Source organism: Mobula hypostoma, chromosome 19 (assembly GCF_963921235.1).
Source record: "Mobula hypostoma chromosome 19, sMobHyp1.1, whole genome shotgun sequence".
Lineage (NCBI taxonomy): Eukaryota > Metazoa > Chordata > Chondrichthyes > Myliobatiformes > Myliobatidae > Mobula > Mobula hypostoma.
Window position 1 is genome coordinate 33,991,294 of NC_086115.1, and position 144,179 is coordinate 34,135,472.

At 42.8% G+C, this 144,179-nt stretch overlaps 6 protein-coding genes across 6 annotated transcripts; all 6 read left to right on the forward strand.

The window, feature by feature from the left end:
• The first annotated feature begins 11,238 nt into the window (after positions 1-11,238).
• Positions 11,239-15,672, forward strand: LOC134358719 (interferon-induced protein with tetratricopeptide repeats 5-like). Its single transcript, XM_063071174.1, has 2 exons — positions 11,239-11,424; positions 13,248-15,672. The coding sequence occupies exons 1-2, from the start codon at positions 11,420-11,422 to the stop codon at positions 14,698-14,700; spliced, it is 1,458 nt and encodes a 485-aa protein (XP_062927244.1). The 5' UTR covers positions 11,239-11,419; the 3' UTR covers positions 14,701-15,672.
• Positions 15,673-25,566: 9,894 nt separating this feature from the next.
• Positions 25,567-36,139, forward strand: LOC134359126 (interferon-induced protein with tetratricopeptide repeats 5-like). Its single transcript, XM_063072092.1, has 2 exons — positions 25,567-25,647; positions 34,628-36,139. Exons 1-2 carry the CDS (start codon positions 25,567-25,569, stop codon positions 36,137-36,139), a joined length of 1,593 nt encoding a protein of 530 aa, XP_062928162.1.
• Positions 36,140-50,677: 14,538 nt separating this feature from the next.
• On the forward strand, positions 50,678-56,562 carry LOC134358720 (interferon-induced protein with tetratricopeptide repeats 5-like). The gene is made up of 2 exons (XM_063071175.1): positions 50,678-50,821; positions 54,038-56,562. Exons 1-2 carry the CDS (start codon positions 50,817-50,819, stop codon positions 55,485-55,487), a joined length of 1,455 nt encoding a protein of 484 aa, XP_062927245.1. The 5' UTR covers positions 50,678-50,816; the 3' UTR covers positions 55,488-56,562.
• Positions 56,563-61,913: 5,351 nt separating this feature from the next.
• On the forward strand, positions 61,914-62,717 carry LOC134359127 (interferon-induced protein with tetratricopeptide repeats 5-like). The gene has a single exon (XM_063072093.1). It carries the CDS (start codon positions 61,914-61,916, stop codon positions 62,715-62,717), a length of 804 nt encoding a protein of 267 aa, XP_062928163.1.
• Positions 62,718-63,901: 1,184 nt separating this feature from the next.
• On the forward strand, positions 63,902-107,449 carry LOC134359128 (interferon-induced protein with tetratricopeptide repeats 1-like). The gene is made up of 5 exons (XM_063072095.1): positions 63,902-63,909; positions 65,283-65,375; positions 88,709-90,113; positions 101,028-101,179; positions 107,350-107,449. The coding sequence occupies exons 1-5, from the start codon at positions 63,902-63,904 to the stop codon at positions 107,447-107,449; spliced, it is 1,758 nt and encodes a 585-aa protein (XP_062928165.1).
• A 7,138-nt stretch (positions 107,450-114,587) lies between these two features.
• On the forward strand, positions 114,588-122,864 carry LOC134358721 (interferon-induced protein with tetratricopeptide repeats 1-like). Its single transcript, XM_063071176.1, has 2 exons — positions 114,588-114,719; positions 120,993-122,864. The coding sequence occupies exons 1-2, from the start codon at positions 114,706-114,708 to the stop codon at positions 122,425-122,427; spliced, it is 1,449 nt and encodes a 482-aa protein (XP_062927246.1). The 5' UTR covers positions 114,588-114,705; the 3' UTR covers positions 122,428-122,864.
• Positions 122,865-144,179: the final 21,315 nt, after the last annotated feature.

Sequence of the window (144,179 nt, forward strand, 5' to 3'; positions counted from 1 at the left end):
CAAAGGTTGCTTGAGAATGTGGTTCCCCAATCTACAGGAGGTGACAATCCAGGAAAAGATATATTTTGAAAGTTAAGGTTCTAGTTTAACTGAATTGAACTTGAAACGTTCCACATTTTCAATGCCCAGCAAGGTCCAGCGAACACAATAAAAATAAATAAGACAATCGCGATACGATTTCAACCTTGCCGACAGCTTTAACCATACTCAACTGTCGAATTAATAATTCATCCGGGGTACGAATATCTACCCCACTCAACACGCACGCATTAATTACTGGTAGACCTTCAGATACACACCAGCGCTGGAACCCAGCTGCATCCATAACAGCACTAATTTAAACAGGGTGATCACACAGCAACCAACAGAATCAAATCCCGGAAATAGCCGCCACAAATGTAGCCTATTGGCTTGCTGCTCATGTTCATCTAGGGGAATCAGCTTTCGGCCCTGCCAAACAGGGTATTCAAGTTTGGGTGGATGCTGTGTAATGTACCCCAGTACAAACCCCCAACGCAAAATATCAGACAGTACACAATATGTGATTAAATGATTACGCTTTATTTCTTTTACTTTGCTATGTGGTTAGTAGAGAAACAAAATATAAAAGGAAAAGGTGCCACTTTTATTAAATAGTTCGTGCCCAAAAATCATTTCAGCTCACGCCTCAGGTATTCCTCCATAAACGACCTCCACTGAAATGTCGCTGACCTCCAGACCCTTGAATTCCTGTACACTCCGTCCAGTGATCACCGAGTGCTCTCCGCACTTGACCTTCCTCTTCACACTCCTTGACCGAAAGCCCGCACAAACCTCGGCTCCCAGACATACAAGAAAGAATAGCATGTCTCCCATTGGTTAGTTACTCATTAACTGTAGTTATAACCCAAACATTGCTGCTACAGAGAAACCATTATATCAGCAGTTAATGTTACAGAGAAGCCATTACATGAACTTTAGCAGTTATTAGTACTGAGAATCCTACAGGTATAAATTCAGTAAAAAACCCTACAGGTCAGTAAAAATTTGGATCTTGTGGGAAGGTACTAAACTGAGAGAGGTCAGATTACAACAGGATAAACCAGAACTAAGCTGCATTGATCTAGAGCAGCTGGTGTCAGACATCTCCATGCCCGACATGTGGGATTTGTTTGAAGACTAGCTGATCTGAGTTCAGTGTACATGTGTGCTGTAAGATATAAGGACAAGGATAGTAAGGTAGGAGAACTCTGGATGACCTGAGAGGTCCTAAATTTAGTTAGCAAGGAAAAACAAGAATCATACATTAGGCTTAGAAACCCAAAATCAGACTGGACCCTGGTCGGCTATAAATAGAGCAGGAAAGCGCTCAGATGATGAGAGAGGCCAAAAAGGGTATGAAATATCCTTGGTGAACAGGATTAAGGAGACTCTCAAGGCCTGCTGTACTCATATTATGAAGAAGGGTATAGGTCCATTCAAAGATAAAGTAGGAAATTTGTGCTTTATACCAGAGATGTGACTGACGTCTTAATTACATGCTTTGTACTGGTTTTTACAGAGGAAAAACTTTGAGGATAATGAAGCCAGAATGGAACATGCAAATGTGCTGGATACTCGGAGGTTAAGGAGGTAATGCTAGGTCTTCTTCAGTAAAGCATTAATGTGGATAAGTTCTAGGGGCCTGATGGGTTATCTTTCCAGTATATTGGAAGAAGCAAGTGGAGAGATTGCTGAGACTTCGACAAAGATATTTGTGTCCTCTCGAGCAATGGACAAGGCTCTTGTGACTGGACTGTAACAAATGTTGTGCTTTATTCAAGAAAATAAGTTGGGATATTTCAGGTAATTATAGGCCACTCAGCCTCATGTCAGTGGTAGGGAAGATGTTGGAGTGGAGTGGATACTAAGGGATTGGATTTATGCACATTTGGAATGGGAGAGTCAGTATGGCTTTCTGCATGGCAGCTCATGCTCTACAAACTTGAATGGGATCTTTGAGGTGGTGGCAAAGGAACTTGATGAGGGTAGGTCAGTAGACATTATCTACATAGTCTTAAGTAAGACATTTGATCAGGGCCCTCATGGTATTATGTTGATTTGGAAGATAAAGATGCATGCAATCCAGGATGAATTGTAAGTATGGGTTTAGAACTGTCTTACCTGCGGAAGACCGAGAGTAGGGGTGGAATTCGGCTATTCCTGCTGGAGATTCATGACCAGCGGTATTCCACTAGGATCAGTGCTGGGATCTGTGTTGTTTGTGATTATATATCAATGATTTTGATGAAAATATTGACAGATGGATTCACAAGTTTGTAGATGTCACAAGATTGGTGGAATTGTGGAGAGTGTGGAGGACTATCGATTAATACAATGGGATATAAATCAGTTATCGATATGCACAGAGAAGTTCAGATGAAGTTTAATCCAGGCAAGTGTGAGTGTTGTACTCAGGGACGTCAAATGGAAGGACAATGTATACAGTTAATGGTCATCCCCCAAACAGCATTGAGATACGGAGGGATCTTGGGGTCTCGATATTTCACTGAAAGTAGAATGCAGGTGGCTAAGGTGGTAAAGAAGGCATAAGGCATGCTTACCTTCATTGCTGGGAATATCGTGTTTCAGAATAGGGAAGTCATGCTGTAGCTATATTAAACTTTAGTCAGACGTCACTTGGAAAGAAATACCTGCAGTGATTCCCTAGTCTGTTCTTTATCCAACTTAGAGCAATGCATTTGGCGTTCATCTGGGAACTGAAATGGTATATCGTAAACCACTTGGATATATCCACATCAGGAATCACCAATAATTTCTTGCTTTTTCAGTGACGCCCATTTGTCATAAATTAATTAATATGTTTGAAAGAAACTCAACTGTTCCAGAAACATAACACAAATGCATCTCTGTAAATACCTTGCCTCCATGACTTGACCTGATTTGCATCTTAGGATATTCATGCAGAATAGTCTATAAAGTTTACAAAGTACAGTGCAAAAGCAAAAAAAAAATTACCCATTGAGCAGACTTCTGTGGGTGAAAATGCCTTATTAATGAGAGAAGTCAGAGGAGAATGGCCAGAGGGGTTCAAGTTGACAGGACTGTGACTGTAATTCACATTGCAACAATTGTGTCCTGAAGACTATCCCTCAATGCATCCCACATCAAAACTTGAAGTAGATGGGCTACAGGAGCAGAAGAGCACAGATATACCCTCAGTGGCCACTTTATTATGTACAAGAGGTATCTAATAAAGTGTTCACTCTGGCAGGGTTTGCAAGACATTACTTCCTACAAAGGGAAACCCAATAGCATGAGTGGCAGCGACGCTTCACTACCAGATGAACTCAATGCCTTCTACGCCCACTTTGAAAGGGAGAACACAACTACAGCTGTGAAGATTCCTGCTGCACCTGATGACCCTGTGATCTCTGTCTCAGAGGCCGATGTTAGGCTGTTTTTAAAGAGAGTGAAACCTCGCAATGTGGAAGGTCCCGATGGAGTCCCTGGTAAGGCTCTGAAAACCTGAGCCAACCAACAGGCAGGAGTATTCAAGGACATTTTTAACCTCTCACTGCTACGGGGCAGAAGTTCCAAATTGCCTCAAAAAGGCAACAATTATACCAGTGCTTAAAAAGAATGATGTGAACTGCCTTAATGACTGTCACCTGGTAGAACTCACATCTACAGTGATGATATGCTTTGAGAGGTTGGTCATGACTAGACTGAGCAGGACCTCAGCAGGACCTGGACCTGGATTTGCCTATCGCCACAATAGGTCAACGTCAGATGCAATCTCAATGGCTCTTCACGCGGCTTTAGACCACTTGGACAACACAAACACCTATGTCAGGATGCTGTTCATTGACTGTAGCTCAGCACTTGACACCATCATTCCCATAATCCTGATAGAGAAATTGCAGAACCTGGCCCTCTGTACCTCCGTCTGCAATTGGATATGTGACTTCTAAACTGGAAGACCAGAATCTGTGCGGATTGGTGATAACATATCCTCCTCACTGATGATCAACACTGGTGCACCTCAGGGGTGTGTGCTTAGCCCACTGCTCTACTTTCTATATACCCATGACTGTGTGGCTAGGCATAGCTTAAAAACCACCTATAAATTTGCTGATGATTGTTGGTAAAATCTCAGGTCGTGACAAGAGGGCATACAGGAGTAAGATATGCCAATTGGTGGAGTGGTGCTGCAGCAACAACCTGGCACTCAACATCAGTAAGACAAAACAGCTGATTGTGGACTTCTGGAAGGGTAAGATGAAAGAACACATACCAAACCCCAAAGAGGGATCAGAATTGGAGGTAGTGAGCAATTTCAAGTTCCCAGGTGTCATGATATCTGAGGATCTACCTGGTCCCAATATATCGATGCAGTTATAAAGAAGGTAAGACAGCGACTAGATTAGGAGTTTGAAGAGATTTGGTATGTCAACAAATGTACTGAAAAACTTTTATAGATGAACTGCGGAGAGCATTCTGACAGGTTGAATCACTGTGTGGTATGGAGGACTACTGCACAGGACTGAACGAAGCTGCAGAAGGTTATAAACCTAGTCAGCTCCACCGTGGGTACTAGTCTACAAAGTACCCAGGACATCTTCAAAGAGCACTGTGTCAGGAAGTCAGCGTCCATTATTAAGGACCTCCAGCACCCAGGGCATGCACTTCTCTCACTGTTGCCATTGGGTAGGAGGTACAGAAACCTGAAGGCACACACTCAGTGATTTAGGAACAGCTTCTTCCCCTCTGCCATCCAATTCCTAAATAGCCATTGAACCCTTGGACACTACCTCACTTTTTTAATATATAGCATTTCTGTTTTTTGCACAATTTTTTATTTATTCAGTATATGTATACTGTAGTTGATTTACTATTTATTTATTATTATTATTTATTTTATTGTTTTTTTTTCTTCTGTATTATGTATTGTATTGAACTGCTGCTGATAAGTTAACAAATTTCACGTCATGTGCCGATGATAATAAACCTGATTCTGATTCTGAGTGTATATTGAGCTGCAGGATAATACAACAACATAAGAAATTATTCTTTATTTGCCTCATGATGGTGCTATTCATCATGTTAAACTCTTGATCTGGATCAACTTCAAATTAGAGCACAAGATGTACAGACTCTCAAACTTGTTCTACTGTTCCAGTCTTGGCCTTTATGTACTTTCTTACCTGTTTCACAATATCCTTAAGTCTAAAATGCCAACAGCCTATCTCAACTTTCTGCACGCATTTTTAAGACTTGTGAAACTTTCACAGCAATCGCAAAAACTCTGAAAAAGCAACACTTGCAATGTAAAGCATTATCTCCATCAGCTGATCATTCCAATTTCCATGTTGGAGCACACCTTTTCCTACACATTCACAGGAATTCTGTATACAGGTTTCCCCCACCATCCGAAGGTAAAGCGTTCCTATGAAACGGTTCGTAAGCTGAAATGTCATAAAGCGAAGAAGCAATTACCATTTATTTATATGGGAAAAATTCGTGAGTGTTTGCAGACCCAAAAATAACCTACCAAATCATGCCGAATAATACATAAAACCTAAAATAACAGTAACATATAGTAAAAGCAGGAATGATATGATAAATACACAGCCTATATAAAGTAGAAATACTTTTCCACAATCATTACTGCACTGGTCTCTGTAGCGAATATCTCACGCAAGCACTGTTGGCAAAAGCATGGTGCAAGCGCTCTCCAGTAACCTTTAAGCTATGAAGCTGCCAAATCATACCAAATAACACGTAAAAATACACAGCCTATATAAAGTAGAAATAATGTATGTACAGTGTAGTATCACTTACCAGAATTGGGACAGCGCCGAGCACACTGATGATTGTGTGTTAGACTGAGTCGTCGCAGGTTGGGTGGTGCAGTGGTCCCCCACCTCCAGGCCGCTGACTGATACCAATCCGCGAAGCATGCAGGGGTGCAGCAGCAACTGGGAGGCACCCAGCACATCTTTAAGAAAAAAGCCAAAATAAACATGTTAATTAATTAGGTGCCACCCGGCACGTAATTGTCGGCCTAGATCAATGCTGTTATCCAATTGCATCGTCTCTGATCTGGGCCGACAATTACGTGTCGGAGGCACCTAATTAATTAGCATGTTTATTTCGGTTTTTTTCTTAAGGTTGTGCTGTGTACCTCCCAGCTACCGCTGCATTCTCTGCGAATCGGTATCTGTCCGTGGCCTAGGGTTTGGGGTGGTGGGACACTGGGGTGTCATCTGGTCGTCTGTTTCCATTAGAGCAGGCAGCTCACCTTCTCCTATGACTGCCTGCCTCGATGTCAAAGGTCGAGGTTCGTCGTCTGCTGTGACTGATGTGGAAGGCTTGCTTGACTGCTTAGCCTCGCGCATTTTTCTATCATACAGTTCTTTGTAAGGACTCCAACCATCCTGCAAATATCCCCTAAACCTACGTACCCTTTCAAAATTAAAGTTGTACTTCATCATTGCAGTGTAAATCTCACGCAGTTGCTTCACGTTCAGTTCGCTACTGCATTCGGTTTTGATTGTTATCCTTTCTTCTTTCAATTGCATCAGCTCTTCATTTATCAGTTCTTGCTCATGGGATGCCAAAACCTCTTCAACATCATGTTCGTCAGCTTCCACAAGCCAAACTCACTTTGTTCTTGCTTCATTCACCACGATCGAAACGCTTAATTATGTCTAGTTTTACGCTAAGTGTAACACCCTTACGAGTTCTTTTAGGCTTTTCCAATACTTCAGAACTCATCTTGCAAACGGCTGCTCACAGACACGTGTTTAAGCAATGCCGGCAAGAATGCCGTTCCGAATCTGGGGGAGAGCGGCTGCTCGGGGTGCGCGGGGCTTTTTATCGCATGCTGATTTTTTGCACGCTGCTTTTTTTTCGTAACAGTGAAAACACCTTCTGTTAGCGAAAACAGGGTACTAATGTAGGTCTTTCGTAACAGTGAGGTTTCGTAAAGCGAACGTTCGAAAAGCAGGGACACCTGTATAATATATCTGACAATTCAGCTTCCATAGCTATCTGGGAAAGCGATTTCCAAAAATTGCTAATTATCTCTATTTTAAACAAATGACCCACCTACCTTCTCCAAAATTGTATCCTCGCTACAGAATTCTCACAAGGGGGATCTTTTTCTCAACACTTGCAAAACACATCTAAACCAAAGTTGAATTCGCATTCCCCCAGTGTCTCCTCCAATTTTCTCAATCTGATGGCAGTGGTCTTGGGATGTCTTTAATAATTTTTGTATAATTTATATATAATTTGTGTATGTTGTATATCTTTGTGTATGCTTTGCCTCTATGTTAACATTTTGATGCTGACCTTGTCAACGCCTCTGTTGTAAGTATATTTTTCCATATGCTCTTAAAAATTGCAGTCTTTGTTTTTAAATGGTTGGCAATTTGCTCACCAAACTTCTTTTTCCTGAGATAATTCTTAAAAACAGTCTACATTGATTTTGATAACCATTGTAAGTTATTTTCATTTTCCAGTTCCTGGCAATCTTGGTTTCTGCTTTGTCATTGTTGTACTTGTCTCCCAGATTATTTTTTAGAAACATAGAAACATAGAAAATAAGTGCAGGAGTAGGCCATTCGGCCCTTCGAGCCTGCTGCCATTCAGTATGATCATGGCTGATCATCCAACTCAGAACCCTGCACCAGCCTTCCCTCCATACCCCCTGATCCCCGTAGCCACAAGAGCCATATCTAACTCCCTCTTACGTATAGCCAATCAACTGGCTTCAACTGTTTCCTGTGGCAGAGAATTCCACAGATTCACCACTCTCTGTGTGAAGAAGTTTTTCCTAATCTCGGTCCTAAAAGGCTTCCCCTTTATCCTCAAACTGTGACCCCTCGTTCTGGACTTCCCCAACATCGGGAACAATCTTCCTGCATCTAGCCTGTCCAATCCCTTTAGGATTTTATACGTTTCAATCAGATCCCCCCTCAATCTTCTAAATTCCAACGAGTATAAGCCCAGTTCATCCAGTCTTTCATCATATGAAAGTCCTGCCATCCCAGGAATCAATCTGGTGAACCTTCTTTGTACTCCCTCTATGGCAAGGATGTCTTTCCTCAGATTAGGGGACCAAAACTGCACACAATACTCCAGGTGTGGTCTCACCAAGGCCTTGTACAACTGCAGTAGTACCTCCCTGCTCCTGTACTCGAATCCTCTCGCTATAAATGCCAGCATACCATTCACTTTTTTCACTGCCTGCTGTACCTGCATGCCCACTTTCAATGACTGGTGTATAATGACACCCAGGTCTCGTTGCACCTCCCCTTTTCCTAATCGGCCACCATTCAGATAATAATCTGTTTTCCTATTTTTGCCACCAAAGTGGATAACTTCACATTTATCCACATTAAATTGCATCTGCCATGAATTTGCCCACTCACCTAACCTATCCAAGTCACCCTGCATCCTCTTAGCATCCTCCTCACAGCTAACACTGCCGCACAGCTTCGTATCATCCGCAAACTTGGAGATGCTGCATTTAATTCCCTCATCCAAGTCATTAATATATATTGTAAACAACTGGGGTCCCAGCACTGAGCCTTGCGGTACCCCACTAGTCACTGCCTGCCATTCTGAAAAGGTCCCGTTTATTCCCACTCTTTGCTTCCTGTCTGCCAACCAATTCTCCACCCACATCAATACCATACCCCCAATACCGTGTGCTTTAAGTTTGCACACTAATCTCCTTTGTGGGACCTTGTCAAAAGCCTTTTGAAAATCCAAATATACCACATCCACTGGTTCTCCCCTATCCACTCTACTAGTTTCATCCTCAAAAAATTCTATGAGATTCGTCAGACATGATTTTCCTTTCAGGAAAGGTTCTGTTTGACCTTTTCCTATGATTCCTCTTACATTTGAAGTTGTGCTTTGCCTCCTTAGTGGTCAGCACATGGATGCTTCATCCTTGCTGATAGAAATCAGTTCTGCATGATGTTCTTTGCACATTCCCCTCAAACACCGGTAGTAAACATCAAATACATTCAGTTTATTATGTCAGCAGCCTGTTCCACTACATAGACAGTCAGCTTTATATAAATCTAGCACTTTTACAGTGGTTTTGGTTTCTTCTTCCAAACACCCATGTTGTGTCCAATCCTAGTGTAAACATCAGAAGTTTGTAGCTGATACCACCATAGTGGGTCGTATCTCAAATAGCAATAATGGCATGGGGTCATGGTGACAACCTTTCGTTCAATGTCCAAAGCATAAGAAAGCTGGTTATAGGCTTTAGGAAGTGGGGCAGTTCACACACACCCGTTTATATCAATGATACTGAGGATAAGAGCATTGAGACTTATTCCTAGTGGTGATCATCACCAATGGTTTGTCCTGGTCCAATACAGAGATGCCATGGCTAAGGAAGCTCACCAGTGCCTCTACTTTTGAGAATTGTGGACACAGCTCAGCACCTGACTGAAAACCAGCCTTCTATCCTGTGACTCTGTCAACACTTCTCACTGCCTCAGTTAAAGCAGCCAGCATTATCAAAATCCCCCAACACACCGCAGACATTTGCCCTTTCCTCCAACCCCACATTGGGCAGAAGATGCAAAAACCCCAAAGCATGTGCTACCAGGCTCAGGACACATTCAATTATTTAGTTATTTATTGGGATCCAGTGTAAAATTGGCCCTTCTGGCCGTTTGAGCCACACTGCTCAGCAATCCCTTGACTAAATCCGAGCCTAATCAAAGGACAATTTTACAATGACCAATTAACCTACTAACTGGTACATCTTTGGACTCTGGGGGGAAACCAGAGCACGTGGAGGAAACCCATGCTATCACTGGGAGCATGTACAAACTCCTTACAGGCAGTGGTGGGAATCAAGCCTTATTTCCAGCAGTGAACATCAGAGATAGCCTGTCCTGGTCTCACCACCCATGCAAATAAAGACAGACAAACAACTGAATCCATCGAAAGGTTCAGTTCATTGAGTTCCTCACAGTTGAGAGCAGTGGCCATTAGGAAGGGACCTTACAAGGTAGCCTCACCTGCTGGGTGTCCTGAACTCCCGCTTCCCCTCTTCTCCTCTATGAAATCTTTAATAACTGAGCTCTCCCTTGGGAAGGGCAGTATCTATGTTTCCATACTTCGGGAAGTTGTTACTGTGCCTGAATGAGTACTGGGAAGCTTCATTGGCAAATCTGTGAGTTGAAAACATGGACAATGCCATGCAAGGTGACCCCTGAGGAAGCACATCCTCTAAAGCCTCAAGAGAGTATTTCTGGCCCTCCGTGTTACCAAGCAGTCCCGATCTCCTGAAATGATCAAATCATGCCCAGCTTTATGGCATGGGAATTTGTCGAATGGGAGAATTAGGCATCAGTCAACAAGCTTCCATACATTAAAAAATAATAAACAGTATTTTCCACAGGATTCCCCAATTCATCCAATTCTTATACATTGGGATTTTCTTCACCTACTTCTTTTATGATGTCTGAAAGTTTAGAAGTGCAACACAATGTTAGCGCACAAGTTTTGTCCCATGGTATCATTCAACACTCTACTGGTTGTTACTCCCAGCTCTCTCAGAAGTACTAGATCTAGTCACTCCCTTGGCTCTCTCTCCCAACGGGCATCAGATCATAGTTCACATGCCCATTGGAATCCAGAATTTCCCTCAAGTGTTTCATTCTCTCTTTCTAATTCCCCATTATAATCCCTTAACTTCATTCTCCTCTCTTCCTGCAGCAAAACTCCATCACACAGTCTTCACAACCTTTCCCTCTTTTATTTATTCCTTTCTCCTCAGTCAACCGAATCTCGATTTCAGTTGCTCCATCTTGAAAAGATTCCGCTCTGACTTCAGAGGTGAGCACAATAATGGTGAGTCTCTGTTCCTCAATCTCTATACGTCCTTTATTCGACTCCCTGTGTCACCTGCCTACTACGTCAATGCCCGTGATGTCTCTAAGTCACACTCTCCACTGAGCAGAGCTAATGAAAGCATGGACACAGGGAGGAGATAGTTACAGAGAGAGTGCAATGGTGGAGTAACAGAGGGTTAAAGTCTGAACTCTCCTGGATTGCGTGAGGCAGTGTTTGAGAAAGATATCAAATAATTCTGTGAATCATCAGTCCTTTAAGGACCTTTGGGATTATTCTTCACTCTAACTGGTGGAAAGAATTAGCATGTAAAAGTGTTAAACTGGGTGGTGCTTAAATTAGCATTTTTTGTTTTGAAGAAACAGATGATCAATTGAATCCTCAAGGGAAGAGCAAGCTTGCCAGTTTCAGTTTCCAGTTTCACTTTCCATTCCACTCTCAGTCAACAACTCATCCAGCCCCCAGATTTTAAAAGCTTCCAGAAATGTTGAACAGTCACATCGCTTTTCCAGTCCTCTGAAGTACAGCCGGAATCCCAAACAGCACCATGAGGTGAGTGAGCCTTTTCATTTCCATAATGTGATTTGAAGTCAGAGCATCCTCGGAAAATGTCAGAAGTGTTAGCATGGATGACCAGATCAGTCAAACTTAATGTGATCTGCAGACATCTGGGAAAGGGGTTTGCAATCACTTAGGGTAAGGATTTGGGCTCTGAATCCTAGTTTGTGATCTGGGAACTTTACTTGATCCTGGGAACTCGGAGTACTGGGAGGTAGTGGGGGAGGCGAAGAACATGAGAGCACTTACTCTTTTCATCCCAGAAAATGATCATTTGAGGCAAGGTTTGTAGTCCAGGTCCCTGAAGTGGACAGAATTCATGAGGAGAGGGAGCCCCAAGAAGCAAATAAATAAACATGTCCTCCATTTCAAGGAATCTGCATTGGGGAAAAAGATTTTCATGATTGACAGCATTCGGTAATAGCGGATTATATCTTAAAGTTTATAAATGTCACTAAGATTGTCCTGTATCAGACCGCAAAGCACTCCAGCGGATGGTGAAAACTGCCCAGCAGATTATCAGCATCCAATTGCCCCCCATTGAGAACATCTACCATAAACGCTGCCTGGGCAGGGCGGAAAGCATTATCAAGGATGCATCACACCCTAACCATGGACTTTTTACTCTCCTCCCATCCGGTAGGCACTACAGGAGCCTCTGCTCCTGCACGAGCAGGCACAGGAAGAGCTTCCTCCCTGAGGCTGTGACCCTGCTGAACCTCACATCACAGTGCTAAGCAGTATTGCACCCATATTGTACTGTCTCAGCACATTTATATTTGTATGCTGTAGCACTTACTTTTTATTCGCAGTTATTTTGTAAATAATGCTATTCTTTTGCACTTCTGGTCAGATGCTAATTGCATTTCATTGGCTTTGTATCTGTACTTGGCACAATGACAATAAAGTTGAATCTAATCTAATCTAAGTGATGCAATGAGCAGAGCAGATAGGGATTAAAATCTACAAAGCATGGTTAATGCAGGTAAAGCAACTGCAGAATCTGGAGTTCAGGGTGGGGAAATGTGGACAAGCTTGGAATCGTGGAGGAACAGTGAAATAGAAGGAAATTATTAAACACAGTGAATGACAATCAAAGTGAACAACAGGAAGTGAGTCTTTAATTGTAGGGAGATCTGGAAATCGAATCTGGAGCTTTGTGCAACTTTGCTTAAATTACCTGCGGGGTTAGTTCTAATCACCATACCTCAGTAATGATGTGTGCCGGAGGGTATGATCACAGATTCTTCAGAATGTGGGATTGACAAAATTAAATTATGATGTCATGTTATGCAACTGGAATGATATTTGCATGATTGTAGGATATTTGGAAAGACCTTCCCAAGTTTAAGATGCTAAGTAAATTGATGAGATTGATATGGCAAATGCATTACAATAGAAATGACTGGCGGAAATGATGCCAGGAAGTTGCTTTTTCCTTTCCTTTTCCCAGCAACTGAGTAAATAAACTGCTGGACTGACCCAACCCTTAAATGACAAATATTTCTGCCCTACTGGATAATTTAAAACACATTCATTCAGCATCTTCTGAACACAGTAATTATTTTAATCTGGCTGTCTCGGCTTATTGGTTGGTATTTCCAGTACCAAGACTGTTTTCCACTGGGTTAATCACCATCTGGTAGATACTGGTCTGATCAGGCAGGGATTGAACTGTTCTGCACCCAACACTCCCTGCCTATGCCCCAGCTCAGGAATTCAGAATTTGCTAATATTGTCAATCCAAGCATTTAGCAGTTAGGATGGAGAATTGATTTCACACCAATAATCTTTGATTACTTTGTGCTTTCATGCAGCGACACTCTGAAGGAATCCCTGTTTGAGAAACTCTGTCAGCTTCAGTGTCACTTCACGTGGATTCCACAGAAGGACAACACTGACTTCAGTGATATGAAGCTTAGATTACAAGATTCTATAAAACTTGGTGTCAAATATCAAGCCACATCCTACAACCAACTTGCTTTTGTAAACTGTCAGCAAGGCGACTATGAAGAAGCAATTCAAAATTTAAAGGAAGCTGAAAAGATTTGGAGAGAGAACCACAAGGAAGAATTAGAAAGAAGAAGCATCATCACCTATGGAAACTTTGCCTGGGTCCATTACCACATGGGGCAGCTGACCGAGGCCCAGTCCTACCTGGACATGCTGGAGGTGATCTGTAAACGGCTCAGTGACAGCCCTCGCTATACAGCAATGATCCCTGAGGTGTACGGGGAGAAGGGATGGTCACTGTTAACTTTTGGTAGAAGAGTTTACTTTGAGGAGGCAAAGAAATGTTTTGAGAAGGCTTTGGAGGAAGATTCCCATAATGGGGAATGGACGATGGGCTATGCAACTGCTCTTTATCGTCTAGAAGCGCTTTCTGGTGTTTCAGAGAATCAGGAGCAGAATCTATGTCTAATGTATCTGCGACGAGTGCTGGAGCTTGATCCAGATGACACAGTGGCCATGGTTATGTTGGCCCTAAAGCTGCAAGAGTTCAATGAAGCAGAGGAAGCAAATGAATTAGTTGAAGAAGCATTGAGGAAGACCCCAGATCTGCCATATGTGCTTCGCTATGCAGCAAAGTTTTACAGAATAGGAGGAGATGTCGATATTGCAATAGGCCTGTTGAAGAAAGCTTTAGAATTTACTCCAAGCTCGTCCTTCTTACACCACCAAATCGGTATCTGTTACAGGGGAAAACTGTTCACTCTGGAAAAGAAAGCAGGCAGCAACTATCCTGACAGAGCTACATTTCAACTGAAAGCTGAGTTGATCAGTAAGAGCAAATATCACTTTGAAAAGGCATTTGAACTCAAACCAGTGTTTATTTTTGCAAAACTGGATTTTGCAGGAATCTGCTTAGAAAATGGAGAAGTAACCCGAGCAGAGGAGATCTACAACAGTCTGCTGAGCTTGGAAGATCTTGCTCTGGATCATAAGCAGGCACTCGCTTTACAAGTTGGATTATTTGAATTGCACCACAAAAGATCTGAATCAAATGCCATCATCTATTTTCTGGACGGACTTAAGTTCCATCATGGAAGTAAACAATGGAAGCTCTGTGACAGTAACTTGAGAAAGATCTTAGGAAAACAAATTCAGAGGAATCCAAGAAACAGCAAAGCCTTTGGAATTCTTGGGATGGTGCACCAGCTGGCTGGGGAGAAGGATGAGGCTGTTAAATGCTTTGAAAAGGCCTTGGAATTTGATCCTGGCAATGAAGAATATCTCAATGCTCTTTCTGAATTACGCCCTTCGACTTAGGCTCTAGATACCCAGAGAGATGCGGGTGTACTGTGACTGTGGAAAGTCTTTCCTCATCCAGTTCTCACTATTAAAGTTGTCTGATATTATGTGCAATACATCTATAGAAACACATTTAATGCATGTTTCATTCATGATTTTCTGAAGCCTTTGTGCTTAAGTTTGTGTCTATAACATTTTCAATATTTGCTTCTCCCATCAATTCTGCAATTTCCACCTGAGTTTCAGAGACATTATTTCAGATACATCTGAAGCTATGGCTGCATCAGAAACAGTAGCATATGAACACAACTGTAAGTTCCCAGTCCTATTACTCCATGAGTCCAATTTCAGCTGGAGTTGATTGCTAGTACACCAAGTTCTAGGTAAAGCTAATTTTTATGTGACAGCACCAAACAAGAAGTGCCATCTAATCCAGCTTCCATGTTAATAAAGCTTTCTCTGAAAGAAAATGAAATGATTTATAAAATACTCAAATAAGAAAGAGGAGTACTCAACTCCATTTTTTTTTCTCAAAGGAGCCATAACCAATTATGACCCAATTACCTGGAACGTTCTATTCTTAGCAGTTTTAGTTTGTATGCAAAAATATTCTAGATGAAATCTTTGCAACTTGTAGTAGAGTCTATGTACAGTGTTTGTATACCTGCCACACCAAAGCAGACGCAAGATGTTAAAAATATTAAAATATTATGCTAATAAAGCGGAAAATTATGATAACATTTAGCAGATTGTTCAGTATCAATAGAAGGGAAAATTAAGTTGATTTTTCAGACTGAAGATTGAGATGCTGCCTGATTTTTTCAGAATTTTTACTGTTAAGAATTTGGATTTCCAATGGTTGGAGTTTTTAAATCAGACATTAATTTGAAATCTTATAGTCCTTCATATACATTTTCCTTTCAATATTGTTAAATGTGCTGTAATCGCAAAATCTGAGTGTAAAAGAAACCAATAAAGTGTTATGATTTAACCCTCCACACCAGTAGTGAAGTGTAAGTGATTTTCTTGCTGCACACTGTGGCGAACAGTATCAGTTCAGGGAACATTTAAGGAACGTTCACTCTAGCTTTTAGTGCCGGTAATAAAGTTATCAACTCCAATTCAGTAAGCAGAGCTGATTGTTCCTGAGGTGGTCTTCCCTTCATTAAGAAATCTGTTGCAGGTACCATGACTGCTTTGCAAAGCACCTGATTCGGTTCACAAAAGTCTCCTTGCACTCATCGTTGCCTGCCACTTGAATTCTTCTTCCCACTCTGACTTGTTCACTGTTATAGTAAAGTTCAATGTAAACTTGAAGAACAACACCTCATTATCTGGGTGGCCACGTTACAGACATTCAAGAGTCAACAGGAAATTCAGATATTTTAGATTCAAGCTTTTCGAACTTACTACCATTCCACTTTTACCCCCTCTTCTCTGGTATTGCAGGCTGCATTTGTGTTTTCCTGTTGCACCTCCTAAAGATACAACAACAGATTGATTTCAGCAGTTTATTAAGTTCCAATGCAACCTCTTCTCATTTTTATGAATGCTAAACAATGCAGGTCTTGTCTACTAGTTAACCTGAACCCGGCTATTGCTGGCATGAACTTAGTACGTTTTTTCCCCACTCTCTTTATGGCAGGGGTTCCCAACCTGGGATCCACAGACCCCTCGGTTAATGGCAAGGATCCATAGCATAAAAATGTTTGGGAACCCCTGCTTTACGGCAAGGTCATCCAATTTCTGGTCAGGAGGCCAAAACAATACTTCATACAGAGTCTCACCAACACTACCTGCCTGTAAGCATTGGCAGAGATTGCGATAGTAGATCAGACCTTTCATAATAATTGCAGTCAGAAATCCTTATTCTTTCATTCAGATTATTGTGTCATCAAGGTTAATATCCCAGTTGTTCTTTGAACTAATTGTTGCACATGCTGCTTTTCAGTGGCTTGAGTACAAGTACAATCAGGATTTCTCAGCCTCTCATGATTGAAAAATACTTGCCGTTTCTGGTTTTTCCACTACATCACCTACACTTCTACCTACATTGGGTAGATTGTGAGACCACTTCGCCAAGCACCCATGCTCCATCCTCCAGAAAAAGTGGTATCTTCCAGTGGCCACCCCTTTTAATTCCACTTCCCATTCCCATTTCGACATGTTACTCAATGGTCTCCTCTACTGTCACAATGAGGCCACAGTCAGGTTGGAGGAGCAACACCTTATATTCCATTCGTGCAGCCTCCAACCTGATGGCATGAATATTGATCTCTCAAAAGTCCAGTAATACCTCCCCCTCCTTCACCAGTCCCCATTCCCTTATCCCTCTCTCACCTTATCTCCTTACCTGCCTGTCACTTTCTTCTTGAGCTCCTCCCCCTTTTCTTTCTTCCGTGGCCTTCTGTCCTCTTCTATTAGATTCCCCCTTCTCCAGCCCTGTATCTCTTTCACCTATCAACTTCCCAGCTCCTTACTTCACCACTCCCCACCCTTCCAGTTTCACTTATCACCTTGTGCTTCTTCCTCCCTCCACCCCCCACCTTCTAACTCTGACACCTCATCCTTTTTTTCTGCAGTTCTGATGAAGGGTCTCAGTTGGAAACGTTGACTATTCACTTTTCCATCGATGCTGAGTTCATCCAGCATTTTGTGTGTGTTGCCTGGATTTCCAGCATCTGCTGATTTTCTCTTGTTACCGGAATGCGTCACTTGCGTTTATGACCAACGTGCCCAAGGATGTGCTGGGGGCAGCCTGCAAGTGACGCCATGACATACCCACCATGTTCAGCAGAACAAAAGACAACACATCAGGCAATGAAACAGCAACAGTAATACAAGCCTCATTCCTCCCTCCCCCATCCACATACACTACTATGCAAATTTAACCAGGAGCCTGTTGAATATTACCTTTAATTTTACTTAAAGTGCACTTATGTATTCACCTTGGTAAAGCTAAAACAGCTGCCTCTGCCTTTAACAGAAAACAGTGATGTCATTATGCACGCGCAGGGTAGAAAGAAGGGTTGCAAAGCTCTAGAAGCACATTGAATGCTGGAAGCTGCTTTTCCCAGGCATGGTGAGGAAAGCCGAATGACATTTGATAATATTCATGTAAATTCAATGTCTATTTACGAATCGGATGACAGAGGGGAAGAAGCTGTTCCTGAATGGCTGAGTGTGTGCCTTCAGGCTTCTGTATCTCCTACCTGATGGTAACAGTGAGAAAAGGACATGCCCTGGGTGCTGGAGGTCCTTAATAATGGACGCTGCCTTTCTGAGACACCGCTTCCTGAAGATGTCCTGGGTACTTTGTAGGCTAGTACCCAAGATGGAGCTGACTAGATTTACAGACTTCTGCAGCTTCTTTCGGTCCTGTGCAGTAGCCCTTCCCCCAGCCCTCATACCAGGCAGTGATGCAGCCTGTCAGAATGCTCTCCGTGGTATACCTACAGAAGTTTTTGAGTATATTTGTTGAAATGCCAAATCTCTTCAAACTCCTAATGAAGTATAGCCGATGTCTTTATAACTACATTGATATGTTGGGACCAGTTTAGATCCTCAGAGATCTTGACATCCAAGAACATGAAACTGCTCACTCTCTCCAATTCTGATCCCTCTATGAGGATTGGTACGTGTTCCTTCATCTTTTCCTTCCTGAAGTCCACAATCAGCTCTTTCCTCTTACTGACGTTGAGTGCCAGGTTGTTGCTGCGGCACCACTCCACTAGTTGGCATATCTCACTCCTGTACGCCCTCTCGTCACCACCTGAGATTCTACCAACAATGGTTGTATCATCAGCAAATTAATAGATGGGACTTCAGCTATGCCTAGCCACACAGTCATGTGTATACAGAGAGTAGAGCAGTGGGCTAAGCACACACCCCTGAGGTGCACCAGTGTTGATCATCAGCAAGGAGGAGATGTTATCACCAATCTGCACAGAGTGTGGTCTTCTGGTTAGGAACTTGTGGATCAAATTGCAGAGGGAGGTACAGAGGGCCAGGTTCTGCAACTTCTCAATCAGGATTGTGGGAATGATGGTATTAAATGCTGAGCTATAGTTGATGAACTGCATCCTAATGTAGGTGTTTGTGTTGTCCAGGTGGGCTAAAGTTGTGTGAAGAGCCATTGAGATTGCATCTGCCGTTGACCTATTGTGATGATAGGCAAATTGCAATGGGTCCAGGTCCTCACTGAGGCAGGAGTTCAGTCTAGCCATGACCAACCTCTCAAAGCATTTAATCACTGTCGATGTGAGTGCTACTGGGCGATAGTAATTAAGGCAGCTCACATTATTCTTCTTAGGCACTGGTATAATTGTTGCCTTTTTGAAGCAAGTGGGAACTTCCACCTGTAGCAGTGAGAAGTTGAAAATATCCTTGAATAATCCCACTGGTTGGTTGGTACAGGTTTTCAGAGCCTCACCAGGTACTCCATTGAGACCTTCCACCTTGCGAGGGTTCACTCTCTTTAAAAACAGCCTAACATTGGCCTCTGAGACAGAGATCACAGGGTCATCAGGTGCAGCAGGGATCTTCACAGCTGTAGTTGTGTTCTCCCTTTCAAAGCGGGCATAGAAGGCTTTGAGTTCATCTGGTAGTGAAGCTTCGCTGCCACTCATGCTATTAGGTTTCGCTTTGTAGGAATTAACATCTTGCAAACTCTGCCAGAGTTGCTGTGCATTCGATGTCACCTCCAACCTCATTCGAAATTGTCTCTTTGCCCTTGAAATAACCCTCCGCAAATCATACCTGGTTTTCTGGTACAGGCCTGGGTCACCAGACTTGGATGCCACAGATCTAGCCTTCAGCAGATGACGTACCTCCTGGTTCATCCACGGCTTTTGGTTTGGGAATGTACAGTAAGTCTTTGTCAGCACACACTCATCCACACAGGCTTTAATGAAGTCGATAACAACTGCAGCATACTCATCCAGGTTCAAAGATGAATCCCTGAATACAGTCCAGTCCACCAATTCAAAGCAGTCCTGTAGGCACTCCTGTGCTTCTCTTGTCCATACCTTCTTGGTCCTCACTTCTTAGTGCTGCAGTCTTCAGTCTCTGCCTATACTCAGGGAGTAGCAGTACAGCCAGGTGATTTGACTTCTCGAAGTGAGGGCATGGAATAACACGGTAGGCATTCTTGATGATGGTGTAGCAATGGTCCAGTGTGTTGTTTCCTCTAGTATTGCAAGTGATCTGTTGATAGTAATTGCTTAATGATTTTTTCAGACTGGCCGGATGCTTGGAAATCAACAGTCTACAGTGTGGTGGAGATAATAGGCAACACATACACTACGGAAATTTTGGAGGGAGGGCCTATAATATAGGGAACAGGGTAAATATCAGAGGCTTTGAGAACAATAAAAATAGATAAGACAATCACTCGCTGTTAGACTGCACACCATCTTCGCACATCGAGTCCAATGCCTCGGTCACAGGCAGAAACATGTACAACACCAAGTCCAGCTCTGTTAGTTTCTCAACAAATGAGCAACTCGCTGATGGGGTATCCCTGCAGTACTGGTGATTGTAATAAATAAATTTAAAAAGGTCAATAACTCCTTTGGTTGGCCTCATGGAAGCTGTTGGGTCCAAGCATGCCACCATCTTACTCGAAGTCTGGTATATGTACTTAAAGAAATGTCGCAAAAGTCAAAGTAGACCACACATCCCCTCCCCTTGCTTGCAACTGTCTTTGCCCAAGTCACCTAAACAACATGAGTGAGCCATTGCCCATCATATGTCTTTAAGGAGAGCCAATGGCATGCTTCTCATAGTTTTGTTTTGGCTGATTCATAATCCCTATGAACCAAATGCTGTTGACCATCGCAAGTTTGAAGAAGATGCTAACCTCCTCAATTGAATAAGAATGCTTTCTTTATGCTCTTCTGTGTGAGTATTATTGGACTGGGATGTGAAATTGTTGTTTTTCTTGCAGTTTATCTTTCCTATGATTGCTTGTAATTTTAGAGCTATACATGTAGTTGTTGAATGAATTTTCACTCAGTTATAGTACAGATTTTTCTAGAAATTTCTTAGTGTTTCAGATTGTCATTCTACTTGAATCTGGCTATTTTACAGGTTAATTGGCATTAGTGGAACTTTTGGTTATCTTTAGTCCAAATATGAGAAGTCTGCAACTAGATTTTCCTTTGCCTTTATTTGTTCTTTCTTTGATTGTGGTGGTCCATCCACTTTAGGTGGATGGAGCTGTGATGATACTCAGCAGTAACTTCTTCAAGCTCATCTGTGGAAAAAGCTTAATTTCTATCTTTAAAATCTCTCTTTTCCCTTTTCATGGTGGAAGGAGTTCTGTCAAAGACCCTGACCTAGAACTACACTCAAGCTTCATCTCTTTGCGGCTGTTTTTCAATATCCCAAGGATATGGCCTGGAAGATGTGCATGCCTTTGGGGTTCTGAGACTTTACAGCCCTGGAGACCAGCTGATTTTATCCCACTGCCACTGACTGAAGCATCGTGGGAGAGGATGGAAAGTTGGAACAGCGGATTGGCTGTCAGAGGCCCTGTACTCGGTGAATCGCGCTCTCTCTCTCTCGTTGATGGGGGCACGTTTGTTGCTGATTCTGGAGTCGGAATACTCGGGGGAGAAAAGTGACGTGGCAGACGTTAACACCGTAATTCAGCAAGTTGTTTTGTTTGTGTCTCCCCTCTCGAAGTGAAAGGGTGATCCTCCCTCTGTCCCTTTATTAGTCAGAGAGAGAGAGAGAGAGCTTGTGGTAGATCGAATTGTCAGGTAAAAGGTTTGTTTTTGTTGTAATGCAGATTACAGCCTTTTTGGGGGGCTTTGCTATTGCTTGCTTGGTCGCTGGAGGGTGCTGGTGCTTTTTGTTGCTTAAGTAAGTGGGGGAGGGTTGTTGCTTTTCTGTTGCTTGTGTGTGGGAGCAGGCACAGAGCGGGCTTTGAGGTTCTAACATTTTTACTGTCACTCATTCTTTGGAGTACTCTCGGTATTCATGGGTGTCTGCAAGATACAAGAATTTCAGTTTTGTATATTGTATGCATTCTCTGAAATTAAATTCAGCTACTGAATTGCATAAAATTTGCTAGCAATAGGTTTTCTGGCTCTGACTTCCGAAGAACCTTTGGCTCACAAAAGCATCAGGATTACGAATTTCCATTGTGGCTCTCTTTACCACCACTGATAGGTTTTGGGAACTTTTTATGTTGATCTGCAGAGACTTGGGTTGATGGTGGAGTCATGGCTAAAGAAGACAACACTGTTGGGTGTCAGAGAGCTGGCGAGTCAGTTTATGTCAGGGAAATAAGCGGGTCTGTAGCAGGATGGAACCCATTGAGTTTAATGGAAATGCAGTTGACTGCTCTTGCCCAAATATCAAGAGCTACCCCTTTATCATCAGGATCTATTGCTTTCCAGGCATATATGATGCATAGACCCTTCTTGGGTTTCCAGTCCGGTTCATGTGTTGATTTTAACAGACGTTTTGATGACAAACCTTCCCATCTTCATCTTCATTGACACCTGGACTCGGTGGAAGCCCTAGAGGAGTTTATGTGTTATTTGTCTTCAGTTTTTCATGGTTTATTGTGTTCCATTTTTTTCTCAGCTTGTTAAAGTTGCATAACTTAAAAGTTAAAACCAAGGTTTGTGATACCTCCCCCTGCATCTCAAAGCAATCTTAAAATACCATCACATTGTGGCGACTATCTGCATGTGTTTCTTTCCTCCAGATTATTTCAATACTCAGGACCAAATCTTCAGCTTGTTGCCTCATTGATTCATGGTCTTCCTGATGCCTACTTTTGTGAAGAATACACTGCGCTGACAAACCAGATCAAGGAACAGGAGGTGCAGTTGGATATACTTAGGATCATCTGGGAGGTTGAGGATGTTATAGATGAGAGTTTTAGTGAGTGGCCAAACCCAAGGGTGAGCACAAGGAGAAGTAATGCGAGTGGCCAGGCTGTGCAGGGTGCCCTTGTGGTTGTTACCTATAGAAACAGGTATACCCCTTGGAATATAAATGGGGGGCATAACCTTTGAGAAGACAACAGTGGTACTGTGCCTAGCTCTGAGGAAAAGCAGAGTAGGCAGAAGTCACTTAACAATAATGATGGATGACTTGACAGTAAGGGATGCAGAAAGCCTGTGGCCACAATTGAGACTCCAAGAGGATGTGTTGCCTCTCTGTCACCAGGGTCAAGGATGTCTCGCAGCAGGTACAGGACATTCTGAGAGGGAAGGGAGAGCAGCCAGAACTCATGGTCCACATTGGTCCCCAACACATACCCAGGATCAGGGATGGCGTCTTGTAAAGGGATTTCACAGAGCTAGGTAGAATGCTGAAAAAGCAGGATGTCCAGGTTTTTGTTTAAGAAAGCTAATGGCATGCTGGCCTTCATAACAAGGGGAATTGAGTAGAAGAGCAAAGAGGTCCTTCTGCAGCTGTACAGGGCCCTGGTGAGACCACACCTGGAGTACTGTGTGCAGTTTTGGTCTCCAATTTTGAGGAAAAACATTCTTGCTGTTGAGGAAATGCAGTGTGGGTTCACAAGGTTAATTCCCGGGATGGTGGGACTGTCATATGTTGAAAGATTGGAGCGACTGGGCTTGTATACTCCGGAATTTAGAAGGCTGAGAGCGGATCTTATTGAAACATATAAGATTATTAAGGGATTGAACACGCTGCAGGCAGGAAGCATGTTCCCGCTGATGGGTGAGTCCAGAACCAGAGGCCACAGTTTAAGAATTAGGGATAGGCTATTTAGAACGGAGTTGAGGAAAAACTTTTTCACCCAGAGAGTGGTGGATATGTGGAATGCTTTGCCCCAGAAGGCTGTGGAGGCCAAGTCTCTGGATGCTTTCAAGAAAGAGATGGATAGAGCTCTTAAAGATAGTGGAATCAAAGGTTATGGGGATAAGGCAGGAACTGGATACTGATTGTGGATGATCAGCCATGATCACAGTGAATGGCGGTGCTGGCTCGAAGGGCCGAATGGCCTACTCCTGCACCAATTGTCTATTGTCTATTGTCTATTGTAATCTTATGATTATGACCTGTGTTAGTGAGGTAAGAAATAGATAACATGCTGCAGTTCAATTTGTGGCTGAGAGGCTGTTGCAGGAGGGAGGCGCTCAGATTTATGGATCATTGGTCTCCCTTTCAAACCAGGGGAGACCATTACAAACAAGACAATTTGCACCTGAATTGGAGGGGAGCTAATATTCTCAGTGGAAAATTTGCCAGTGCAGCTCAGGATGGTGAAACTAGAGTGGGATGTGAATGGGAACCAAGGCTGAGGGAAAGAAAGAATCAAAATCAGAATCACTGCATTAGTCAAGAAATCTGTGAATTTATGTGCAATGCCTGGCTCATATTTTTACTGTTATGCTGTATGTATTTCATTTAGCAGTTCTGTAAGAGCAGTCTGTTCTGTTTTCAGCTTGTTTGGGTTATCGTTGAAGATAAGAGATGAGGAGAAATATGTGCCATCCAATTAGGATGGTTGGGTTAAAGGGAGGTTTCTCTGGCGAGGGACACTAAGCTTGGGCTTGGGGCATTTGTTGAAGAGGAAATGAAGAGGGAAGATGCAGGAGAGAAGAAGTTGTAGGATTCCACCTGGAGCGGGACTGTAATTCAATGCAGCCAGGGGTGAGATCGATTGAGGATTGGTGATGATGTTGAAACTTTGAGCTCCAACTTGTGCACATTTGACTGTTTCATTAAAATGGGCCCTTTTCTTTTTTTTTGCCCTTTTCTTCACTAACCCTTCAGTCAAATTAAAATTCATGAGTATAATCTTTTAATCATATGCAGTGTGCTGTCTGTTATTTCGTGGCAGTAATTTGTAACGGGGCAGCAAATGACACAGTATCCACACAAACTGGGGTTTGGGGTGGGAGAGGGCCTCAATCTCACGAGTTGGCAGGGTCGGAGGTTGTCTTCCCTGGACTTATGCAGCCAAGGAGACCAAGTGAGATGGAAAGAAAGTACAGAGAAGGGCAGGCTAATAAACGTGGTGGACTCTTAGGCTGAAATGTGTTTACTTTAGTACAAGTAGTATAATGGGCAAGAAGGGTGAACAGAGCCACCATCAGTCCATGGAATTACAATGATATTGCCATTACAGAGACCTGGCTGCACAAAGGACAGGACTGGCTGCCTGACTTTCTTGGGTTCTGTTGTTTTGGTCATCTTGGGGTGGTGTAAATAAGGTAGAGGAGTTGCATTACTGGTGAGAGAGAGAGAGAGTATCCTCAGTATTGATTGGAAATTCCTTAATTTAAGAGGCTTAAGTTGGGCAGGAGGTGTTCGGTGCATCCCACAGGGATTCTTGGAACTACCTCTGTGGAGTCCAACTAGAGAAGAAAACATACTGGATCTGGATTTGGGAAATGAGCCCAGTCAGATGACAAACCTGATAGTGGGTGAACGTAATAGAAACAATGACCACAAGGCACTGTATTTTAAGATAGTTCTGAGTCAGTGTAAATTTGAGTGTGGGAAGGTACTAAACTGGGGGAGGGCAAATTACAACAGGGTATGACTAGAGCTAAGCTGCTCTGATCTCGAGCAACTGATATGAGATGAGAGAGAGAAGTAAGTTGCACTGATCTAGATCAGCCTATGTAAAACGTCTCCATGCCTGACATGTGGGAGTTGCTTGAAGACCAGTTGATCCGAGTTTAGGTTTCGCATGTGCTATAAGGAGTAAATATAAGGATGGTAAGGTAAGGGAACTCTGGAAGACCTGAGAGGTCCTAAATTTAGTTAGCAAGAAAAAACAAGAATCATACATAAAGTTTAGAAAGCTGAAATCAGATTGGACCCTTGTGGAATATAAATAAAACAGGAAAGCAGTCAGATGGTTAGAGGAGCCAAAAGGAGCATGAAATGTCCTTGGTGAATAAGATTAGGGAGACTTCAAAAGCACGTTCAGCTCATATGAAGAAAGAGGGAATAACTAAGGAGAAGGTAGGTCCACTCAAGGATAAAGGAGGTAATTTGTGACATATATCAGAGAAGAGGCTGAGGTACTAAATATGTACTTTGTACTGGTCTTTACAGAGGAGAAGAATTCTGAGGATAATGAAGCCAGAGTGGAACATACAAATGTGCCGGGACACTCTGAAGATAAGGAGTTAGTGCTTGGTCTTCTTCTGTAAGCATTAAAGTGGATAGATTCGAGGGACCTGATGGCTTATCTTTCCGGTATATGGAAAGAAGCAAGTGACGAGATTGTTGGGGCTTTGACAAAGATCTTTGTGTCCTCACGAGCAACAGACAAGGCCCCAATGACTGTACAGTAATGAATGTTGTACCTGTATTCAAGAAAATAAGTCTGGATAATTCAGGGAATAATAGGCTATTCAGCCTCACGTCAGTGGTCAGTAACATGTTGGAGAGGATACTGAGGGATAGCATTAGTGCACATTTGGAATGGCCAGTCCTGCTCAGGAACAGTCAAAATGGCTTTCTGCAGGTTAGGTCATGCCTTATAAATTTGAATGAGGTTTTCGAAGTGGTGACAAAGGAGCATGTTGAAGGTAAGTCAGTGGACATTATCTACAAGGTCTTCAGTAAGACATTTGATCAGGACCCTCATGGTAAGTCGAATCTCATGTTATGTTCATTAAGAAGTTAAGAAGTGCAAGTGATCTAGAGTGAATTGCAAGTATGGGTTCAGAACTGGCTTACCTGCAGAAAACCGAGAGTAGGGGTGGAAGTTAACTAGTCCTTGCTGGAGATTCATGACCAGTGGTGTTCCACAAGGATCAGTGTTGGGATCTCTGTTGTTTGTGATTATATATCAATGATTTTGATGAAAACATTGACAGGTGGATTCGCAAGTTTGTGGATGTCACAAGATTGGTGGAATTGTGGAGAGTGTGGAGGACTATCGATTAATAGTGGGATATAGATCAGTTGTAGATATGGACAGAAAAGTTCAGATGAAGTTTAATCCAGGCCAGTGTGAGGTGTTGTATTCAGGGACGTCAAATGAAAGGACAATGTATACAGTTAATGGTCATCCCCCAAATATCATTGAGGTCCGGAGGGATCTTGGGGTCCAGATAGTTCACTGAAAGTAGCAGTGCAGGTGGCTAAGGTGGTAAAGAAGGCATAAGGCATGATCCTTCATTGCTGGGGATATTGTGTATAAGAATAGGGAAGTCATGCTGTAGCTAGATTAAACTGTAGTCAGACCTCACATGGAAAGAAATACCTGCAGTGCTTCCCTAGTCTGTTCTTAATCCAGCTTAAGCAAAGCATTCAGCGTTTATCTGGGAACTGAAATGGTATATTGTAAACCACTTGGATGTATCCACATCAGAGATCAGCAAAAATTTCTTGCTTTGGCAGTGACATCCATGTCTCATAAATGAATAAAAATGATGGAAAGAAATTCCACTGTTCCAGGAATATAACACAAATACATCTCTGTAAGTTCCTTGCCTCTATAATTTGAACTGTTTTACATCTCCTGTTGCATGGGAAAATTAGTATTTCCAATTATAAAGAGCTGACTTTGACAAAATGCTTCTCTCATCTCCCTATTTACCCATCTGCCCACAGTATCACTGTCTCTGAGAAGTCTGCAACAGATATTTCTTTTTTCTGTACTAAACCATTTGTTAACAATTTTCTTGTTAATGACCATGTCTCTCTAATACCAAAGTGCACCATAATATATAAACATGCTCTCTGTGCAACACACACAAAATGCTGGAGGAACTCAGTAGGTTCATGAGCATCTATGGAAAAGAACAAAGAGTCAATGTTTCAGGCCGGGACTCTTCATCAGATCTCAAACTCTTAGTGGCCATGTTATTAGATACATGTGTACACCAGCTCATTAGTACAAATTATACCTAATCAGCCAATCAGGTAGCATCACAGAATGTATAAAAACATGTAGAATGGTCAAGAGGTTCTGGTTTTCAGACCAAACATGAGAATGCTCAAGAAATGTGACCTTAAAAATGTGACTTTGAAGTGCATGGGCTAAAGCAGCAGAAGACCACAAACATACACTCAGTGACCACCTAATTATGTACAGGAGCTATTTCATAAAGTGGCCACTGAGCATATAATGAGCTGCAGGATAAGACAACAACATAAAAATGATGCTCTATTTTCCTAATGGTGGTGCTGTTTATCAATGTTGATTTGGACCAACATCAATTTCGAGCACAGGATGTACAGACTCTCAAACTTGTTCTGCTGTTCCAGACTTGGCCTTTATGTACTTTCTTAAGAGCTTCACAATATCCTCAAGTCTAAAATGCCAACAGCCTATCTCAACTCTCTATACACTTTTTTAAGACTTATGAAATATTCACAGAGATCTCAACAAGTCTAAAGAATGCAGCCCTTGAAATTTAAAGCACCTTCTTATAGTCTCTATCAGTTTATTGTTCATGTTTTCAATCAGGAGCACACCATATTGCACATATTCACAGGAAGCATCACCTGTCTTTTTGTGACTGGTTGGGGCTCTGGGACAAGGCCCACATCAGCCTTGAATACTGTATATAATACATCCAACAATTCAGCTTCCACAGCCTCCTGGGAAAGGGAATTACAAAAATTTCTCCTTGTCTCTATTTTTAAAAAGTGACCACTCCCTTTCTGAAACTTTGTGTTCTCATTACAGAATTTTCACAAGGGGAATTATTTTTCTCAACATTCTCAAAACTCATCCAATCCAAAGTTGAATTCACATTCCTCCTATGTCACCTGCAGTTTTCCCAAACTGACGGCAGTTGCCTTGGGATGACTTGAATAACTTTTGTTTAATATATATATAATTAATACTTTACTTTTTGTATGTTATACATCTTTGTGTATGCTTTTGCCTCAGTGTTGAGATTTTGATGTTGCCCCTGTCCTCTTCTCTGTTGTATGCTTCTTCGTATTTACTTAAAATTCACAGTTTTTGTTTTTAAATGGTTGCCAATTCACCCAACAAGTTTTGTTTACCTAAGATAATTGTGAAAAAGAGTCTCTGTTAATTTTGATAACCATTGTAAGTTATTATTTTTCATTTTCAAATTCCTGGTGATCTTGGTTTCTGCTTGTCATTGTTGTGTTTGGTTTCCCAGGCTATTTTTTGTTTGACCTTTTCCCGTAATTCCCCTTTCATTTGATTTTGTGCTCTGCCTCTTTAGTAGTCAACACATGGATGTTTCATACTTGCTGACACAAATCAGTTCTGCATACTGTACTTTGCACATTCCCCCCAAACACCGATAGTAAACATCAAATACACTCAGTTTATTATGTGTCAGCAGCCTGTCCCACTACATAGACAGTCAGCTTTTACAGCGGTTTTGGTTCCTCCTTCCAAACACCCATAATGTGTCCAATCCTAGTGTAAACATCAGAAGTTTGTAGATGATATCACCACTCTCAAATAGAAATGATAACATGGGTTCATGATAATATCAAAAAAATAAAAGAGCGGGTTATAGACTTTAGGAAGTGGGGTTGTTCACACACTCCTGTTTATATTAACGATACTGAGGTAGAGAGATGAGACTTCGAATTTCTAGCGGTGAACATCACCAATGGTTTGTCCTGGTCCAATACCGAGATGCCATGGCCTAGGAAGCTCACCAGTGCCTGTACTTTTTCGATTGTGGACACAGCTCAGTACCTGACTGAAAACCAGCCTTCTATCCGGTGACTCTGTCAACACTTCTCACTGCCTCAGTAAAGCAGCCAACATTATCAGAGACCCCGCACACACCGCAGACATTCTCTCTTTCCTCCAGCCCCCACATTGGGCAGAAGATGCAAAAGCCCCAAAGCATGTGCTACCAGGCTCTAGGACAAGTTCTATTATTTATTTATTTATTGAACTACATCGTGCAGTAGGACCATTCTGACTCTTCGAACCACGCTGCCCAGCAACCCCCGATTTTATCCGAGCCTGACCATGGGACAACTTTACAATGAGCAATTAACCCAGCAATCGGTACATCATTGGACTGTGGGAGGAAACCAGAGCTCCCGGAGAAAACCCACGTGGTCACAGTAAGAAGATACCTATCCTTACTGAGAGCGGTGTGAATTGAACCCGGGTCTTCTGTACTGTAATTCATGGTGCTAACCATTGCTATTAGATTATTAAATGGTTTCCTATTATAATAATATGGACTCTTGTCCTCACAATCTACCTTATATGTCTTTGCACTTTATTGTTTGCCTGTACTGAAATTTTCCTACCAGAAACTTTATTTCTAGCAGTGAACATCAGCAATAGCCTGTATCGGTCTCACCACCTACACAAATACTGACGGACAAGCAATTGAATCCATCAAAAGAATCAGTTCATTGAGTCCCTCACAGATGAGCACAGTGGTCATTAGGAAGTGACCTTGCAAGGTAGCCTAACTGCTGGGTGTCCTGAACTCCTCCTCCTCCTTCTCTTTCTCCTCAATACAATTTTTAATAACTGAGCTCTTGTTGGGAAAACCAATATCCAAGTTTCCATGCTCTGGAAAGTTGTTACTGTGCCTGAATGGGTACTGGAAAGCCTCGTTGGCAAATCTGTGAGCTGAAAACATGGACAGTAATGTGTGAGAAAACCCCTGAGGAAGACGATCCTTTGAGGCCTAAAGTGAGCACTTCTGGCCCCCCGTGTTACCTAGCAGTCCCGATCTTCTGAAATGATCAAAGCATGTCCAGCTTAATGGCATGGAAATTTGTCCAATGGGAGACTTAGGCCTCAGTCAACATACTTCCATATATTAAAAATAATAAAATAGCATCTTCCACAGGATTTCCCAATTAAGACAATTCTTTAGCTACATTGGGGATTTTCATCAGCTACTTCTTTTATGATATCTGCAAGTTAAGAAGTGCAACACAATCTTAGCGAACAGGTTTTGTCCCATGGTATCATTCAACAGTTTACTGGTTGTTGCTCCCAGCTCTCTCAGAAATACTTGGTCCATCACTTATTATATTCACTCCCTGGGCTCTCTCTTCCAGTGGACATCAGATCATAGTTCACGTGCCCATTGGAATCCAGAATTCCCCCCTGCAATTTCTATTCTCTTTCTTTCTGATTTCCCATTAATTTCCCTTAAAACATTCCGCTCTCTTTCTGCAGCAAAACTCCATCACATAGCGTTCACAAGCTCCTTTTCCTTTTGATTCATTCCTTTCTCGTCAGTCACCCTAGTCCTGATTTTAGAGAACCTTCATTAAAAAGATTCCACTCTGACTTCAAAGGTGAGCTCAATGTTGGAGACTCTCTGTTCCTGAATCTTCATATGTTCTTCATTCCACTCTCTGTGTCACCTGCTTCTATGTCAATGCCCTTGATGTCTCTTAAGTCACAGACTCCATGGAGGAAAACTAGTGAAAGCAAAGACACAGGGAGAAGATAGTTACAGAGTGAGAATAATGGTAGAGGAATGGAGGAGTGACAGTGGGTTAAAGTCTGAACTCTGCTGGATTGGTTTAAACTCCATTCTTCACTCTAACTAGCGGGCAGGATTAGCGTGTAAAAGGGCGAGACTTGATGGTGTTGCAATTTAACATTGCCTGTTTTAAAGGTAATAGTTATCATGATCAATTGAATTTTCAAGGAAAGAGCAGGATTGACAGTTTCAATTTCCAGTTTCACTTTCCATTCCACTCTCAGTCAACGAATTGTACAACTCTGGCCCATGCCCCGAATTATAAACACCAGCAGAAATCCTCATGTTGAGCAGTCACATCGCTTCTCCATTCCTCTGAAGTATAACTGGAGTCCCAAACAGCACCATGAGGAGAGTAAGCCCTCTTCTTGGGAAATTACAGTAGTGCTTAGCATGGATGACCAGATCAGTCAAATTTAATGTGATCGGCCTCTGGATCTGCAGACATTTAAGAAAGGGTTTTGTGATCACTTAGGGTAAGGGTTTAGGATCTGAACTCTTGTTTGTGATCTGGGAACTTTATTTGACCCTGGGAACTCGGACTACTGGGAGGTAGTGGGGGAGGCCAAGAACATGAGAGCACTCACTTTTTCATCCTAGGAAATGATGAATTGGTGTAAGGTTTGTAGTCCAAGTCCCTGAAATGGACAAAATTCATGTGTACAGAGCCCCAAGAGGCAAATAGATAAACATATTCTCCATTTCAGAGAATCTGCATTAGGGGAAAGGCTTTTCATCATTGAGAGTATTCAGTAATAGTGGATTATATATTGAAGTTTATAGATGTCACTAAGTGATGCAGTGAGCAAAGCAGATAGGGATTATAATCTACAAAGTATTATGATGGTTAATGCAGGTGAAGCAACTGCAGAATCTGGAGTTCAGGGTGGGAGAATGTGGACAAGTTCGGAATCTGTAAAGGAGCGGTGAAACAGAAGGAAATCATTAAACCCAGTGACTGATAATCAAAGTGAATAGCGGGAAATGAGTCTTTAATCACAAGGAGAGCTGGAAATCAAAACTGGAGCTTTGCACATCTTTGGTTAAATTATCTTTGGGATTAGTTCTGAACACCATATCTCACTCAGTAATGATATGTGCCAGAGGGCACAGTGACAGATCTAACAGAATATGGGATTGGCAACATTAAAATATGGTGTCAGGTTTTGCAAACTGGTCTGATATTTGTTTGAGTGCAAGACATTTGCGAAAACCTTCCCAAATTTAAATAGCTTGATGAGATTGACATGTGAGGTACATTACAACAGACATAATCTGAACTTTAGGGCTCAACCAGTCGAGGATGATGCCAGTTCACAGTATTGCATGGAGGGGTGTGGGGAAACTTGTTCCATTGTTCCATTGCTTTCAACATTTGTGGCTTCAGACTTTGACATGAATGGACAGTTTCTCCCCACATTCATGATTATCTTTATCAGCATTGGATTGGATCAGCTGTCAGCGCTATGTTCCCCAGAATTATCACATTCACCTTTGTTGCCTTGATCTCCAACAACTGAATCTGTCTTACTGATCTACTCATGCTCTTTCTCAGTTTATAATCTGGTGCACAGACATCGGGTTCAGATCCCCTTTGTGATGTTCCACTTATCACCTACTAGTCCTGGTCTCACCGCTTCCTCTGACTTCTTTATACAGTTTACCTTCTCTCTACTCTTCAGATCTTATAATGAGTCTCGACCCTCATCATTGACCATTCCTTCACCTCCACAGCGTTTGACCTGTGGAGTTTCTTCAACAGATTGTTTTATTTATGCTCCAGATTCAATCATCTGTAATCTCTTGCACCTCTGTCATCTTTACCATATTTTTCACAATTCCCTGCACTGAGGAGGAATTATTCTACATCTCTCATTCTTGACCTACCACTGATTATTGCACTGGATTCTCCTGAGTGACAGACGTCATCTCACAGACCTAACTATGACAGTATCAAGCAAAAGGTAATGTTGTTTTCATTTTACACTTAACACTTTCAGAATTGTTTGTCCAATTTGCTGTGTTGTCAGAAACAGTTCAAAATCTAAACTGAGTTTATTGCACAATTGCAAACTGTGAGTGGCCACTTTATTCAGTACAACTGCTCTTTAATGCAAATATCCAATCAGCCAATAATGTGGCAGCAACTAAATGCATAAAAGCATGCAGACATGGTCAAGAGGCTTAGGTGTTCAGACCAAACATCAAAATGGGGAAGGAATGTGATCTAAGTGACTTTGACTGTGCAATGATTGTTGGTGTCAGATGGAATGGTTTATGATTCTCAGAAACTGCTGACCTCCTGGGATTTTCAAGCACAACAGTTTCTAGAATTTACAGAGAACGATGCAAAAAATGGAAAAAAAAATCCAAGAAGTGGAGATTGTATGGGTGAAAAAACCTTGTTAATGTGAGAGATCAGAGGAAAATGGCCAGCGAGGTTTGAGCTGACAGGAAGTTGAACGTAACACAAATTAACACGTTGGAAAAGTGGTATGCAGAAGAGCATCTCTGAATGCACAACACATCAAACCTTGAAGTGCATTGACAATAGAGGCAGTAGACCTCTAACTTACACCAAGTTAATATGTAACAGAGGTATCGAATAAAGTTGCAATGAGTAAATATACTCAGGTGAAATGAAAAAGTTACTCGCAGCAGCATCACAGTCACATAGCATCACATACGAAGCATTCACAAGAGAAACATAAATCTAGACTATACACAATTCTTACAAGACAGAAGACAATTATAACAAAGATAAACTAAACCCATTTTAGTGCAAAGCACTCAGAGTGTTGTTAAACAAGAGTGATTAAAGTTATGCCCATTTAGTTAAAGACTGAATGTTTGAAGGGAAGTAGCTGTTCTTGAATGTAATAGTGCAGAATTCCAAGGTTCTGTACCTTCTGTCTGATGGTAGTTGTGAGAACATGGCATGTTCTAGATGACGGATGTTACCTTCTTGATTTAAATTGGATATCCATGGTATTTTCATAGCATCAGCAACAACTTTAGGCTCTTTTTTGGGACTTTTGGTCACAGCTGTTCTTAGCATTTTTATCTGATGATGGGTTTCATCTGTTGGAGACACTGGCTAATCACCTTGTTACCAATTGCTTCTGAAATTTGCCAGCCATGATTTCTGATAGAGAGACAACTGACTGACATGGTGCAACAAAGATGTTTTCTTCTTTCTTTTCCCGGCTACTGAGTTAATAATCTGCTGGACTGGCCCACCCCTTAAATGACAAATTGGAATGTAAATATATCCTGCTCTCTTGCTTAATTTAAAACACATTCATTCAGCATCATGTCATCATAGTAATTATTTTCAGTGTCTGTCAATACTAATTGGTTGGTATTTCTAGAACCAAGACTGTTTTCCACTGGGTTAATCACCATCTGGTAGATAGTGATCTGATCAGGCAGGGATGGAACCGTTCTGCACCCACCTCTCCCTGCCTATGCTGCACCTCAGGAATTCAGAATTTGCTAATATTGTCAATCCAAGCATTTAGCAGTTAGGATGGAGAATCGATTTCACACCAATAATCTTTGATTACTTTGTGCTTTCATGCAGCGACACTCTGAAGGAATCCCTGTTTGAGAAACTCTGTCAGCTTCAGTGTCACTTCACGTGGATTCCACAGAAGGACAACACTGACTTCAGTGATATGAAGCTTAGATTACAAGATTCTGTAAAACTTGGTGTCAAATATCAAGCCATATCCTACAACCAACTTGCTTTTGTAAACTGTCAGCAAGGCAATTGTGAAGAAGCAATTCAAAATTTAAAGGAAGCTGAAAAAATTCTGAGGGAGAACCACAAAGATGAATTTGAAAGAAGAAGCATCATCACCTATGGAAACTTTGCCTGGGTGAATTACCACATGGGACAACTGACCGAGGCCCAGTCCTACCTCGACAAGCTGGAGGTGATCTGTAAACCGCTCAGTGATGGCCCTCACTATACAGCAATGATCCCTGAAGTGTACGGGGAAAAGGGATGGTCATTGTTGAGTTCTGCTGCTGAATACTATGAGGAGGCAAAGGAATGCTTTGCAAAGGCTTTGAAGGAAGATTCTGATAACATGGAGTGGAATATTGGCTATGCGACTGCTCTTTATCGTCTGGAAATGATTTCTGGTGTTTCAGAGAAACAGGAGCAGAGTCAGTGTGTGAGGTATCTGCGACGGGTGCTGGAGCTTGATCCAGATGACACAGTGGCCATGGTTATGTTGGCCCTAAAGCTGCAAGAGTTCAATGAAGCAGAGAAAGCAAATGAATTAGTTGAAGAAGCATTGAGGAAGACCCCAGATCTGACGTATGTGCTTCGCTATGCAGCAAAGTTTTACAGAATAGGAGGAGATGTCGATATCGCAATAGGCCTGTTGAAGAGAGCTTTAGAATTTACTCCATGCTCATCCTTCTTACACCACCAAATCGGTATCTGTTACAGTGGAAAACTGTTCACTCTGAAAAAGAAAGCAGGCAGCAACTATCTTGACAGAGCTACATTTCAACAGAAAGCTGAGTTGATCAGTAAGAGCAAATATCACTTTGAAAAGGCACTTGAACTCAAACCATTGTTTATTTTTGCAAAACTGGATTTTGCAGGAATCTGCTTAGAAAATGGAGAAGTAACCCGAGCAGAGGAGATCTACAACAGTCTGCTGAGCTTGGAAGATCTTGCTCTGGATCATAAGCAGGCACTCGCTTTACAAGTTGGATTATTTGAACTGCACCATAAAAGATCTGAATCAAACGCCATCATCTATTTTCTGGACGGACTTAAAATCCATCATGGAAGTAAACAATGGAAGCTCTGTGACAGTAACTTGAGAAAGATCTTAGGAAAACAAATTCAGAGGAATCCAAGAAACAGCAAAGCCTTTGGAATTCTTGGGATGGTGCACCAGCTGGCTGGGGAGAAGAATGAGGCTGTTAAATGCTTTGAAAAGGCCTTGAAATTTGATCCTGGCAATGAAGAATATCTCAATGCTCTTTCTGAATTAAGCCTTTCTACTTAGGCTCCAGATGCCCAAACAGATCCAGGGGTACACTGACTGTGGAAAGTCTTTCCTTAACCATTTTCAGCTGTTAGGGTTGTCTGATATTATGTGGAGTACATTAATAGAAACATATTTAATTCATGTTTCATTGGTGATCATCTGAAGGCTTTGTGCTGAATATTGTGACCATACAGTCTGCAGTATTTGTTTCTCTCTCCCATCAGTTCTCCAATTTCCACCTGCTATGAAGTGACATTATTTCAGATTCATCTGATGCTAAGGCTAGATCAGTATGACTAGCATGTAAACACAACTGTAAGTTCACAGTCCTGTCACTCCATGGGTCCAATTTCAGCTGGAGTTGATCGCTAGTACACCAAGTTCTAGGTATAGCTAATTTTTGTGTGACAGCACCAATCAAGAAGTGACATCTGATTCAGTTTGCATGTTAATAAAGCTTTGCCTGAAAGAAAGCAAAATGATTTATAAAATACTCAAATGAGAAAGGAGAGTACTCAGCTTCATTTTTTCTCAACTGGCCCATAACCAATTTCTACCTGATTATGTCAATATTCTATATTCCAGTTTACACTTGAGGTTGATTACTATAAACTTTCCTTACACTTTTACATGATTTGCTCTCAATAATTCCATTCCAAGCATTTTAGTTTGTACGCAATAATATTCCAGATGAAATCTTTGCAACTTGTAGTAGAGTCTACACGCCACATTAGAGTTTGTTTACCTGCCACACTAATGAGTGAAAGCTTCATGCAATTCACAGTGAAGAAGCAACAAATCCGACTCAAAAAGTTAAAAGTATTATAATATTATGCAATAAAAGCAGAAAATTTAACAGTTTATTCAGTATCCATGGAAGGGAAAACAGTTTATTTTTCAGACTGAAGATTGAGATGCTGCCTGACTTGTTGTGTGTTTTTTTCAGAATTTTTTCCGTTAAGAATTTGGATTTCCAAAGCTTAGAGTTTTTAAATTAAATTTTAATTCAAAATCTGATGGTCATTAATACATATTTTCCTTTCAAAGTTGTTAAATGAGCTGTAATATCAGAAACTGCGAGTTAAAGTAACCAATGAAATGTTATGATTTAATTCTCCACACCAGTAGTGAAGTGTGGGTGATTTTCTTGCTGCACACTATGATGAGCAGTATCAGTTCAAGGCACATTTAGGGAACTTTCACTCCAGCCTTTCGTGCTGGTAATAAAGTTAACAAATCCAACTGAGTAAGCAGAGCTGATTGTTCCTGATGTGGTCTTCCCTTCAATAACAAATCTGTTGCAGGTGTCATGGCCACTTTGCAATGCATCTCATTCGGCTCATAAAAGTTGTCTTGAACTTGTTGTTGCCTGCTACATGAATTCTTCATCCCACTCTGACTTGTTCACTGTTATAGTAAAGTTCAGTGTAAGCTTGAGGAACAGCACCTAATCATCTGGGTGGCCACGTTACAGCCTTCAAGAATCGGTGGGAAATTCAGATATTTTAGATTCAAGCTATTTCGATCTTGCATCTGACGTGACCATCATTCATCTTTTACTCCCTTTTCTCTGGTACTGCAGACTGCATTTGTGTTTTCCTGTAGCACCTCCTACAGATACAACAACAGATTGATTGCAGCAGTTTATTAAGTTCCAATGCAATCTCTTCTCATTTCTATGAATGCTAAACAATGCAGGTCTTGTCTACTAGTTAACCTGAACCCGGCTATCCCTGGCATGAACTTAGTACGTTTTTGCTGCACTCCCTTTATGGCAGGGGTCCCCAACCTGGGATCCACAGACCCCTCGGTTAATGGCAAGGCTCCATGGTTAAGAAACCAAAGCAATATTCCAGCCACAGTCTCACCAACATATCAGCCTGTAAGCAATGGCAGAGCAGATCTTTCCTAATAATTGTAGTCAGATTTCCTTATTCTTTCATTCAGATTATCGTGTCATTGAGGCTAATATCCCAATTGTTCTTCGAACTAACTGTTACACATGCATGTTGTTTTCAGTGGCCATGAAAAGCGGAATCTCCCAGTTGTCACCCATTTCAGTTCCACTTCTCATTCCCATTTGAACATGTTAATCCATGGCCTCCTCTACTGTCACGATGAGGCCACAGTCAGGTTGGACAAGCAACACCTTGTATTCCATCTGGGTAGCTCCAACCTGATGGCATGAATATTGAATTCGCGAACTTCCAGTAATATTTCCCCCCTCCTTCATCACTCCCCATTCCCCTTTCCCTTTCTCACCTTATCTAATTACCTGCCATCACCCTTTTCTTTCTTCTGTGGCCTTCTGTCCTCTCCTATTAGATTCCCCCTTCTCCAGCCCTGTATTTCTTTCACCAATCAACCTCCCTGCTATTTACTTCACCACTCCCCCACCTTCCTGGTTTCATCTATCACCTTCCTCCCCACCCCCCACCTTTTAACTCTGACTCCTCACCTTATTTTCTGCAGTTCTGATGAAGGGTCTGGGTCCAAAACGTTCAATATACACTTTTGCATCGATTCTGTCTTGTCAGCTGAGTTCATCCAGCATTTTCTCTTATTAGTGAAATGCGTCACTTGTGTTTATAGCCAAGGATGTGTTGGGGGAACCCATCAAGGATCACCATACATTCTGATGCCAACAGAGGATGTCCACCATGCGAGGTAGAACAAAAGACAACCTATCAGGCAAAGAAATAACAACAGTAATACAAGCCTCCCCGCATCCACAAACACCATTAGGCAAATTTAACCAGGTGATCATTGAATATTTTCTTCTTTTATCAACTTATACTACCTACCAGCTTGGGGTAAGTGCTAGGGTATGTACATGATGCTAAGGGCCATCAAGATATAGAAAGTGCTTTGCACATGTTGAGAAGCTGATGTTTTTGGATGGGCATGCACAAAGATGTGGCACAGTGGAGCAAAAATTGTCCACGTTGTATGTTTGCCAAGATGCCACAGCTTAAGATCTCTCCGCCCCCATGAATTCATTTCTTGCTTCTAGGCCACTCCAAGTTGTCACTGTAGATTTCACTGTACTAGAGCCGTCAGCTGACGGGTGTGAGAATGTCTGAATAGTCACACACATTTTCACAAAATCCACCCAAGCGCTCCCAAATCAAGATCAAAAGATGGGTACCACAGCAAATGTGATCCCGAAGGAATAGTTTATGAAGTGTGTTGCTCCTGAGAGGTTGCTTTCTGACCTAGGCCATAGCTTCGAAAGTGAGGTCATAGCTGAACTTTGCAAACTGTACGGGGTAAATAAAAGCTGTACCACACCGCATCATCCTTCTGGCAATGCTCAGTGCAAGCGTTTCAATAGGACAACGCATGATTTGTTGTGTACGTTGTCTCCAGAAAAGAAACGCAGGTGGCCAGAGCATCTACCCGAGATAGTGTATGAGTATAATGTGACATCTCACACTACCACCAGATATTCCCCTCATTACCTACTGTTCAGTGTTGATCCCCACTTGCCAGTGGATACTCTGCTGGGGCAAGAACAGTCCGTGGACACGAAATATCACTGGTTAGCCATATAGCAGAAACGACTGAGCTCATGTCTGAGCATAGGAGTATTTCTAACAGAAGGCTGCAGAATGCATTGCCTTACAGGAGGATAAAATTCATTGTCCTAAGATTGAAGAAATGAACTGCTTCATTTCAGATCCAGGATGCTTGGAAATCAATTGTCCACGGGGCAGTAGAAATAGTTGGTGGCACATTCACTGTGGAATCTTTGGAGGGAGGTCCTAACAAGAGGGTGTACAGGGTAGGCATCAGGCCCTTTGAAAACCTACCCAGCCTGTTTTCATGTATGTCTGAGAAGAACAAGAATTTCAGGTTGTATATTGTACATATCCTCTGATATTAAATGAAATTATTGAACTCTTGAATCGAATAAAATTTGCTAGCAATAGATTTTATGCCTATGACTTCCGAAGAACCTTTTGATCACAAAAGCATCAGGATCCAACAGTGGTTTCTGAATTCCATTGTGGCTGTCTTCACCACCACAAATAGGTTTGGGAACCTTTTGTATTGATCTACAGAGACTTGGGTTTATGGTGGAGTTATAGCTAAATGAGGACAACACAGCTGGTTGTTAGAGAGTTAGACGAGTCATGGTTTATGTCAGGGAAGTAGGCAGGTCTGTAGCAGGATCGTATCCATTGAAGTGAATGGAAATGAAGCTGAGTGCTCTTGTCCAAATAGCAGCAGCTAACCCTTTGTCTTCAGGATCTAGTGCTTACCAGGCATAAATGATGCATAGACCCTTCTCAGGTTTCCAGTCTGGTTCATGTGTTGATTTTAACTGACATTTCGATGATAAACCCTCTCATTTTCATCTTCATTGACACCTGGACTCGCAGGAAGCCCGTGAGGAGTTTATGTGTTATTCGTCTTTAGATTTTTATGGTTTATTGTGTTCCATTTATTTCTCATCTACTTTTAAGTTGCATATCTTAAAAGTTAAAACCAAAGTTTGTGATACTTCCCCCTGCATCTCAAAGCAATCTTAAAATATCATCACATTGTGGCCACTATCTGCATGTGTTTCTTTCCTTCAGATTATTAATTAATTCCATATTCAGGCCCAAATCTTTGGCTTGTTGCCTCACGGATTCTAAAATATGTCGGAAGTTCATGTAACTTTCAGCAAATTTGGGAATGATATCAAAATCAACTGTACATTATTTGGGGAGGGGAGGAGAAGAAGGTGGTGTGACGCAGCGTGTGGGGCCGCTCCGAATTGATATTGTATTTGTTAAGTAGGGGCCATGGACAATCCTGATTTCATGGAGACAGATGTGACAAGCATGGAGGAACATCTGGAGAAACTTCTGAAATGCCTGCTTTGCTGCCGCTGCTACTGTGCGATCGAGAATCTCCAGAGGGGAATGCCCCAAATCTTTGGCTTTGCCCATTGACTGTTGCCGGGGTCGAAGCGCTCGGAAGAGATGGTGCTCGGTGTTCAGTGTTGGAGGGCTGGTCGGAGGCTCGAAGTTTTCGGACGGACTCAAGGGTCGGCTGTGGTCAGGTGATTCCAGGGTGCTGTATCGGCAAGTTTGCCGCGCTGGAGGTTCATGGCAGGGAGAGCTTCTCCCTTCTACCATCTGCGTGAGATGATGGGCCTTTCGAGAGACTTTGAAACTTTTTTTTACCATGCCCGTGGTCTGTTCATTATCAAATTACGGTATTGCTTTGCACTGTTATAACTATATGCTATAATTATGTGGTTTTTGTCAATTTTTTTAGTCTTGGTTTGTCTTGTGTTTCTGTGATATCATTCTGGAGGAACATTGTATCATTTCTTAATACATGTTTTACTAAATGACAATAAAAGAGGACTGTGTCCTCATAATCTAATCTAATCTAATCTAATTATTTTGTCTCTTCTGATATTCCTGCATGATTTGGGAAATATGGGGACTCCATGGTCTTCCTGATCCCTACATTTGTGGAAAATGTACCCAGCTGACAAACTAGGGGTCAAGGATCAGGAGGTTCAGTTGGATATACTCCAGATCATCTGGGATGCTGAGGATACATTATAGATGAGAGTTTTAGTGAGTGGCCAAACCCAAAGGTGACCACGAGGAGAAGAAATGGGAGTGGCCAGTCAGTGCAGGGTGCCCTTGTGTTTGTTACCTATAGAAATGAGTATACCCTTGGAATACAACTGGGGGGAGGGCAATAAACTTTGAGAAGACAGCAGCACTGACAGTGATACTCTGCCTTGCTCTGAGAAAAAGTAGAGTAGGAGGAAGACATAGAATGATAATGATGGGTGACTCGATAGTAAAGGATGTAGAAAGGTGTTTCTGTGGCCACAAATGAGACTCCAAGAGGATGCGTTGCCTCCCTGTCACCAGGATCAAGGATGTCTCGCAGCAGGTACAGGACTTTCTGAGAGGAGACAGAGAGCAGCCAGAAGTCATGGTCCATATTGGTCCTCAACACATAACCAGGATTAGGGACAAGGTCCTGTGAAGTGATTTTCGGGAGATAAGTAGAATGCTAAAAAGCAGGATGTCCAAGAATGTAATCTCAAGATTATGGCCAGAGTTATTGAGGTAGGAAATAGATACATGCTGCAGTTCAATATGTGGCTAAGAGGGCTTCAGATTTATGGATCGTCGGGTTCCCTTTCAAGCCAGAGGCAGAGGAGATCCTTACAAGCAAGACAATTTGGATCTCAATTGGAAAAAGAAAGCCCTTATTTCCCAGTGGAGTCATCGGGACACCGTCATGACGGCATTTTTTTAGCAGGCTTTCTTATTTTTATGAGGCTGAGTGTTAGCTTGACGCTCAACCCAGCACGGATGGAAAGCGTGCAAGGGAGCCAGCAGGATTCGAATTCGGGAGCCTTTGCTCCGAAGTCCGGCGCTGATGCCACTACGCCACCTGCCGGCACATCTGAATTGGAGGGGAACTAATATTCTCGGTGGGAAGTTTGCTAGTGCAGCTCAGGACAGTTGAACTAGACTAAGACGAGGATGGGAAGGGACCAAGGCTGAGGGAAAGAAAGAATCAGACTCAGAATCAGGTTTAATATCACTGCGTATGTCGCAAAACCAAAATAAAATACAGTGAAAGGCAGGCTAATAAACGTGGTGAGCTCCTGGGCTGAAATGTGTTTACTTTAGTACAAGTAGTATAATGGGCAAGAAGGGTGAACAGAGCCACCATCAGTCCATGGAATTACAATGATATTGCCATTACGGAGACTTGGTTGCACGAGGGACAAGACTGGCTGCCTGACTTTCTCCGGTTTCATTGTTTCAGATGTCCTGCGGGGGTGTGAATAAGGTAGAGGGGTTGGTTACTGATAAGGGAAAATGTCACAGCATTGCAGAGAGAGAGGGAGAGGGAGCGGGAGGGAGGGGAAAGGGAGGGGGAGGAGGGTAGGGGGGTGGGAGAGGGTTAAGGGGGGTAGAATTAAAGAGAGAGAGATGAGCTGCACTGATCGAGATCAGCCTATGCAAGACCTCTCCATGCCAGACATCTGGGAGTTGTTTGAAGACCAGCTGATCTGAGTTCAGGGTTTGCGTGTGCTGTAAGGAGTGAAGACAAGGATGATCAGGTAAGGGTCATGAAATGTCCTTGTTGAACAGGATTAAGGAGCCCAAGGCATATTCAGCTCATATGGAGAAAAAGGGAATAACTAAAGAGAGGGTAGGTCCACTCAAGGATAAAGGAGGAATCTTATGACTTCTATCAGAGAAGTGGCTGAGGTACTAAATATGTACTTTGTACTGCTCTTTACAGAGGAGAAGAATTCTGAGGATAATGAAGCCAGTGTGGAACATACAAATGTGCTGGGACACTCTAGGGTTAAGGGAGTAGTGTTAGATACTACTTCCATAAAGCATTAAAGTGGATAAGTTTGAGGAACCTGATGGTTGCATATTGAAAGAAGCAAGTGAACAAATTGCTGGGGTTTTGACAAGGATCTTTGTATCCTCATGAGCAAAGGACAAAGCCCAATGACTGGAAAGTAACGAATATTGTGCTTTATTCAAGAAAACTAGTCAGGATAGGCCACTCAGCCTCATGCTGTGGTAGGGAAGATGTTGGAGAGGTTACTGAGTAAAAGGATTTATACACATGTAGAATGGCCTGTCCTCCTCAGAGTGAGTCCGAATGGCTTTCTGCAGGGTAGGTCATGACTCAAAAACTTGAATGAGATTTTTGAGGTGGTGACAAAGGAACATGTTGAAGGTAAGTCAGTGGACATTATCTACAAGGTCTTCAGTAAGACATTTGATCAGGACCCTCATGGTAAGTTGAATCGTGCACAATTCTGATTTGATAGAAATGGACGTGAGAGTACGGAGGAACATCTGGAAAACTTCTGAAATGCGTGCTTCGCTGCTGCTGCTACTGTGTGGTAACCGGAATCTCCGGAACAGAATGCCCCGAATCCTTGGCTTTGCTTGTTTCAGTGGCCAGGGCGAGGTCAAAGGCGCTCGGCAGAGGATGGCGCTCGGGAGGCTGTATCAGAGCGGCTGGTCGGAAGCTCGAAGTTTTCGGACGGATGGACTGAGTGTCGGCTGTGGTCAGCTGCTTCCAATGCATCGGTAATTTGACGGTGCCTGGAGGTTTATGGTAGGGAGTTTCTCATTTTTGCCGCCTGCTATTGGGGACTCGGGAGTTGATCGATTCCGGGACTTTTGAACTTTATTTACCGTGTCATGGTTTGCTCTTCATCAAATTATGGTATTGCTTTGCACTGCTGTAACTATATGTTATAATTCTGCGGTTCTGTCAGTGTTAGTCTTTGGTTTGTCCTGTTTTCTGTGATATCACTCCAGAGAAACATTGTATCATTTCTTAATGCATGTATGCATTTCTAAATGACAATAAAAGAGGACAGAGTGTTCTCATAATCTAATCTCATGTTATGTTGATTAAGAAGTTAAAAAGTGCAAATGATCTAGAATGAATTGCAAATATGGGTTCAGAACTGGTTTAACTGTGGAAGACCAAGAGGAGGGGTGGAATTTGACTATTGCTGCTGGAGATTCATGACCAATGGTGTTGCACAAGGATTAGTGCTGAGATCTCTGTTGTTTGTGATTATATATCAATGATTTTGATGAAAACATTGACAGGTGGATTTGCAAGTTTGTGGATGTCACAAGATTGGTGGAATTGTGGAGAGTATGGAGGACTATCGATTAATACAGTGGGATATAGATCAGTTGTAGATATGGACGGAAAAGTTCCGATGAAGTTTAATCCAGGCAAGTGTGAGGTGTTGTGCTCAGGGACGTCAAATGAAAGGACAATGTATACAGTTAATAGTCGTCCCCCAAATATCATTGAGGTTCGGAGGGATTCTGGGGTCCAGATAGTTCACTGAAAGTAGCAGAGCAAGTGGATACGGTGGGAAAGAAGGCATAAGGCATGATCCTTCATTGCTGGGGATATTGTGTATAAGAGTAAGGAAGTCATGCTGTAGCTAGATTAAACTGTAGTCAGACCTCACTTGGAAAGAAATAACTGCAGTCCATTAGTCTGTTCTTAAACTAATTTAGCACAATGCATTCAGCTGTTATCTGGGAACTGAAATGGTAATAAATGGGAACTGCAATGAAATAAACCACTTGAATGTATCCACATCAGGAAACACCAATAATTTCTTGACTTGGCAGTGACACCCATGTCTCATAAATGAATAAATGAATAAAAATGATTGAAAGAAATTCCGCTGTTACAGAAACATAACACAAATACATCTCTGTAATCTCCTTGCCTCCATGCCTTCACCTATTTTACATCTCCTGTTGCACGGGAAAATTAGTATTTCCAATTATAAAGAGCTGACTTTGATGAAATGTTCCTCTCATCTCCCTATTTACCCATCTGCCCACAGTATCACTGTCTCTGAGAAGTCTGCAACAGGTTTTTTTTTCTTTTGTACTCAACCATTTGTTAATAATTTCCTTGTTAATGACCATATCTCTTCAATCCCAAAGTTCACCATACTATTTAAACATGCTCTCTGTGCAACACACACAAAATGCTGGAGAAACTCAGCAGGTTTGGCAGCATCTAAGGAAAACAACAAAGAGTCAATGTTTCAGACCATGACCCTTCATCAGGTCTCAAACTCACAGTGGCCACTTTATTAGTTACACCTGTACACCAGCTGATTAATACAAATCAAATCTACTTAGCCAATTGTAACATCAACTCAATGTATAAAAGCCTACAGAGATGGTCAAGAGGTTCTGGTTTTCAGATCAAATATGAGAATGGGGAAGAAATATGTTCTAAGAAATGTGACTTTGAAGTAGATGGGCTACAGCAGCAGAAGACCACAAACATACACTCAGAGGCCACTTGATTATGAACATAAAAATGATGCTTTATTTGCCTCATGGTGGTGCTGTTTATCAATGTTGATTTGGACCAACTTCAATTATAGCACAAGATGTACAGACTCTCGAGCTTGTTCAGCTGTTCCAGTCTTGGCCTTTATGTACTTTCTTACCTGTTTCACAAAATCCTCAAGTCTAAAATATTAACAATCTCAACCCTCTACACACATTTTTAAGACTTGTAAAGCATTCAAAGAAATCTCAACAACTCAGAAAAATAAACTCCTGAAACTTAAACCACCTGCTTATAATCTCTACTAGTTAATGTTTTCATATTTCCATGTGGTAGCACACATTTTGCATACATTCACAGGAAGCATCATGTGTCTTTGTGTGACTGGTTGGGGCTCTGAGAAAATGCCCATATCAGCCTTGAATATTGTATATAATCTATCTGACAATTCAGCTTCCACAGCTACCTGGGAATTGGAATTACAAAAATTCCTCCTTGTCTCTATTTTAAACAAGTGACCACCCCCATTCCAAAATTCAGTGTCCTCATTACAGAATTCTCACAAGGGGAATTATTATTCTCAACATTTTCAAAACTCATCCAATTCAAAGTTGAATTTGCATTCTTCCAGTGTCTTCTCCAGTTTTCCCAAACCGATAACAGTTGCTTTGGGATATCTTGAATATTTTTTGTATAATTTATATATAATTAATATTTTACTTTGTGTATGTTGTATACCCTTCTGTATGCATTTGCCCGGTGCTGATATTTTGATGTTGCCCCTGTCCTCTCCTCAGTTGTAAGTGGGTTTCCTCATATTCACTTAAGATTCACAGTTCCTGATTTTAAATTGTTGCCAATTCACCGATCAAGCTTCTTTTTCACTAAAATACTTGCTAAAAATTGACTCTGTTAATTTTGATATCCATTGTAACTTCTTTCATTTTCCGATACCTGCTGATCTTGGTTTCTACTTTGTTATTGTTATGTTTGGTCTAGCAAGCTATTTTTTGTTTGATTTTTTCCCCATAATTTTTCTTTCATTTGATGTTGTGCTTTGCCTCTTTAATGGTCAAAGGTTTAGGGGTGTTTGGGGTGTCAGGGAGGGGTAGCACCTCTGGTGGGGGAACATGTCGCGTCCTTTTCAGGGCGGTTAGTCCACCTTTGGTCCCCACCTGGCACTCAGCTCTCACCTGTGGCTCCCCGTAGCTGTTTGCATGCGACAGCAGCCACACCCCGGGCAACGGCTTCGACAAGCCGGCTAAACCAGGTGAGGGTAGCCGACGGGTCTCAAACCCTCGGTGAGATAGGGAATTGTCTATCCCAACATGTGAAGACAGACTCCGGCGGGTTGAGCGGATGAGACCAATGGAAGGTCCAACGGTCAAGAAGGCGGTCTCTGCAAGCGTCGTGGAACGTGTAGAGCAGGACAAGACACAGAAGACGCCCTGGTCATCCACTGCACCTAGTCCCATCTCCAGCCGTCTCGACTCTGTCTTGCCACTGGATCCAGATGGGAATTGGGAAGAGAGAGTGAGGTTGACGCTGCGCAACTCTCCCTCACTTAAATCCAAATCATACGCTAGTCTCGACACCATCAATAATGGTGTCGAGGTCCTCATCGACGTACGATGGATGAACAACAGTGGTCAACACATGGATGCCTCATTGTTGTTGATAGAAATCAGTTCTGCATGGTGTTCTTTGCACATTCCCCCCAAACACGGATAATAAACATCAAATACATTCAGCTTATTATGTCAGCAGCCTGTTCCACTACATAGAAAGTCAGCTTTATATAAATCTAGCACTTTTACAGTGGTTTTGGTTTCTCCTTCCAAACAGCCATGTTGTGTCCAATCCTAGTGGAAACATCTGAAGTTTGTAGCTGATTCCACCATAGTGGGTCGTATCTCAAATAGCAATAATGGCATGGGGTCATGGTGACAACTTTTCATTCAATGTCTATAAAATAAAAGAGGGGGTTATAGACTTTAGGAAGTGAGGTTGTTCACACACTCCTGTTTATATTAATGATTCTGAGGTCGAGAGTATTGAGACTTTGCATTCCTAGTCGTAAACATCACCAATGGTTTGTCATGATCCATTACAGGGATGCAATGGCCTAGGAAGCTCACCAGTGCCTCTTCTTTTTTGAATTGTGGACACAGCTCAGCACCTGACTGAAAACCAGCCTTCTATCTGGTGACTCCGTCAACACTCTGCCAGTGCGATCATGTTTGCTGTTGTGTGCTGGGGCAGCAGGCTGAGGGTAGCAGACACCAACAGAATCAACAAACTCATTTGTAAGGCCAGTGATGTTGTGGGGATGGAACTGGACTCTCTCACGGTGGTGTCTGAAAAGAGGATGCTGTCCAAGTTGCATGCCATCTTGGACAATGTCTCCATCCACTACATAATGTACTGGTTGGGCACAGGAGTACATTCAGCCAGAGACTCATTCCACTGAGATGCAACACTGAGCATCATAGGAAGTCATTCCTGCCTGTGGCCATCAAACTTTACAACTCCTCCCTTGGAAGGTCAGACACCCTGAGCCAATAGGCTGGTCCTGGACTTAATTTCCTGGCATAATTTACATATTACTATTTAATTATTAATGGTTTTATTACTATTTAATTATTTATGGTGCAACTGTAATGAAAACCAACTTCGCCCGGGATCAATAAAGTATGACTATGACTATGACTTCTCACTGCCTCAGTAAAGCAGCAAACATTATCAGAGACCCCGCACACACCGCAGACATTCTCTCTTTCCTCCAGCCCCCGCATTGGGCAGAAGATGCAAAAGTCCCAAAGCATGTGCTACCAGGCTAAAGGACAAGTTTTAGTCTGTATTTATTTATTGAGATGCGGTAGGGACATTCCGGCCCTTCGAGCCACACTGCCCAGCACCTCCTGATTTTATCCGAGCCTGATCATGGGACAATTTTACAATGAGCAATTAAACCACCAACCGGTACATCCTTGGTCTGTGAGAGAAAGCCAGAGCACCCAGAGAAATCCCACACGGCCACAGAGTGAACGTACAAATCCTTACCGGAAGTGGTGGGAATTGAACCTGGATCATCTGTACTGTAAAGCATGGTACTAAGCACCACCACCGTACCGCTATTAGATTATTAAATGATTTCCTAGTATAATAATATGGACTCTTGACCTCACAATCTACTTTATATGTCTTTGCACTTTATTGTTTGCCTGCACTGAACTTTTCCTAATAGAAACTTTATTTCTAGCAGTGAACATCAGCAGTAGCCTGTCTTGGTCTCACCACCTGCGCAAATAAAGACAGACAAGCAATTGAATCCATTCAGTTCCTCACAGTTGAGTACAGTGATCATTAGGAAGTGACCTTGCAAGGTAGCCTCACCTGCTGGGTGTCCTGGACGCCTTCTCATCCTCGTCTTTCTCCTCAATGCAATTTTTAATAACTGAGCTCTCCCTTGGGAAGACCAATATCCAAGTTTCTATGCTGTCCTAAGTTGTTACTGTGCCTGAATGGGTACTGGAAAGCCTCGTTGGCAAATCTGTGAGCTGAAAACATGGACAATAATGTGTGAAGAAACCCCTGAGGAAGACGATCCTTTGAGGCCTAAAGTGAGCACTTCTGGCCCCCCGTGTTACCTAGCAGTCCCGATCTTCTGAAATGATCAAAGCATGTCCAGCTTAATGGCACGGGAATTTGTCCAATTGGAGATTTAGGCATCAGACAACGAACTTTCGTACATTAAAAATAATATATAGCATTTTCCACAGGATCTCCCAATTGAGACAATTCTTTAGCTAAACTGGGGATTTTCTTCAGCTACTTCTTTTATGATATCTGAAAGTTTAGAAGTGCAACACAATATTAGCGCACAGGTTTTGTCCCATGGTATCATTCAACAGTTTACTGGTTGTTGCTCCCAGCTCTCTCAGAAATACTTGGTCTATCACTCATTATATTCCTTCCTGGGCTCGCTCTCCAAATGAGCATCAGATCATTGATCACACGCCCATTGGAATCCAGAATTTCCCCTTGCATTTTCCATTTTCTTTCTTTCTGATTCCCCATTAGTCTTCCTTCAAACTCATTCTCTTCCAGCCCTGCAGCAAATTTCCATTGCAAAGCCTTCACAAGCTTATTTTCCTCTTTCATTCATTCCTTTCTCCTCAGTCAGCCTAGTCCTGATTTCGGAGATGCCTTATAGAAAAGATTCCATTTTGACTTCAAAGGTGAGCTCAATGTTGGAGACTCTCTGTTCCTGAATTTTCAAATGTTTTTTCCTCGACTCTCTGTGCCTCCTGCTTCTAAATGAATGCCTACGATGTCTCTAAGTCACAGTCTCCACTGAGCAGAGCTAGTGAAAGCACGGACACAGGGAGGAGATAGTTACAGAGAGAGAGCAACAGTGGAGTAACAGAGGGTTAAAGTCTGAACTCTCCTGGATTGCGTGAGGCAGTGTTTGAGGAAGATATCAAATAATTTTGTGATCTTTGGTTCTTCAAAGTCTGTTGGAATATTATTCTAAAATCCCTTCTTCACTCTCAATAGTGTGCAGGATTAATATGTAAAGGGATTAAAATGAGTGGTGCTTGAATTAACATGACCTGTTTTTAGACATAATTGATTATCGTGACCAATTCAATTCTCAAGGAAAAAACAGGTTTGCCAGTATTAGCTTCCAGTTTCATTTTCCATTCCACTCTTGGTTTGCAAATTTTACAACTCAGCCCAACCCTACAGATTATAAAAGATACCAGAAATCCTCCCGTTGAACAGTCACGTAGCTTTACCAGTCCTCTGAAGTACGGCCAGAATCCCAAACAGCACCATGAGGTGAGTGAGCCCATTTGTTTCCACAATGTTATTAGAAGTCAGGGCATTCTAAAAAATGTCGGAAGTGTTAGCATGGATGACCTGATCAGTCAAACTTAATGTAATCTGTTTCTGGATCTGCAGACATCTGAGAAAGGAGTTTGTGATCACTTAGGGTAAGGGGATCTGAATCCTGGTTTGTGATCTGGGAAATTTACTTGATCCTGGGGATACATACTACTGGGAAATAGTGGGGGAGGCCAAGTATAAGAGATCACCCACTTTTTTCATCCCAGGAAATCATGATTTGAGGTAAGGTTTGTAGTCCAGGTCTCCAAAATGGAAAGAATTCATGAGGAGAGAGAGCCCAAGAGGCAAATAAGTGAACATATCCTCCATTTCAAGGAATCTGCATTGGGGGAAAGGCTTTTCATCATCGACAACATTCAGTAGTAGTGGATTATATATTGAAGTTTATGGATATCACTAAATGATGCAGTGAGCAAAGCAGATAGGGATTAAAATGTACCAAGGATTATGATGGTTAATGCAGGTGAAGCAACTGCAGAATCTGGAGTTCAGGGTGGAAGAATGTGGACAAGTTCGGAATCTGTAGAGGAGCAGTGAAACAGAAGGAAATCATTAAACCCAGTGACTGATAATCAAAGTGAACAGCGGGAAGTGAGTCTTTAATTACAAGGAGAGCTGGAAATCAAAACTGGATCTTTGCACATCTTTGGTTAAATTATCTTTGGAGTTAGTTCTGATCACCATATCTCAGCAATGATATGTGCCAGAAGGCACAGTGACAGATCGTATAGAATATGGGATTGGCAACATTAAAATATGTTGTCAGGTTTTCCAACTGGACTGATACCTGCTTGAGTGCAAGACACTTGGGAAAACCTTACCAAATTTAAATAACTTGATGAGATTGACATGGGAAGTACATTACAACGGACATAATCTGAACTTTAGGGCTCAAGCAGTCGAAGATGATGTCAATTCACAGAATTGCATGGAGGGGTGTGGGGATACTTGTTCCATTGTTCCATTGCTTTCAACATTTGTGGCTTCAGGCTTTGACATGAATGATCAGTTTCTCCGACATTCATGATCATCTTTATCAGCATTGGATTGGATCAGCTGTCAGCGCTACGATCCCCAGAGTTACCAGATTCACCTTCGTTGTCTCGATCTCCAACAACTGAATATGTCTTACTGATCCACTCATGCTCTTTCCCAGTTTATAATCTGGTGCACACACATCGGCTTCAGATCCCCTTTGTGATGTTCCACTTATCACCTACTAGTCCTGGTCTCACCGCTTCCTCTGACTTCTACATACAGTTTACCTTCTCTCTACTCTTCAGATCTTATAATGAGTCTCGACCCTCATCACTGACCATTCCTTCACCTCCACAGCGTTCGACCTGTGGAGTTTCTTCAGCATATCTTTTTTATCGCTCCAGATTCAATCATCTGCAGTCTCTTGCACCTCTATCATCTTTACCCTATTTTTCACAACTCTCTGCACTGAGGAGGAATTATCCTAGATCTCTCAGTCTTGTCCTACAGCTAGTTATTGCATTGGGCTCTCCTGAGAGACAGAAGTCTTTTCACGGACTTGTTTATGACAGCACCAAGCGTAAGATACTGTTGTTTTCATTTTACACTTATCACTTTACAATTTTTTGTCCAATTTGCTGTGTTGTCAGCATTGCAGAAACAGTTTAAAGTCTTAGTTCAGTTCATTTCACAAGTGCATCCACTGAGTGACCACTTTATTAGATACAACTGCTCTTTAATGCAAATATCTCACCAGCCTATAATGTGGCAGCAACAAAATGCATAAAAGCATGCGGACATGGTCAAGAGGCTCAGGTATTGCTCAGACCACGATCAGAATTGGGAAGGAATGTGATCTAAGTGACTTTGACTGTGCAATGATTGTTGATGACAGATGGAATGGTTTGTGATTCTCAGAAACTGCTGACCTCCTGGGATTTACAAGCACAACAGACTCTAGAATTTACAGAGAACGGTGCAAAAAATGAAAAACAAACACCCAATGAGCAGAAGTTGTATGGGTGAAAAAACCTTGTTAATGTGAGAGATCAGAGGAGAATGGCCAGCGAGGATTGAGCTGACAGGAAAGTGACCGTAGCACAGATAAACACATGTTGCAAAAGTGCTGTGAACCTTGAAGTGCATTGGCAACAGAGGCAGAAGACCACAAACAATCACTCAGCGGCCGCTTTATTATGTAACAGAGGTATCGAATAAAGTTGCAATGAGTGGATATTCTCAGGTGAAATGAAAAAGTTACTTGCAGCAACATCACATAAAAGCATTCACAAGAGAAACATAAATCTAAATTACACACAATTCTTACAAGACAGAAGATAATTATAACAAAAATAAACTAAACCCATTTTAGTGCAAAGCATTCAGAGTGTTAAACAAGAGAGATTAAAATTATGCTGATTGGTTCAAGAACTGAATGGTTGAAGGGAATTAGCTGTTCTTGAATGTGATGGTACAGGATTCCAGGCTTCTGTATCTTCTGTCTGATGGTAGATGTGAGAATATGGCATGTCCCAGATGATGGATGTTGCCTTCTTGATTTAAACTGGATATCCATGGTATTTTCATAGCATCCGCAGTAGCTTTAGGCTCTTCCTTGAGACTTCTGTCAACAGATTTTTCATGAACGTTTTTGTCTGATGATGGGTTTCATCATCACTGGCTAATTAGCCTTGCTACTAATTGCTTTTTAATTTGCCAGCCATGTATTCAGACAGAGAACCACCTGACCGACATGGTGCCACAAAGTTGCTTTTTTCTTTCCTTTTCCCGGCTACTGAGTTAATAATCTGCTGGACTGGCCCAACCCTTACATGACAAATTAGAATGTAAATATATCCTGCTCTCTTGCTTAATTTAAAACACATTCATTTAGCATAGTCAGAACACAGTGGTTATTTTAATCTGGCTGTCTCGGCTTATTGGTTGGTATTTCCAGTACCAAGACTGTTTTCCACTGGGTTAATCACCATCTGGTAGATACTGGTCTGATCAGGCAGGGATTGAACTGTTCTGCACCCACCTCTCCCTGCCTGTGCTCCAGCTCAGGAATTCAGAATTTGCTAATATTGTCAGTCCAAGCATTTAGCAGTTAGGATGGAGAATTGATTTCACATCAATAATCTTTGATTACTTTGTGCTTTCATGCAGCGACACTCTGAAGGAATCCCTGTTTGAGAAACTCTGCCAACTTCAGTGTCACTTCACGTGGATTCCACAGAAGGACAACACTGACTTCAGTGATATGAAGCTTAGATTACAAGATTCTATAAAACTTGGTGTCAAATATCAAGCCACATCCTACAACCACCTTGCTTTTGTAAACTGTCAGCAAGGCAACTATGAAGAAGCCATTCAAAATTTAAAGGAAGCGGAAAAGATTTGGAGAGAGAACCACAACAATGAATTTGAAAGAAGAAGCATCATCACCTATGGAAACTTTGCCTGGGTGCATTACCACATGGGACAGCTGACCGAGGCCCAGTCCTACCTCGACAAGCTGGAGATAATCTGTGAACCGCTCAGTGATGGCCCTCGCTATACAGCAATGACCCCTGAGGTGTACGGGGAGAAGGGATGGTCATTGTTGAGTTCTGCTGCTACTTATTATGTGGAGGCAAAAGAATGTTTTGAGAAGGCTCTGGAGAAAGATTGCAACAATGTGGAGTGGACTGTGGGCTATGCGACAGCTTTGCTTCGTCTGGAAAATATTTCTGGTGTTCCAGAAAATCTGGAGCGAAGTCAGCCAGTGAGGTATCTGCGACGGGTGCTGGAGCTTGATCCAGATGACACAGTGGCCATGGTTAATTTGGCCCTAAAGTTGCAAGAGTTCAATGAAGCAGAGAAGGCAAATGAATTAGTTGAAGAAGCATTGAGGAAGACCCCAGATCTGCCATATGTGCTTCGCTATGCAGCAAAGTTTTACAGAATAGGAGGAGATGTCGATATCGCAATAGGCCTGTTGAAGAGAGCTTTAGAATTTACTCCATGCTCGTCCTTCTTACACCACCAAATCGGTATCTGTTACAGGGGAAAGCTATTCACTCTGAAAAAGAAAGCAGGCAGCAACTATCCTGACAGAGCTACATTTCAACTGAAAGCTGAGTTTATCAGTAAGAGCAAATATCACTTTGAAAAGGCATTTGAACTCAAACCATTGTTTATTTTTGCAAAACTGGATTTTGCAGGAATCTGCTTAGAAAATGGAGAAGTAGCCCGAGCAGAGGAGATCTACAACAGTCTGCTGAGCTTGGAGGATCTTGCTCTGGATCATAAGCAGGCACTAGCTTTACAAGTTGGATTATTTGAACTGCACCACAAAAGATCTAAATCAAATGCCATCATCTATTTTCTGGATGGACTTAAGATCCATCATGGAAGTAAACAATGGAAGCTCTGTGACAGCAACTTGAGAAAGATCTTAAGAAAACAAATTCAGAGGAATCCAAGAAACAGCAAAGCCTTTGGAATTCTTGGGATGGTGCACCAGCTGGCTGGGGAGAAGGATGAGGCTGTTAAATGCTTTGAAAAGGCCTTGGAATTTGATCCTGGCAATGAAGAATATCTCAATTCTCTTTCTGACTTACGCCTTTCAACTTAGTCTCCAGGTACCCAAACAGATCCGGGAGTACACTGACGTGCAAAGCCTTTCCTCAATCATTTTTAACTGTTAGAGTTGTCTGGTACCATGAGCAGTACATTAATAGAAACACATTTGATTCATGTTTCATTGGTGATCTTCTGAAGGCTTTGTGCTGAATATTGTGACCATTTGCTTCTCCCATCAGTTCTCCAACTTCCACCTCCGATGAAGTGACATTATTTCAGGTACATCTGATGCTATGGCTAGATCAGTATCACTAGCATGTAAACACAACTTTAATTTCCCAGACCATGGGTCCAATTTAACCTGGTGTTTTAATTGCGAGTCCACCAAGTTCTAGGTGAAACTGATTTATGTTTGACAGCACCAAACTAAGAAGTACCATCTGATTCAGTTTCCAGGTTAATAAAGCTTGGTCTGAAAGAAAATGAAATGATTTATAAAATACACAAATGAAAAAGGAGAGTACTCACTCCATTTTTTTCCCAAATGAGCCATAAACAATTATAACTCAATTATCACAGAATGTTCTATATTCCAGTTTACACTTGTGATTGACTACTATAAACTTTCCGTCCACTTTCACATTTTTTGCTCTCAATAATTGCATTCTGAGCAATTTTTGTTTGTAAGCAAAAATATTCCAGATGAAATCTTTGCAACTTGCAGTAGAGTCGACACGTCACATTAGTATTGGTTTACCTGCCATACTAATGAATTAAAGCTTCATGCAATTTACAGTGAAAGAGCACCAAAGCTGACTCAAAATGTTAAAAATATGAAAATATTATGCTATTAAAGCAGAAAATTCTGATAGCATTTAGCAGACCATTGGAAGGGAAAACACAGTTAACTTTTCAGACTGAAGATGAGGATGCTGCCTGACTTGTGTGTTTTTTTTCAGAACTTGTACTGTTAGGAATTTGGATTTCCAATGTTTGGCATTTTTAAATCAAACATTAATTTGAAATCTTATAGTCATTAATTTCTATTTTCCTTTCAATATTGTTAAATGAGCTGTAATATCAGAAACTGAATGTAAAAGTAACCAATAAAATGTTATGATTTAATTTTCCACACCAGTAGTGAAGTGTAAGTGATTTTCTTGCTGCACACTATGGCGAACAGTATCAGTTCAAGGAATATTTAAGGAACTTTCACTCCAGTCTTTAGTGCTGCTACTAAAGTTAACAATTCCAATTCAGTAAGCAGAGCTGATTGTTCCCAATGTGGTTTTCCCTTCATTAAGAAATCTGTTGCAGATGTCATGCCTGTCTTGTAGCGCACCTCATTCAGTTCATGAATATGGTCTTGCACTCATTCTTGTCTGCCATTTGAATTCTTCTTCCCACTCTGACATGTTCACTGTTCCAGCAAAGCTGAATGTAAGCTTAAGGAACAACACCTCAACCAGAAGGGGGCATGTCCTGGATGGTGAGGGGCCTTAATGATAGATGCCATCTTCTTGAGTCACTGTCTTAGTCTTTTGTAAATATCCTCAAATGGTTGGGAGGCACGTGCTCATGCTGAAGCTGACTGAACCATACGCACTGGCCCCTCCATACCAGACGGTGATGTAACCAGTCAGAATGTTGTCCACAGTACATCTGTAAAAATTTGCTTTAAACTTTAGTGACATACCAAATTTCCTCAAACCCCCAAAGAAATATTGCCAGTGGAGTACCTTCTTTGTAATTGCACCAACATTTTGGGCCCAGGATTGATGTTCGGAGATGCTGACATCCAGGAAATTGAAACTGCTCACCTTTTCTACTGCTTACCCCTCAGGACCTCTTATTTGCCTGACTAGAAATGTACCCAGCAGACAATTGAAGAGGGAGACAATTGCAAGGGAGGGGAGTTACAATAAATATTCCTGCGATGATCCCAGTCAGATGGCTCTTGGATTCAGGGCACTGACTGCCTTCATACAGGAGAAAGTGTGAAACTGTATGTGTGCCAACCAGGAAATCTCCAGGTGAATAAAGATCATTTACATGTTAAGCAAGAAAGTTAAAAAAAACAGTTGCTGGGAATCTGAAATAAAATAGGAAACACTGGACAGCAGTTGTAGAAGGAGAAAAAAAGGGTTAATCTTTTTAGGTTTGAGAACAGATGTTTTATCAGTTCTAGACCCGAAACTCTGCTTATCGTTCTGCAGACGCTGTCTGGCCCGTTGAGTTTTTCCAGCGTTTTCTGTTTTGCCTCATTCTCAGTTTGCTTCTAGTTTAGCAGGGGTTGTCAGCAGGAAGTGGAGTGAGATTACATAAATTTAACAGTATTTTAAGTAAGAACATGAACAGGAAAATTGCGGGTTTTCAGAATCAGGGAAGAAAACACCAAAATTTCAGCAGCTTGGCAGAGACCTGCCTCTGCGTTGTGACAGTTTCTTGGTGAGGGCTGTGAGTTGGGGGAGAAAGATTCTCTTCCTTTATTGTGGGAGGAAGCTTGCAGAAAGAATAAAGAAGGCCTGGTTGTAGAAATCAGCAGCAAAGATGAACAGAGTGATAATGCCCGTTAACAGGATCTTTGAAACACCACGTCCATTCTGATCATCAGGTTTTGATCGTAGCCTTCTGTATCTGAACTCCATCATTCTACATGATATTAAAGAAATTCAGTTTCCTAAAAACGTTAGTAAAATGATTATTGCTACAATAAGTTTCATCGTTTCTTCCGATGGCCATGCTAAGATGATGACTGGCTTGGGAGCTGCAGAACCAACTGCTTCTCCTTCCATAGGTGGTGTCTGTGGTGTTGCATTTCCAGTTTTTATTTCAGATTTCCAGTGTATGCGTATTTTTTATTTTTACTGTAGTGACGTGGCTGAGTTCAAATTGCACTGAAGGACCCTCTCCTGGCTATATCAATATGGAATTCCACCAGTGATCACCCATGTCCCATGATAGCCCAGATGAAGGGTCTTGACCTGCAATGTTACCTGTCCATTTCCCTCCATAGATGCTGCCTGATCTGCTGAGTTCCTCCAGCTTTTTGTGTGTTGCCTTAACCCAAGGGTTTCTGTTTCTTGTATAAAACTTGTGATTATGTATACTGTTAAACAGCTTTCTAAACCTGTCTAAGTGATCTTCAAAGGCGTGTATAGTTGCATTGAGATTGTTACTATATCCATTTTAAACTGTGCATTTCAGCTTATTTTATTACTTGTCACCCTTCAGATTTCCCTGAACCATCTCACAAACCTTGCCTGGTTTTGTCTTCCTCTGTTTTACCAAGTTCATCTGATCAGCTGAATTCAGTCCCATATATCCAATGTATTTGGCTCAGTAACGAGTGGGCGTCAAAGATGTCACTGAGCTGTGATCTCCACTGAAATCATGAGTCAGACTTAGTTGAGTGTTTAGGATCATAGGGATGGTTTTAGGGGCAGATAGGAAAGTTATGGGTCAAATTAGGGTTTAAAGACAAGACTGTGGGGGAATTAGAGGACAGGCTGGAGTCTCATGTCTCCGTTCCATGTTCAAAGGACAGCAATGCGGACCTGAGACATCCGCAGACCAGACCAGTCTGTTTGGCTGTCTACAAAGAGTACTGCCACAAGAAAACAGCATCCATCTTCAAGGATCCCCACCATTCAGGCCATGCTCTCTTCTTGCTGCTGCCATTGGGAAGGAGGTGCAGGAGTCTTAGTTCCAATACCACCAGGTTCAAGAACAGTTATTACTCTTCAACAATCAAACTGCTGAAATAATTTGAAAGTCTTCACTTACCAAAACACTGAACTGATTGCGAAACACACCTATGGACTCAATTTCAAGCACTCTACAACTTGTTCTCAGTAGTATTTATTTATTTATTCACATCTTTCAAAAATACATCTGTTTCCTCATTAGCAACCCCAAAGATCTAGCCTTCACATCCCACAGATCATACCACCCTGACAGCAAGGCCAAGGAACTGCTTCAGGACTTCGGGAACATGAAGCCGGGAGAAGACATTCCAGTCCTCATCAAGGGGTCAGTGGTGAAGCAGCTTCAGGTTTCTTGGTGTCAACATCTCAGAGGATGTGTTGAGCCCAACACATTGATGCAATCATAAAGAAGGCATGCCAGTGGCTGTACTTCATAAGGAGTTGGAGGAGATTCGGGACATCAGCAAAGACTAAACATTTTATGCAGGTGTATGAAGAGCATTCCGACTGGGTGCATCACTGCTTGTTACGGGGGCTCCAATCTGCAGCATCCAACAAGCTTGCAGAGGGATGTAGACTCAACCAGCTCCATCATGGAGATCTTCAAGAGGCGGTGATTCAAGAGGGCGGCATCCATCACGAAGGTCCCTCACATGCCGTGTTCTCATTACTCCATGAAGAAGGGATTAATGGAGCACGAGGAACCACACTCAACAATTCAGAAACAGCTTCCTCCCCTACGCCATCAGATTTCAGAAAAGTCCATGACCATGTAAATCAGTGATAACAAATCTGATGCTGAATATCGGAATTTCTAGTCCAAAACACCATTAAGAAGGCAACAGAGACTCTGTATTCAAATAGCAGCAAACTCATACTTTTCTCTTTGGGAAGAAAGCAGCATGCCAAATATACACAGGAGATGAAGCAATATTCAACTCAGAGTGGGAACACCTCAAACAGCTGACGTGTACCACAACCGCAGGAGACTTTGCTCACTCAACTGCATTCTGGGCATGTGCTGTAAGTCTTAAGACCATAAGACATAGGAGTAAAGTTAGGTCTGCCATACCCTAATTGCCTCTGGTTCATTACATAACACACTATCCAGTATAGCTGATCCCCTGGTAGGCTCAACAACAAACTGCTCCAAAAAGCAATCTCATGGACATTCAACAAATTCACTCTCCTGAGCTCCATTACAAACCTGATTTTTCCAATCTACCTGCATGTTAAAGTCTCCCATGACTTTCGTACATTGCCCCTTTGTCATGCCTTTTTTATTTCCCACTCTATCGTCTATTCCACATCCCAGCTAACTGTTTAGAAGCCCGTATACAACTGCCATCAGGGTCCTCTGACACTTGCAGTTTCTTAACTCAACCCACAACATATCAACATCTTCTGATCCTATGTCAAATCTTTCTAATGATTTGATGCCATTCTTTACCAGCAGAGCCGTGCCACCCCGTCTGCCTACCTTCCTATCCCTCCGATACAATGTGTAATTTTGGACGTTCAGCTCCCAACTACAACCATCCTTCAGCCACAATTCAGTGATGGGCACAACATCATACCCAACAATCTGTAAAAGTGAAACAAGATCATCCACCTTACTTCTTATACCCCATGTATTAACATATAACACTTTGAATATTGTATTTGCTACCCCTTTTTGATTCTGTATCCTTAATGCACTGATACTCACCCTACTGCCTGCAATTATGTCCTATCATCTGCCTCCCCTTCCTGACAGTCTGACTGCATGCTATCTTTGCTTTTTTCTTACTATCCACTCTATCCTGAGTCCCTTTATTCCTGTTCCTATCTCCTGCCAAATTAGTTTAAACTCACCCCAACAGCTCGAACAAACTTGCCCACAAGAATATTGGCCACCCTCAGGTTCAGGTGCAACCCATCCCTTTTGGATAGGTCATATCTGCTCCAAAAGAGGACCCAATGATCCAAGAACCTGAAGCCATGCCCTCTAAGCCAGCTTCTCAGCCATGCATTTATCTGCCATATCATCCTGTTTCTACCCTCACTGGTGCATGGCACAGGCAGCAGTCCAGAAATTACTACACTGGAGTTCCTGCTTCTCAACTTCCTGCCTAGCTCTCTAAATTCTCTTTTCAGGACCTCCTTGTTTTTCCTTCCTATGTCATTGGTACCAACATGTACCAAAGCATTTGGCTGCTCTCCCTTCCCTTCCAAAATGCTGTGGATGCAAAGTGAGATGTCCCTGACCCTGGCACAAGGGAGGCAACATACCATCCGGGTGTCCCATTCACATCCATGGAATCTCCTGTCTGTTCCTATGGCTATTGAGTCCCCTATCACTACAGCTCCCCTATTCTCCCTCTTTCCCTTTGGCCCCACCAACCCACGCTCAGTGTCAGTAGACTGGTCTCTGTGGCATTCCCCTGGGAGGTCATCCCCCACTTTAGTATCTAAAAAGGTATACTTATTATAAAGGGGAATGGCCACAGGGGTGCTCTGTGCTATCTACCTATTCACCTTCCCATTCCTTCTCATGACAGTCCTCCAGCTACCTGCCTCCTGCTACTCAGGGATAACTACTCCCTGTAATTCTGATTGATGATCTCCTCACTCTCCCATACAAGCCGATGTCATCCAGCTGCTGTTTCATACCCCTAACACGGTCTTCACGGAGCTGCAGTTGGATGCAGTTCCCAGGGCTCCAACTCCCAGCATGAATAACACACTACAGCCATTTAAACTACACTAAGTACCCCTGACACAGCAAGGGAATGTTACCATTGGCCTTGAAGCTACCAGACTTCAATGAAAAGGAGGAAGCAAATGGGTTCGTCAAAGAACCACCACAGAAGGTCACTGATCTTCCATATGTGTTTCAGTATGCAGCAAAATTTTACAGACAAAAACAAGCTGTGGAGAAAGGTATCAAGCTGTTGAAGGAAGCTTTAGAAATAACTCCAAACTTCTTTCACAATGAAATGGCCATGTGTTACAATGATAAAAGAAGAAACATGCAGAGAACTCCATTCTGCAGGAACCATCACTGTCTTTTATCTGAATTGATCATTCAATACAAGTATCACTTTGAAAAAACATATGAAAATAGTGTAAGTTCAGCAATTAAATCACAGCTGGACTTTGCAAACTTCTGTGAAGTAATTGGAGACTCCTCCAAAGCAGACGAGATCTATACCAACTTGGTGAAGTTAAAGTATACTTGTCCAGAAAGTATGCAGAAAATATATTTATATGCTGGGTCGTTTGAACTGCACCACAAAAAGTCTGAATCCGATGCTATTAATCTACTGCTGAAAGGCCTGAAGATTGATTATGATTCAAATGAACGCAAAATGTGTCAGAAGGAATTGGAAAATTGGGCAGATGGGAAACTTTGCAGGTATCAACATGATGGTAAGGCCCTTGGTGTTAAAGCATTAGTGTATCAGCTGGATGGGAACAAGTCTAAAGCTATTGAATACTTTCAGAAAGCCTTGATGATTGATCCTTGCAATGAGGAATATTTGAGTGCACTTTGTGAATTATGCCTTTCCATCAAGAGTCAAAATGATGATTGAAAGATGAACTGATTGTGTCAGGTTGGACTACAAGCATGTCGGGTGCATGTTTCACTTTTTAAATTCTTTCAGTCCCTTCCTTCATGGAGGCTTTACAGACAAATCAAAAATTTTTCAAGCAATAGTTTCAACATAATCATTATCGATCTTTGTGCTGAATTCCAAAATATTAACATTAATAATACACTTAACATATCAGATTTGAATAGCTTTTAATTTCTGTTTAGCGTGGAAAAGCAATGAAAATGGGTTTGTGGGAATTAGAACAAATGGAGTCAAGTAGAAAATCTTTTCTGGCTTTTGTTATATGTCTCCTTTTCCTTCTGCAATTATCTCTGGTTATATTTTACTGTCCCTTGCATCACTTTTTGAAGAATAGTTTTTATAAAATGATTGTATGTTCAAGGCCATTGTAAAATCTTCTCCAGAGGAATTAAGTCAAGGAAAGGAAAGGAAAATACCAAATCAAAGGAACAGTAACAGCAAATCCTTAACAGATGGTTCAACCTGCTGACTGTTAAAATAGAGAAATTTCAAATGATAATGTTTTTGCAAGGGAGAAAGTGAAGTTTTAATCTCAATTAGAATAGCTCACAGCCAAGGACAAATTTCTCCAGACCTGGAAACATCTAGACTCATAAGGAACCAGAAATTAGCGAAAAAGAAGGTGAGGTAAACGCCAAAACCTTGCTTGGAGTATGTTCAGCAACAATACTGAAGCAGCATTTTGCTTTTGTTCCATGACCCTGGGTGGATGTATGAGCTGTGGAAAGGGTGTGGATGCAGGGGTGGGGATGACAATGTCACGTTTACTGTATTTATACAATGCAATTTAGATAGACTTTTGTAATGAGGAACCAGGGCTTGTCAGAGTGTATACATCAAATATGTGACATTACTGTAATTGTCTGATACTAATTTGGTGCAAGCTTGTGAAGGTGTGCCAATTCTACAATTGGACAATGTAAATTGTTTGCATGCTGGAATTTGGTGAGGTTTTATCCCAGGGGCTTTGCAGAGCAGGAAAGAAAAATCAGGGAGCTCCAGAAAGGGTAAGCGTGGAGGTATTTATCTTGGGGATTGGGACTGCCAACCGTCAGCGATAAATAGAGAGAAAGGGTCAAGATGTAAATAAATCACACACAATGTAAGCCCGGTTTGATCTGAAAATGCTGAGGGCATGGATGGTGGGGTAATACTGTGGAGATTTTTGTCTCGGTCCCTTGTATTATGCACACAATCAGTTCATACCAAAAGGTTAAAAAACAAATCTACTTACTTGAAATAGTATTGTCAGTTCACAGTCCTGTTACGTACCAGCAGCGATAGATCACAAATTGAGTCAGGTTTTAATGTTAAAACACTGTATTTATTATTATTATTATTGCTTTGAACTGCTGTAACTACGTTATAATTGTGTGCTTCTGTCAGTGTTAGTCTTTGGTTTGTCCTATTTTCTGTGATACCCCTCCGGAGAAAGATTCTATCATTTCTTAATGCATGCATGCTTTTCTAAATGACAATAAAAGAGGACTGAGTGTTCTCATAATCTACTCAAAATATAGAAAATTAAACAAAATAACCAGAAGGTAATAGTGTTATGTGCGTGTGTGGCTCCCAAACTGTCAAGCTTAGGAACAGTTCTTAAAGTTTTAAGATAGCAAACTAGAAAGGTCCAGTAATCCATGGAATAAGTGAGGGGAAGGATTGGTAAATCCACGTTAAAATGTAGAGAGGAGGTGATTACGAAGAATTCCACAGGTTCCACACTGGGAAAACGAAGTAACAGTCGCCAAAGATCTTATTCGTCGAGTTGTCCCAAAGTCCACGTAGAAATATCACAAGGTGACAGTCACAGAATATTCCTTAGCACAAGTGGTTATCACATAACATACCCAAAACCATATAAGGGTTAACAAAGGTGGTCGCCACAGGATACTCCAGCAAAATCCACGTATGGATCGTACGAAGTGACAGTCACACATCCAATGTGCAGTGGGTGCTGTTGATCAACCCAATTCTCTGGGCATGGGGAAGTATCAGACTTTATCCATTGTTGCAGCAAGCTCCTGCTGGCAGCTTACGGTCCAAAACTTAATCTCTCTCTCTCTCTCTCTCTCTCTCTCTCTCTCTCTCATTCTCCTCTGAAAGTCCCAGCGGTCTGTCGCAGCTTGTGATACTGACTTCGTAGTCCTGCCTCATCCAGGCGTTTCAAAGTGACACCCACGGTAAACTAAACCGTGGTCACGTAACAGTCCTCATAATGACCAAGCCTGTTAGAAATATAAGCGAAGGAAAAGGTCTTGATTCATGTGCTCTTTGAGACTTTGAAGTATTCAGATGTAAGTGATGAAGGGAATGTTTTTTTTTCCAAGGAGGAGTGAAACCTTTTCGGTTGACAAAGCAAAGTAAAAAAAAAATTGGTAACAAGGAGACCAGTTCAGTAGAAACATAAAATCCTCCCTCTACCTCTCCCATTAAGAAATAATTAATTTTAGAATTGTATCTGACCTATATGCATAGATTATAAAAGAAGCGTGGGCTTTCGTGATTACATACTGTAAGTGTGAACGATGAGTATTCTCTGCCCTCAGACCGGAATCACAATTGGTGCCAAGGACATCGAAGAGTCTCCAGGCCAGTCATCACAAATTGGAGGTCGGTAACGGGCAGAACGACATGAGGTTGATACTGTATTGATAATTCTGTACTGTTTTAAACTTGCTGTTTTGTTAATTCTTTGTATCACTCAGTGAAACAAACATGTGACTTGCTCTTTTATCAATTATTTTGCACTTAGACTAGGTGTTTTATAATTCTTTATGTTTCATTTTTCTGATCACTTAGTATACTCGAATAGAATACTTTGCAAGAACTTTTGAGTGTTCTTTCTTCTGCACTGATCCAAACCATCAAAACCTGCTTATCATTCCCTTGCACACCCATACTGATCACCACTTGGACACTGCCTGCCTTGATTAACGTTTAACTACGGGCCATTGTGAAATCATTCTGCACGCAAATATGACAGGAAAAATCAAAGTTCGAAAGTTTAAAGGTAGGATTTATTATCAGAGTGCATACATATCATCATATACCACTCTGAGACTCTTTCTCCTGTTGACGTGCTCAGCAAATCTACAGAATAGTAACTATAAAAAAGGATCAAAGAAAGAGCGAGAGCATCGAAGACAACAAAAAGTGTAAATGCAAAGATAAATAACGAAGGCAAGAAATAACAAGATAAAGAGTCCTTAAAATGAGATCATTGTTTGTGGGAACATCTCGATATATGAGTTTAGTTATCCTCTTTTTTTCAAGAGCCTGACGGTTGAGGGATAGTAACTGTTCTTGAACCTGCTGGTGCGAGTCCTGAGGCTCCTGCACCTTTTACCCGATGGCCGCAGCAAGAAAAGAGCATGGCCTGTGCAGTGAGATTCTTTGATGACGAATGCTGTTTTTTTATGACAGTGTTTCATGTAGACATGCTCTGTGGTGCTGAATCACCACAGACACAATATCTCTTTTATCAGAACTATTGGACAGAGTCACAATAGTTGTTAATGAGCAATGAGTAATATTCGGATTTATGATGAGTGTTTCCTGGCACTTGATTATAACTCCAGGTGAGCGAGTGATTTTGAAAGGACCAGTTCAGACCTGTAGGTACACTGCAGTGTGGGCGCAGTAGCAAGGTGTTCACCATGTTAAGGTAAGGGCTATTGATCCAGCATGCAGATAAACATAAACAAACACAATTAGAGAAATTAGGGACTTGCAAGAAGTCAAGTGAAACTATCAGCAGGAAAGGAAATCACCCATCCATTTGAATCTCACCTGTACTTTTCTTGAGACCCACCCATCCAGTTCAGTCAGTGACATAGTGAAGTGGTGTAGTTTGGCAGGATAATCAGAGGCAAGTGGTTTGTGAATGGAAGACATTGTACATTGGCCTATAATCGCATCGCAATGTGCCAGTTTGGTACAATAATTGGAGAAAAGTTTGATTCCTTTCCTACTTTTGCCTCTCCATTCTGTCTACCCGGTGAGTTACTGATATCAGTTTTTGGCATTAATACATAAGAACCTGAAGATCTCACTAAAGAATGGTGTAATCCTATTTTGTGGAGTAGACCAGACGTATCTTCCAGTGCAGTTCAGGAGAAACATCTTTAACTCTGTTCCATTCACATACAGTAAAGAGCAGGTCCTGGGGAGTGATGTAGAACAGAGAGCGTGAGGGGCAGGTAGATGGGAGAGGGGGAGGGGGCGCAGTGTGAAGAAGGCAAATGACACTCATGTCATGCCTTCAGTGATCAGAACAATGAGCACAGATTCTTGGCAGCATTTTACAGCTGTACAAGCCTTTGCTACGGCCACATATGCAGCACTGCAAACAGTTCTGGTCACTGCTTCAGGAAATATGTCAGTGAACTGAAAAAGGTGCAAAAGAAAGATTGATGATGGTGTTACGGGGACTGGAAGGTGTGAGTTACATGGGGAAGCTGGCTGGGTTTGGGCTTATCTCCCTTGAGCATAGGACGCCAAAGGATGAATTAATAGAGATTCAGAACATCATGAGGGGCATAGATAAAATAAATGGTCACAGTCTTTTGCCCAGATAGAGGCTACAGGTTTAAAGTAAGAGGTGAAAGATTTGAAAGTGACCTCAGGAGAATCTTTTCCAACTCCACTGGCAGCTCATTTCATATACTTACCACCCTCTCCATGAAAATGTTGTCCTCACGTACCTTTTAAAGTTTTTGCCTGCCAATCAATGACCCATAGGCTGGACTTGTTTTCCCCAAGGAAAAGACTGTACTGTGCACCTGATCAATGCTTCTCCTTATTTTAAACATCTCTATATAGTTGCCCCTCATTCTCCGATGTTGCAAGGAATATAGTTCGAGCCTGCCCTCCTTTTCCTGTAACCTGGGCTTTCTAGTGCTGGCCACATCCATGTGAATCTTTTAGCACTCTTTCCAGTTGAACCACATCATTCCTATGACAGGATGACCAAAACTGTACACAGTACTCCAAATGCGGCTTCACCAACGGCAGGTACTACTGCAAAACAATGTTCCAAATCCTATATACGGTGCCCTGAATGATGAAGAGCAGTGTGCTTTTACACCAGACTGTCTACCTGTGAGACCGCTTCCAATGAACTAGGACTTCCTCTTTCATTACACACCCTAGTGCACCACCATTCATAGTAGCAGTCCTATGTGACTTAAACCACCTCCTACTTATCTGTACTGAAATCCGTTTACCACTTCTCAGCCCACTTCCCGAACTGATCAACACCCCCCAGTAATCTGTCATAACCTTTTTCACTGTCAATGACACCTCCTAATTTTCTGTCGTCCACAAACCTTGTGTACTTAAACCCAAAACATTTATATAAGTAACAAATAACGAGGGTCCCTGTGACATATTGGTTGTCACTTGCCTCCGTTCTGTGAGGCAATCTTCAACCACCACCCTCTATTTCCTACCACTTAGCAAAATTTAAGTCAACCCTCCATGGCACCTAACCTTCCAGACCAGTATATCATGTGGCACCTTGTTGAAGGCCTCACTAAAGTCCGAATATACAACATCCATTGTCCCACCCTCATTCGTCTTTTTTGGTTATCTCCTCAAAAAATTCTAAAATTTTCATCAAACATGACTTTTGACACTCAAAGCCATGCTGACTCTGAATCAGATTCTGTCTATTCAACGCTGGCAAATCTCATCCTTCAGATTTCTCCATTATCTACCTGACTACTGATGTCAGGCTGGTCAGCCCGCAGTTTCCTGTCTTTTCCTTAATATTCTTCTTAAACAACAAAACAACATTAGCCAAAACAACATTCCAATCTTTGAGAACTTCACCGGTGGCTAAAAATGAAGCAATATCTCCACACGGGCTTACTCAATTTCTTCTTTAGCCTCCGACAAAGTCCGAGGATGCACTTGATGAGGCCCTGAATATGTATCCACCTTAATGTGGTGTAGTTCCTCCATGGTAATTTAAATTTCCTCCAAATCATTGATACTTATTTCCAACCATGATTTCCTCCTCAGTAAATACAGAGGAAAAACATTCATTAAAAATCAATTAACCTTCCACCCCGCCACCCTTCAACATCTCCTGCAGCTCAAGACAGAGGCAGCCCTGCTAATGGATGGGCACAGCTTAAACATCATCTGGAAATTTGCCAAAGGCCCAACTATTGTCAGAAGTTCAGATGAAGACGAAGAAGCGTTTAGGAGTGAGATAGATCAGCTGGTTGAGTGGTGTCACAACCACAACATTGCACTCAACGTTAGTAAGACAAAGGAATTGATTGTGGACTTCAAGAAGGGAAATTCGGTGGAACACACGCCAGTTCTCATCGAGGGATCACCAGTGGAAAGAGTAAGCAGTTTCCATTTCCTGGGTGTGAACATCGCTGAAGATTTATCCTGCGCCCAGCATATTGATATAATTATGAAAATGGCACGTCAGCAGCTGTATTTCATGAGGGGTTTGAGGGGATTTAGTACGTCACCAAGGTAACAAATTTCAATAGATGTCCCATGGAGAGCATTCTAACTGGTAGCACCACCATCTGGTATGGAGGGGACACTGCACAGTATCAGAAAATGCTGTGGATGGTTACAAACTCATACAATTCCATCATGGACATGAACCTCGCTAGCATTGAACCCATCTTCAAAAAGTGATATCTCAAAAAGGCAGCATCCATCATGCAGGACACCCATCACCCAAGAATGCTCTCTTCTTATTATAACCATCAGCGGGAAATACAAGAGCCTGAAGACAAATACTCACCATTTTAGTGACAGATTCTTTCTCTCTGCCATCAGATTTCTGAAAGAACACTGAACTAATCCATAAACTCTACCTCACTACTTTTTGCATTCTGATTCTTGCTTTAAAGAATTGGTACCACTGTCAGCCAGCAGGGGTCATAATAAATTCGGATTTCAAAATATGAATCAGGTTCATTATCATTGGCATATCTTGTAAAATATGCTATTTTGCAGCAGCAGTATATTGAAATAAACAATAAAGACTATAAATTACAACAAGAAATGTATATATACACAGACACACACACACAGACACCAAAGGGGTGATTGATATATTCGTGGCCTAAGGTAGAAGTAGTCAATTTTAGAAAACCCAGCACATTTATTTTTCAACATAGTCCCCTCCTACATTTACACACTTAGTCCAGCGGTCGTGGAGCATACGGATCCCTTCTTTGTAGAAGTCGGCATCTTGGACCTCCAGCAATTGGTCCACAGCAGGGGTGATTGATAAGGTTGTGGCCTAAGATGGAAGGAGATGAGTTATACAGCTCTTGTTACATGAACGTGTAGTTCAACTCTTTGAGTGATTACGCAGACAGTTTGAAGTTAATAACTCAGCTCCGTCTACCTTAGGCCACAAACTTATCAATCACCCCTGCTGTCGACCACTTCTGGAGGTCCAAGACGCCGACTTCTACAAAGAAGGGATCCGTATGCTCCACGACCGCTGGACTAAGTGTGTAAATGTAGGAAAAATAAATGTGCTAGGTTTTCTAAAATTGACTCCTCCTAACTTAGGCCACGAACATATCAATCACCCCTTGTATTTCTAATTAGATAAGTAGGAGAAAAAGAAAAAGATATAGGCTGAGGTCGTGTGCATGGGTTCATTGTCCATTCAGAAATCTGATGCAGGTGGGGAAGAAGCTGTTCCTAAAATGTTGAATGTGTGTCCTCAGGCCCCTGTACCTCTTCGTTGATAATAGGGTAATCAGGGCCCTTAACAATGGATGCCCCCTTTTTAAGGCATCGCCTTTTCTAAACGTCCTTAACGTTGGGGAGGCTTGTGCCCATGATTGGGGCTGTCTGAGCTTACAACTTTCTGCAGCTTTTCCGAATGTGACGCAGTGGCCCCTCCATACCTGACAGTGATACAACCAGTTCAAATGCTTTCCACTGTACACCTCTAGAAGCTGGGGACATAGCAAATCTCCTCAAACTGCAAATGAGATATAGCCACCTCTGTGCCTTCTTTGTAATTGTATCAGTACGTTGGGCCCAGGATAGACCTTCAGAGATGTTGACACCCAGGAACTTGCAACTGCTCACCCTCCCTATGATTGATTCCTCAATGAGGACTGATGTGTGTTCCCTCAAATTCCCTGTCCTGAAATCCACAACCAATTCTTTGGTGTTACTGGCATTGAGTGCATGGTTGTTGTTGTAGCACCACTCAACCAGCTGATCTATCTCACTCCTGTATGCCTACTTGCCACCATCAAAACTCTGTCAACAATAGTTGTGTCATGGGCAAATTTATAGATGCCATTTGAGCTCTGCCTAGCTACATATTTGTGGGTGTAGGAAGAGTAGAGCAGTAGGCTAAACATGCATCTTTGAGATGCACCAGTGTCAGCGAGGTGGAGATGTTCTGTCTGCTCTGCACTGACTGTGGTCTCCCAAGAAGGAAGTCGAGGATCCAGTTGCAAAGGGAGGTATAGCGACCAAGGTTTTGTAGCTTGTTGATTAGTACTCAATTTATGATGGCGTTGAATGCTGAGCTGTAATCAATAAACAGCAGCCTGAAGTACATATTGCTATTGTCAAGGTGCCCCAAGGCCAAGTAGAGAGCCAGTGAGATTGCATCTGCTGTAGACTTATTGTTGCAAGGGGAAAATTGCAGTGGATCCAGGTCCTTCCTTAGGACGGAGCTGGTTATGGCCATGACCAACCTCTCAAAGCACTTCATCACAATAGACAGTGCAAATGGGCAAAAGTCAATGAAATCACTCATCCTGCTCTTCTTGGGCACTGTATGATTGTCACACTTTTGAAGCAGATAGGAACTTCTGACTGCAATAATGAGAGTGTGAAAAAGTCGATGAGCACTCTTGCCATTTGGTTGGCACAGATTTTCAGTACTCTACCAGGTACACCATCATGCCTGATGCCTTGTGAGGTTTTACCCTCATAAGAAATGTCCTGATGTCGGCCTCCATAGAAACATAGAAACATAGAAAATAGGTGCAAGAGTAAGCCATTTGGCCCTTTGAGCCTGCACCGCCATTCAGTATGATCATGGCTGATCATCCAACTCAGAACCCTGTACCAGCCTTCCCTCCATACCCCCTGATCCCTTTAGCTACAAGGGCCATATCTAACACCCTCTTAAATGTAGCCAATGAACTGGCCTCAACTGTTTCCTGTGGCAGAGAATTCCACAGACTCACCATTCTCTGTGTGAAGAAGATTTTCCTAATCTCGGTCCTAAAAGGCTTCCCCTTTATCCTCAAACTGTGACCCCTCATTATGGACTTCCCCAACATCGGGAACAATCTTCCTGCATCTAGCCTGTCCAATCCCTTTAGGATTTTATACGTTTCAATCAGATCCCCCCTCAATCTTCTAAATTCCAACGAGTATAAGCCTAGTTCATCCAGTCTTTCATCATATGAAAGTCCTGCCATCCCAGGAATCAATCTAGTGAACCTTCTTTGTACTCCCTCTATGGCAAGGATGTCTTTCCTCAGATTAGCTTACCAAAACCGCACACAATACTGCAGGTGTGGTCTCACCAAGGCCTTGTACAACTGCAGTAGTACCTCCCTGCTCCTGTACTCGAATCCTCTTGCTATAAATGCCAGCATACCATTCGCCTTTTTCACCGCCTGCTGTACCTGCATGCCAACTTTCAATGACTGGTGTATAATGACACCCAGGTCTCATTGCACCTTCCCTTTTCCTAATCGGCCACCATTTATATAATAATCTGTTCTCCTGTTTTTGCCACCAAAGTGGATAACTTCACATTTATCCACATTAAATTGCATCTGCCATGAATTTGCCAACTCACCTAACCTATCCAAGTCACCCTGCATCCTCTTAGCATCCTCCGCACAGCTAACACTGCCGCCCAGCTTCGTGTCATCCGCAAACTTGGAGATGCTGCATTTAATTCCCTCATCCAAGTCATTAATATATATTGTAAACAACTGGGGTCCCAGCACTGAGCCTTGCGGTACCCCACTAGTCACTGCCTGCCATTCTGAAAAGGTCCCATTTATTCCCACTCTTTGCTTCCTGTCTGCCAACCAATTTTCTATCCACATCAATACCTTACCCCCAATACCGTGTGCTTTAAGTTTGCACACTAATCTCCTGTGTGGGACCTTGTCAAAAGCCTTTTGAAAATCCAAATATATCACATCCACTGGTTCTCCCCTACTCTACTAGTTACATCCTCAAAAAATTCTATGAGATTCGTCACACATGATTTTCCTTTCTCAAATCCATGCTGACTTTGTCCGATCATTTCACCGCTTTCCAAATGCGCTGTTATCACATCTTTGATAACTGACTCTAGCAGTTTCCCCACCACCGATGTTAGGCTAACCGGTCTATTATTCCCCGGTTTCTCTCTCCCTCCTTTTTTAAAAAGTGGGGTTACATTAGCACCCTCCAATCCTCAGGAATTAGTCCAGAATCTAAAGAGTTTTGAAAAAGTATCACCAATGCATCCACTACTTCTTGGGCTACTTCCTTAAGCACTCTGGGATGCAGACCATCTGGCCCTGGGGATTTATCTGCCTTTAATCCCTTCAATTTACCTAACACCACTTCCCTACTAACATGTATTTCCCTTAGTTCCTCCACCTCACTGGACCCTCTGTCCCCTACTATTTCTGGAAGATTATTTATGTCCTCCTTAGTGAAGACAGAACCAAAGTAATTATTCAATTGGTCTGCCATGTCCTTGCTCCCAATAATCAATTCACCTGTTTCTGTCTGTAGGGGACCTACATTTGTCTTTACCAGTCTTTTCCTTTTTACATATCTATAAAAGCTTTTACAGTCAGTTTTTATGTTCCTTGCCAGTTTTCTCTCATAATCTTTTTTCCCCTTTCTAATTAAGCCCTTTGTCCTCCTCTGCTGAACTCTGAATTTCTCACAGTCCTCAGGTGAGCCACTTTTTCTGGCTAATTTGTATGCTTCTTCTTTGGAATTGATATTATCTCTAATTTCTCTTGTCAGCCATGGGTGCACTACCTTCCTTGATTTATTCTTTTGCCAAACTGGGATGAACAATTGTTGTAGTTCATCCATGCAACCTTTAAATGCTTGCCATTGCATATCCACCGTCAACCCTTTAAGAGTCATTTGCCAGTCTATCTCAGCTAATTCACGTCTCATACCTTCAAAGTTACCCTTCTTTAAGTTCAGAACCTTTGTTTCTGAATTAACTATATCACTCTCCATCTTAATGAAGAATTCCACCATATTATGGTCACTCTTACCCAAGGGGCCTCTCACGACAAGATTGCTAATTAACCCTTCCTCATTGCTCAATACCCAGTCTAGAATAGCCTGCTCTCTAGTCGGTTCCTCGACATGTTGGTTCAAAAAACCATCCCGCATACATTCCAAGAAATCCTCTTCCTCAGCACCCTTACCAATTTGGTTCACCCAATCTACATGTAGATTGAAGTTACCCATTATAACTGCTGTTCCTTTATTGCACACATTTCTAATTTCCTGTTTAATACCATCCCCAACCTCACTACTACTGTTAGGTGGCCTGTACACAACTCCCACCAGCGTTTTCTGCCCCTTAGTGTTATGCAGCTCTTCCTATATCGATTCCACATCCTCCCGGCTTATGTCCTTCCTTTCTATTGTGTTAATCTCCTCTCTAACCAGCAACGCCACCCCACCTCCTTTTCTTTCATGTCTATCCCTCCTGAATATTGAATATCCCTGAATGTTGAGCTCCCATCCTTGGTCACCCTGGAGCCATGTCTCTGTGATCCCAACTATATCATATTCATTAATAACAATCTGCACTTTTAATTCATCCACCTTGTTACGAATGCTCCTTGCATTGACACACAAAGCCTTCAGGCGCGCTTTTACGACTCTCTTAGCCCTTATACAATTATGTTGAAAAGTGGCCCTTTTTAATGCTTGCCCTGGATTTGTCAGCCTGCCACTTTTACTTTTCACCTTACTACTTTTTGCTTCTACCCTCATTTTACACTCCTCTGTCTCTCTGCACTGGTTCCCATCCCCCTGTTGTGGACTAAGCTCCTCTCGCCTTGGCTCTTTAATTTGATTCCCACCCCCCCAACCATTCTAGTTTAATGTCACCTCAGTAGCCCTCACTAATCTCCCTGCCAGGATATTGGTCCCCCTAGGATTCAAGTGTAACCCGTCCTTTTTGTACAGCTCACGCCTGCACCAAAAGAGGTCCCAATGATCCAAAAACTTGAATCCCTGCCCCCTGCTCCAATCCCTCAGCCACACATTTATCCTCCACCTCATTGCATTCCATGACAGAGGTTACAGGGTTACCAAGGGAGCATAAAAGATGTTGCGCTCATCTGGAATTTCAACAGCACAGCAATTCACAATGTTAGGTTACACTTTGTAGCAGGTACTGTCTTCAAACCCTGTCAGAACTGATGTGCATCCATTTCTGTTTCTAACTTTAATGGTAATTTTTGTTTCACTCTTAAATAGCCTTCCATAGGTCATAAGTAGATTTTTTGCATAGTTCTGGATCACTGGTCTTGATTGCCACATATTTAGCCCTCAGCAGACTATGAATCCCCTGGTTCATACACAGTATTTGAATTAGATATGTTCTCAAAGGCACACACTCATCCACAGAGGGGAAGTTGGTAACAAGTGTGGTATTTTCATTCCTGAATATTGTCCAGTCCACTGACTCAAAGCAGTCCTGTAAATAACTGTGCCTTTATTGACCATACTTTCTTGGTCTTCACCACTGGTGCTGCGGTCTTTAGTCTCTGCCTATATGCTGGGTGTAGAAGGATAGCCAGATGATTGGACTTTCCAAAGTGTGGGGATGTAAAAGCCGTCTTGATGGTAATATAACATTGGTCAAGTTTTGTTGGCTCCTCCACATCCATAGGTAATATGTTGGTTGTATTTGTTCTGAGACCTCTTCAAGCTGGCCTGGCTGAAATCCCCAACAATGACAGGGAAGGCACCAGGGTGTGCTGCTTTGTGACTGCTGATCATGATGCTTAGGTCCTCCAGTTCCTGCCCGATGTTGGCCAGAGGTGGAATGTACACCGCTACCAGGGTGATATAGGAATATTCCCTCGGCAGATAAAATGAACAACACTTGACAGCTAGATGTTCCAGGTTTGTGTGGGGAAGGCGGGAACAGAATAGTCATGTATATATACCACAATGAGTTAATCATAAAGCATACACCCCCTCCTCTACTTTTAAAAGACTCAACCGACATATCTTTACAGAGAACAATGAAGCCATCTGGCTGCAGCAATGCTTTCAAAATGGCGGTTGTGAAACATGTTTACATGAAGCAAAGTATACAGCACTCACCAATGTCCCTCTGATCCCATTCTGAAGTCTTCAATTTTACTTTCCAGAGATTGAACATTTGCCAGCAGGATGGCCAGGAGTGGGAGATTATAGGCCTCTACATTTCAATCTTAACTGTGGGCGAGCAGGCCTTCCCCACTTCTATTTTCATAAAGAGGAACTGCACTCACAACCTGAGTCTGACAAATGGAGTCCATTGATTTTGAGGATTGATATATTTTTCAACACGTCTTAAAATGATGTTGCTTACTGAAGTAGCCATGGCTGTGACTGGAGAATTCAGCTGTATTTATCCGAAATGGGAATATTTGATGATTCCCGTTGGAGCAGCACATAAAGAGTCACCACTTATCAGCACCATTTTAGTACCTGTTACTGCCTGACCCAATTTCCCATTTTTTTCTGTGAGGTGGTCATTGTTAGATATGCACTGGTTCAGCAGGCCAGCAAGAAATAAACAGAATATTTCTAGATACAACTACTGGCAATATGCAAAACTATTTTTGAAGTTAGATGAATATGCACATCTTGCAGAATCTCAGGGCAACTCTTTTCCAAGAAAAATGAGGTTGGAAAGACAAAGAAGCTACAAACTGTGTGCCCAATTGAAAAAGGAAGAAATGAAATATGACCACAACATGCTTGATTGCAGCATTAAGCTCTCACACCCAGACTTAGCAAAATTATTGCATAATTTTGTTGCCTTTCTTTGTTACAAGCAGCATGTATAATGAGATTGAATTGAAATTGATCAGTGTTGTGGGAGATACTGTATACAGTTTTGGTAGTAACCCGGTGATCTGCTGTGCCTGAAGAAACTTGGTGTTAAGATTTTGCGGGAACCATTGGATTTGTGAGGAATCACTTTCACTAAAAACTGAGCAGAATCATGCAGATGTGTAAATTGATCACACTGAACAAAGCAGGGGGCAGAATTGTGGAAATTAGTGCAAGTTTATTCCTGCTAACCTGCTGAGTTCCTCCAGCATTTTGTGTGTATGCCAAACATGTAGTTTTAAAGTACAGGCTCACGTGAGATAGGTTCGTGTGCAGAATGAGTCAAGTTATGATTCAGGTTTATTGTTCTTTTTGTGTATGCATGCCTATGATTAAGAAATACTACAAATGTTAGCTGTCTAGCAGCAGCACAGTGGATTACAAATATGATAAAACATTAATTAACATAATCTTAAAATAACATGTTATTTATAATTTACATGATAAGATAAACATAAACATAGAAGATAAATAATCAATGGATTTAGAGGCAGTTGTTATCAGGGCTGAATCTCCATCTTTGTAAAAAGTCCTGAAAATGCAATCAGAGGAATTGGAAAATAAAATATTCAAGAATTACAGGTGAATTTTTTGTGTTGTGTGTCCTTGCGTGCATAGGGACCAGGTGCAGCTCACGCTGCCACGAAGCAAACACAAAGTCACTTTAAAATGTAAACAATGATGTCATATTCTGCCCGATTAGTTTACAAGTTAATGGTGTGATCATTAACTTCTCTAATTTCCAGTAGACTGCTCCCTCGCTGTCCCTTTTTTCTGTCCTGATCTACCCAGTTCCTCCGACTCACACAAACTAAACCCCCTTCATCCTGATTCTTTCCCAACCCAGACCCACTCCATCTGCCCATTTCCCACATATTCCTTCCTCGAAATCCCTCCTGCCACAGATCTAAATTGCACTTCCCCGTTCCTCGCCTGATTCCACTTTCTCCTCCTATCAGACTGAATTTCAAGTTCAAGTTTATTTTTATGTTGTTGGCATGCTGTACATGCACACAGTATGGATGCCATGAAGTCAAGCTTTTTGCAGCAGCAAGGTACATGAAATCCATGATGAACAGACTTAACATAAACTTAGCTTAATATAAAATATACGTAACGTACACATCCTCCTCCTCTTCTTCTTCAATTAAATCTTCAATAATTTAGAGCTCCACTGGGAAGTTAGTTATCTCGATTTCCACACTCTCAGAACATGCTACCTTTAAAAATGGGCTTCCAAATCTTTCAGCAACACAAACAACCAGAAGCATAGATAACAAAGAGTGAAGAAACTGCTGATCAAACCAGATCATCAGAACTTGAAGGGAGAGTTTCTTCTCCTCCTTGTTACCCAGCAATCCCAACCATCTGATCAACTCCAATCCACCATAAAGAAAGAGCAGTTTATCTGTTGGGGGAATTAGATGTCAAATCATCATTTTCCTCAATCCCCAAAAGAAAAGACCTTGTCTCTGTTTATATAGCATTGTCCTCAAATTCAGGATGTCCCAAATGCAGCCAGTTCTTTATTCTGATATGAAATCTGTAAGTTTGTCAGCTTTGCAAAGTAGCAAATGCAATACAGATTTTGCACTCGTCTGGTCCAGACTTTTACTGGCTGCTCTCATCTCAGTGTCACTTCCACTCTCTAAGTTTGGTGGTAAATCTCAGTTTCACATTCACTTCATTTCCGAGTTTTGTTCTTCCTGATTCTTAATCCTGTAGGTACTAACTTCTTCTGCTTGATTCCCAAACCTGAAGTCTCAAAATTCATAATGGAGCTCAATCCTCAATCTCTTTCTCAGATTGAGCTCCTTTTCACAGTTTCATTTGTCATTTACATCCAGTCTTGGTTGGGTATCATTGGTAAAAGTGAATACTGCACCATCCTCATGGAAATGGATCTGTCCAGCACTGGGGTTCAATAGGTTCAATAGCTACATTTAATGTCAGAGAAATGGATACAATATACACCTGAGAGTCTGTTGTGTCACTTTTTCCGAGCTCTGCACCCAGAGAGTCGGCCCCAGAAAGGCTCAGGTCTCTGGACTCACAGTACACATCCACTAACCCGCTGGTCCAGATGTTCCATGTTCTCCCGCGAGGTCTCAGTCAGGTGCACCAGCCTAGAATCAGCCTGTCTCCAGAGCCATGAAAACCCGGCACCCTGAAGGTGCACTAGTCTTCCAGGCCGTGTCCTTGGGATATCAAAAAAACGGCAGGTCTTGAGGTCCTGGGAGTGGGTCACATTCCCAGAAAGAACTGAAGTCAGAGTGTAACTCCAAGTCAGGGTCTTCAAAGGAGACTTGAAAAGGGAATAAAAGAGATATCAAAGATAGAAATAGAGCTGTTTCCAAAGATGCAAGTAAAGGAGTCGCCATTTAGCACCACCATAATTTCACTCCTCCCCTTCGAATCCACCATCGTGTTATGTAGAATTGTGGACCTGGTAAAGACCATAGACAATAAAACATAGGTGCAGAATTAGCCCATTTATCCCATTGAGTCCACTCCACCATTACATCATGGCTGATCCCGGATCAGATTTAACCCCATACACCTGTCCTCTCACCATATCCCTTGATGCCCCGACCAATCAGGAATCCATTCACCTCCGCTTTAAATATACCCGCAGACTTGGTCTCTACTGCAGTCTGTGGTAATGCATTCCACAGATCCTCCACTCTTTCTCTCCTTACTTCTGTTCTGAAAGGTCACCCCTCAATTTTGAGGCTGTGTCCTTTAGTTCTGGATATTCTCACCAGAGGAAACATCCTCTGCACATCCAACTTATCTAGACTTTTCAGTGAGATAGGTTTTGATGAGGTCCCCCTGCATTCTTCTAAATTCCAGTGAATACAGGCTCAAAGCTGCCAAACACTCCTCATATGTTAACTCCTTCATTCCTGGAATCACTCTTGTGAACCTCCTCTGGACTCTCTCCAATGACAATACATCTACATCTTTTCTGAGATATGGGATCCAAAACTGTTGACAATAGTCCAAGTGTGGCCTTACCAGTATCTTAGAAAGCTTTAGCATCATCTCCTTGCTTTTATATTCTATTCCCCTTGAAATAAATGCCAACATTGCATTTGCCTTCTTTACCACAGGCTCAACCTGTGAATTAACCTTCTGGGCGTCTTGCATGAGGACTTCTAAGTCCCTTTGCACCTCTGATGTTTGAATTTTCTCCCCATTTTGATAAGAATCTCCACTATTGTTCCTTTTACTAAAATGCATTATTATACATTTCCCAACACTGTATTCAATCTGCCACTTTTTTGCCCATTCTTCCAATTTGTCTAAGCCCTGTTGCAATCGCATTGCTTCCTCAGCACTACCTACTCAAACCCATCTTTGTATCATCCGCAACCTTTGCCACAAAGCCATCAATTCCACTATCTAAATCATTGACAAGCGATGTGAAAAGTAGAGGTCCTGATACTGACCCCTGAGGAACACCACTAGTCACTGGCAGCCAAACAGAAAAGGCCCCCTTTATTCCCACTCACTGCCTCCAGCCCATCAACCATTCCTCTATCCATGCCATTATATTTCCTGTGGTACCATAACATTTTATCTTGTTAAACAGCATCATGAGAAGCACCTTATCAAACGCCTTCTGAAAATACAAGTAAATGACATCCACTGCCTTTCCTTTGTCCACTATGCTTGTTACTTCCTCGAAGATTTGTCAGATTTGTCAGATTTGTCAGGCAAGATAGCCTTTACAGAAACTGTGCTGACTTTGACTTATTTTATCATTCGTCTCCAAGTACCCCAAAACCTTGGCTTTAATAATGGACTCCCAACACTTTCCCAACCACTGAGGTTGGGATAGCTGGCCTATAATTTCCTTCCTTTTGTCTTCCTCCCTTCTCGAGGAGTGGAGAGACACTTGCAATTTTCCAGTCCTCTGGGACTAAGCCAGAATCAAGTGACTCTTGAAAGATCATGACCAATGTATCTGTTATCTGTTCAGCAACCTCTTTCAGGAATGTGGGATGTAGTACATCTGGTCCAGTAAACTTAACCATCTTAAGACCTTTCAGATTTACTAGCACTTTTTCCTTTGTAATAGCAAAGGCACTTAATCCAACTCTCTGACACTCACAGACCGCTAGCATACAGCTATACCTTCCACAGTAAAAGACTGAAGCAAAATACTTAATAAATTCATTTGCCATTTCTTTGTCTCCCATTACTACCTCACCAGCATCATTTTCCAGTGGTCCAATATCAACTCTCAACTCCCTTTTATTCTTTATATAACTGAAAAAAAAATTAGTATTCTGCTTTATATGATCAGCTTGTTTGTCTACATATTTCATCATTTCCCTTCTTATAGCTTGTTTAATTGCCTTTTTCTGGGTTGTAAAAGCTTGCCAATTATTCAACTTCCCACTCACTTTTGCTACCTTATACACCCTTTCCTTGCCTTTTATGCAGTCTTTAACTTCCCTTGTCAGCCATGGCTGCCGAGCTCTGCTGTTTGAGAACCTCTTCTGTGGGACATATCTATCCTGAACTATTCCCAGAAACTTCAGCCACCTCTGTTCTGACGTTATCCCCACCAGTATCCCACTCCAATCCATCTGGGCAATCTCCTCTCTCATGCCTCTGTAAATCGCTTTATTCTATTGTAATGTTGATACATGTGACTTATGCTTCTCCCTCTCAAATTGCAGTATGAATTCAATCATTTGTGATGACTGCCTCCTAAGGGTTCCTTTATGTTAAGTTGACTAATAAGATCTGGGTTATTACAAAATGCCCAATCCTAAGATAACCTTTCCCCTTATAGGCTTAAGTACAAGTTGCTCTAAAAGCCACCTCATAAGCATTCAATAAACTCACTTTTTTGTGATTCAACACCAGCCTGATTTTCCCAATCCCTTTGCATACTGAAGTCCCCCATTACAATTGTGTCTTTACCCTTATTACATGCCTTTTCCAGCTCCCTTTGCAATCTCAACTCCACATGTTGGCTACTACTTGGAAGCTTATATATGATTCCCATTATGGCACTATTTTACCCTTGCAGTTTTTTAACCCTACCCACAAATATTTGACATTCTCTGACCCCATGTCATCTCTTTCTAAAGATGTAATTCCATCTCTTACCAACTGAGCCACGCTGCTGCCTATGCCTTCCTGCCTCTCCTTTCAATACAAAGTATATCCTCTGATGTTAAACTCCCAACTGTGGCCATCTTTCAGCCACGACTCAGTGATGCCCACAACGTCATACCGACCATTCTCTAAATACGCCACTGGTTTGTCCACCTGATTCCTAACGCTACGTACATTCAGATATATCACCACCAGTCCTGTATTCTTCATCCTTATGGATTTTGCCTCTGTGGTACAATTTAACTCTTTGCTCTGTCTGTAGTTGTACTGAATGATTGGCTTGTTCATCATTTACTGCTGCTCATCCTCAGCTCTGTCATACTGGTTCCCACCCCGCTGCCGTATTAGTTTAAACACTCCCTCCCAACAGCTCTAGCTCTAAATTGGAATGACTCTGAACAGAACAGGCAGCTCTGTACTAGATGTCCATGAGGTGCTGTGACTCATTATCAGCAGCAGGAATCTGCAATAGGCAGAGCAGACATTACACTAATGGATCAGACCTACTCAATCTTGTCATCAAAGGTGGAGGGTGATAAATCTACTAACAGGAGTGGGAATCTCCGAGAATTCCCAACCTCGCTGACAGCAGAGTTGGAATGGCAATGCTTAAAAAAGGGATAAAAAAATATTCACAGCCATGTCCAGCAAGAAGTGCCAAATCAGCGATCCATCTCAGCTTCCAGTTGGGACTCTCAGCACCATGGAATCTTGCCTCCAAGCAATTCAATTCATTCTATATCATGACAAGTGACAACTGAGTACAACGGACACAGCAAAAACCATGGGACCGGACAACATCCCTTTGAAGACCTGTTCCCTAGAATCAATTATGCCTCTATTCAAGCTATTACAGTTCAGGAACAATATGCAATGTGGAAAATTGCACAGATATATTGTGTTTTCCTAAACAGTCCATATCCTTGGGATCATTATTGCCTCGAATATTGTAGATTAGGACAGAGTGGGACAGAGTGGTACCCAGTGGTAAGTGACTCATCATCTGACACCCCAAAGCCATTCTGCCATTGCAGGGAACAAATAAGGGCCTTGATGAAATGACTTCCATTTGTCATTTGGGTGCAGCTAGAACACCTCTCAAGAAATTTGACTCTGAACAGCTTTAATCAGCTCTCTTTATTGGCACCAGATCACTGCACTAAACATTTACTTCCTCAATCTCACACTCTGTATATGCTCCCTTTCCCCTTTCATCACATCCTTCTTCTGATGTCAGCCCAGCCCTAATTTCAGAGACCACCCACTTCTTTATTGTCATTCAATCATACGCATGTATACAGCTAAATGAAACATTGTTCCTCTGGGGTCAAATTGCAAAACACAGTTCATATAGTCATGCAGACAACATATAGTTGTGATCCAGCACACAGAGTCACAAGATAATATTAGCGCAAGTCCTTGAGAGACATGGCCTGATGATTGAAAGGTTGGTGTAAGATACAAGGTGCATAATTATGTAAGACTGTATAATGTGAATAACACTATTATAGTTTTAAAAAACAATAAAAGATTCCTCCTTGGCTTTAGAGAAGAGCTCAGTGTCAGAGGAACCATGCTCCTGACTCCTGCCAGCTCCACTCCTTGTCTTCACTGTCCGGTGCATTAGAGCTGATGACCTCTCTGAAACATAGCTGTTTGAGAAGTTGGAGATTTGTGGATGAAATGGAAACATTGTAGAAGAGCTGCAGATTTAAATCCCGGATGTCTTATACTACTTGAAGTGCTCCCTGACAGTGACATATACAGTACGAGGGGATATTGGCCATTCGGACCAAAATGTCTGCTCTAACATTCCATCCGGGCGGATTTATTATTCCTCTCAACCCAGTTTCCTGCTTTCTCCCCATGTCATTCCATGCCCTTACTGATCAAGAACTTATCAACCACTACTTTAAATATAATCAATGTCTTGGCCTCCACTGCCATCTGATGCAATGAATTCCACAGACTCACCACCCTCTGGCTAACGAAATTCCTCCTTTCTCTGTTCTAATTGGATGACCCTCTACTCTGTAGCTGTGTCTGTCAGGGAGTATTCTAGAGTTATGTGAGTAAGGCAGATGTTAATTCAGGTGAGAACCAGTCTTCATTTCTTCATGTGAGTTGCAAACTGAAAGCAGTAAATTGACATTAAAAGCACCCTTTGCACCTTCTGTGGTGCATAGGCCGCCCATAAATGAAGCAAAATCGTTTCCAAGATACTGACTGTGAGACGTTTGCATATGCATCAGCCAAATGTTAAAACAATGGGGTGGTGCTCATTGGCCTGCAGCCATCCAGGCAGCTCTGGGCTTAAACACAAGAGAAGCTATACATGCTGGAAATCCAGGGAGCACACACAAAATGCTGGAGGAATTTAACAGATCAGGCAGCATGTATGGAAATGAATAAGCAGTGGATTTTTCAGGCCGAGACCTTTTATCATGCCCCCCCCACTTCAGGACTCAGTAGGAGTTAAGTAATTTGCCCCATTGTAAATGGGTTCAAGTAAGGTTGCAATTCGCAAAGATATTTGCATATTCAGAATTCTCGCGCTATAGATATGTAATTCAAAGGAAGCATTGTCAATCCAAAATATTGAAGCAACTGATGTAATAGTATCTGTTGAAACTGCAATGAAACACCACTGTTACATTTGATCTTAAGGGTGTAAAAATGTGATGTATCTTTGGGTTTGTGAGCCCCTACCGAGAGTGACTCCAGAATGATTTTGGCTTCTTGTGCTGAACAACGAATTCTATACCACCAGCTTCAGTGTTTCTCTGGTCACTTTGATCACATTCACAATCGTGCCCTCTTGTCCGTGACTCCCCTACTATAGGAAGCTTTCCCCCTACATCCGATCCATCCTGACCTTTCAGTATTGGATAGGTTTCAATGAGATCCCCCTACCTATCAACTAAACTGCAGTGGGTAGAGGCCCAGGGCCATCAAAAGCTCCACATAGGTTAACCCTTTAATGCCTGGAATCATTCTCATGAACCTCCTTTGGAGACTCTCCAATGCCAGCATATATTTTCTTAGATAAAAGGCACAATACTGCTCACAATTCTCCAAGTGTGGTCAGACCAATGCTTTATAAAAGCATTAGCATTACGTACAGTACTTGCTTTAGCATTTTAGTCCCTTTGAAATGAATATTAACATTGCATTTGCCCTCCTCACCACCGTCTCAACCTGCAAGTTAACCTTTAGGGAATCCTACACAAGGACTCACAAAACCCTTTACTACTCAGATTTTTGAATTTTCTCCCCACTTAGAAAATAGTATACGTGACCATAACTTCCCTACACTATATTCCATCTGCTACTTCTTTGTCCATTCTTCCAATCTGACTCAGTCCTTCCACAGACTCCCCGCTTTCTGATCTCAATTTGCCTCTCTACCGATCTCCAGATCATCTGAAAACATGGCTACAAAGCCATCAATTCTGTCATCAAATCATTGTGAACAGAGCACCACTACTCACTGGCACCCAACCAGAAAAGGTCTGATTTCATCCCAGACTTTGCCTCTTTCCAGTCAACCAATCTAATGTATGTCCATGCTAGAAACTTTCCTGCAATACCATGGTTCCTTTTCTTGTTAAGCTGCCTCATGTGCAGTACCTTGTCAAAGGATTTCTGAAAATCCAAGTAAACAGTATCCATTGACTTTGCCTATCCTGCCTGTTATTTCTTCAAAGATTTCCAACAGACTTGTCATGCAGGTTTTCCCCTTAAAGAAACCATGCTGACTTTGACCTATTTCATCATGTGCCTCCAGGTACACTGAAACATCATCATTAATAGTGGATTCCAACATCTTCTCAATCACTGAATCCAGGCTAACTGGCCTATAATTTCTTTTCTTCTGCCTCCCTTCATTCTTAAAGAGTGGAATGATATTTGCAAATTTCCAGTCCTCCAGAACTATTCCAGAATCTAGTGATTCTTGAAAGATCACAACGTAGGCCTGCACTATTGCTTCGTCTAGTTCTTTCAGAGCCCTGGAGTGTAATCCACCTTGTCCAGGTGACTTATCTATCTTCAGACCTTCCAGCTTCCCAAGCACCTTCTCCTTAGTAATAGAAAATAGACTCGCTTCTGCCCCCTGACATTCTCAACATGGAAAATTCTTCATGACACAAACAATTTCCAGGGAGAAAACATCCGGCTTCTTCAGCTTTGCTTTCTTCATCCACTTTGAGACAAATATTTTGATAGATTTTAGCTCCACCCGGACACTATATAAACAACTAGAACAACACTTTGCAGAGTTACTCAGCTAACCAGCCATCTGAGGTGCAGCTGGAATTCTGCACAGCATCATGAGGTGAGTCGTATCTTCATTTACAGAATGTTTACAAATTCTCGGACATTTGACAGTGACATTAGCATGGATAGCTGGATCAGTCAGATTTAATATAATCTGTTTCTGGACATGAAGGGACCTAGAAAAGTTGCCGGTGTTCATTCAGCATAAGGATTGTGGATCTGATCTCAGGTTTGTGATGTGGGGACTTTAGCTTGATCCTGGGATCAGAGACCACTGGAGTGGGATGAGCCCACAGAATGTGAGCACTCAGTTTGATATCCCATGGTCTGATAATAATTTGAAATAAGGCCTGTGGTGCTAAGACATTGAAGGATAGGGAGCTGATTGGGAGTGTGGAAAGCGAACATTACACGAAGGAGCGTATCCTCCGAATTGATGACATGATTTTTAAGTTCCGCAGTGGGGAACTGACTTTTCCCAGTAGTTTGCATTCAGTGAACTGCAGGAGCAGTGAGTGAGATACTAAAGTTTACAGCTGTCACTGAGAGGTCTAGTGAATTGAGCAGATGGGGATTAAAAGCTGCAATGGATCATTGGCAAAAAGGTGAGTAGGAAAAAGTGAGCAAACCGGAATGTGCTGTGAAAAATATGGATACTGGTGAAAGAGCAGAGAAATACAGGGAAATTATGACACTCAGCAGACAAATAACTGACGTGACAAATAGAAACATAGCCTTAATTTCAAGGGATGTTGGAATCTACGTATACTTGTTGTGCTACTTCTGTATAAATCTCTCAATAATTTACAATGGCTGAGTTTTAGAGTTTATTCTGGGCACAATATTTCAAACATCAGACTCTGAGCTTGAAGATTCCTTAAAATGAGGCTGGTCCTGAAAGCACTAATTGTGAAGACAGGTTATGTAGAAAGGCTGATATTTACCTAGATGTTGGAGATTACAGTAAAAGATTTGATAAGGTCCACTGAGAAAACTCTCTGCCTGACCTGCTGAGCTCCTCTAGCACTTTGTGTGTGCTACTCTGCAGAATACCATGTGTCATGAAAGCGCGTTCTTTATCTGAACACTTCTGTCAAAACAACTTGCACTCACGGGACAGCAATTTAGTTGTTGGAGGTGATACGCACAGAATGCTGGGGGACCTCCGCAGATGAAGAGATGAAACAGTAGATGTTTTGGGCCAAAACCCTTCATCCCGGGTTCGGATCTGAGGACACATTTTGGTATGGAATGTTGTTGTTTGCTTGAATTATTTCACAACTTGTGTTTTTTTTATTCTCTTGCACATCGGGTGTTCATCTTTTATTGTTTCCATTCAGTGTTCAAAGTTCCAAGTGAATTTTATTGTCAAAGTACATATATGTCACCATATTCAATCCTGAGATTCATTTTTGTGAGCATACTCAATAAATCTATAGGATAACAGTTATTACATAATTAATGAAAGATCACTCAACTAGGCTGTTCAACCAGAATGCAGAAAACAAACTTTGCAAATATAAAAAAAAGAAATAATAAAAATAAATAAGTAATTAATATGGAGAACATAAAATGAAGAGCCTTTGAAACTGGGTCTAATGGCTGTGGGTACATTTCAATAATGGGCCAAGTGAAGTTGAGTGAAGTTTTCCCCATTGGATCAAGAGTCTGATGTGACTGCATGGGTTTCCTCCGGGTGTTCGACTCTCCTCCTACATTCCAAAGATGTATGGGTTAGGGTGGGTGTGCATGTTGGTGCCGGAAACATGGTGACACACTTGTCGGCTACCCTTTTTCATCTGATATAATGTCAAACGAGGTATTTCACTGTATATTTTCATGTACATGTGATAAAAAAAGCTAATCATCAATCTTAAATTCTTTAAAAGTAGGATGTGGTTCAGCTCTGCCATATACTACATCTATGTAGATTTGAGCACATTGGAGCTTATGGGGTGTATTGAGTACTTAGTTAATAAACCAGAGGAACATGCTACTCTAAACTGTCATAACTTCCAGCCCCTAGTGGCTTTCAGGACAGGATGGAGGAACTGCATCCATGGTGCGGCAAATTCATCTCCTTTGGGAGAAACCAAGTGCAACATCAGTGTAGTGAAACAACAGATCAGCTGCCTAGGCTGTTCAGGAGACACATTTCTATCTTCATCACATGAATCAATTCTTCATATAGGGTTATTGATCTGAAACATTGATAGATTCTCCTTCCTCAGATGCAGACTGACAGGCTGAGCATTTCCAGGCTTTCAATGTCATAATTTTAAAAAAAACTTTAAAAGGCAGCTTTCATACAGTTAGTAAATCAGCTCTTTATGGGATTACAGGGCAGATCTGTATCAAGTGATCTGAGATGGAATTCATGATTATGTTTTTCTCTCTTGCAGCAACACACCGGGAGATGTATTGAAAGAGAAGCTCGATCAACTGCAGTGTCACTTCACATGGAGACCACAGAAGGAAACTATTGACTTGGAAGATCTGATGCACAGATTGCAAGATTCTATCGATATGAATATGAAGTATAAAGATCAGGCCTACAACCAATTTGCTTTTTTAAATTGTTTGCAGGGCAAATGTGTGGAAGCAATTCAAAATTTAAAGGAAGCTGAAAAAATTCTGAGGGAGAACCACAAAGATGAATTTGAAAGAAGAAGCATCATCATCTATGGAAACTTTGCCTGGGTACATTACCACATGGGACAGCTGACCGAGTCCCAGTCCTACCTCGAAAAGCTGGAGATGATCTGTAAACCGCTCAGTGACGGCCCTCGCTATACAGCAAAGATCCCTGAGGTGTACGGGGAGAAGGGATGGTCATTGTTGAATTCTGCTTCTGAATTCTATGAGGAGGCAAAGGAATGCTTTGCAAAGGCTCTGGAGCAAGACCCTGACAACACCGAGTGGATAATGGGATATGCGACTGCACTGTCTCGTCTGGAATCAATGTCTGGAACCCCAGAGAGTCGTGATCAGAGTCAGTCAGTGAAGTATTTCCGACGAGTACTGGAGCTTGATCCAGATGATGCTGTGGCCATGGTGCTGTTGGCTCTAAAACTGCTGAGGTTACAACAAAATGAGGAAGCACGTAAATTCGTTGAACAAGCATTGCAGAAGACCCCAGATCTTCCATATGTGCTTCGCTATGCTGCAAAATATTATAGACAAGTAGGATCTGTGGAGAAAGCAATCGAGCTGTTGAAAAAAGCATTAGAGTTAACTCCACACTCTGGTTTCTTATACCACCAACTTGGATTGTGCTACAGAAAGAAGCTGAAATACACTCGTAGCAGATACGCTCGCAATCCTGAATTTCAGCAGAGAGCTGAGTTGATCAATCTATGCAAGTATCACTTTGAAAAGGCTTTTGAGCACCGTCCAAGGTCATTTATTAGAGCACAACTGGACTTTGCAGACATCTGCATAACAAGTGGGGAGTATTACAGAGCAGAGGAGATCTACAGTAGATTGAAGGAGTTAGTGGACATTCGACCAGAAAACATGCAGAGCATATGTCTGGAAGCTGGGTTATTTGAACTAAACCAGAAGAATTCTGAAACAAATGCTGTTCGCCTCTTCCTGAAAGGAGTGAAAATTGAATATAACTCAATAGAACGGGAAAAATGTCGCATGAATTTGGAGGAGTGGACAGATAGAAAACTTAGTGTAAATGCACAAGACAGCGAGGCTCTTGGTGTCAGAGCATTTCTGTATCAGCTGGATGGGAACCAGGGTAGAGCAGCTGAGTACTTTGAGATGGCCTTGGAGTTTGATCCTGACAATGAGGAATATGTGAGTGCTCTTTCTCGGTTACGTATCTGAGCACCACTGGGATGTTTAAAAGATGCATTTCTATCTGATTTGAGGATAGGTTTGGTGGGGTGTTTCTTTACTAGTTATATCCTCTTAGCACCTTCTCTTACTCATTAGTGTTCGATTTGCAAAAATGGTCCCTTTGTAACTATACCCAATTATTCTGCTTCTTTTATAAAAATACTAATTCCTCAAGGACCCTGAGCAAACTGAATTCGGTTGTGCTTCTCTAGACTTTGGAAAAATGGGATTTGGGATACTGCAGCAAGTGGAGTGAAATGAGAAATCAAATATTTTTCTACATTGGTTTGTTGGTCCTATTAACCATTGAATGTATTTTACTTTTCACATGTATTCTAATGTATTAGCGGAACTCTGGAATGATTTTTCGAGTGTGATTGTTGTGACGAAAAATCAAGTTATCAGAAGATTGATGCTAATGAAAGAGGTAAGTGAGACAATGGAGAAACATTCAAAATGTTAATGAGAGAGGAGAGAGAGATAACGGAAAGAGACACCAGTCCGAGTATTGACAGACCGATTGTATGAACCTGAACTGTTTGAAGTTTGATGGACGAGTGACACCCCAGCAGGGGGATAAAAAGAACAGGTTCGCTAAGGCAAAACACACCACGAGATCACGAGATAACGAGACCCTGGAAGAGCGGTGTGCCCCCACAAGTTGGTATGATTTGGAGGTCTGGACGCGGGAACCGACCATAGACGCACAGGGTGAAAAGGTACAATTGGCAGGAACCTGGTGTGTGTGTCCACCCTCGCCTGGGTGCTGGGTTCACCGCGGAAGAACGGTCGTATCCGGAACGGAGGGGTCACATCGGTGACCACAGAAGACATTAAAAGGCTTCGCCCGAAAGCTAACTGCGAAGAACACCAAGGTCTGCCTGAATCAGATTTGCATATCATCCTCTCTCTCTCTCTCCCCAATGGCACAACAGTGATTACTGCGAACTGTCCTAAGCTGAACTGAACTTTGCATCACATGAGACTGATCATTTTACCCCTAGACTGCGATAGAGCTTGTTTGATTCCTATTACCCTAGTTCTGTGTACATGTGTGTTTTATCATTGCTAATCTGTTGCATTCATATCTTTACGATTAGAGTACTGTGTTACTTATTTCTTTAATAAAACTTTCTTAGTTCCAGTAATCCAGACAAAACTAAGTGGTCCATTTCTGCTGGTTTGGCAACCCAGTTATGGGGTACGTAACATTGTATCTTAAGGATAATGGTAAAATGTCCTTTTTAGATATGTCTGATAATTAAAGCTTCAGAGCAAAAGTTGGTCTTGTGTTGACACAATCAAAGGAACGCAAACAACAAATCCTTAACAGCATGATTCCAACCTGCTGAGTGTGGTGGAGGAGTGTCCTGGAAGGGGAATGACTGGCAAGTTGCGGTAGAGCGGTTTTGTCAATTATTCATGGATTTCAAAAAGGTAATATTTTTAACAAAAAAAAAGGATTAGAGTTTTCATTCATAATAGCTAACAGCCAAGGACAATGTATCTGCAACACAGCAAACAAGACTGTGTGAGCCAATGGACTCATAATGGAAAAAGAAGATGGAAGGTTATAGTGCAAGGATCATGCCTTTGACTTGACCAATGGTGTTGGTAAAGTGATAGCCAAAAGACATTCCTGTGATGTGCAAGGGATTGGCTGCTGATAATGAGATAACCGCATAATTAGACAATGGAAATCAGATATGGTTATACGCTAAGTGAGCTGTTGTCCCCATAAAATTTTCAGAGTTGAGAAGAATGAGAAGGGAGATGCAGAAAAGAGAAAGCCATATGAGAACCAGCTCGGGAACAATCATCTGAAATTTCAAAGAGAGAAGGTGTCATCGCCGATTAACTGGACACTTGTTCCTCAATCACCACGGTAGAATAGTGGTTAGGAGAATGCTATTCTAGCTTGGACATCAGAGTTCAGAGTTCCATTCTGATGCTGTCTATAAGGAGTTTTTCTGTTCCTCTGGGTGCTCCGCTTTTCCTCCCACATTCCAAAGTCAAACCTGTTAGTAGGGTGATTTGTCATTGCAAACTGTCCTGATATTATGCTAGGGTTATATAGGTGGGTTCTGGGTGGTGAGTCTCATTGGGCTAGTACAGGCTGGTCCATGCTGTATGTCTAAATAAAATAAATAAAATAAAATTACACTTCACTTACTTGTGCACAAGACGAAGAGCATGTCTTCTGTCTCCACACACTTCTGAAGTCTGAACAGAGAAATGTCATTTTTATACAGAATTGACTAGCAGGTACAAATGTAGACCATTCCCAGTGATGAAACATTTTAATTCTCATTCCCATTCCCACTGTGACATCTCAGTCCATGGTCTCCTCTTGAGATCACCCTCAGAATGGAGGAGCAACACCTTACATTCCGTCTGGGCAACCTCCAACCTGATGGCATGAATATCAACTTCTCTTTCTGCGGAGAAAGAATTCCCTAACCCTTCCCTCTTCTTCTATTCCTCATTCTGGCCTCTTAGCTCTTCTCACCTCTCTATCACTTCCCACTGGATCCCTTCTAACCCCCCTTTCTCCTCTGGTCCACTCTCCTCTCCTCTCCTGTTGAGTTCCTTCCTTTCCAGCCCTTTATCTTTTCTACCTTTCTGGTATCACGTTCACCAAACACCTTCTAACTGTTCCCCCTCCCCCCAAAACTTTTTTTTGATCTGGCGTTTTCCACCTTTTCTTTCCAGTCATGAAGAAGGGTCTCATCCAGAAGCCTTGACTGTTTATACATTTCCCTGGATACTGCCTGACCCGCGGAGTACGCACAGTATTTTGTTTGTGTTGATTTCTTGAAGCTGTGCATGTTTGAATTTCTTATTTGCAAAATCAATAACCACTCACAATACAGGTGGTTAAAGTCGATATAAAATACTGCCTAACAATTGACAATATTTAAAATTTAATAACACAATTATTCCTTAATTGGTGCGTACCCCTTGAATACTTCAGTTTAATTCTTACCTCATCTCTGTCAGCTAAAACGGCTCCAGTTCTTAGCAGTGAAAATGGAAGCTACATTCATCAGATACCTTTCTTACCTAAGCTGTCTGCACCTATCTACAATCGATCCTTGCCCGGACATTTTGTCCATCCTTGCTTTGCCTCAACTTCCACAAAGGGGCAGGCTGTTGTCGGTTTACAAGCAACACAAGGACTGATGGGAAAGTGCAGAGTGCTCAGCAGAACTTTGATCATTTTCAATATAATGCACACCATGCTCTGCCTGTCACCACTTAGACATGTTATGTTTCATATTCCATGTTTCTGTTTAGCTCCTTATGCAGAAGAAGGCCATTCACCCCATTTAATTAATGCGATGCAAACTCTCCCATCAGAGTTTATTCCCGCCTAACCCTTCTCTCTAACATGTTCACTCATCTCACTTTGATTCCCCTTCCGAAAATTATGCTGGATGCAATTTACAACAACCTTGTAAATTGTTAACCTATGAAGTATGCGGATGTGGCAGATTTACACAGACCCAAGGGGACCAGGCTCAGTCAATGAGCTGAAGTGGTCGACCTGTCTGAAGAACCACCCAACATCATGCCTACAGCACTAAAGTTGGCAAGGGTTCTGTATTTGGTCCACATTGACATTTTGTCCATAAGAGACACAGGGAGCAGGACCTCATATCATTGGACCAAACCAATGTTTTAAAGAGACATGATCAGCTATTGAAAGCACTCAGTGTAACAGTGAGACTCTCCACCCATAACACACCAGTCACTGCAGCTCTTCAGCAAACCTTCAGAATCCCTCATCATAGTAGGCAGGAAATTCTGTCTAATATCTGAATACTGGTGCCATCTCAGTCAGGGAAAATAAAAAGAAGGAAGTTCAAAGTGAATAAAAATATGATGAAAAGAATAATGGACAATTGCCTAAAATTTGAGTAACACAGAAAATGCTGGAGGAACACAGCAGGCCAGGCAGCATCTATGGAAAAAAGTACAGTTGACATTTTGCGCCAAGTCCCTTCAGCAAGACTGGATAAAAAAATGAGGAATAGTTTTAAAATGTGGGGGGAGGGAAAAGAGAAGCAAAACCGGTAAGCGAAAGGGTGAAGTGAAGAGCTGGGAAGTTGACTGGTGAAAGAGATACTGGGCTGGAGACAGGGGAATCTTTTATGTGGGGATAGTAGAATGTAAAGGGGTGAGGAGTACCACAGGGAGGTGACGGGCAGGGAAGGAGTTACGATGAGAGAAGGAAAAGGGGGCAGGACTGGTGACAGAGGGGGTGGTGGTGGGAGGGTGTTGGAGACACTACTGGAAGTTCGAGAAATCGAGGTTGGAGGCTACCCAGACAAAATATAAGGTGTTGTTCCTCCTCTCTGAGTGTGGTTGTAGGGGAAACCATTGTTTGACATTTCGGAATGGGAATGGAAAGTGGAATTAAAATGAGTGGCCGCTGGAAGATCCCACTTTTTGTGGCAAATGGAGCGTAGGTGCTTGGCGTAAAGGTCTCCTAGACTACGTCAGGCCTCAGCGATATACCTGAGGCCACAGTGGGAGCACTGGACAGTATATGACACAACAGACTCACAGGAGAAGTGTCGCCTCACCTGGAAGGACTGTTTGGGTCCTTGAATGGCAGTGATCAGTGTGGTGTTAGGGTCAGGTGTAGCATTTGTTCCGCTTGCAAGGATAAGTGCCAGGAGAGCGATCAGTGGGGAGGGACGGATGGAGAAGGAATCACGTACAGTTCGATCCCTGTGGAAAGAAGGAAGTGGGGCTAAGGGAAAGATTTGATTGGTGGTAGGATCCCAATGAAGGTGGCTGAAATTTCAAAGAATTAAGTGCAGGACGTGGAGGCCGGTCGGATGGTAGGTGAGGACAAGAGGAACCCTATCCATGGTAGGGTGGCGGGAGGATGGATTAAGAGCAAACATGCGTGAAATAGAAGAGATGCAGTTGAAGGCAGTATTGATGGTGGAGGAAGGGAAGTTCCTTTCTTTGAAAAAGGAGGACATCTTCTTTGTTCTAGATGAAAAGGCTCATCCTGAGAGCAGATGTGGTGGAGATGGAAGAATTGAGGGAAGGTCTCTGTCCGCCAGAGAAACAAAGATCTCCCAGTGGCCACACATTTTAATTCCACGTCCCATTCCCATTCTGATATTTCTTTCCACTGCCTCCTCTACTGTAAAGATGAAGCCACACTCAGGTTGGAGGAGCAACACTTTATATTCCGTCTGGGTAGACTCCAACCTGATGGCATGAACATTGACTTCTCAAACTTCCACTAATGCCCCACATCCCCCTCATACCCCATCCGTTATTTAATTATGTACACACATTCTTTGTCTCTCTCTCCTTTTTCTCCCTCTGTCCCTCTCACTATACCCCTTGCCCATCCTCTGGGCTTTTGCCTCCCTCCCACTTTTCTTTCTTCCTAGGCCTCCTGTCCCATGATCCTCTCATATCCCTTTTGCCTATCAACTGTCTGGCTCTTGGCTCCATCCCTCTCCCTCCTGTCTTCTCCTAGCATTTTGGATCTCCCCCTGCCCCTCTCAAATCTCTTACTAGCTCTTCTTTCAGTTAGTCCTGACAAAGGGTCTTGCCCGAAACATCGACTGTACCTCTTCCCAGAGATTCTGCCTGGTCTGCTGCGTTCACCAGCAACTTTGATGTGTGTTGAGAGAAGGGACGGCGTTTTTACAAGTAATAGGGCGGAAAGAGGTATAGTCCAGCTAGCTGTGAGAGTCCGTGGGTTTGTCATAGACATCAGTAGACAAGCTGTCTCCAGAGATAGAGATGGTGAGATTGACAGAAAGGGGAGGGAGGTATTGGATTTATAAGAGACATTAATAGATAAGCAGTCTCAAATTTCAATGGTTTGACCCTACATTGTGGATGACATGATCCAAATTTTAAGCTAACTAAAAAAACTGTTGCAACAAAAGGATAAGACATAGATGTAGAATTAGGCCATTTGGCCAGTTGAGCCTGAATCACCATTTAATCATGGCTGATTCAATATCTCTCTGAACCACATTCTCCTGCCTTCTCCCCACAACATCTGACACCCTAACTAATTTAGAACCTATCAACCTCCGCTTTAAAAACACACAATGACTTGGTCTCCATGGCCGTCTGTGGCAATCAATTGCACAGATTCACTAGACTTTAGCTAAAGAAATTCCTCCTCATTTCTTTTCTAAAGGGACATCCTTCTATACTGTGACAATGACATCTGGTCCAAGACTCTTCCACTGTTGGAAACATCCCCTCCTGGTGTCATACGGGGGGGCGTGAAGAGGACCCAAATGCAGGACACAGACTCTGAAGTACTAGGAACAGGACTGGACTAGAGTTAGGGACTTGACTGGACACTGACTAGGAGCTGGGACAGGAACACAGACTAGGTCTAGGACTTTGGCGAGGAAAGTGGCACCAGGAAAAGGAACTTTGAACTACGAGCCTGGGCTTGGACTCCGAGCCAGAGACTGGACAAGGACCCAGAGCCTGGGTCTTGACTCGGGCTCTGAACCTGGAACTAGGCAAGGACATGACGAGGCTTGGGTTCTTCGAGGCTTGAGTATGGACTCCGAGCCAAAGACTGGGCAAGGACCCAGAATCTGGGTCTTGACTCGGGCTCGGACTCCGGAGCGAGGCGAAGACATGATGTGGTCTTGGGAGACAGGAACCTCGGAGCCTTGGACGAGGACTGGATGCTCGAAGCATTGGTCCAGAGCATGGGAACACGGAGCCTTGGACTTGAGAGACAGGAACATGGAACACAGAGTTGTGACCCCTTCTTGGGAACAGGACATAGGGCCAGGACTCAAACACAGAACACGGAGCTGGGACACCTCCTTGGGAACGGGACATAGGGCCGGGACTCATACACGGAATGTTGATCACGATGAGATGGTTCCCAACACAAGTTAGCAGCAAACAGCTGGAACTACCTTGCGAAGGCGTGAACACAGAGACAGTTCTAAACAACGATAGACAGTTCCTTATCTGGACACAGCAAGGCTCTGGTCTTATTCCGGCGCTAGAACTTGACGGGGAATTCTGACAAAGAGGCAGATGAAGGTAGCAGGCAAGGATTCAGAAGGAAGGGGAAAGGAACAGTCCAGCCTCAGGGTTATGGCAAAGGTGGTCTGGCTTACCCAACGGAGGCAAGGACAGGAAGGGACAGATCCAACCTCAGAGTAACGGCAAAGACAGCCTGACTTACCCCACAGAGGCGAGTGCCAGAAGGGAGATGAGTGGGGAGGGACGAATAGACAAGGGAGTAGAGTAGGAAGTGATCCCTTTGGAATGAGGAAGGTGGGTGGAGGGAAATATGTGCCAGGTTGTGGGATCACATTGGAGGTGGTGAATCTCTAGTAGGCTAGCGAGATGATGGGGTAAGAGCAGACCTCGCAAACAAATCTCTGGATCCAGACATTTCTGCATCAGCACACACCATAGTCCCTGGTCCTCAAAGGCAACAAAATTCAGCTGCACAGTGCCATTATGCATGCATGCAGTGGAATTATTTGAGGACAAATATGATTTATTCCAGGTTAAATCAATTTTATTTCATAACCTTGTAAAATATGGTGCTATGCAATGGAATTTCCAGACATATGAACGATAGAGGCAAGCCATTTTTTTTTCAGAACTGCTGTTTGTCACACATTAACTACTGTGACAGGGTCCTGAATTAACCCTATGAACTGTGCTTTTGAAAAGAGAGAGCGAGAGAGGTGCTCAACAACAGACACCTTGTTAAAAGAAGAAAGAGAGGGTTATTTAACATCGACATCTTGTTTTTAAGAGAGAGAGAGATGAAGACTGCTTTGAGATGGTGTTATGATTTTTCTGCAGCATGTTTACATTTCTACAAGGACATGGGCTGCTTGTACATTCTTACACAGAGAGAGAAGGGAGGAGCTGATTTGAGAGACAGTTGGTATTCAGCACGGGGAGATATACAGAAGGTCAGATGATAGACCTGCACCATATGATTTTGGACACTGAATGAGCTATGTTGTGCCCACAGAAAAAGTGGATTTTTGAAGGATCGATCAGTGGCTCACGCAGTGTGGACAGGGTGTGACCAGTGGGGAGTTATGTGTATAGCCAACCCTCAAATCTCTCCCTCTCTCTCTCTCACCATTACTACTCAACTCAATACCACGAACTGAACTGAACTTTACTCATCATCGTAAGACTATCTATTTACCCTTAGACTTGAAGAAACTTGGTTTTCATATATTCTTTCTCTCACTCTCTTTTTTCTCCCTCTGTCCCTCTGACTATACCCCTTGCCCATCCTCTGGTTCCCCCCCCACCTTGTCTTTCTTCCCGGACCTCCTGTCCCATGATCCTCTCGTATCCCCTTTGCCAATCAACTGTCCAGCTCTTGGCTCCATTCCTCCCCCTCCTGTCTTCTCCTATCATTTTGGATCTCCCCCTCCCCCTCTCACTTTCAAATCTCTTACTAACTCTTCCTTCAGTTAGTCCTGACGAAGGGTCTCGGCCTGAAACGTCGACTGTACCTCTTCCTAGAGATGCTGCCTGGCCTGCTGCGTTCACCAGCAAATTTGATGTGTGTTGCTTGAATTTCCAGCATCTGCAGAATTCCTGTTGTTTGCCTTTTCATATATTTCCACACTTACTGATACACTTACTTATATATAATCATTGCTAACCTGTTTGATTTATCTGCATTTATATTACTGTATTGAGTAGTTACTAATCAATATCATTAGTTAGTAGCAATACCGGACTCCAAAGTGTTTTCCATCTCTGCTGTTTTTTTGGGTTTTTTTTGCTATAACTGTATTTGGTGCTCAGTGTTGGTATTGTGCATTCATAGGCACATCAGTAAAGACAGATCAGGATGCTTGTGTCAAAAGTAAAGCAGACTTATTATTTCAGGCCAATAAGCTTTCATTGCAAGAAATTATCTCCCATTTAAACAGATTACAGCCCAGTCACTTGTTTCAACAACACCAGACAGATAAACATATCCAGTACTTTCTGTTGTTATTTAGACGTCTAGTATCTGCAACACTTTCTGTACCATTTTGGATGCTTAGCAGTACCAAGGCTGGTGAGAGTAAGACGTCAGAGAATGTCAGTGTCACCACAGACAAAAATAGGCCTTTGGCCCATCATTGAGTTGCTGCCACGTGATTGACTGATCGGATATTTGCATTAACGAGCAGGTGTACAGGTGTACATAATAAAGTGTACAACTTGATGTATATGTAATAATGCAAATATGAAATAAAAGTAACTCCCATTTGGGGTCGCTAGATGGACAACTTGAAATTTATTCATGTGTTGTTTAAAGTTAGGAGGACACAATAACTCTCGGCTTTGTTACAAGTAATGATGTGAAGAAAAATGATCATGTATGAAGTGATGAATTTCATGAATTTTCTTCACTAACAGCAACACACAAAGAGATTTGTTGAAAGAGAAGCTCGATCAGCTTCAATGTCACTTCACGTGGGACCCTCAGAAGGGAAACGTTGACTTGGAAGATATGACATACAGACTGTGAGATGCTATAAAAATCTGGGTGTGAAATATCAAACCATGTTTCACAATCAACTCGCTTTCATAAATGTCTGCAGGGAAACAATAAAGAAGCCATTCAGAACTTAATTGAAACCCTTGTCACCCTGCATTTCGCCAGAAAGCAAAGTTGTTTAATCAATACAAGCATCATTTTGGAAAGGCATTTGAGCACCGTCCAATATCAGCTATTAAACCACAACTGGATTCTGCAGTTGTAAGTGAAAGAAATGGAGAGTATTCCAAAGTGAAGGAGATCTACAGTAATCTTTTGAAATTAGATGATATTCATCCAATAATTTTTTTCCTACTAACTGTTCAATAAAGCATAAATTTGTAAATATACTTTCTTTACAATATACAAAGTGTACGACCTGTTACTTCTTGCCAATGGCGAAATGCATGCGGACAGTATTTACATAGTAATCGCTCAGACTGGGGTGCGGGTGGTCGATATATCCTGGCTGTCCCAGTCTGCTGGGACCCAAGTCCTAGATGTACGGAGTTGGAGAAAGGTGGTTTTCTCACCGCTGAATACGTTGGCTTGTTAGTGAGAGGCTAACCTGCCGTGTTTCCAGAGATGTCCGCTCAAACAGGGTTTCATTTATTTCAAGATGCAGTGCAGAACAGGTCAGGTACTTCCAGGAAATGAGCCACACCTCCCAGCAAATACTTATTTCACACAGGCCAAATCGCAGGGCCATTTAAAATGAACAATTAACTCAAGAACTGTGCGTCTTTGGACAGTGGGAGAAAACTAGAGGACCGGGAGGAAACTCAGAGAGAACATACAAACCCCTTACAGATGGTGCCAGACTTGAACTCCAAACTCTGAACGGCCCGAGCTGCAATAGTGATGCACAAACCGTGTCGCTACCATAGCAACCATTTATGAAAGTGTGATTTTGAAATAGTAACTTTGTTATTATCATTCCCACGCCTTGTGCTTCGTTGAAGATTACTCACTCCAGTATTCAGAAACAAAAGTGGGCTTCAGGGGATTAAAGTCTAAAGGAACCAACTCTGAAAATCATGATGAGTCTTCTAATGAGATTCCTTCACTGCAGGTGACACGAAGGTTGGTGGTGTTACGGATAGCGCAGAAGTGAAAGGCACTTACTGACCATTCAGGACACAAGAGGATGCATGTGTACTTGTTTGAGAGAATGTATAGTGTTTGTAAATGTGTTCATGTTCTTTAAGATTATGTTTGAAACTTTTAAGTAACACACTTTTATACAACAGGGATCAGAAGTTCAGTGGCACTGAAGTGGATGATTACAGAGTACAGACCAAGTGATTTTCAGTATGTCTCTGTCTGTCTAGGTACCATATCCGATGTGGACGTTGGTAACAATGGTTTTCCATATAGATCTATCCCTCATTTTTCGGATGACTTCCATTACCTCGATGTGTAGCCACCTAGCTAGGCTTTTGATGTACATAGGCCGAGGTCTTCCTCTCGATCTTTCCAGAAAGTAAGTTTTTCTTGTTGATCTTTCCGCATGATGTGTCCTAGGAATCTGAGTTGTCTTTCTCTTATTGTTGGTATGAGTAATCGAACTGCTTGGGCTCTTCTGAGAACTTCTTCATTTGATGTGTGTGTGGTCCATGATATTTTTAACATTCTCCTGTAGAACCATAATTCAGTTGCTTCTAGTCTCTTTTCCATTGCTGGGGAAATGGTCCAGCTTTCACTTCCTTAAGATGGGATAAAATAAACATAGCACTGCAGTATTCTGTTTTGAGAGTACATGCTCATCTTTCTGTCTGTTAATATGGTCTTTATTTTTTGGAAAGCTTCTTTCACCATTGCTATTCTGTATTTGATATCTGTGTCGCACCTGCCATCACTTATTATTAGGCTGCCAAGATATCCGAATGTGTTGACTTGTTTGATGTTTGTATTTCTGATCTTGATCACACATTGTGGGATGTTTGTCTTTCTGGAGATGACCATGCTTTCTGTCTTCTTGGTGTTGATTGAGAGGCCTCTGCGATTACTTTCTGCTGCCACTACAGTGAGTAGTTCTTGAAGTTTTGTTTCTGAGACAACTATTAGTATGATGTCATCAGCATATCTGATGTTATTTATATTATGGCCTCCAATTGTGAATCCTTTGATGCTTTTGATACTTCTCAAGATATTTTCACTATTCAGGTGGAATATGTCTGTCGAAAAGACAACCTTGCCTGACTCCTCTCATGATATTCACATACCCACTCACTTCTCCTTCTATTCTGATGGATGCTGTCTGGTCCCAGCATAAGTTTCTTAAGAAAGGTATATCTTTCCCATCTATGTCAAGATCTTGAAGCATTTTCAGAAGAACTTGGTGTCTGACAGTGTCAAAAGCTTTTGTATAGTCGATGAAACATTGCCTAAGGGTGACCTGGAGGTAGCTGTGGTAATGGTAAACTCATTACCCAAAGCAAATGCTCCACAACCAGATGTAGTTTATCCTCTTACCCAGGAGCTTTCAGTATGTCAGTATGACTGGAATCTTGGAACCTAGGACACGGAATAACAGGAATGCAGAACACAGAGCCTTGGTCTTGGGGAGGACACGGGAGCCTTGGTCCAGAGCACGGGAACACCATGCCTTGGGCTTGAGAGACAGGAACACAGAGTGGGCACCCCTCCTTCGGAACAGGACTTCGGGCTGGAACTCGTACACGGAACATAGAGCCAGGACCCCTCCTTGGGAACAGGACTTGGGGCCGGGGCGCTACACAGAATGCTGAACACGACGAGACGGTTCCTAACACTAGGTAGTGGCAAACGGCCAGACCTACCTAATGAATGCATGGACACAGAGACAGTTCTAACTCAATGACATACATTTCCTTATCTTGATGCAGCGAGGATCCAGTCTCGCTCCAGTGGTAGAACTTGACAATGTTGCAGGCAAGGCTCCAGACACAGGCTGCAGGCAAAGGCTTCAGACACAGGTTGCAGGCAAGGCTCCAGACACAGGCTGCAGGCAAAGGCTTCAGACACAGGTTGCAGGCAAAGGCGTCAGAAGGAAGGGGAAGGGAAAGGAGCAGTCCAGCCTCAGGGTAACAGCAAAGATGGCCTGGCTTACCCAATGGAGGCAAGGACAGGAAGGGACAGATCTAACCGCGGGGTAATGTTAAAGACGGTCTGACTTACCCCACAGAGGCAAGGACAGGATACTGACAGACAAACCAGACACCACACTCGAACCCAGGGCCACTTATATTCCCAGTCCCAAAACAAGCATCAGGTGCCTATGATTAAGCCCAACTGAAACAAGGAACAGCAGGAAGACATGGAGTCCGGAGACCATGGACCGGACCGTGACCCGGAAAGTGGACTTCACGGACCGGACCATGACATGACGCTGGTTACTATCATTCACAAGTCCTTCATCACGGGGAATAGCAGAGCATTTTGGATGCGCTGACCTCACTTAAAATTGCTTATGGAAATTCAGAATATTCTCGCACAATCTCGCAAAATGATTGAGGTTCACCAAGTCACCCAAAAGATATATAGGCGTGGTAAAAGTGAAATGCCCGAGGAATCTGCGGGACACAATGGCCCAGGGAGAGTGGGGTGGTACATAGGCAACTCGTGGGAATAACTGTAACGAGGAGAGATATTCATGCTTTAAGGTTGAAGTGAGGCTGTGATGGGGGAGGTGAGAGTAACTGGGAAATGATAATGCCTGTGGTTCAGAGAGCTGATGAGCCTGCCATGGGTTATGCAGAGTGTAAATATTAAGCATATGGGGAACACTCCAGTTGGGAAATCCATGGATGGCTGATCCAGTCTACATGAAAATGCAGAATGAAGGCCTGAGCTCAACCCAGCAGGAAGTTTTAGTTTTGGGGATAGTTGAGGGATCAACCTATTCCACGAGAAAGATAAAGGTGATGGCACAGTATGTTACAGCTATGGCCAATCAGGGCAATGTGTCCAACAAAAAAGAGAAAGCTGTGAAAGTCACCCACCAAAACAGGCAGCAGTGCCTTCTCTGACTGACCAGATTAGTATCCAGGTCAGACACGTAGCTGGTGGCCGCATCTATTGTCGATACTGGTCACCCACGGATGTACACAAGAGGTTTCTTTGTAGGCTAGCAATGTGATATGCCTGTAGACACAGGGTTACCAGTCTTAACTGATCAAGCTTTGCCAGTGGCTGGAGAGATGATATACATTACGAGTGTAGAGGTGTATGAATGAGGGCAGAGAGAAGGGAGCCTCAGTTACTTGAGATTGAGGGAGTGCAGTGTTGCTAGCACAGATAACTGGATCAGTTAAATGTAATGTGATCTGTTCCCAGTCTTTCAGACACCTGGAGAAGGCAACTGTGAGCATTCAGCATACGGATTTTGGACCTGATCTCAGGTTTGTGATTTGATTATAATTTGAAACAAATCCTGTGGTGCTACGGCATTTTAGAATAGGGAGCTGACTGGGAGTGAGGAAAGCGAGAATTGCATGAAGGAGTGTGTCCTCCGAACAGATGACATGATTTCTGAGTTCTCCAGTGGGGAACTGACTTTTCCCAGTTGGTTGCATTCAGTGAACAGTGACTGATATAATAAAATTTACGGCTGTCGCTGAGGGGTATAGTGAGCTGATCTGATAAGACCATAAGACCATAAAACAATGGAACAGAATTAGGCCATTTGACCCATCGAGTCTGCTCTGCCATTCAACTATGGGCGGTTCTTTTTTCCCCTCCTCAGCCCCACTCCCCGGCCTTCCTCCCGTAACCTTTGATGCTATGGCCAGTCAAGAACCAATCAATCTCTGCTTCATATACACCCAACGACCTGGTCTCCATAATTGCCTGTGGTAACAAATTCCACAAACTCACCACCCTCTGGCCAAAGAATTTTCTCCGAATCTCTGTTTTAAATGAATTGCCCTCTATCCTGAGGCTGTGCACTCTTGTCCTAGTCCTCCCACCATGAAAAACATCCTTTCCACATCTACTCTGTCCAGGCCTTTCAGCATTCTGAAGTTTTCAATGAGATACCACCCAATCCTTCTAAATTCCAGTGAGTACAGGCCGTAAGCTATCTACTGTTCCTCATATGGTAACCCTTTCATTCCCAGAATTATCCTTGTAAACCTCCTCTGAACCCTCTCCAATGCCAGCACATCTTATCTTAGACAAGGAGACAAAACTGTTCACAATAGTCAAGGTGAGGCCTCACCCGTGCCTTATAAAGCCTCAGCTTCACATCCCTGCTCTAGATCTAGATCTCATGAAATGGATGCTAACAATGCATTTGCCTTCCTTAGCAACAACTCAACCTGCACGTTCACCTTCAGGGAATTCTGCACAAGGGCTCCCAAGTCCCTTTGCATCCCAGATTTTTTTGACTTTCTCCGCATTTGGAAAATATTCTGCACTTCTATTTCTTCTACCAATGTGCATGACCTTGTATTTTCCAACATTGTATTTCATTTGCCACTTTCTTGCCCATTCTCCTAATCTGTCCAAGTCCTGCAACATTCCTGTTTTTTCAGAAGAGAAACTTGGAAACAAAGGCTAGTTAGATTAACATCTGTTTTTGGCAACGTGCCAGAATCCCAAGATCAAAGAAGAAACGGACATTTGGGCAAGTTTTTAATGCAATTAAACCAAGTTAAAAGGGTATATACAGTAAGTTTGGCAAATCTGTCCACCATACAACCATTGGCTGATTATGAACAAGCAATCACAAAACTGCACGATGCTGTCTGTTTACAAGAAACGGCCACCCCAATGCATTTCATATTATAGTCAGCGACTTTAACCAGGCCCGTTTGAATAAAGCCTGCCCAGTTTTATCTAGCAAGTAACCTTTTGCACCAGAAGTTGCAAGCACCAGACCATTGCTACACTGCAATAAGGAATGCCTATCATTCCTTGCTCAAATCACGTTTTGGTAAGTCGGATCATTTGGCTGTACTCTTACTACCTGCATACCGACAGAGACTAAGGTGACCTACATGGACTCTGATAATAAATTTTACTTGGAACTTTTAAGTTCCTTGAGGATTAACAAGTCGAGTTAATTAAAAGGAAATGCATTTAGATTTTGGGAAGGTATTCAAATCAGGGCCACACCTTACTGTGTAGTTTACTGTACTGTGGTGTATACAGCTCAGTTCATCAAAGGAAAAGACCTCTCCACCATTGAGCACATCCACAGAAACCACTACCATGAGAAAGCAGTGTCCACCATCAAGGTCCACTATCATCCACGCATGCAGTCTTCTCACTGCTGCCATCGGGAAGGAGGTACAGGAGCCTTAGGTCCCACACTACCAGGTTCAAAAACAGATATTGCCCTTCAACCATCAGGCTCGAAGAGGAAGTTAGATGCCAGTTTTTGAAGACATTGAACAAATGAGACAGGATCTAGACTAGATTATCCTGGAGTGGGTATTGTGGAAATGAGAAAAAATAATTCACAATTTTGTCGCGCATGGGCAGTTTAGAGAGCGACCATAACAGTTTAGAACTCTTCATTAATATGCTGGGTGAAGTCACAGAATGAAATCAAGTGTCTGAATCTGAACAAATGAAATTATGCCTACCCAACAGACTGGCAAACTATTCAATGGGTTGATCGTGAATGGGCATTGTATGATGTTTGGAGAATGAGCTACAACAATGGTTCATTCCTGATTGGCACAAAAATACGTCAGGAAAGAAGGGTCAACCCTGTGATGGAAATTCGGGACAGAATTAGACCAAAAAAAAAAGCAGCAGCTTGAGGATTGGGAGCAGTTTAGAGTTCAGCCAAGGAGGGCAAAAAAGATTGCTTAACAGCAGTAAGATGAAGTGTGAGAGTAAACTGGCAGGGGACATAAAATTGATGGTAAATATGGAGAAGTGAAATAAAATAGTGACCGGAGTTGTAGATTGTTTACAATCAGAAACAGAGGAAATTATAATTAGTTGAAAAACAATGCTCAGAACAACCCATTACACTGGCATTTTGCTGACATGTACATTATTTTTATGGTTAAGCAATGCTTATGCAGGAAACACTTCCGATTTGCTTTGAGTTGCTTCAGCGTTATCAACAGACTTTGAATTTGACTTTCTCGTGATAATAAGGAAGTAACGATCGTATAAAGGGTTGTCAAGTCGAACATCAGATGCAGCAACGTAAACGCAGCAGAAGAAGAAACGCACAAACTGAGAAAGACACAAATTGCTTTCCATCCAACTAACATCATGAGGTAAAGAACTTTTCCTTGCAATTAATCTTTATGTGCAGATTATTATAGAGGAGGTGGTTTATGGAAAATAGTGGATCATAGTGCACTAACTTTGAAATACCCAGAGTGAAGACACACTGGCTAACACTGTAGTTGACTAACAAGACTGTAGGGTAATCCGTACATTACTCTGCTGGGGTGTAAACAGTGCAGGGAACTGCAGTGGTTTACTATTATTTTTTGTTATTAACATCCAATAAAAAGGCTGTAACCACAAGATTTGCATCTGATTCCTGACTTCTGAAGAACCTTCTGTATTGTATGATAGCCAGATCCAACAGCAAGTTCAAGGGATCATGAATAATCCTTGTTCATGACAGGAGAGGAAAGAGGAGTAGGAGAGTAGGAGTCTGATCAAGTCAGCTTATCTGCACTTGTCTTCTTCAAACAGGGATCTTTACCTCAAACAGGTACGACTGCGAACAATGACAGTCAGAGAAAAACTGAGCAGTCAGAGCAATCGCTTTACCACGGATCGATTTCGACAGTAATTTGGAAAGACTGTGTTCATTCTCTCTGTGACTGTGTGGGTTTCCAAAGATGTATGGGTTAGGGTTAGTGAGCACGTTGGTGCCAGAAACATGCTGACACACTTGCCGGTCGCTCTGCACAATCGTTTTTGATCTGATATGATGCCAAACTATGCATTTCACTGTATGTTTTGATGTACATGTGACAAGGAGAGCTAATCTTTAATCTCCAATATCTTTAAAAGTATGAGATGACAGCTACAGCTATGCTGGACAGTATAGCCATGTAGATTTGACCACACTGGAGCTTATGGGGTGTATTCAGAACTGAGTTAATACACCAGAGGAACATGCTACTCTAAACTGTCATAATTTCCAGCCACTAGTGGCTTTCAGGACAGGATGGAGAAATTGCATCCATGGTGCAGCAAATTCATCTCCTTTGGGAGAAAACAACAGGCAGAGTTGATCTTAGAGTAGGTTTAAAGGTCGGCACATCATGATGGGCTGAAGGGCTGTAAGGTGCTGTGAAGATCTATGTTCTATGCTGGTCTGTGTTCTTTCAGAAATGTACAGCAGGATCAGGGGATGTTGCTCATGTAATTGCACTGTGAACTGGTCTGATAACTCGTAACTTGCCAGACTTCAGTGGACTTCACAAAACAGCTTTATCTTACTGATGTTATTGATGTTCTCGGTCTTAAAGACATTGTGTCTGACTATTGGTGGCTGTCAGGGGAAAAGCACCACTTCTCTGCCCCTAGATCTGGAGCTATTCTCAGGCTTCTGGCAAAAAAATTTTATTTTAGATCACTAAAATCCAGTTTCCGAACAAAATCACTTTCAAGTGACATCAGAGTAAGATGACTCAGCCTGTCCTGTCCCATTGTGGATCTGAGCCTATGTAGTTGCCATTATCAGGCCTGCCAAATATGTCACTGGAGCCTAGGATAGCCAGTCCCCTCTCAACCAAAAACTTCACAATCACCAACACTCTTCTCGATACATCGGTCCAGTAGACACACTCTGACTCGAACTGTTTTTGCAGTTCTGTATCTATTCTTCTGCTGTCAGACGCCAGCATAATGTAGGTCAGTATCATTTTCCTGCGGTGTTCACTATTTTCATGCTCTCCTGTGCACTCAGCGGCATGTTTCCAGTCGCTAAAGCCAGTTTTGAAGATGGACAGACAGTTACCATCACTGAAGATGCTGCATGCAAAACAAAACACACAGCCGGTGGAAGGGGAATCTAAGAGCCATTGCTTTGATATGTACTCACCATTTACGAGCTTGAGTTTGAAGTGAAATTTGGAGGAAAATATGTCTCTGCTGTTTGTATACTCGTTCCAAAGCTTTGATATCCACATTCTTATTCTGGCAGGACTCCGGCCCTTTCTTAGCCCAGTACGCTCGGACTGAATCATCTAATGTTTCCTTTCCCCAGCGAGCAGAATCAGTGCTGTAAGGATCCTCAGTAGTGGTAACGTTAAGGGAAAAGTTTTATGAGAGAAAACTGGCAGGGAAGATAAAACCTGACTGTAAAAGCTTTTATAGATATGTGAAAAGAAAAAGATTGGTTAAGACAAATGTAGGTCCCCTACAGACAGAAACAGGAAAATTGATTATGGGGAACAAGGACATGGCAGACCAATTGAATATCTACTTTGGTTCTGCCTTCACTAAGGAGGATATAAATAATCTTCCGGAAATAGTAGGGGACAGAGGGTCTAGTGAGATGGAGGAACTGAGGGAAATACATGTTAGTAGGGAAGTGGTGTTAGGTGAATTGAAGGGAATAAAGGCAGATAAATCCCCAGGGCCAGATAGTCTGCATCCCAGAGTGCTTAAGGAAGTAGCCCAAGAAATAGTGGATGCATTAGTGATAATTTTTCAAAACTCTTTAGATTCTGGACTAATTCCTGAGGATTGGTGGGTGGCTAATGTAACCCTGCTTTTTGAAAATGCAGGGAGAGAGAAACTGGAGAATTATAGACCAGTTAGCCTAACATCGGTGGTGGGGAAAATGCTAGAGACAGTTATCAAAGATGTGATAACAGCACACTTGGAAAGCGGTGAAATCATCGGACAAAGTCAGCATGGATTTGTGAAAGGAAAATCATGTCTGACGAATCTCATAGAATTTTTTGAGGATGTAACTAGTAGAGTGGATAGGGCAGAACCTGTGGATGTGGTATATTTGGATTTCAAAAGGCTTTTGTCAAGGTCCCACACAGGAGATTAATGTGCAAACTTAAAGCACACGGTATTGGGGGTAAGGTATGGATGTGGATAGAGAATTGGTTGGCAGACAGGAAGCAAAGAGTGGGAATAAACGGGGCCATTTCAGAATGGCAGGCAGTGACTAGTGGGGTACCGCAAGGCTCAGTGGTGGGACCCCAGTTGTTTACAATATATATTAATGACTTAGATGAGGGAATTAAATGCAACATCTCCAAGTTTGCGGATGACACGAAGCTGGGCGGCAGTGTTAGCTGTGAGGAGGATGCTAAGAGGATGCAGGGTCACTTGGATAGGTTAGGTGAGTGGGCAAATTCATGGCAGATGCAATTTAATGTGGATAAATGTGAAGTTATCCACTTTGGTGGCAAAAACAGGAAAACAGATTATTATCTGAATGGTGGCCGATTAGAAAAAGGGGAGGTGCAGCGAGACCTGGGTGTCATCATACACCAGTCATTGAAAGTAGGCATGCAGGTACAGAAGGCGGTGAAAAAGGCGAATGGTATGCTGGCATTTATAGCAAGAGGATTCGAGTACAGGAGCAGGAAGGTACTACTGCAGTTGTACAAGGCCTTGGTGAGACCACACCTGGAGTATTGTGTGCAGTTTTGGTCCCCTAATCTGAAGAAAGACATTCTTACCATAAAGGGAGTACAAAGAAGGTTCACCAGATTGATTCCTGGGATGGCAGGCCTTTCATATGATGAAAGACTGGATCGACTAGGCTTATACTTCTTGGAATTTAGAAGATTGAGGGGGGATCTTATGGAAACGTATAAAATCCTAAAGGAATTGGACAGGCTAGATGCAGGAAGATTGTTCCCGATGTTGGGGAAGTCCAGAACGAGGGGTCACAGTTTGAGGATAAAGGGGAAGCCTTTTAGGACCGAGATTAGGAGAAACTTCTTCACACAGAGAGTGGTGAATCTTTGGAATTCTCTGCCACAGGAAACAGTTGAGGCCAGTTCGTTTCAAAGTTGCTGGTGAACGCAGCAGGCCAGGCAGCATCTCTAGGAAGAGGTACAATCGACGTTTCAGGCCGAGACCCTTCGTCAGGACTAACTGAAGGAAGAGTTAGTAAGAGTTTTGAAAGTGGGAGGGGGAGGGGGAGATCCAAAATGATAGGAGAAGACAGGAGCGGGGAGGGATGGAGCCAAGAGCTGGACAGGTGATTGGCAAAGGGGATATGAGAGGATCATGGGACAGGAGGTCCAGGGTGGGGGGAACCCAGAGGATGGGCAAGGGGTATAGTCAGAAGGACAGAGGGAGAAAAAGGAGAGTGAGAGAAAGAATGTGTGTATAAAAAGAAATAACGGATGGGGTATGAGGGGGAGGTGGGAAATTCGCGGAAGTTAGAGAAGTCGATGTTCATGCCATCAGGTTGGAGGCTACCCAGACGGAATATAAGGTGTTGTTCCTCCAACCTGAGTGTGGCTTCATCTTTACAGTAGAGGGGGCCGTGGATCGACATATCAGAATGGGATTGGGATGTGGAATTAAAATATGTGGCCACTGAGAGATCCTGCTTTCTCTGGCGGACAGAGCATAGGTGTTCAGCAAAGCGGTCTCCCAGTCTGCGTCGGGTCTCGCCAATATATAGAAGGCCACATCGGGAGCACCGGACGCAGTATATCACCCCAGCCGACTCACAGGTGAAGTGTTGCCTCACCTGGAAGGACTGTCTGGGGCCCTGAATGGTGGTAAGGGAGGAAGTGTAAGGGCATGTGTAGCACTTGCTCTGCTTACAAGGATAAGTGCCAAGAGGGAGATCAGTGGGGAGGGATGGGGGGACGAATGGACAATGGAGTCGCTTAGGGAGTGATCCCTGCGGAAAGCAGAGAGAGGAGGGGAGGGAAAGATGTGCTTAGTGGTGGGATCCCGTTGGAGGTGGCGGAAGTTACGGAGAATAATATGTTGGACCCGGAGGCTGGTGGGGTGGTAGGTGAGGACCAGGGGAACCCTATTCCTAGTGGGGTGGCGGAAGGATGGAGTGAGAGCAGATGTACGTGAAATGGGGGAGATGCGTTTGAGAGCAGAGTTGATAGTGGAGGAAGGGAAGCCCCTTTCTTTAAAAAAGGACATCGCCCTCGTCCTGGAATGAAAAGCCTCATCCTGAGAGCAGATGCGGCGGAGATAGAGGAATTGCGAGAAGGGGATGGTATTTTTGCAAGAAACAGGGTGAGAAGAGGAATAGTCCTTATAGCTGTTAGAGTCAGTAGGCTTATAGTAGACATCAGTGGATAAGCTGTCTCCAGAGACAAAGACAGAAAGATCTAGGAAGGGAAGGGAGGTGTCGGAAATGGACCAGGTAAACTTGAGGGCAGGGTGAAAGTTGGAGGCAAAGTTAATAAAGTCAACGAGCTCGGCATGCATGCAGGAAGCAGCGCCAATGCAGTCGTCGATGTAGCGAAGGAAAAGTGGGGGACAGATACCAGAATAGGCACGGAACATAGATGGTTCCACAAACCCAACAAAAAGGCAGGCATAGCTAGGACCCATACAGGTGCCCATAGCTACACCTTTAGTTTGGAGGAAGTGGGTGGAGCCAAAGGAGAAATTATTAAGAGTAAGGACTAATTCCTCCAGACGGAGCAGAGTGGTGGTAGAGGGGAACTGATTAGGTCTGGAATCCAAAAAGAAGCGGAGAGCTTTGAGACCTTTCTGATGGGGGATGGAAGTATATAGGGACTGGACATCCATGGTGAAAATAAAGCGGTGGGGGTCATGGAACTTAAAATCATCGAAAAGTTTAAGAGCGTGAGAAGTGTCACGAACATAGGTCGGAAGGGATTGAACAAGGGGGGATAAAACGATGTCGAGGTATGCAGAAACGAGTTCGGTGGGGCAGGAGCAAGCTGAGACAATAGGTCTGCCAGGACAGGCAGGTTTGTGGATCTTGGGTAGGAGGTAGAAACGGGAAGTGCGAGGTGTGGGAACTATAAGGTTGGTAGCAGTGGATGGGAGATCCCCTGAGCGAATAAAGTTGGTCATGGTGTGGGAGACAATGGCCTGGTGCTCCTTAGTGGGGCCACGATCGAGGGGTAAAGCTTAGTGGGGTCACGATTGAGACGGTTTTATCCCCCCTTGTTCAATCAGTTCCCCTCTACCACCACTCTGCTCCGTCTAGCGGAATTAGTCCTTACTCTTAATAATTTCTCCATTGGCTCCTCCCACTTCCTCCAAACTATATAGAAGGCCACATCGGGAGCACCGGACGCAGTATATCACCCCAGCCGACTCACAGGTGAAGTGTAGCCTCACATGGAAGGACTGTCTGGGGCCCTGAATGGTGGTGAGGGAGGAAGTGTAAGGGCATGTGTAGCACTTGTTCCGCTTACACGGATAAGTGCCAGGAGGGAGATCAGTGGGGAGGGATGGGGGGGACGAATGGACAAGGGAGTCGCTTAGGGAGCGATCCCTGCGGAAAGCAGAGAGAGGAGGGGAGGGAAAGATGTGCTTAGTGGTGGGATCCCGTTGGAGGTGGCGGAAGTTACGGAGAATAATATGTTGGACCCGGAGGCTGGTGAGGACCAGGGGAAGCCTATTCCTAGTGGGGTGGCGGGAGGATGGAGTGAGAGCAGATGTATGTGAAATGGGGGAGATGCGTTTGAGAGCAGAGTTGATAGCGGAGGAAGGGAAGCCCCTTTCTTTAAAAAAGGAAGACATCTCCCTCGTCCGAGAATGAAAAGCCTCATCCTGAGAGCAGATGTGGCGGAGACGGAGGAATTGCGAGAAGGGGATGGCATTTTTGCAAGAAACAGGGTGAGAAGAGAAATAGTCCAGATAGCTGTGAGAGTCAGTCGGCTTATAGTAGACATCAGTAGATAAGCTGCAGCCCAGCCTAGCCTTGTCTAAAGTCCGACCCTGGGCAGGACAATGGGGTAAGAACAGACGTGCTGCATGACCTCACAAACAAGTCTCTGGATCCAGCAAACAGGAGGAAATCTGCAGATGCTGGAATTTCAAGCAACACACATAAAAGTTGCTGGTGAACGCAGCAGGCGTTCCTGACGAAGGATCTCGGCCCAAAACGTCAACTGTACCTCTTCCTAGAGATGCTGCCTGGCCTGCTGCATTCGCCAGCAACTTTGATGTGTGTTGCTCTGGATCCAGACAGTTATAAATCAGCACACATTGTAGTCCCTGGTCCTCAAAGGCGATAAAATTCAGCTGCACAGTGCCATTATGCGTGCATGCAGTAGAATATTATGAGTAGAGTTATTTGAGAACAAATATAATTTATTCCAGGTTAAATCAAATTTGTTTCATAAACTTTAAAAATATTGTGCTATGCAATGGAATTTCTAGGCGTAGGAACGATAGAGGCAAGCCTTGTATTTCAGAACTGCTGTTTGTCACACATTAACTATGCTCATGAAACCACTGTAGGCCTGACTGCACTGTGTTAGGGTACTGTGGACTGCCTCTGCCACCTCACTACACTGTCCTCTAGGGGTCGCTACACTACCCTCTGGGGTGATGGGGTGATGGGGTGATGGAGTGATGGAGTGGGTGCAGTTTAATGTAGAACAATCTTGCTTATCCAGTTCAGATTTCAATTTGGAGACCTGCAAAGCTGTATCCAAGAAAGCCACAGGCCCTTGCTGGCTCTGAGAACATCACTGCTAACAATGTCTCTCTCTTCCTTCCACAGAACTCTGGGGAGGGTAAAAGCAGGGAAACACAAATAGGTAAAAGAGAGTGTGAGATGACCAGCAGGTGATAGGTAGGCAGATAAAAGATCAGCCAATCAGGTTGGGTCTGATGGACCAAGTTATTCATTACTGTTGCTATCCTAGCCTGCCTTTGTTATTGGATCCTGAGAGCTCTGCATCAGCCTGCATTGTTGTTTTAGTGATATCATTTCTTCATAAAAGCTGGTTTAGTTTTCTTGGATAAGTTTCTATTCACCATCAGGAAGTTGCAGACAACCTGTTAGACCAGGAAATTGGAACATAGGACACCCTTCTCCATTGACTCAGCATTAAAAGTCCATCTGAAGCTGTGAAAGAAATTCAAAGAAAGTTTTTTCTAATGAACATAATGAGGTACGGAACACTGTAAATTAAAATTTATTTTTTAATTTATTGTACTAATTTCTGTATTTAAATTTATTTTTTAACCATTGCACGGAAGCTTGATTACGGAAGTATGCCAAATGCATTTATGTAACTGTATTTGGTGCACAGTGTTGGTATTGTGCATTCATAGGCACATCATTAAAGGCAGATCAGGCTGCTTGTGTCGATGGTAAAGCAGAGTTATTATTTCAGGCCAATGAGCTTTCATTGCAAGAAATTATCTCCCAGTTAAACTGATTACAGCCCAGTCACTTGTTTCAACAACTTCAGCCATGAGGAGGTACTTAGTGTCCCTATCCCAGACCCTTCCACACCTTCGGGACACTTTCTTCGCCGTCTGTAATGGTCCTACCCGCTATTTCATCCTCCGTCGGATCCACGCCTGCAATCGCCGTTTCTTTGACTTTGTCATGTTAGGCAAAGATCGCAAGATCTTACATCTACGGACTCCAGAGCCTGCCGGCCCCGACGCTAGCAGGCATGAACTTTCGTTTGCGGCCCCTGCCGTTGATCTCGGCGGCTCCAACACCTCAGGACATATTCAAAACCCGGACTCCAGCAACGACCATGGACACATTCACAGCGATCGCGCAACCACCAACTGCGACTCCAGCCTTGAACTCCAGGCCGGGTCTTTATGTGCTGCTGTTGTGACTCCCGTCTCCCCTTCCCCCACCACCACTCCGCAGCCCCGTCTTCCTCAGATCCCACCGTCAACTCCTGGGCCCTCAGAGGCTCCATCTTCCTCTCACCCCAACCCTCCCCTCTCCACTGACACCCCCAGCCTCCCCCCTCCCCCCTCTGATCCCAGCTCTCATCCGTGCCGGGTCTTTACCATCCCCTCCGACCTTCAACTGTCGGAGGCAGAACGTTCTGTTCTCAGTAAGGGCCTCACGTTTGTCCCCCTTCGCCCACACCTCAGCGAGTTCCGTGTTCGCCATGATGCGGAACTTTTCTTCCGCCGTCTCCGTCTCCGAGCCTACTTCTTCGGCAAGGACTCTTCCACCCCCACCGATGACCCCTTCTCCCGTCTTCAACCCTCCTCTTCTTCATGGACACCCCGCTCTGGTCTTCTGCCTGCTCTGGATCTCTTTATTGCCAACTGCCGATGGGACATCAACCGTCTCGACTTCACCGCACCTTGTCCCCATTCCAACCTCACTCCTTCGGAACGCTCTGCTCTCCACTCCCTCCGCACTAATCCTAACATTATTATTAAACCCGCTGATAAAGGGGGTGCTGTTGTAGTCTGGCGTACTGACCTCTACCTTGCCGAGGCACAGCGACAACTCGCGGATACCTCCTCTTATTTACCCCTCGATCGTGACCCCACTAAGGAGCACCAGGCCATTGTCTCCCACACTATCATCGACTTTATCCACTCAGGGGATCTCCCATCCACTGCTACCAACCTTATAGTTCCCACACCCCGCACTTCCCGTTTCTACCTCCTACCCAAGATCCACAAACCTGCCTGTCCTGGCCGACCTATTGTCTCAGCTTGCTCCTGCCCCACCGAACTCGTTTCTGCATACCTCGACACTGTTTTATCACCCCTTGTTCAATCCCTTCCGACCTATGTTCGTGACACTTCTCACGCTCTTAAACTTTTCGATGATTTTAAGTTCCCTGGCCCCCACCGCTTTATTTTCACCATGGATGTCCAGTCCCTATATACTTCCATCCCCCATCAGGAAGGTCTCAAAGCTCTACGCTTCTTTTTGGATTCCAGACCTAATCAGTTCCCCTCTACCACCACTCTGCTCCGTCTAGCAGAATTAGTCCTTACTCTTAATAATTTCTCCTTTTGCTCCTCCCATTTCCTCCAAACTAAAGGTGTAGCTATGGGCACCCGTATGGGTCCTAGCTATGCCTGCCTTTTTGTTGGGTTTGTGGAACAATCTATGTTCCGTGCCTATTCTGGTATCTGTCCCCCACTTTTCCTTCGCTACATCGACGACTGCATTGGCGCTGCTTCCTGCACGCATGCAGAACACGTTGACTTTATTAACTTTGCCTCCAACTTTCACCCTGCCCTCAAGTTTACCTGGTCCATTTCCGACACCTCCCTCCCCTTTCTAGATCTTTCTGTCTCTGTCTCTGGAGACAGCTTATCCACTGATGTCTACTATAAGCCTACTGACTCTCACAGCTATCTGGACTATTCCTCTTCTCACCCTGTCTCTTGCAAAAACGCCATCCCCTTCTCGCAATTCCTCCATCTCCGCCGCATCTGCTCTCAGGATGAGGCTTTTCATTCTAGGACGAGGGAGATGTCTTCATTTTTTAAAGAAAGGGGCTTCCCTTCCTCCACTATCAACTCTGCTCTTAAACGCATCTCCCCCATTTCACGTACATCTGCTCTCACTCCATCCTCCCACCACCCCACTAGGAATAGGGTTCCCCTGGTCCTCACCTACCACCCCACCAGCCTCCGGGTCCAACATATTATTCTCCGTAACTTCCGCCACCTCCAACGGGATCCCACCACTAAGCATATCTTTCCCTCCCCACCTCTCTCTGCATTCCGCAGGGATCGCTCCCTACACAACTCCCTTGTCCATTCGTCCCCCCCATCCCTCCCCACTGATCTCCCTCCTGGTACTTATCCGTGTAAGCGGAACAAGTGCTACACATGCCCTTACACTTCCTCCCTTACCACCATTCAGGGCCCCAAACAGTCCTTCCAGGTGAGGCATCACTTCACCTGTGAGTCGACTGGGGTGATATACTGCGTCCGGTGCTCCCGATGTGGCCTTTTATATATTGGTGAGACCCAACGCAGACTGGGAGACCGCTTCGCTGAACATCTACGCTCTGTCCGCCAGAGAAAGCAGGATCTCCCAGTGGCCACACATTTTAATTCCACATCCCATTCCCATTCTGACATGTCTATCCACGGCCTCCTCTACTGTAAAGATGAAGCCACACTCAGGTTGGAGGAACAACACCTTATATTCCGTATGGGTAGCCTCCAACCTGATGGCATGAACATTGACTTCTCTAACTTCCGCTAGGCCCCACCTCCCCCTCATACCCCATCTGTTACTCTTTTTTATGCACACATTCTTTCTCTCACTCTCCTTTTTCTCCCTCTGTCCCTCTGAATATACCTCTTGCCCATCCTCTGGGTCACTCCCCCCCGTCTTTCTTCCCGGACCTCCTGTCCCATGATCCTCTCGTATCCCCTTCTGCCTATCACCTGTCCAGCTCTCGGCTCCATCCCTCCCCCTCCTGTCTTCTCCTATCATTTTGGATCTCCCCCTCCCCCTCCAGCTTTCAAATCCCTTACTCACTCTTCCTTCAGTTAGTCCTGACGAAGGGTCTCGGCCTGAAACGTCGACTGTGCCTCTTCCTATAGATGCTGCCTGGCCTGCTGCGTTCACCAGCAACTTTGATGTGTGTTGCTTGAATTTCCAGCATCTGCAGAATTCCTGTTGTTTCCAGTACTTTTTGTTGTTATTTTCACATCTAGTATCTGCAACACTTTCTGAACCGTTTTGGATGCTTAGCAGTACCAAGACTGCTGAGAGTAAGACATCAGAGGATGTCAGTGTCACACAGACAAAAATAGGCCTTTGGTCCATCATTGAGTTGCTGTCACCTGATTGGCTGATCGGATATTTGCATTAACGAGCAGGTGTACAGGTGTACATGATAAAGTGTACAACTGGATGTATAGGTAATAATGCAAATATAAAACAAAAGTAACTTCCATTTGGGCTAGGTATATGTACAACATGAAATTTATTCATGTGTTGTTTAAAGTTTGGAGGATACAATAACTCTCGGCTTTGTAACAAGTCATGATGTAAAAAAATTATCATGTATGAGGTGTTGAATTTCATGAATTTTCTTCAGTTGCAGCAACTCACAGAGATTTTTTGAAAGAGTAGCTCGATTAGCCTGAGTGTCCCTTCAAGAGGGCCCTCAGAAGGAAACCATAGACGTGGAAGATGTGATATATGAGATGCTGTAAATCTCATTGTGAAATATCAAGCCACGTGTCACAACCAACTGGCTTTCATAAATTGTCTGCAGGGAAACAATAAAGAAGCAATTCAGAATTTAAATGAAACTCTCACAATCCCGCATTTTGCCAGAAAGCAAAGTTGTTTAATAAATGTAAGTATCACTTTGGAAAGGCATCTGAGCACCGTCCAATATCAGCTATTAAACCACAAGGGGATTTTGCAGTTATATGTTTAAGAAATGGGTAGTATTACAAAATGAAGGAGATCTACAGTAATCTTCTGTAATTAGATGATATTCAGCCAGGAAGTTTGAAGAGATTTGACATGTCAACAAATACATTCAAAAACTTCTATAGTTGTACCATGGACAGCATTCTGACAGGCTGCATCACTGTTTGGTCTGGTTGGGCTACTGCACAGGACCGAAAGAAGCTGCAGAAGTTCGTAAATCTAGTCAGCTCCATCTTGGCTACTAGCCTACGAAGTATCCAGGACATCTTTCGGAAGCGGCGTCTCAGAAAGGCAACGTCTATGATTAATGACCTCCAGCACCCAGGGCATGCTTATATCTCACTGTTATCATCAGGTAGGAGGTACAGAAGCCTGAAGGCACACACTCAGCGATTCAGGAACAGCATCATCCCCTCTGCCATCCGATTCGTAAATGGATATTGAATCTTTGGACACTACCCTGGTATTTTTAATATACAGTATTTCTGTTTCTGCACTTTTTAAATCTATTGAATATATGTAATTGATTTACTTGTTTATTTATTGTTATTATTATATTTATTTTATTTATTTTTCTCAGCTAGATTATGTATTGCATTGAACAGCTTCTGCGGTTAACAAATTTCTCATCACATGTTGGTGATAATAATTTTAACTTTTTACTTTTTCCTTTTTTTCCTGCTAACTTCAATAAAGCTGAAATTTGCAAATATACTTTCTTTACAATTGTACACAGTGTACAATCTGTTATTTCTTGCCGATGGTGAAATGCATGGGGACAGTACTTACACAGTATTCGCTCAGATTGGGGTGCGGGTGGTCGATACATCCTGGCTCTCCCAGTCTGCTGGGACCCAAGTCCTAGATGTCCGGAGTTTGAGAGTGGTGGGTTTCTCACCGCTGAATACATTGGCTTGTTAGTGAGAGGCTAACCAGTCGTGTTTTCCGCTCAAACAGAGGCTGTGCACTCTTGTCCTAGACTCCCCCAACATGAAAAACAACCTTTCGACATCTAGTCTGTCTGGGCCTTTCACCATTCGAAACGTTTCAATGAGATACCACCCATCCTTCTCAATTCCAGCGAGTACAGGCCCTGAGCCATCAACTGTTCCTCGTATGATAACCCTTTCATTCCCAGAATTATCCTCTTAAACCTCCTCTGAACTCTCTCCAATGCCAGCACATCTTATCTTAGATACTAGATCTCATAGAATAGATGCAAACATTGCATTTGCCTTCCTCACTACCAACTCAAAATGAATGTTAACTTTAGGGTATTCTGCACAAGGGCTCCCAAGTCCCTTTGCATCCCAGATTTTTTGGATTTTCTCCGCACTTGGAAAATATTTGCACTTTTGTTTCTTCTACCAAAGTTCATAACACTGTATTTTCCAACATTGTATTTCATTTGCCATTTTCTTGCCCATTCTCCTAATCTGTCTAAGTCCTGCAACATTCCTGTTTTCTTCTCAAAAGAGAAACTGGGAAACAAAGGCTAGTTAGAGTAACATCTGTTTTTGGCAACATGCCAGAAACATTGGTGCTAATGAGGTGCATTCCGAACTTAGGTAATATACCAGAGGAACATGCTGCTCTAAACTGTCATAATTCCCAGTCCCTAGCGGCTTTCAGGACAGGATGGAGGAGCTGTATTCATGGTGCGGCAAATTCATCTCATTTCTGAGAATGCAGCAGACTGAGTTGATCTTAGAGTAGAGTTAAAGGTCAGCACAACATGTTCTATGTTCTATGCTGGTCTATGTTCTTTCAGAAATGTGCAGCAGGATCAGGGGACATTGCTTATGCAATTGCACTGTGAACTGGTCTGGTAACTCAAATTGCCAGACTTCAATGGAGTTCACAAAACCGCTTTATTTCACTAATGTTACTGATGTTCTAGGTCTTCTAGACATTGTGTCTGACTATTGATGGCTGTTTGGGGAAAAGCATCCTTCCTCAGATGTAGACTGACAGGCTGAACGTTTCCAGGTTTTCAATGCCATAATTTTAAAAATTTGTTTTTTCTCTCTCACAGCAACACACCGGGAGATTTATTGAAAGAGAAGCTCGATCAGCTGCAGTGTCACTTCACATGGAGATCACAGAAGGAAACTATTGACTTGGAAGATGTGATGTACAGATTGCAAGATTCTATCGATATGAATATGAAGTATAAAGATCAGTCCTACAACCAACTCGCTTTTGTAAACTGTCTGCAGGGCAAATGTGAGGAAGCAATTCAAAATTTAAAGGAAGCTGAAAAGATTCTGAGGGAGAACCACAAAGATGAATTTGAAAGAAGGAGCATCATCACCTATGGAAACTTTGCCTGGGTGCATTACCACATGGGACAGCTGACCGAGGCCCAGTCCTACCTCGACAAGCTGGAGATGATCTGTAAACCGCTCAGTGACGGCCCTCGCTATACAGCAATGATCCCTGAGGTGTACGGGGAGAAGGGATGGTCATTGCTGAGTTCTGCTGCTGAATTCTATGAGGAGGCAAAGGAATGTTTTGCAAAGGCTCTGGAACAAGACCCTGATAACACTGAGTGGATAATGGGATATGCGACTGCACTGTTTCGTCTAGAAGCATTTTCTGGAACCCCAGAGAGTCGTGATCAGAGTCAGTCAGTGAAGTATTTCCGACGAGTACTGGAGCTTGATCCAGATGATGCTGTGGCCATGGTGCTGTTGGCTCTAAAACTGCAGAGGCTAAGGCAAAATGAGGAAGCAAATGAATTAGTTGAACAAGCTTTGCAGAAGAACTCTGATCTTCCATATGTACTTCGCTATGCTGCAAAATATTATAGACAAAGGGGATCTGTGGAGAAAGCAATCGGGCTCTTGAAACAAGCATTAGAATTAACTCCACACTCTTGTTTCTTACACCACCAACTTGGATTGTGCTACAGAAGTAAGCTGAAATACTCGCGTAGCAGATCTCCTCGCAATCCTGAATTTCAGCAGAAAGCTGAGTTGATCAATCTATGCAAGTATCACTTTGAAAACGCTTTTGAGCACCGTCCAAGGTCAGCTGTTAAACCACAACTGGACTTTGCAGACACCTGCATAATAGGTGGGGAGTATTACAGAGCAGAGGAGATTTACAGTAGATTGGTGGAGTTAGTGGACATTCGGCCCGAAAATATGCAGAGCATATGTCTGGAAGCTGGGTTATTTGAACTGCACCAGAAAAAATCCGAAACAAATGCTGTCAGCCTCTTCCTGAAAGGAGTGAAAATTGAATATAACTCAAGAGAACGGGAAAAATGTCTCATGAATTTGGAGGGGTGGGCAAAGAGGAAACTTCGTGTAAATGCACATGACAGCAAGGCTCTTGGTATCAAAGCATTTCTGTATCAGCTGGATGGGCTCAAGGGTAAAGCTACCGAATACTTTGAGAAGGCCTTGGAGTTTGATCCTGGCAATGAGGAATATGTGAATGCTCTTTCTCAGTTACGTATCTGAGCACCACTGGGATGTTCAGAAGATGCTTTTCGTTCTGTTCTGAGGATAGGTTTGGTGGGTTGTTGCTTTACTAGTTATATCCTCTTAGCACCTTGTCTTACTCATTAGTGTTTGATTTGCAAAAATGGTCTCACTGTAGCTATACACAATTATTGTGATTCTTTAAGAAATATTAATTCCTCATGTACTCTGAGCAAATTGAATTTAGTTGTGCTTCTCTGGATTCTGGAAAGATGGGATTTAGGAAACTGCAGCAAGTGGAGTTAAATGAGAAATCGAATCTTTTTCCAGATTGGTTTGTTTGAACTATTAACCATTGAATGTATTTTACATTTCACCTGTATTTTGATGTAGAAGTGTAACTCTGGAATGATTTTTCGAGTGTGATTGTATCTTAAGAATCATTGTAAAATCTCCTCTTCAGATATGTCTGGTCATTAAAGTTTCAAAGCAGAGGTTGGTCTTGTCTTGACAAAAATCAAAAGAACACAAGCAACAATTCCTTAACAGCATGATTCTAAGCTGCTCAGCGTGATGGAGGAATGGCTTGGAAGGGGGGATGACTGGCGAATGGCAGTGGAAGAATTTTGGGCATAATTAATGGAATTTCAAAATAGAATAACAAAAAGTATGATATCTCTGGTCAATATGTACTTATTGATACATTATAAAACATTTTGAACTTTAAAGTGAAAGGGATGATTGCCATTCTCACACCATACGAGTCAATTGAATTAATCAGATAGAACCACAGAAGTTGTTTGAGAATTCAGCATTTCCCCACCTTACAGCAGTTTGAGTGCCATAAATATTCCATCACAGAATTCATAGACTACCCCCAAATAACTCGGCATATTAAATATGTTTGATCTTACATGCCTTGGGTTTGAAAAAATAAACACAACATCATAAAGAAGCAGCATTTCTGATCATTTTTTGTCAAAATCACAACATAAATGGTTCTCTGGGGACACAATCACTCCATGGGGCTATCCTGTAGTTGGGAATCAATGGTAAAGATTGAGTTTAATTCCAGGCAGAGATTGAATTGTCAATTGGTGAAGAGGCTTGTGTATTCAGCCATTACTATAGCCTCACTGGCCCAGTTGTCACAATTACACCTATGTAACCAAATAACCAACTAAAGCAAACAGCTTTGGCATGTGGATGGAAACTGGGGTACCTAGATGAAACCTATGTGGTCACAGGCAGAACAAATACAATCCTTACAGACAGTGGTGGGAATTGAACCTAGAACACTGCCTCTGTAATAGTGACAATGACAACGCTATAAAAGTAACCCTTATCACTCCTTGCAGGTAGGTAGGAGGTATGGGGATGTAGTAGATTTACACAGACCCAAGGGGACCAGGCTCAGTCAATGAGCTGAAGTGGTCGACCTGTCTGAAGAATCACCCAACATCATGCCTACAGCACTAAAGTTGGCAAGGGTTCTGTATTTTGTCCACATTGGCATTTTGTCCACAAGAGGCTCAGGGGGCAGGGCCTCACATCATTGGACCAAACTAATTTTTTAAAGAGACATGACCAGCAATTGAAAGCACTCAGTGTAACTGTGAGTCTCTCCACCCATAACACAACAGTCGCTGCAGCTCTTCAGCAAACCTTCAGAATCCCTCTTCATAGTAGGCAGGAAATTCTGTGGGACAGTGTAATTTCCAAATACTGGTGCCATCTCAGTCAGGGGAAATAAAAAGAAAGAAGTTCAAAGTGAGTGAAAATATGTTGAAAGGAATAATGGACAATGCCAAAAATTTGAGTGACACACAGAAAATGCTGGAGGAACTCAGCCAGCCAGGCAGAATCTATGGAAAAGAGTACAGTTGACGTTTTGGGCCGAGACCCTTCGACAGGACTGGGGAGAAAAAGATGAGCAGTGTATTGAAAGGTGGGAGGAGGGAAGAGAGAAACACAAGGTAATAAGTGAAACCAGGAGACACAGGGTGAAGTAAAGAGCTGGTAAGTTGATTGGTGAAACAGATACAGGGCTGAAGAAGGGGAGTTTGACAGGTGGGGATAGAAGGCCATGGAAGAAATAAAAGGGGAAAGGAGTACCAGAGGGAGGCAATGGGCAGGCAAGGAGATAAGGTGAAGGAAGGGAAAAGGGACGGGGACTGGTGAAGGCAAGGGTGGGGAGAGGACCATTACCAGAAGTTTGAGCAATCGATGTTCATGCCATCAGGTTGGAGGCTACACAGATGGAATATAAGGTGTTGTTCCTCCAACCTCAGTGTGGCCTCATCGTGACAATAGAGGACCCTGTGGATTGACATATCAGAATGGGAATGGGAAGTGGAATTAAAATAGGTGCCCACTGGGAGATCCCACTTCTTCTGGTGGACAAATCAAAAGTGCTTGGCACAATGGTGTCCCGAACTACGTCGGGTCTCACTGATATAGAGCAAGCCACAGTGGGAATACCAGACACAGCTTATGACCCCGACAGACTCACAGGGGAAGTGTCGCCTGAACTGGAAGGGCTGTGTTGGGCCCTGAATGGTAGTGAGGGAGGAGGTGTAGCACATGAGTAGCACATTAACTTCTATATTACTGACAGCCACTCATACCCCTAATCCTCGGACACCCTTGGCTGTCCCAGCAGAACCCATGATCAACAAGGGGAATCTTCAGTGCGAAGTAGCCTTAAGTCTTCTGTAGATCTAGTCCTGCCCTCAAGGATAGACAAGTCGGTTCCGACCAATGTGAATATGTGTGTCCCAGCCCGGCCTAGTGAGGCCGCACGGTAACTAGAGAGAGGGAATCTCCAGCCCAACCAGTATGGAAATCTTGCAGCTAAGCCTAAAGGATCCAGTTGCCAGGTCCCACGGAGAGGAAAGACTCCAATATGCAGACCCTTAGACCCTTTTCCCAGGGGTGCAAGGACTTTTTGAAGCACCTTGTTGCCGTCGCCTGAGGATGCGATAGAGCCTCGTGGAACTCAGGAAGAGACTCGGATATTGGTTGCACCACCCTTGCCTTCTAAGAAACCTCAGCAAACCTGACGCATGGTGCGATCATTTGATGTGGGCAGAGGGCACCCAAACAGCTTACAGCTTTCAGGGCAGGGGATATCACTGTTCAATCAGTTCATTAGGTGCATTTAATGTCAGAGAAATGTATATAATATACATCCTGAAATTCTTTTTCTTCGCAAACATCCACGAAAACAGGAGTGCCCTGAAGAAAGAATGACAGTTAAATGTTAGAGCCCCAAATCACCCCTCCCATGCATAAGCAGCAGCAAAGCAATGACCACCCCCCCCCCAGCAAAACATCAACGGCATATCGAAAAGCGGCCAAACATGTGGCCCGGAGAACCAGTCACATTTCCTCAAAGTGCCAAAGTCAGCCTGTAACTCCAGATCAGGGTCTACTAAAGAACCTTGAAAGGGAAGAAAGGAGGTATGGAAGATAGAAATAGAGCTGTTTCTGAGGAAGCAAGCAAAGGAGTCACCGTTAAGTGCCATCATGTTCCTAAGCTCCGAATGGGCTGTTCGACTGCCAGTTTGTTATACTCCACTGGTCTGTCTGGAACAGGAGGACGAGGTTGGGGCTCCTGGGGCCAAAGATCTCATCCAACACTGCAAGCAGAAATGGACCAGGGCAAGAGAGGATTTGCTGAAGTCCACCAGGGAGGCAGGAACCAAGCCAAACTGAAGGAGCAGTTTGATCGAGGCACAACTGGGCAGGCACCTGGATGTCAGCAAGTTAGACTGGCAGGAAGAATTTAAAAGGAGAGCATTTTTTCTTCAGCGCTTTGATCAAGGCACGAGTGTGCAGGTGCATGGACATCAGCGAGTCAGACCAGTGGGAATAATTTAAAATTAGAGCATTTTTTCTTCAGCAGTTTGATGAAGGCACGACTGAGCACACGTGTGGACATGTCAGTTAGACCAACGGGAAGAATTTAGAAAGAAAACAGCTTTATAGAGCAGGCACTTGAGTGGAGGGAATGAGAGTAGGAGGGCTCTGGCAATAATGGGTCTAGGCGAGGTAAGCTCCTTGTGTAGAATAGAAACCGAAAGTATGTCTGTGAGGCCAGTGTTCTGTACTGGGTGTCAGATGTGGGATGTTTGGGAGAGCCCCAGCCTCCTGAACAGCCACATCTGTGCCAGGTGCGTCGAGCTGCAGCTCCTTAGGGACCAGGTTAGGGAACTGGAGATGCAGTTCGATGACCTTCTTCTGGTCAGGGAAAGTGAGGAGGTGATAGGGGAGGTGATCCCAGGTTCTGGGATGTTTCTGATTGTGTCCATGATATCCTGAAGTGGGAAGGTGAACAGCCAGAGGTCGTGGTACACATTGTACCAATGATATAGGTAGGAAGAGGGAGCAGGTCCTGAAAACAGATTACAGGGAGTTAGGAAGGAAGTTGAGAATCAGGACATCAAAGATAATAATCTCCGGATTACTGCCTGTGCCACGTGACAATGATAAATAGAATGAGGTGGAGGAAAAATGCATGGCTGAGAGATTGGCGCAGGGGGCAGGGATTCTGATTTCTGGATCACTGGGCCTATTTTGGGGCAGGTGTGACCTGTACAATAAGGATGGGTGCACTTGAGTCCGAGGGGGACCAATATCCTGGGAGGGAGGTTTGCTAAGGCTACTGGGGAGAGTTTAAACTAGAATTGCTGGGAGGTTGGAACTGAACTGAAGAGGCGGAGGAAGGGGTGGCTGGCCAACAAATAGGGAAAGCTTGTAGGCAGTGTGAGAGGGAGGATAGGTAGGCGATAGAGAAGAGATGCACTCAGACAGATGGTTTGAGATGTGTCTATTTTAATGCAAGGAGTATCATGAGAAAAGCGGATGTGCTCAGAGTGTGGATCACTACTTGGATCTATGAAGGTGTGGCCATTACAGAGACTTGGATGGCTCTGGGGCAGGAATGGCTACTTCAAGTGTGAGGCTTTAGATGTTTCAGAAAGGACAGGGAGAGAGGCAAAAGAGGTGGGGGCATGGCACTGCTGATCAGAGATAGTGTCACAGCTGCAAAAGGAAATCATGGAGGGAGGACCACAGTCTGTGCAGATATCCTCCTCGCTGAAGATCAAGACTGGCGCACCCCTAAGGGGTGTGTGCTTAACCCACTGCTCTACTCTCTGTATGCACATGACTGTCTGGCTAGGCATAGCTCAAATAACATCTATAAACCTGCTGACGATACAACCATTGTTGGTAGAATCTCAGGTGGTGACGAGAGGGCATAAAGGAATGAGATATGCCAACTAGTGGAATGGTGCCGCAGCAACAACCTGGTACTCAACGTCAGTAAGACGAAAGAGCTGATAGTGGACTTCAGGAAGCGTAAGATGAAAGAGCACATACCAATCTTCATAGAGGGGTCCAAAGTGGAGAGAGTGAGCAGCTTCAAATTCCTCAGAGTCCAGGTCTCTGAGGATATCACCTGGTCCCAAAATATCGATGTAGTCGTAAAGAAGGCAAGACAGCTGCTATACTTTATTAGGAGTTTGAAGAGATTTAGCATGTCAAGAAATACACTCAAAAACTTCTATACTTTTACCGTGCAGAGCATTCTGACAGGCGGCATCACTGTCTGGTATGGAGGAGCTGCTGCACAGGACCGTAAGAAGCTGCAGAAGGTTGTAAATTTAGTTAGTTCCATCTTGGGCACTAGCCTACAAAGTACCCAGGATATCTTTAGGGAGCAGTACTTCAAAAAGGCAGCGTCTCTTATTAAGGACCTCCAGCATCCAGGGCATGTCCTTTTCTCACTGTTACCATCAGGTAGGAGATACAGAAGCCTGAAGGCACACACTCAGCGATTCAGAAACCGTTTTTTTAATATACAGTATTTCTTTTTGGCATATTTTTAAAAATCTATTCAATATATGTAATTGATTTATTATTCATTTATTATTATCTTTATTTTATTTATTATTATTTTTCTCTCTCTGCTAGATTATGTATTGCATTGAACTGCTGCTGCTAAATTAACAAATTTCACGTCATATGCCGGTGATAATAAACCTGATTCTCATTCTGATTGTCCACTGAGTCTCTGTGGGTGGAAGTTTGAAATAGGAAGGGGTCAATAACTCTACCAGGTGTTTTTTCATAGACCACCCAATAGTAACAGGGACATCGAGGATCAGATAGGGATACAGATTCTGGAATGGCGTAATAACAACAGCATTGTCGTGATGGGAGATTTTAATTTCCCCAATATGAATTAGCATCTCCCTAGAGTAAGGGGTTTAGATGGGGTGGAGTTTGTTAGGTGTGTTCGAGAAAGTTTCCTGACACAATATGTAGATGAGCCTACAAGAGGAGAGGCTCTACTTGATCTGGTATTGGGAAATGAACCTGGTCAGGTGTCAGGTCTCAGTGGAAGAGTATTTTGGAGATAGTGATCACAATTCTATCTCCTTTACCAGTGCGCATGCGCCGGTCGTGCATGCAGCCTGTTACAGCCGTTCCGACTAGTTTTTTACTTCTTTCTTCTTACTTCTTTAACTTACGTTATTTGTTGTATTTTTTTCACGGTAACACGTTGAAGCTGCACCCTCTCTAACATGCTGGTGGAGAGAGTTTTATTTGGGTTTTTAGCGCTGGAAATAGTTACATGCGGACACGTCTTATTAGCGGGGCAGCAATATGGTCGCATTGTTTATTCCAGGGACCAGCTGATTGCACTTATGCCGGCCGGTTTAGCGAGCAGAGCGGCGGACACCCTGGCTGAAATCTGGAGGAAAACACACAGATGTTGCAGAAGGGGATCAAAAAAGTGAGGAAAGAGGACCGGGTCGAGACAACAGAGACTTGTGGAGAAGAGGAGTTCGGTGGGTAATAAAATGGATGAGTTCATAGTGCTAGCCAGGCGTCAGAGAACATTTCGGGAGAGCAGTGTTATGTGTTTTACTGAAACGGGGCTGCACAAGGACATACCCGATCAAAACTTTTCCATGGATGGCTTCCAGACTGTTCAGGATGACCGGAAGTACACTGAGAGCGGTAAGCGTCAAGGAGTTGAGTGCTTACTGTTCTGGTTAACAATGGATGGTGCAATCCTGGTCATATTACGATCGAGGAACGTGTCTGTAGACCAGATATTGAACTTTTTGCTGTTGGACTCTGGCCGTATTCCACCAAGATACAACACTGGGTGTCACGGGAGGTTGTTCCTGTCTGTGCCCATAGAACTTTGCAGCTCCTCCCATGGAGGGTCAGACACTCTGAGCCAATAGGCTGGACCTGGACTTATCTGGCATGGTTTGCATATTGTTGTTTGATTGTTTGTGGTTTTTGTATTCCTAAATTTATACTGTATTCTTGGTTGGTGCGGCTGTAATGAAACCCAATTTCCCTCAGGATCAATAAAGTGTATCAACCTATCTATCTGTCAATCTATCTATAGCATTGGAGAGGGATTGGAAGAGACAAGTTAGGAAAGCGTTTAACTGGAGTAAGGAGAAATATGAAGCTATCAGGCAGGAAACTGGAAGTATAAATTGGGAGCAAATGTTCTCAGGGAAATGTACAGCAGAAATGTGGCAAATGTTCAGGGGATATTAGCATGGCGTTCTGCATAGGTACGTTCCAATGAAACAGAGAAAGGAGCCTCCAGTGATGGTAGGGTATAGGAACTGTGGTGTCAAGTCAAGTCAAGTCACTTTTTATTGTCATTTCGACCATAACTGCTGGTACAGTACACAGTAAAAACGAGACAACGTTTTTCAGGACCATGGTGCTACATGAAACAATACAAAAGCTATACTGAACTACATAAAAGAACACAAAAACTGCACTAGACTACAGACCTACCCGGGACTGCATAAAGTACACAAAACAGTGCAGGCATTACAATAAATAATAAACAAGATAATAGACAGCGGAGGGCAGTAGGTTGGTAAACCGATGACTTGAGGGAAAAACTGTTGCATAAATAAACACTGAATGGCAGCATCCAGGATCACGTCCGTTTGTGTACTCCCACCGAGTATTTCACTGGAGTCGGATGTAATCCAATTTAATGTCCATTGGAGAGCAGGACGGCTATTTAAAATCTAGTCAAGAAGTAAAGAAAAGCTTACAAGAGGTTCAAAAACTAGGTAATGATAGAGATCGAGAAAATTATAAGGTTAGCAGGAAGGAAATTAAGAATGAAATTAGGAGAGCCAGAAGGGGTCATGAGAAGGCCTTCGTGAGCAGGATTAAGGAAAAGCCCAAGGCATTCTACAGGTACGTGAAGAACAAGAGGATAGGACGTGAGAGAATAGAACAAATCAAGCGTGATAGTGGGAAAGTATGTAAGGAACGGGAAGATGTAGCAGAGGGACTTAATGAATATTTTGTTTCAGTATTCACTAAGGGAAAGGACGTGGATGATTGCAGGGATGACTGAAAAGCTTGAGCATATAGACATTAAGACAGAGGATGTGCTGGAGCTTTTGGAAAGCATCATGTTGGATAAGAGACAGAATCTACAAGCATTTGGATAGACAGGGACTTATTAGGGAGAGTCAACATGGCTTTGTGCATGGTAGGTCATGTTTGACCAATCTATTGGAGTTTTTCGAGGAGGTTACCAGGAAAGTGGATGAAGGGAAGGCAGTGGATATTGTCTACATGAACTTCAGTCAGGCCTTTGACAAGGTCCCACATGGGAGGTTATTTAGGAAAATTCAGTCGCTAGGTATACATGGAGAGGTGGTAAATTGGATTAGACATTGGCTCAATGGAAGAAGCCAAAGAGTGGTAGTAGAGAATTGCTTCTCCGAGTGGAGGCCTGTGACTAGTGGTGGATCAGTGCTGGGTCCATTGTTATTTGTCATCTATATCAATGATCTGGATGATAATGTGGTAAATTGGATCAGCAAATTTGCTGATGATACAAAGATTGGAGGTGTAGTAGACAGTGAGGAAGGTTTTCAGAGCCTGCAGAGGGACTTGGACCAGCTGAAAAAATGGGCTGAAAAATGGCAGATGGAGTCTAATACAGACAAGTGTGAGGTATTGCACTTTGGAAGGACAAACCAAAGTAGAACATACAGGGTTAATGGTAAGGCACTGAGGAGTGCAGTGGAACAGAGGGATCTGGGAATACAGATACAAAATTCCCTAAAAGTGGCGTCACAGGTAGATAGGGTCATAAAGAGAGCTTTTGGTACATTGGCCTTTATTAATCAGAGTATTGAGTATAAGAGCTGGAATGTTATGATGAGGTTGTATAAGGCATTGGTGAGGCCGAATCTGGAGTATTGTGTTCAGTTTTGGTCACCAAATTACAGGAAGGATATAAATAAGGTTGAAAGAGTGCAGAGAAGGTTTACAAGGATGTTGCCGGGACTTGAGAAACTCAGTTACAGAGAAAGGTTGAATAGGTTAGGACTTTATTCCCTGGAGCGTAAAAGAATGAGGGGAGATTTGATAGAGGTATATAAAATTATGATGGGTATAGATAGAGTGAATGCAAGCAGGCTTTTTCCACTGAGGCAAGGGGAGAAAAAAAGCAGAGGACATGGGTTAAGGGTGAGGGGGGAAAAGTTTAAAGGGAACATTGGGGGGGGGTCTTCTTCACACAGAGAGTGGTGGGAGTATGGAATGAGCTGCCAGACAAGGTGGTAAATGTGGGTTCTTTTTTAACATTTAAGAATAAATTGGACAGATACATGGATAGGAGGTGTATGGAGGGATATGGTCCGTGTGCTGGTCAGTGAGACTAGGCAGAAAATGGTTCGGCACAGCCAAGAAGGGCCAAAAGGCCTGTTTCTGTGCTGTAGTTTCTATGATTCTAAGTCACCAGGACCTGACGATATATACGCCAGGCTACCTTGGGAGGCGAGGGAGGAGATTGCTGAGCCTCTAGCGATGATCTTTGCATCATGAATCAGGACGGGAGTGGTTCAGGAGGATTGGAGGGTTGCAGATGTTGTTCCCTTATTCAAGAAAGGGAGTAGAGATAGCCCAGGAAATTATAGACCATTGAGTCTTTCTTCAGTGGTTGTTAAGTTGATGGAGAAAATCCTGAGAGGCAGGATTTATAAAAATTTGGAGAGGCATAATATGAGTAGGAATAGTCAGCATGGATTTATCAAAGGCAAGTCATGCCTTATGAGCCTGATTGAATTTTTTTGAGGATGTGACTAACAGGTTGATGAAGGTAGAGCAGTAGATGTAGTAGAAAGTAGAGCAGATCTTCATGGTAAGAAAAAATTTGGACTTAAGTACTGTAATGGGTGTTTGGCAATACCTCATGGACTGGGAGGAATTTGGACCCAAGGAAAGGCGCTGGGTGCCTGAAAAAAAACATTTTTGAATCCAGTTCTCATCACGACTACCATCACCATCTCTTCAAGCAACCCGGACCGTCAGGAGTTGACTGCAGGGGAACAGGTTCCTGTTATGAGGTCATCACAAAGCTCTTAAAAAAACATGTAAATGCAGCATTGCCCATGCAGAAGAAGTTTTGCACAGGGAATGGCAACATTCACCTCACAATCAAGTCTCTGGATCCAGACAGATCTGCATCAGCACACGCTGTAGGCCCTGGTCCTCAAAGGCATCAAAATTCAGCTGCACTGTGTTCAGCATGTACGCAGTGGAATGTTACGAGTAGAGTTATTTCAGCACAAATATGACTTATTCCAGGTTAAATCAATTTAGTTTCAATACCTTGAAAGATATTGTGCTATGCAATGGAATTTCTAGGCATATGAGTGATAGAAGTTAGGCATTTTTTTTTCAGAACTGCTGTTTGTTGATGGGGTGGGTGGGTTTTAATGTACAACAATCTTGTTTATCCAGTCTAGATTTTAACTTGGAGACCTGCCAAGCTGTATCCAAGAAATCAAGGGCGTTGCTAGTTCTGAGAACCTCACTGTTACCAAAGCCTCAGCCATCTGTGAAGGGGCAAAACAGGGAAACATGAATAGTTAAAAGGCAGTCTATGATGACTTCCAGGTATCCTAAGTAGGCAGGTAAAAGTTCAGCCAGTCAGGGTGGGTCTGATGGGCAATGTGATTTATTACTGGTGCTATCCAAGCCTGGCTTGCGATTGGATCCGGGCAGCTCTGCGTCAGCCTGTATTGTTGTTTCAGTGGCATCATTTTTTTGGAAACAGCTGGTTTCATTTTCTAGGATAAGTTTCTATTCACCATCAGAAAATTGTTGTCGATCTGTTAGTGCAGGAAATCAAAACATAGGACCCCCTTCTCCATCGAATCTACATTAAAAGTCCATCTGAAGCTGTGAAAGAAATTCAAAGAATATTATTTCAAATGAACATAATGAGTTACAGGACACTGTAAATTCTCCTGTATTTATATTTATTTTTTAACCGTTGCACATAAGCTTGATTATGGAAGTATGCCAAATGCATTGCTATAACTGTATTTGGCGCACAATGTTGGTACTGTGCATCCATAGACACATCTTTAAGGGCAGATAAGGATGCTTGTGTCAAAAGTAAATCATGCCCTCTTGTCCGTAACTCCCCTACTATAGGAAGCTTTCGCCCTACATCCGATCCATCCAGACCTTTCAGTATTGGATAGGTTTCAATGAGATCCCCCTACCTCATCAACTAAACTGCAGTCGGTAGAGGCCCAGGGCCATCAAAAGCTCCACATAGGTTAACCCTTTAATGCGTGGAATCATTCTCATGAACCTCCTTTAGAGACTCTCCAATGCCAGCATATATTTTCTTAGATAAAAGGCACAATACTGCTCACAGTTCTCCAAGTATAGTCCGACCAATGCTTTATAAAAGCATCAGCATTATGTACAGTACTTGCTTTAACATTTTAGTCCCCTGGAAATGAATATTAACATTGCATTTGCCTTCCTCACCACAGTCTCAACTTGTAAGTTAACCTTTAGGGAATCCTACACAAGGACTCGCAAATCCCTTTACTACTCAGATTATTGAATTTTCTCCCCACTTAGAAAATAGTATACGTGACTGTAACCTCCCTATACTATATTCCATCTGCTACTTCTTTGTCCATTCTTCCAATCTGACTCAGTCCTTCTACAAACTCCCCGCTTCCTTACCTCAATTTGCCCCTCCACCGATCTCCAGATCATCTGCAAACATGGCCACAAACCCATCAATTCTGTCATCAAATCATTGTGAAAAGAACACCACTACTCACTGGCACCCAACCAGAAAAGGTCTGAATTATTCCCTATCTTTGCCTCTTTCCAGTCAACCAATCTTATGTATATCCATGCGAGAATCTTAACTGTAATACCATGGTTCCTTTTCTTGTTAAGCTGCCTCATGTGCAGTACCTTGTCAAAGGATTTCTGAATAATGTATGAGATCATGAAAAGGCAACGCCACTTCATTGGACATGAGATTAGGAAAGAGGAGTTAGAATGCACTGTAATTATGGGAAAGATTGTAGGGAAAAAAGCAAGAGGAAGACAAAGACAAATGATGATGGAGACAGCAGCCAGAGAACTGGAAATGAATATCAATGAATTGATCCACTTGACCCGAAACAGCAGTGTGTGGGCCATGGCAGTCCAAGCTGAAACTGGGCATGGCACCTGATGACTAAGATGATACCCTATGATCTTATGGTAATGAACTGAAAAGATGGTCAATCAGACAGAGAGTAGTGTGAGGTAGTGAAATCAGATCTGTTGGATATAGCTCAGTCTATTGGGGAAAATACAAAAAATATGGACAATACTCAAAAATGCACGGTTTGCTCACTCAGAATGTCATGGTTCACTCTTGCACTCGATGGGTGAAATAAAACTTCACAATCCTCATTCAATCATCGCCCTGCCCACCTGAATCTTCATCAACTCTCCCTCTCCAATTATAGATCTGCCAGTCACTCAAAACCACCGACACCAGCCCCACACCATTTGAGAATTGCCATGAATCACACCACCCATCAACTTCCTTTACTGACACCCCTTTACTCAAATATCAATCTCCAGCTCTGGTGCTCCTTTTTGGTCTGGAGCCCTATTCTATTCCCAGCCTATCATCCTTCCCTGTCGTTGGCCACCAACCTCCAAGTAATCTGAACTCCTCTAATAATTGTACCTCTTCCCACCCTGTACATTCTCCTTAAGCCATTGCTACCAGTCTTTACAATGTTAGCCTTTCATTTGAATGTCATACATCAGTACTTATGCACACCTGAAAAGATGCCATTGGGTCATATTCTTCAAACTCACAGCCTGCAATGGCTACCCACCCCTTTAACCTGAGCAGGATTCAGACTACTATCTGACCAATCTCCATTCGCTGCAAGTCCTCCCATGAAACTCAGTGATTTGTGTCTTTCAAACATATGAGCATTGAATGCTGTAGTCCTGCCCAGTGTGTGCTCTCATGACCACTGATCACAGTGCTCAGCTCCACCAATGTAGGCCTGACATTGGCCAGGGGTGGAATGTGCACTGCAACCAGGAGGATGACAGAAGGTTCCCTCAGCAGATAGAATGGATGACACTCTCCCACCAGATGCTCTAGGTCAGGGGAACAGGACTTACCTGTACACTACAATCAGTTAATCAGAAGCAAACACTACCACCTCTGCCTTTACCCGGTGCCATTGTCTAGGCTATACAGTGGAAAGTGAAGGCCTTCGAATGTAACACTATGTCCAGAGTGCCAGGGGTGAGCCATGTTTCTGTGAAGCACAGTACACAGCAGCCTGATGTACTCCAACCTTGCTCCGAGTTTCTCAATTTTATTTTTCAAATTCTGAACATTAGGCAGGAGGACACTAGGGTTTGGAATCTCATCACCCCATGTTACCTGAAAGTCATCCAGGCAGTAGTGGTTTCTTAAAGAGAACCTGCACTCACTACCTGTATGGTCTGTAGATGAGAATTCTGATTTTGAAGATCAGATTTTATAAACTTCTGATAACAATGTTGCTAACTGAAATACCACTGACCAAAATTGTAGATTCCAGCTATAATAGTCATAATTGGGCATATTTCATGTTTCTTTTCAGAGCCGCACATACATGATTTGCCACTCTTCAGCACCATGTTAACCACCAAGCACATCATCCAGCTGGACATCCAACTTTGCCTGAACACAGGAACCCAGATGTCCACATTGATCATACCCATCAACATAAACAAGTGCACCAATTTTCATCAAACACTTGCAGAAAATTTTAACTGAATCTCAGACACACATACCAGCTGTTGCCAACTTCAAGATTTTCTAGAATTTTAAAAATTTTTTTATTTTTATTGAAGGAATGACACAATACAGAATATATAATGGATTACATTTTCCTCCATTTTGCTTTAATATCGTACCCCCAAAACAAACCTCCCCCCACCCGCCCTCCCCGAACATATCATGGCAGCTAATATATTTACAACACAACACGGACATTTCACAACCATACCCCCACACTACTTCAAGACGACGGCTCACACACATCTGCAACATGTCAGATGATCCAAAATACACTCATATTTACAATTCATCAACCACCCTGTGAGGTAAATTATAAGCGTGTTAAATGGGAGGCAACTTCCCAAGTACAATCAAATGCCCTCAACTAGTAGGTAATTCCTTAAGACTCCCAAAATATGATAAGGAAGGTCCCCATTTTGAATTGAACTTTTTCACAGACCCCCTCAAAGTGAATTTAATCTTTTCTAATTTCAGAAAAAACATTACATCTTCTAACCAAGCAGCAGCAGTTGGGGGAGTGGCAGATTTCCAAACCAGCAAAATTCTCCTACAGGCCAATAGCAATGTAAATGCAATGATATCCGACTGGCTTGCATTTAAACCCAAATCATCATCTGCCACACCAAATACAGCTATAAGCGGGCAAGGTCTCAGTGTCACCCCCAAAACCTCACTGATAATTTTAAAAACCAGTGCCCAATAGTCATCAAGCCGAGGGCATGACCAAAATGCATGTACTAAACCAGCCGGAGAGAAAGAACACCTGTCACAGCCAGCGTCTGTCCCAGGGTATATGTCTGCAAGTCTGGCTTTACTTAAATGTACCCTGTGTAAAACTTTAAATTGTATGAGCCCCAGTCTAGCACATGATGGTGAGAAATGAATCCTATTCAATACTTTTGCCCAATATTCCTCTGCCAGATCCATACCAAGGTCATCCTCCCACCTACTCTTAGTTTTGTTTAGATCCTGAACTCCCAAAGACATCAGCTGAGAGTATAGTTCAGAGATCAGCCCTTTATTGTTAAAGCTAAGAGTGAGTTTTTCCCATAACATAGCAGGTGGTAGAACAGGAAAAGAGGGAAATTTTTCCTTGACAAAGTGGCGAATCTGCAGGTAGTTAAAAAAATGATTATGCCGAAGGCCATACTTACCACGCAGGTTATCAAAACTATCAAATATGTTATCAGTATATAAATCCTTAATGCGCATAAGACCGTTCAAACCTCATTGTCTGAAAACTGAATCAAATGTGGAGGGAGGAAATAAATGGTTTTTATGAATGGGGCCCAAAACTGAAGCTGATATGAACTTATAGTGGCAGCAAAATTGATTAAAAATTTTGAGGGTGGAGAGCACGACCAGGTTAGATGTGAATTGAGAGGATTTCAATGGTAAGGAAGAATACACCAAAGCTGGGAGAGACGAGGAGTGGCAAGACCATGACTCAAGCAGGCACCAGATTATATCTGGCTGGTGGAGCCAAAATAATACTTTTTGAATGTTCGATGCCCAGTAATAATGAATAAAGCTGGGAAGAACCATTCCACCTACGTCACGACCTCTTTGGAGAGTGTGCTTATTAACCCTTGGTACCTTATTTTCCCAAATAAAGGAGGTTATAGCTTGGTCGACTGATTTAAAAAATAACTTAGATAAGAAAACTGGCAAACACTGAAACAAATAAAGAAATCTAGGAAGTATAGTCATTTTCACTGACTGAATTCTCCCAGCTAGAGTAAGGGGTAAACTGTGCCATCTCTCGAAATCAGCCTTCATTTGGCTAACCTGAGGCCTGTAGTTAGTTTCAAACAGAGATATAAAAGAGCGAGTAATATGTATTCCTAGGTATACAAAACCATCTTGAGATAAAGGAAAAGGCAAAGATTCCTGTCAGATCTGTAGGACCAAGTTATTCATGGGAAAGCATTTGCTTTTTTGAAAGTTCAGTTTATAGCCAGAGAAGGCTCCAAATTGACCCAATAATGACACAATAGCAGGACTACTACCTACAGGGTCGCTAACATAAAGTAAGAGGTCATCAGCATATAGGGAAACACGGTGTTCCATGTCCCCTTTTCTAACACCTTGAAATAATATAGTTGACTTAAGTGCAATAGAAAGGGGCTCAATTGCAAATGCAAAAAGAAGAGGGGACAATGGGCAGCCTTGGCGAGTGCCACGTGTTAATGGGAAATAGTCAGATCGAAAATAATTTGTCTGTATACATGCTAAAGGCAAGTGGTTTAATAGCTTAACCCAAGCTATAAATATTCTGCCAAATTCAAATTTCTCCAAAACACTAAACAAGTATACCCACTCCACTCTATCAAACGCCTTCTCCGCGTCCAAGGAGATAACAACCTCTGGACTTGGAGAATCACTGGGTGAATAAACCACATCAGCCAGTCGACGGATATTAAAAAAAGAATAGCGATTTTTAATAAAACCTGTTTGATCATCTGAAATTATCTTGGGAAGGGGACGTTCTAAACGGCACGTTCTGAAATGCAAGTGTTATTGCAATCTATTTTGGACCTGGATAGAAAATACTCTGAGGCACCCACTGCGGAATTATATAAAAGCCGGGTTGGTTTGCAAGCGAAGTTTAATCTTCTATCTACAAACCTATCAGAACAATTAATTCTTAAGACACGTGGCCTCTATTGTGAATATAGTGACAAGGTGAGCCGGCTTATGGCTCATCAGTTGAAACGTCAAGCTGCATCACGACTTATTCCCCAGATAAGAGACAAGCACCAAAACTTGACAAGCGATCCAAAAGAGATTAATAACATCTTTGCAACTTTTTATTCCTCTCTGTATGCCTCAGAGTTCCCCTCAGATAAAACAAATATGGAACATTTTTTAAATAATTTGGAAATACCAACTCTTGAACCAGAGCAGGTGGAGAACCTAGATCGGGCTGTTGGGCAGGAAGAGATTAATAATGCTATTATGGCTATGCAGAGTGGTAAGTCCCCAGGTCCTGATGGTTATCCAATAGAATTTTATAAGAAATTTAAGGATAAGCTCATACCGGTCCTTCTAGAAGTGTTTCAGGAATCTTTGGAGAACGGCTCCTTACCCCCCTCTCTTTCACAGGCAGCTATTTCACTACTTCTTAAAAAGGACAAGGACCTGACTCAATGTGGATCATATCGCCCCATCTCACTTTTGAACGTGGATGTGAAAATTTTGGCTAAAGTGCTTGATTTTCTAGATTTTATCTTGTCAACTGGCAAATAAAACAGGGAGAGCACAGTAGAAATTTGCTATTACTGCATTAGACAAGACAGATCATTCATTTAGACCAGGTGTGGAGGAACAGCTGGATCCCCAGGAGAAGGAAACAAAAGGTTAGACCTGAATCAGAGCTTCAGAGGAACAAATGAGCAACTTCATGAAACAATCCATCCTCTCCAACACAATGCCCCCACTAAGCCACCAACTGAGAGGCCTCTTTAAATCATCAGAGACTGCCAGAAGCTTGTGCCAGCCACAATTAACTTGACAAGATTAAATCAAAAACACAAGGGTTTAATAACTCAAGTTAAGATATTGATTAGTAAATACAAGTGCTCAAAAACCCTAGAAGGGAAGCTGCAGGGCTCAAGACAATTTCATTTAGAAATACTGCCTGGAACAGGCCTTCCCAGTCCTTTGAGTCACGCTGTCTAGCAACTCGCAGTTTAACACTAGCCTAACCACGGCACGATTTACAATGACCAATTGCCCTACTAACTTGTACGTCTTTGGATGTTTGGAGGAAATTGGAGCAGCCAGAGAAAACCGACACATTACACAGAGATGACGTTAAAAGTCCTTACAGAGACGCCTGGATTGAACTCCAAACTCTGTAACAGTGTCGTACTAATGTTGAAATGTGCAGAGATGGAGGTCCAGTGTTCTGCCGTGCAGAGATGGAGACATAGAAACAAAGCATGTGCCAACCTGTAAGGTTGAAAACAATCTTTCTCATTCAAATTGCCAACGAGAAGTAACACTGTTCCAGGCCATTTTCCTTTCTGAAAGAGCTGTTTCATCAGGTGCACTTTAACATTCCTTTTTGGTAGAAGTTGTATCATACATACATTCTCAATCAATCTAACAATCAGTAAGACCAGACCAAATCAGTCTCTGGAGTCTTTTAGTTACAAATTTAGGAAAGACTGGGAGTTCATTTCCTATATAATTAATCTAATGGAATGCTATTTCACAAAACTTGAAGAAATAACTCCAGAGATTCAACATTTTAAAGTGCAAGAGATTCAGGAAAGAAACATAGAAACATAGAAACATAGAAAATAGGTGCAGGAGTAGGTCATTCAGCCCTTCGAGCCTGCACCGCCATTTATTATGATCATGGCTGATCATCCAACTCAGAACCCAGCCTTCCCTCCATACCCCCTGACCCCTGTAGCCACAAGGGCCATATCTAACTCCCTCTTAAACATAGCCAATGAACTGGCCTCAATTGTTTCCTGTGGCAGAGAATTCCACAGATTCACCACTCTCTGTGTGAAGAAGTTTTTCCTAATCTCGGTCCTAAAAGGCTTCCCCTCTATCCTCAAACTGTGACCCCTCGTTCTGGACCTCCCCAACATCGGGAACAATCTTCCCGCATCTAGCTTGTCCAATCCCTTTAGGATCTTATACGTTTCAATCAGATCCCCCCTCAATCTTCTAAATTCCAACGAGTACAAGCCCAGTTCATCCAGTCTTTCTTCATATGAAAGACCTGCCATCCCAGGAATCAATCTGGTGAACCTTCTTTGTACTCCCTCTATTGCAAAGATGTCTTTCCTCAGATTAGGGGACCAAAACTGCACACAATACTCCAGGTGTGGTCTCACCAAGGCCTTGTACAACTGCAGTAGTACCTCCCTGCTCCTGTACTCGAATCCTCTCGCTATAAATGCCAGCATACCATTCGCCTTTTTCACCGCCTGCTGTACCTGCATGCTCACTTTCAATGACTGGTGTATAATGACACCCAGGTCTCGTTGCACCTCCCCTTTTCCTAATCGGCCACCATTCAGATAATAATCTGTTTTCCTATTTTTGCCACCAAAGTGGATAACTTCACATTTATGCACATTAAATTGCATCTGCCATGAGTTTGCCCACTCACCCAACCTATCCAAGTCACCCTGCATCCTCTTAGCATCCTCCTCACTGCTAACACTGCCACCCAGCTTTGTGTCATCTGCAAACTTGGAGATGCTGCATTTAATTCCCTCATCCAAGTCATTAATATATATTGTAAACAACTGGGGTCCCAGCACTGAGCCTTGCGGTACCCCACTAGTCACCGCCTGCCATTCTGAAAAGGTCCCGTTTATTCCCACTCTTTGCTTCCTGTCTGCTAACCAATTCTCCACCCACACCAATACCTTACCCCCAATACCGTGTGCTTTAAGTTTGCACACTAATCTCCTGTGTGGGACCTTGTCAAAAGCCTTTTGAAAATCCAAATATACCACATCCACTGGTTCTCCCCTATCCACTCTACTAGTTACATCCTCAAAAAATTCTATGAGATTCGTCAGACATGATTTTCCTTTCACAAATCCATGCTGACTTTGTCCGATCATTTCACCGCTTTCCAAATGTGCTGTTATCACATCCTTGATAACTGACTCCAGCAGTTTCCCCACCACCGACGTTAGGCTAACCGGCCTATAATTTCCCGGTTTCTCTCTCCCTCCTTTTTTAAAAAGTGGGGTTACATTAGCCACCCTCCAATCCTCAGGAACTAGTCCAGAATCTAACGAGTTTTGAAAAATTATCACTAATGCATCCACTATTTCTTGGGCTACTTCCTTAAGCACTCTGGGATGCAGACCATCTGGTCCTGGGGATTTATCTGCCTTCAATCCCTTCAATTTACCTGACACCACTTCCCTACTAACATGTATTTCACTCAGTTCCTCCATCTCACTGGACCCTCTGTCCCTTACTATTTCTGGAAGATTATTTATGTCCTCCTTAGTGAAGACAGAACCAAAGTAATTATTCAATTGGTCTGCCATGTCCTTGCTCCCCATAATCAATTCACCTGTTTCTGTCTGCAGGGGACCTACATTTGTCTTTATCAGTCTTTTCCTTTTTACATATCTATAAAAGCTTTTACAGTCCGTTTTTATGTTCTCTGCCAGTTTTCTCTCATAATCTTTTTTCCCCTTCCTAATTAAGCCCTTTGTCCTCCTCTGCTGAACTCTGAATTTCTCCCAGTCCTCAGGTGAGCCACTTTCTCTGGCTAATTTGTATGCTACTTTTTTGGAATTGATACTATCCCTAATTTCTCTTGTCAGCCATGGGTGCACTACCTTCCTTGATTTATTCTTTTGCCAAACTGGGATGAACAATTGTTGTAGTTCATTCATGCAACCTTTAAATGCTTGCCATTGCATATCCACCGTCAATCCTTTAAGTGTCATTTGCCAGTCTATCTTAGCTAATTCACGTCTCATACCTTTAAAGTTACCCCTCTTTAAGTTCAGAACCTTTGTTTCTGAATTAACTATGTCACTCTCCATGTTAATGAAGAATTCCACCATATTATGGTCACTCTTACCCAAGGGGCCTCTCACGACAAGATCGCTAATTAACCCTTCCTCATTGCTCAAAACCCAGTCCAGAATAGCCTGCTCTCTAGTTGGTTCCTCGACATGTTGGTTCAAAAAACCATCCCGCATACATTCCAAGAAATCCTCTTCCTCAGCACCTTTACCAATTTGGTTCACCCAGTCTACATGTAGATTGAAGTCACCCATTATAACTGCTGTTCCTTTATTGCACACATTTCTAATTTCCTGTTTAATACCATCTCCGACCTCACTACTACTGTTAGGTGGCCTGTACACAACTCCCACCAGCGTCTTCTGCCCCTTAGTATATGAAAACTTCGTAATCGTAGACTCGTACCCATCACTGCTATGCTGCTATTTAGGGGGTCTAACAATAGTGCCCCTGATTTTTACATTAGATATCAGTCTGGTGTGTATGGTGAAGGCACATAGAAAGAGGTAAACACCCTTTCTCAATGGTATTAGTCTATTGCATATAAAGGTTGGAATCCACTGACCTGCGTTATGTGAAACACATACAGGTGTCCCCCGCTTTTCAAACGTTCGCTTTATGAAACCTCACTGTTACGAAAGACCTACATTAGTACCCTGCTTTCGCTTTCGGAAGGTGTTTTCACTGTTACAAAAAAAAGCAGCGCGCGATAAAAGGCAGACTCGGAACGGCATTGCTTAAACACGTTGCATTGAGCAGCCGTTTGCAAGATGAGTTCTAAGGTGTCGGAAAAGCCTAAGAGAGCTCGTAAGGGTGTTACACTTAACGTAAAATTAGACATAATTAAGCGTTTCGATCGTGGTGAACTAAGTAAGGACAAAGTGAGTTTGGCTTGTGGAAGTTGATGAAGATGATGTTGAAGAGGTTTTGGCATCCCATGACCAAGAACTGATAGATGAAGAGCTGATGAAAATGGAAGAGGAAAGGATAACAATCGAAACCAAATGCAGTAGCGAAAATGAAGCAACTACGTGAGATTTTCGCTGCAATGATAAAGTAC

Coding starts and splice junctions, on each gene's coding strand:
- LOC134359126 (XM_063072092.1), top strand. CDS start 25,567: ATGTCCTTGGTGAATAAGATTAGGGAGACTTCAAAAGCACGTTCAGCT. Junction 25,648..34,627: donor AGGGAATAACTAAGGAGAAG/GTAGGTCCACTC, acceptor CCAAGCATTTAG/CAGTTAGGATGGAGAATCGA.
- LOC134359127 (XM_063072093.1), top strand. CDS start 61,914: ATGTTACCATTGGCCTTGAAGCTACCAGACTTCAATGAAAAGGAGGAA.
- LOC134359128 (XM_063072095.1), top strand. Junction 65,376..88,708: donor CCAGTCATCACAAATTGGAG/GTCGGTAACGGG, acceptor TCTCTCTTGCAG/CAACACACCGGGAGATGTAT. Junction 90,114..101,027: donor ATCCTGACAATGAGGAATAT/GTGAGTGCTCTT, acceptor CTGTCTGTCTAG/GTACCATATCCGATGTGGAC.